Source organism: Rousettus aegyptiacus, unplaced genomic scaffold (assembly GCF_014176215.1).
Source record: "Rousettus aegyptiacus isolate mRouAeg1 unplaced genomic scaffold, mRouAeg1.p scaffold_m13_p_2, whole genome shotgun sequence".
NCBI lineage: Eukaryota > Metazoa > Chordata > Mammalia > Chiroptera > Pteropodidae > Rousettus > Rousettus aegyptiacus.
The window spans coordinates 132172669-132316847 of NW_023416295.1; the positions used below are offsets into that span (position 1 = coordinate 132172669).

The 144179-nt window shown below is 40.6% G+C and overlaps 4 protein-coding genes and 1 pseudogene across 10 annotated transcripts; 4 read left to right on the forward strand and 1 right to left on the reverse strand.

Moving 5' to 3' along the window:
- The first annotated feature begins 10024 nt into the window (after positions 1 to 10024).
- Positions 10025 to 18247, forward strand: ASB8 (ankyrin repeat and SOCS box containing 8). 2 transcript variants are annotated; one of them, XM_036236349.1, is made up of 4 exons: positions 10025 to 10156; positions 12926 to 13085; positions 14493 to 14597; positions 16370 to 17187. In XM_036236349.1, the coding sequence occupies exons 2-4, from the start codon at positions 12957 to 12959 to the stop codon at positions 17000 to 17002; spliced, it is 867 nt and encodes a 288-aa protein (XP_036092242.1). In that variant the 5' UTR covers positions 10025 to 10156; positions 12926 to 12956; the 3' UTR covers positions 17003 to 17187. The 2 variants fall into 2 exon arrangements, with proteins under 2 accessions (XP_036092242.1, XP_036092241.1); XM_036236348.1 differs by having other exon boundaries at positions 10026 to 10156; positions 12922 to 13085; positions 16370 to 18247.
- Positions 18248 to 19323: 1076 nt separating this feature from the next.
- On the reverse strand, positions 19324 to 63847 carry PFKM (phosphofructokinase, muscle). Of its 2 annotated transcripts, none has more exons than XM_036236346.1 (23): positions 63829 to 63847; positions 39430 to 39522; positions 33078 to 33151; positions 32116 to 32193; positions 30571 to 30760; positions 30180 to 30345; positions 29378 to 29422; positions 28846 to 28954; positions 28628 to 28723; positions 28287 to 28379; positions 27550 to 27675; positions 26335 to 26399; positions 25783 to 25846; positions 25037 to 25186; positions 24572 to 24642; positions 24131 to 24218; positions 23893 to 24045; positions 23221 to 23385; positions 22095 to 22156; positions 21751 to 21862; positions 20339 to 20438; positions 20152 to 20257; positions 19324 to 19948 (listed from the first exon to the last, which is right to left on the reverse strand). In XM_036236346.1, the coding sequence occupies exons 2-23, from the start codon at positions 39512 to 39514 to the stop codon at positions 19804 to 19806; spliced, it is 2343 nt and encodes a 780-aa protein (XP_036092239.1). In that variant the 5' UTR covers positions 39515 to 39522; positions 63829 to 63847; the 3' UTR covers positions 19324 to 19803. The 2 variants fall into 2 exon arrangements, with proteins under 2 accessions (XP_036092239.1, XP_036092238.1); XM_036236345.1 differs by lacking the exon at positions 63829 to 63847 and adding an exon at positions 42712 to 42835.
- On the forward strand, positions 62957 to 114274 carry SENP1 (SUMO specific peptidase 1). 5 transcript variants are annotated; one of them, XM_016124495.2, is made up of 18 exons: positions 62957 to 63225; positions 66886 to 66931; positions 68303 to 68433; positions 69518 to 69602; positions 74703 to 74862; positions 78548 to 78719; positions 87245 to 87348; positions 87431 to 87714; positions 89573 to 89627; positions 93978 to 94016; positions 94859 to 94943; positions 95171 to 95326; positions 96207 to 96338; positions 105447 to 105650; positions 106520 to 106599; positions 107550 to 107634; positions 108164 to 108259; positions 109246 to 114274. In XM_016124495.2, the coding sequence occupies exons 1-18, from the start codon at positions 63001 to 63003 to the stop codon at positions 109306 to 109308; spliced, it is 2202 nt and encodes a 733-aa protein (XP_015979981.1). In that variant the 5' UTR covers positions 62957 to 63000; the 3' UTR covers positions 109309 to 114274. The 5 variants fall into 5 exon arrangements, with proteins under 5 accessions (XP_015979981.1, XP_015979983.1, XP_015979984.1 ...); XM_016124497.2 differs by lacking the exon at positions 62957 to 63225 and adding an exon at positions 63247 to 63846; XM_016124498.2 differs by lacking the exon at positions 62957 to 63225 and adding an exon at positions 63247 to 63791.
- LOC118613642 lies at positions 80243 to 80773 on the forward strand (annotated as a pseudogene).
- Positions 81420 to 82414, forward strand: LOC118613641 (putative protein FAM10A4). Its single transcript, XM_036236350.1, is given in 2 exon segments — positions 81420 to 81734; positions 81736 to 82414. Coding segments are annotated over 2 exon segments (846 nt in total). The 5' UTR covers positions 81420 to 81431; the 3' UTR covers positions 82279 to 82414.
- Positions 114275 to 144179: the final 29905 nt, after the last annotated feature.

Here is a 144179-nt window from a genome sequence, read left to right on the forward strand (position 1 = left end):
TATCATTTCAAGTTTGTGCAAAGTACTTTTAGCATAGATTCCTAGAAAATGTGATTGCTGAAATAAAGGGTGAATACAGCTATTTGTAATTTTGCTAGATAGTACCAAATTCCCCTTCTTCAGGGCTGTACAATTCTATACTTCCACCAGTAGCATATTGTGTCTCTTTCCCCAGCATTTTGGCAACAAATTGTGCTCTTAAACTTTGAATTTTTGCCAACACATGTAAGAAATACTATCTCAATGTAATTTGCTTTGCTTTTTTGGATGAGTTGAGCCTATTTTACTATTTTAAGGGCCACTTGCATGATTTTTTAAAAAAACTATCTGTTCATGTCTTATGCTCATTTTCTCTACCGGATTTACGTCTTCATATACTAATGAGATTAACTTTTTCCTGTGTGATATAGTTGCAAATATTTTGTTCAGTGAATCATTTCTCTTTGGTCTTACTTATGATATTGGGATCACACAATTAAAAACGTCATATGATAGAATTTATCGGTCTTTCACTGATGCTAGATTTTGAGTCGTTGAAATGCTTCCCCCGTTACCTCCCTGAGTATATTATACAGAAATCTACCTATGTTTTTTCTATAGCTTATAAGATTTCTGTTTTTGTTATGCTTAGTTACCTGGTCCACGTGGAGTTAATCTTGGTGTGCGATGTAAGCTGCGGATCCAATTTTACCTTTTTCCAAATGGTACTCAGTTGTTTCAATAACACTTAAAGTCCATTTTTCCCCATTGTTTTGTAGCATCTTTGTCATATATCAAACTTCTTTATGTATTATATTGATGCATAGACTTTCTATTATGTTCCATTAGTGAGTCTGTCTAGTCATGTACCAATTCTACACCATTTTAATTATTAAAGCTTTATAGTATTTTAGATGTCTGGTACAACTAGTGGCTCTTCATTGCTCTTCTTGCTTATTTTTCTGAAATGAACTTAAGAATCAATTTGTCTAACTAAAAAAAAGAATTTGTTGGAATTTTTATTGGAATTGTATTAAATTTACAAATTCACTTAGGCATCTTTCATTTGCTCGAATCTACTTATGTGTCTTTGGGAAATTTTATAAGTAAAGTTTTTCTCATAGGTTTTTTACATATTTCTTATTAACTTTATTTCTAAGGATTTGTAATTATAGTTGTAATCAAAATGAGATGTTGATGTTTTCTTCTATGTTATCTTCTAACTGCTTCTTCTTTGTATCTATGAAGCCTACCAATTTTTGTAAATTGCTTTTGTAGTCTTCTAAATTACTGAGTCATCTTTTTGTTTGCAGTAGTTTTCCCACTGATTTTTGTTTTTTTCTAGACACACCATTGTATTATCAATAATTTTCATACATTTAATTGCTCTCTCTATAGCAATGCTGTGGCCAATACCTCCAACACTGTGTTAGGTATTATAGTAATAGCGGACATTTTCATTTTGCTTTGGACATTAACAGGAATGCCTTCAGTGTTTTCCCATGAAAATAATAAGTAAGATGCTGGTAAGCAAGATGCTTTATAATGGTAAGAAAACACTCTTCTATTCTTTTTAAAGTTATTTTATAGGGTTAAAAGGGTCAAATATGTGGCGATAGAAAGAAATCTAACTATGGGAAGTAAACACATGTTGTAATATATATACACCTTACTGTTAATTTGTACACCTGAAACTTACTGGATTTCATTAACCAATGTCACCATAAAAATAAATAAATAAATAAATAAGAATTTGAAAAAATAAAAAATAATAAAAATTTTAAAATAAATAAATTAAATTATTTTTTATTAAGAATATATTTTTCTCAAATGTTTTCCCATCACTGTGGAGAGAATTGCAAGATCTTTTCAAAATGTATAATAATATTATTAAACATATTAATGTACTTCCTAACATTGAACCATCTTCCCATTTCTGAAACAATTTTTCTTGATCATGACAAATCAAATTGTTTTATTCCATTTGCTTACATTTTATTTAGGATTTTTGCATTAATATTCATGAATAATATTGGTATGTAGTTTTTCTCTTTTGTACAATCTTTATCAAATTTTGGTTCCAATGTTATGTTTATTTTATTAAGAATTTTTGAAGTTGTCGTTTTTCTGTGCTTTGGAATAGAATTGGATTATAGGTCTTTCAAAAGTACCATTTGAAACCATCTTGAATACTTTAAGGGAGACTTTTTAAAAATATTCTATGTAGTATTGTATTGTTTTTAGCAGAATGGCTCATCTAAATAAGCTATTTCTTTTTTTCCTGGAGACAAAAACTCCCATCTTTTGTTATCATTATTTACTCCCTCTAATCCTTATACTTTATTCAGTCATCTTCTCTAAAAATTCTTTCCTGAACTCCCCAGGTTGTGCTAATGTGCCTCTTGTCTGGGTTCGTTCTGGACATTGTTCATTCTTGCAAAGCTACATTATAGTGAAGTAATTAATGGTGGATATCATTATCCTCTTTTAGCCAAAAACTTCTTGTGGATGGGGATCTTGCCCCTACTTTGTTACTTCCAGTGTCTATTGCCAAACACAGTGCCCAACATACAGTAGGAGCCTCAATAAATATTTGATGAACCAATCTTTGATCAGATCTCCCCCCTAACCCCATCTCTCTCCTCTGTCTCCCTCTTTCTGTCTCTCTGTCTCTTTCTCTCTTACACGCGCGCGCACACACACACACACACACACACACACACACACACACACACACACCTGTTTCTTCTCCAGTTCCTATCTTTGTTCTCCTTGGTTCATCTGGGAGCTCACAGCAAAAATCTAGGAGTCATCATTCCTGGTAATGTGTACCCCCTCATCTCCATCTTGTAATCAATCACCAAGTTTTATCAGTTCTTACCTTAAAATATTTCAAATTCACCCACATCGCTCCCTTTCTATGGACCTTAGTCCAAGCCCCTATCATTTATCGCCTAGGTAACTGCTATTTTCCTATTTTAATCTTTTCTCTTCCCCCTTCATAATCCATTCTTCACCAGAATACTAATTTTATCCTTTAAAAATACAGATGTGATTATAAAACCTATCTGTCTTCCTGTTCTTTGGGGGTAGTTTAGAACCCTTAATATGTCCCAAAGACCTTGCCTGATCTGGAGCATCCCTACCTTTCCAGCCTCAACTTGTGCCCCACTTCCTTATTCTGGCCTCTATCATCTTACAACTTCCTAAGTTATTTCCTTCTCAGAGTTTTTGAATATTATTTTCCACTTACTAGAAGGCCTACTCCCTGCACCTCCTCCACACTTTTGATCTGGTTATATTTATTCATCTTTCAGGTCTGTGCTAAGGGACCTAGTCTGCCTGAGGTACTCTATTGAATCCTCATATTGAGCTTCATTCTCCTCTTTACCACTATTGTGATTATTTAGTCATTCAGGTGATTCTTTATCTAATGTTTATTTCTTACACTAGATAATTTCACTGGAGGCGGGGACTATATTGATCTTCTTTTCAGCTGGATCTTCAGCATTTATCACAAGGAACAGCATAATAAATATTATTTAATAAGTATTTGTTGAATGAATGGAGGAAACATTGAATGAATAAATGAACAAAGTACTAATTACTATGGAACTCTTGAGCAAGAAGCCTAAAGGAACAAACGCTCTATTTTCCCTCCAGGGGGAGACATACTCCACCTAGAAATAGCAGGGCCTCAAGAAAGCTCAAAATTCTGAGAAGAGTGAATTTGTTTCTCAAGCCCCTGCAACTGATTCAGAGAATCCAATCATTTCCCTGTTAGGAGGATTCTTCAGATCACTCTGGATCACCCTCTGGTACCAGGCAAATGAGCATTTTCTCTGTTAATTTTCCTTCCTTGAGCAATCTTAAAATCTCTTGCTAGAGTTTGTCTACCCCGGTCTCTGCTAGGAATTTAGCTACAACTGCCCCCATTCTTGGAAAAATAGTGTCATATATATAATTTCAATGCTATCATTAACATTGTTATTTCTTTTTACTGTAATTTCTTTTCAAAATTCCTCAAGTAATCTTTATAAAGTCTTGAAATGTTTCAAAATTACTCTGATAGTAAAAATATTGGACTTGTAGAGCCAAAAAATAATAAAATATTGATGAAAAGCTAATTTAAAAAACACAGCGATTCATAAATTTCCCTGAGTGTAGGGGAAAGTCAAAAGGAAGAAAAAAAAGAGTAGAGTTTTAATATTGTTAGCATGTCTGCCTCTAAGCAGCTTCTGAAAGACGTCCTTGTTTAATCCCAATGATACATCTTAGGAGACTACCCCTACTGCACATTAATACTGTTCTTTTCTCGGCTGAATTACTTTCTCTTGGACAAGGTTTAAGTGTATAAAAAGTTTCATGAGACTGACATTGTATTTTTCTCAACTTTTTTTTCTTTTTCTTTGTTCTATTTCCAAGATCCCTTTCAATTTTTCTTTTATATGTGCCTCTTAGTTCTTTCTCAGAATCAGGGACTGGTACACAGAGGCATTCTACTGTTTTTGTCTTTAGGAGGTTAGTTTACTTTAGTTCAATGCAGTTTGCATTTATCTAATATTGTGTGTTTGAGACTATGTGCTATAGTGGGGAGGTAAGTGTAGGAATTCTAAGTCTCTGTCTTAAGGTTCTTACAATGTAATTGAGAGGACTAGACATTTGGTAACCTCCTTGAACAAATATAAAATAATACAAAGACCACATAGTTAAGAACCAACATTTGTGTAGTTTACAAAATCATTCTTGACAAATGTGATCTAATTTTTGTGAAATTAACCCTTGGAGCAGGTGGTGGTGTTCTCATCCTGTTGTACAAATGGGTAAACTGAAACTTAGATAATGTAACTTGCTTAGACAGATGAAGTAACTAAAGCTACTATCAGAACTGGAACTTTGGTTCTGATGGTGGTTTCATAATATTACATTGTTTCTAAAATAAGAAGTTATAAGAAATAGCCCTAAAAATTGAGAAATTCAAAGTCAAGAGGAAATATACTATTATATTAATAAAGGAAAGCTTATTTTTCCCAGAAAGTTTGACGCTTGCATCTTATTTTTTCACCTTACTTTGTTTATTTTGATTGATCCCCTCTCTCTCCTTTGCTCCTAGGGTATCTCAAACTTCCTTTTGCTTCTTTTCTTTTTTTGGTGTGAGAAAAACTTATTGGGAAGGAATCAATTCTTCTTACTTAAGTCACCTATCTTTAGGAAGGTGTCAGCAAAACTTTGCCATCAACATTAGCCAAGTGGCCCGTGAAGAAGGGTAAGTCCTTTTTAGATAGAAGCGTAATTAAGGAGTTCTGGCCAGAAGCCAGAAAACTGTTGTGAAAGGCGTCCTGTTATGACTTAGAGAAGTTGCAAAGTAGAATTCCTCTCCTCTAGCACACTCACTCTAGAGGATTACATTCAGAATAAAGAAAATATTTGGAGCCAGCAGGTAAAGAAAGGAGGTTTTCACTCCAAAAAAGCCTGTGGCCAATAGGTGCTGCAATGCTCAAAGAGCAAGATACCCAAATCTGTAACCTGGGACAGCTCAATGGCATCTACCCACGGAGACTGGATATTAACACAAGTCGAACAGTGATAACAGCAGTCATTACTAGCAAAACATCATTATCAAATTCCTAGTTCTAGTTTATGCCAAGGTCTGAAAATAGGAACACTAGCTGTACTGTCAATCAACACTAGCTAATGAACATTTCTTGAGAGTAGAACTGGAATTAGCAAGAAAGAGAAGAAAAACTAATGACTTAAAAGTCTTATGAGAGACACAACACATTTAAAAAAACGACTTATAGAATCACTTATAATAAACACATGAAGAACAGAAATAAACTAAAATGTATAAACATGGAGTTGGGATATTGAATGTAAGATTCATGAGATGTGATCAAAATACAACTTTGTTTTTTCAGCTTTTACCATCTTTTAAAAATATTTGCTGAGAGGGAATAATCTTCCCCTGCTTCTGAATGGAAAAATGAGCAGACTCCCTGACTTTTTAGTTCATTCTTCCATAATTGGCAGTGGTTTTAAGTCTTGGTTTATGGATATGAATGTTTCCAGTCCAAGATGGTGATCAAATACGTTAGTCTTCATTCTAAGTTACTAGTCTAAGACTTCTTCTCCTGCTTGCCTGTGAAGGCCTCCTGCGGCTGGTGGCTGCCTACCTGCAGCTTTCTCCTTAATTTACCTCCACCCCCACTACCTAACTGCTATTTTATCTGCTGTGTAAAAGAGGGATGAGGCAGGACAGTTAAAGGGATAGGGCAGTTCTGTTTTGATAGGATGGGTCTGTACTACCTGGGTCTAGCAGATGGTTAAAGTTGATTCTTTTTCTTGCAGAGTGCTATTAAGTGTTCTTTAGAGATTGCCATCATCAGAGACTTCTCACTTGAATCCTTTTGGCCTAGACAGGCACAGATGGTTGCCTGTGACAACCTCTGTAGGTTCTAGGATTTATGTGTTCATCTCTAACTCCTTGTTACTGGGTTCCTCCACACCTCTAGACAGCCCTTTCGAATAGACCAAAGGCAACCCCATGCTGACTGCCTTCTATATGGTCCATATTTGGTCCAGGGAAACAGATACACATTTGTCATTCCTACCAAATCTGGGAGTACTGGTGGATCCCAATCCAGTCATCTCTTCTTTGTGGTTACTGCCTCCTTTACTTTATAGGCAAGAGTTCTCTGTGTTTTAGAACTATTGGCAACAATTTCCAAGCTCTCTAGTCCCACAGAAGCCCTTCATTAGGCTTGAGGAGAAGGTACTGCCCAAGTACTGACTCTTCCTCTGGGTGTGAGGGAAATGGAAACTCAACAGCACAAACAAATTTCTCCCCAAGAAATCTCTTCACAGACCCTTCTCTACACTATCGCAGTCTCACCATGAGGTAGAACTGTTTTTCAACATTGACTTTATACATAAAAACGTCATTGAAATCTTTAATTTCGACTATTTGCAAATCTGTCTTCCAACCTTTGATAGAAAGGGCATGTGTCTTTCTTTCCATCTCTGTCTTTCCCGCACTGCTGAGCAGAGCCTGGAACAAAGTAGGTGCCCAGTAGATGTTCGAAGAATAGATGAACGAATAGATGTGAAATTTTCTTTGGTTGTGCAGTGGATTCTCAGAGACACTATCAAATAATCTGTACGGATAGCCTATTTTATCACTCTGTGGGAGAATAGTCATTCTTTATATTTATAAGATGCTGGGAGCTTCCTAGAATTTATTTACCCTAGCATTTACCAACTAAGAAATTTTGAGAGATGAAACAACGCAGGAGAAAAATTCGTCTTTCCTCAAGGTAGAAATTGATAAACTAATTGATATAGTTCAGGTTTTTAGAAAAGTTATGAGATGTCAAATCAAACTTCAGAAAAAAATTTCCCCCAAAGCTCTGGGAACTATGGATATCGTTTGAGTGGTTTATTTCAAAACCTTGAAGCTGGATAAAACAACAAAGAAAGAAAAAATTAAATTTAAAATATTTATCAAAATGTTAATGTATTAAATATAAATATATAGGTGATGGATATAATGAGTTCATCATACTAGTCTCTCTAGTTTTTTGGTATGCTTGAACATTTTAATTATAAAAATAACTTTTAAAAATTGAAGCTGGGAATCACTACCGTCTTGCCCTGTTTTAGAAATGAGGAGCCAGAGAAGCAAAAATCGAACAGAAACTATGTAGACTTGGCCATCTTACAATTAAGATTTCAGTTCCCATTAATATATTAGAATTATGGTAACCATAAAGCTGTTCTTATTTGGATTAGAGAGTAAAAATTTTTGAAACAGGAAGTTTTGTTTAGGAATTAGGTAGATTTAGAATTTGTAGAAATAGAAGGATATTTAGAGATTACTTCAGCCACTATTCTCACTTTACAAATGAGAATACTGATGCCCGCCCCCCCCCCACACACACACAGAGGAATAAAATAACAATCTGAGAGCCATGACAAAAACCTAGGTCTTGTGTACTACGGTTTTCCTTTCTACCACTCTGGTTAGCTCATGACATTGAATAAAAGCTGCCAAGACATGGAATCTCAGAGAAGGGATAGATACCACCCTTCAGGTTCATACTTTCTTTTGCTGAGTCCTTTGGCACTATCGTTTCTGTTGTATACAGGTGGGGACCTCCTTCTTTTGTGCAGTGGATTCTCCAAGACAGAGCAGTGGACCCACTAGAGCTAGACTTAATAAGATGAAGGCCAGAGAGGCAGTCATCAACCCCTCAGTGGGTCAGTTGTGAAGCTGTGCTCCACTTGAAGAAAGCTATGGGTGATGCCAAGCAGAGCATCGCCTTGACTTAGAGAGAGGGAGATTTAGTAGGCCTAGGCCCATGGCGTCATGGAATGGGATTGGTTACATCTTTGCCTCTCACTTCATTTATTCCCCAGCCAAATAGGATACAAGGGGTTCAGGAGAAAATAAAGCACTAGGCTCTTACTAATGTGAGTCGCACCGTTCTAGACAGAGAAATGGGAGTTTGAGAGGTACTGATCGAAACAAGGTTAGATCTGAACATTATTTTTCTCATGCTCTTTCTCATTGATGGCTAGGAAGCACTAAGGTTCACAGATGAACTCTTTCATTTTGGATTAGCACCAACACAGGTATCACTTGTCCCTGTGTCTGGAGGTTTCATGTTCTTTAGAGCCCTAATAGAGATTTCTGGTTTAGAAGCAGTGGGCACAGAATCAAATCATTTCCAGTTTGCTGATTTGATCAAAGGCCTTATAGTAGTTTGGTGGATAGGGGGAGGAATTCTAGTTTCCACATACTCTCATTCAGGGTCTGTCAAACTTTCCCAAGTAAATCTATGAATTAAAAACAGTGTAGTTAATATGTAGCTACGGCTTTCAAATCAACTCCCCAGACTCCCTCTCAATCAGAGGTCTGCCCTTAAACTACTCTTCCACAAAGCTGTCAATGACCAAAGCAGCCTTTAATCCAGAGTCTGGAATTGGTGGCTTGCAGGCTGAATGTTGCCTGCTTTTAAAACACAATTCTTAAAAAAAAAAAAAAAAAAAAAAAAAAAAGTTGCCAAACATTTGCAATTTGAAGAAGTTTACTTTTTAAAAATCCAGATTTCGACTTCTTTTGAAATATTAGGCAATCTCACCATAGCAGAGTGGCAGGAGGTGTGAGACACATTCCTACATGGGAAAATCCTTTGCTTTTGGAACTCAGAGGGGACTCACTCAGACAGGGCATGAACTTTTCCTTCGCCACCCCCTCACTGATGTACGTGAATTGTCTGGGCCCTGCTTTACTTTGAAACCGGTTGAATTTTGGTGCTTACAGCAAGCTTTGGGGAATGGGTACTTGGGCTCTCTTGGTCAAACGGGCCGCCAGGTAGATCACAGCATTTACAGTCTGCGTGGGCTGCTTCACTCTTTATATGCATCACTATGTGCTAATGGCTTCGAACTGTTTATGCTTTGTGTGGAAAGTACATCACAGAGGCATCAGCATCTCTCTGGGTGGGAAGGGTATTGTCAGCATGTACCTTTTTTTCAGTCCTCAACATTTGGGCTACTGCGCTTCTTGGATGGTTGTTTATGTTTGGTATAGCTCCTTCTGAGGGAGGGTGGACAATATTCAACAAGGTTCTGAGGAGCAGAGGTGCATCCCAATATTATAATGCTGAAAATCTCTTTTATTTGCCAAAGACACTTCTAACTGTCTCCTAAGAAACTGAACTAGTGTAGCGAGATTGGGAATAATCTGGGAATGAGGCTCCAGGCCCTATCTCAGATAGAGACAGTGGGAGGCAGCGGGGGACACGGATGGACCCACTGCAGACCTGATCCACGCAGGCGCGGCCCCACAGCGTCAGCCCGACAGGTTGGCCAGTGAGCCTTGTGCCCACCGCGGGGTCTGGAGCGCCAGGGCCGCGGCCGAGAGCGCCGCTTTGCGCCTGTTATAAAGCTTCTGGGCAAGGTGAGAAAGAGACCACTTAACTAGGCGTGGGTAGGACGGAGGCTGCTCCGCAAGTCTGCGCAGGCGCGTCCCGCCTACGGACACAGCTCCGTGCGCAAGCGCCCATCCTACTAGCTCTTTAAGTCCTGTAAACAGAGGGGCCAGCTAAAGACAGTTTATGCTTCCGGGTCACGTCTTGACAGCGGCTCTCACGACCCAGCTCAACCCAGCAGTTCGGTGAGTGCTGCCCTCGCTGCCGGAATGCCTGCAGCCGGGCTCCCTGATCCAGGCACCATGCCCACTAACGCTTCCTCCACTCCCACGCTCGGCGTCCGTGAGCCCTCGAGGCTGAGACATCGTTCCAGGTCCCGGGGAGATCGGGTGGAGGTTGGCCCGCCTCTGGGGCTCCCCCGGCGCAGATTGCGCGACCCTCAAAGTATCGACCCTGGGAGACCTGCCGAGATGGCTGCGATCTTTGGGGAGCCCATGCGGAAAGTGACACCACTCGTCCTCGCATTTCGTGCCCTTACCCTCCACTTCTTGCCTTGTAGAGACAAAGCTTCCGCGAGCCCTCCCCCAGCAGGTGCGGTGGGGTTTGAGGAGCCTTTGGCTGGGCCGAGGGTCTCCCCGCCCGAGCGGAAGCCATGGCCTCACTAGCATTAGAGCTGTTGAATGTCGCTTCTCTCCCACTTTGCTTCTAGCTTCGCAATAAAACCCTTGGTGTTGTCTCTGCATCCGAAGTGAAAGAAAACAAGGGGCAGAGGGCTTTCAGTTCCCGCAGAGTAAGGGGGTCACTTGGGGTTCAAACCGTGCACGGGCTGCTGTCCGGGGACGTGTTTAGATTTCCTTGACCCTTCCTGACACTAGATATTGTCAGTGTGCCCCGGAGTTTTCACTATTCACCAGGAACTTTGAGGCAGCAGCCGCAGAGGACCACCGGTCATATTATAAATTAGTTCTGGGGTCCAAGAGCGCCCCGAAAATGATTGCAGGGTTTCTTTAGCTTCTTCAGATTATCGTGGCCCAGAAACAGTTTAACAGAACCACTTCGGTTTAAGCCTTCCATCTCAGATGCTCTGTCTCCTGCCCCCATTCTTGGAATCTCTGACTCAAATGCCATTTCTCCACCTTCTTCCTTGCAACAAAGAAGTGTAAGATACAGATCGCTTGTGTCTGAGGAATTTAGTGGCTGTTGGAGAGATTAAAACATATGCCAAGTCTAAAGTGTCTAGAAAATTTCAGAGAAACATATAAACAAGTGTGTAAGCTTATTCATAATAAAATAGAGAAGAATTCTCAGAATCATTGATACCTATGAATTGAATATTTTTAACTCGGATTCTTTAAATTAGTACTGTATATATTTTAAACAGATAAATGGCTAGTGATTAGCAAAATAGAAACTATTAAAGTTTATAGTATGTTACATAATGTGTGAGGGGATACTGTGTAACAAAAAGCAAAAATTACATAATATGCAATGACAAGTAAATTTAGGATTTTTCCCTTAGTAATCATCGTATGCATAACATGTTTACTGCAAGTTTTGAATTTAAAAATTTATTTTTTAATTACAGATGACATTTATTAATATTACCTAAAATATGGGTGTACAGTGTGCTGGTTAGACATTTATATAACCGACGAAATGATTCCCCCAATAAGTCTAGTACCCACCTGACACCATACATAATTATTTCAATATTACCTCTTGAATTTTTCAGGATCCAGAATAATAAGTTTTACATTGGTTTAAGAAATATTTATTGAGACCCTGCCATATGCCAGGCATTATTGAAAATAACCCTGTATTAACCCCCAAGGAACTTATAGTTTAATAAGAACATGGATTCCTAAACAGTTACACATAGAGAGCTGATATGCATACTATCTTTTCTCTACCGTCTTTTCTCTTTGATATGTGCTTTTTTATTGATGTGTTCCACCTGTTTGCTGTAATTTTAAATGTTCTTCAACATTTTGGCTGTTGTGCAACCAAACTTTTATTATAGTTGAATTTAAGTTTATTGCATGATTTTTCTTCTTCCATCCTAGAACTCTGTGATGTTGTGGTTTCAATATGTTTGCCCAAATCTATTTCTCAGTTGTCACAAATGACCAGTTATTAGAATTTTTCATTCATTTAGCACTCAAATCTGCTTGTTTTCCTACAACTGTGTTATGGGTATGAACTTTGGAATTTTTTTCTAATTTTACATAGGTGACTCCAGAGTTGTTATATTTTTTGCATTCCTCCCTTATTTTAGAATATTAGCTCAAACATTTCCCATTTTTTTCTTTTCTGAAAACATTTTAAATGATTTCACACATGCCTTGTCTCATTAACATAGATGTATTTGTTCCATAGCCTTTTCCTTCTCTTCTCATAGGTAACAATCTCATCCATACCCTTTAGTCCATCAATCAATATTTATTAAATACCTGCTTTTTGTTAGACTCCGTGGTTGACCTTACATGGGCAAAAATAGAAGACAAGGACCTTGCCTTCCAATTGATTACAATTTAGATGGGAAAACCATATGGGCACAACCATACTTCAAAGCCAAATGTAACAAATAACATAAAGGTGGTGCTGATAATAAAGACCACAAAATTCAGAGGAGGAAAAGAATGTTTTGTGGCATCTTCAGCCTTTAAAAAATACACACACACACACCCCTCCCCCCACCTTGCATACTCTCATTTTTAAACCACACAGAACTCTTAGGGGGTTTAGAGCTTCTTGAGGAAATCTTGTTCTAGACTAGGGCAGAGAGCAGAACGGAGGCTCTGAGGGTCCAATCATTTGTGTCCAGGTTTCCCCAGCCCCTTAAGCAATGAGTATTGGTCTATTTCCTTATAATTAAAAGAAAACAATATTAATCAATCATTGATCTCTTTGAAATCTGCTTTTAGTATGTGGAAGGCCTCAGAGAACTCCTGCCCCTAAGGACAGGTAATGCTCAGCGATATTGTGTATGCCTAAAACTTGTTTGTTTCAGGCAGTTTGGAGCATGTGAACATACCGTGAGCCTTGATGAGTTCCAGTATGTGGTATATTATGCAGAGCATTCAGAGCAAATACTCTCTCTCAGAGCGCTTAATCCGAACAATCGCTGCCATTCGTTCCTTCCCCCATGATAATGTAGAGGACCTCATCAGAGGGGTGAGTGTGCTGTTACTGATGTGAGAGTCTTTGGGGAGGTGAAGTGGGAAAGTTCCTGGGGAATCCTAATAAATTATAGATTTACAGCTTTGGCTCGGCTCGAGATCATAGAGTTTTTATAATCTTCTTAAATGACCACTGAAATATATTTTCCCTATGTTTTGCTTCTCTTCCCTTCTCTTTTTCACTTTGAGCATCTGATACTTTTCTTTGGAAAATATGTTCTGGATAACCCCAGTCTCATGTTCTGTGTAAAATCTCCGTCTGGATATGATGCACGTGGGGTCCAGCAAGCTCAAACTCTTCTATACATGTTGTCCTAAGGGAGGAAGGAGATGAGCAAAGCAGAAGTGGTTTTCAAATTCTTGCGGTTAAGGAACATCACTTGCCTTCTGTCTTAACAACAGCTACCACTTCCAGTTCTGTAGAGAATATTATCAGCCCCTAAAATGCATGGTAATTTTTGACTTCAGAAAACACCTTAGTATCCTATATTTAACCACTGCTGTTCATTGATTCTGTTATATGACAAATGTATCCTAGAAGGTCTTCGATACCATTTTCTGTATATTATTCCTGTTGAAGAGAGGTTACAAAGTGATTTTTTGATCACTAGAAAATACATCCAGATAGTTACTTCTGTACATTCTTTTTAACAACTTTAGAATCCTTATTGACAGCTTGGAATCCTGTAGCTGCTTCAGAGTTGTGTGACACAGCTGTAAGAAGAAAAAGTCATACAGTCTTAGCATGTTCTCAGCAAAAGTGGTATCAGAAGGCTCAGTAGTAGAAATTTTGTCACGATCTAATTCTAGCCCTGCTGCTGAGTCATTCAGTGACTTTGGTCTGACTGTGGTATCGCCATCTCCTTTACCAGCAGGGGCTGGGTGGCAGAAAATGCTGATACTAGGAGGCTACTTTGAAGATGTTTGTAAACAAAAAGACAACGTTAAGGTGACCTTATTAGTAGTGATGGTCATCTATTGAATGGCAAAAAGAACATGCCAGGTTTCAATCTGACAGACTCACTTTCCTGACTTTCAGAGCTTTGGTGGCCATAGAAAGTTTTTCCAGCTTTCCTGCCTGATAATAAGGTTCCTCCTGCATTTACACATTAGGTTATATCCTCAGTGATGTCCAAACGACCTTTTGGCATGCTGCCTTGTGGAGAAACTTATTAACTTGATCTAAAGAATTGACAGTCCCTTTTATTCATCTTCAATGTATTTGCTTGGTTTGAATATTAGCATCACAATGTTATTTAATTAATAGGAATAGAAACTGGGACCAGTAGTCTGTTTACAATATAATCAGAGTTAGAAACTCTTTTCCTCTCAGGTCTCATTTCTGAGTGTCATCCTGCTCAACGAGCTGAGCACACTGATTGAAGTTTCTCTCTGTCCATAGGGAGCAGATGTGAACTGTACCCATGGCACACTGAAGCCCCTGCATTGTGCCTGCATGGTGTCAGATGCTGACTGTGTGGAGTTACTCCTGGAAAAAGGAGCTGAGGTAATGTTTTTAACACTGTCACATTAATGATTCATTAAAATTTGAACAACATATTTTCTTAAAATTTCTTGTCTCTTTTCCCCTTTCTTCTAACTTTCTTAATCATGGTAACATAGGTATAGCCAATACTAAAGCAAAATATAATGGTAAGTATATAAAACATTAAGGATTTCATTGCCTTTCTTACTGAAGTTGTCCATGGCTCCAGGAAGAGGGAATTTTATCTCCCCTTTCTCTCCCAGCCTTCCTTTTGGGGTTGTTTTTGTATCCATTTAATCTTCTTGCTTGTTGGCTGTCCAGGAGCTGTAAGTACAGAGGTCCCTCAACTCTGATTAAATCTAAACCACTTGAGACCTGCTACCAGACAAGCACTTCTCATACCACTGTCACTGGGAGATAAAAACATCATCAGGCAATCCCTTCCTCAGGGTTCCTTATGCTTTTTCTGCTAATTGTCCTCTGTTTTAGTATATCTTGTTTCTGTATTCCTCTTAATTTGAGTATCACAACATAAATACCATTGATTAATTTACATTAGCAAGAAGCCGCATAGTACAATGAGTGATTAAAATAGACTCTGGAACCTGACTTCAAGGATTTGAATTCCAGCTGTGTTACTTCCAGCTGTGTGACCTTGAGCAAGTTACTTAACCTTTCTTTGCCTTGGTCTCCCCATAATGGTTATCTTCTTTATAAGGTTGTGAAGTGTTTAGAATACTGGCATGTAGTAATTGCTAAGCACTTGTTAAATATACTAGCAGTTTTGACTCTTGGTAAGCAATCTTGAATGTGCATATGCTGAGATGCTAATTTGAACCAGACATGCCCTGAAGCTGGTATGCAGGCCCCAAACACACCAGTCAGTAAACCAAAGCGGCAGCCCCTAGCATCCTCATCTCCACACAGCCATGGTGTTCTCTCCTTGTCGTTATCTATGTCATAACTTTTGTGAGTGACCTTGAAATGAAAGCCAGTGATTAAGGTCAGTGATGAAAAGTGAAAATATCTTGGGGTGGGGGAGAAAATTTTTAGCTAAATAAAAGATTGAACTTTGTTCAATATTTCAGTTTTTCTTTATTGCATTTTATGGGGTAAGATAACACTATTTATCAATTTGGGTTTTGAAGTCTTTGTAGCCTTCAGAAATCATAGGTGATACTGGTTTTTAGCAAGCCAGCTGCTTTTCCAGCATGGGGAGATTTGTGCTCTTTCCTCCACATGCTTTCATCCAGGTTCTTTTATAGACTCCACAGCATATTTTTGCAAGGGGTTGGCTTGGATTAACAATTTGAGCTTAGAACACAGTATAGCTACAGGGGAAGAGCTTTGTTTGGCCACATTATATTTCAGTCTGGTTGTCCTTAGGCACTGGATAGAGTGCGTTGGGATAAGTAAAATCCAAAACCTTTATTTAAGCCACTTTCCAAGTCTTTCAGAGTAGTTACAAGGACTTAGACTTCGTCTTCTCTTTCTTTAGCCCCTAGAGATTCTAGTGAATAGTAAATAAGAACATAGCAGCACACACCTAAATTATGATAGCCAACCAATCAATGCACATAATAGCGTTGATTGTTTTGGGATAGTTCTTTTCCTATTTGTTCCTAAGCTCTTGTCATAGATCCACCTTGATCACCAAGGCCCTCTGGGAAATGCTTATTGACCTTCTCGTTCAGAACATTACATAGCAAAGGTAGTGGATAAACACATGCAAGCGTCTTTGCCTGTCCGCTCAGTAGTCTATCTACTGTAATATAGTTCCTCCCTCTCTACAGGTGAATGCCCTGGATGGTTATAACCGAACAGCCCTCCACTATGCAGCTGAGAAGGATGAGGCTTGTGTGGAGGTCCTATTGGAGTATGGTGCAAACCCCAATGCACTGGATGGCAACCGAGACACCCCACTTCACTGGGCAGCCTTTAAGAACAATGCTGAATGTGTGCGGGCCCTCCTAGAGAGTGGGGCCTCTGTCAATGCCCTGGATTACAACAATGATACCCCACTCAGCTGGGCTGCCATGAAAGGGAATCTTGAGAGCGTCAGCATCCTTCTTGATTATGGTGCAGAGGTTAGAGTAATCAACCTAAAAGGCCAGACACCAATCTCTCGTCTGGTGGCTCTGCTAGTCAGGGGACTTGGAACTGAGAAAGAGGACTCTTGCTTTGAGCTCCTCCATCGAGCTGTTGGACACTTTGAATTAAGGAAAAATGGCACCATGCCACGAGAAGTGGCCAGAGACCAGCAGCTATGTGAAAAACTGACTATTCTGTGCTCAGCCCCAGGAACTCTAAAAACACTCTCTCGCTATGCTGTGCGCCGTAGCCTGGGACTCCAGTATCTGCCAGATGCAGTGAAGGGCCTTCCACTGCCAGCTTCCCTGAAGGAATACCTGCTACTTGTAGAATAGTCTGGAGGAGACATTTGCACCATCATGCAGGTGACTCTGGGTGAGGTTGTCCCCTGCAGTACTTTGTCTTGGAAAACAGGAAAAGCAGTCGTTCCTGTTGTGTGGTTTATATTTTGAGGCAACATGTCACAACAGTAACCTCCACACCACCCCTATCCCCAAACCAAGCAACCAAACAAAAAAAATCTCACTTTTGTCGTGTTTACTGCTTACTTGGCTCTTTACTGCTTACTTGGCTCTTTACGTAGCAACCTGCAAAGAGGTCTCCCCTGCCCTCTGCTTCAGGGAAAAGGTCAACAGTGCAACCAAATATCTCTAGGAAGATGTAAAGTACTTAAAGAATGTGTGTTTGGTTTTCCTTTGGGGACATGATGTTTTGGAAGAATCTCTCTAGAAGTCTTTTAGTTATCTGTGAAAAAAATTTAAGAAAATTGCAGCTAACATTGTGGCTCCACAGTGAAAATACTACATCCTCAAATAGTGTGCAGACTGAGAAATGGGCTGGATAGTATCTCTAGAGTGCCATGTCATGGGGCATTCAGAAGGGACTGGCTCCCTTTCTCAACATCAGAGGAAACAGCAGTTTTTCCTCTTTTCCATGGTTGTGCCCACGGGTTACAATCGTTGAGCAATGTTATTTCAGAAAGACTGTCTCACTGCTTTCCACATGATAGAAGAGACAGCAGTTCTTTCTCTTCCTGAAAGCCAAAGTTTGCTCCGATGGCTTGGCAGGCATTTCCTGCACCACAGACGAAGGTGTTTGCTCTAGTAGGGGAGGAACTGGGCTGCCTTTTCCCATGGGTCTTCCTCATTCCTTATGCGAAGCCCATTCTGCTAGGAGTCCAGTTATTTTTCTTTCAGTTGTTTTGAAAATTTTTGCTTTTTACTGATCCATATGAGACATTGGTGGGGGCGGGCAGAGTCGGGGAGTGAGGGAAGAGCATTATAAGAGCTTCTTTTGAGATGGCCTACTTACCCCAAAATAATCTGTGTTAGTGAACAGTACTTAGTCAACAATACTCTTCCTTTTCATATTCCTAAACTAGATGAAGTTGTTACTGATCTTAGATGACTGGTATGCAAATCTGAAAAAACTTATTTAAAAAAAAAAATTGCAAAACTACAAATAAAAATGAACAGAATCTGCTGACACAGCTAATTTTAAAAGGTATGTCTGGTTTTGCCCTTTTGCCATTGGTGTTTATTGTGCACTTCAAAAAATGTAATAAAGAGTTTTAAAAGCAAGTTTGGCAATTTCTACTGTTCCTACTTTTTTCCACATCATTTAATCACCCTGAGCCCCAATGTCCTCATCTCTAAAATGGGGCTGTCACTTCAAATCTTAGGCTGATTTGAAGATTCAGTACATGGACTTGGATTTATCAGGGGGTGAGCTGACCATGATTAGACAATCTGTTCCCCTCACTCTAAAGATGTTTAGACAGGAGCTTCTCCAGACCGTTTCCAGCAGATGCGTTTGATATTTATTATTAATTCCTGTACAAAGAGCATTTGGCTGCTTTAATTCTGGGCTCTGACAAGTCTTTTCAGTCACTACTTAGAACTGTTCTGTTTGTCCTAATACAGCCAGCAAAAGTTACTTTGTTAAGTTACTACCTTTTGTTACTCTGTTACTTTATTAAGTTATTTTGTTAAGTTACTTTGTTAAGTTACTACCCCTTGTTACTTTGAACCTCCTTCCTGCTTCATCAAGCAAGTGAGGAAACTGAGTTGGGAGGAATATATATATATGCCTGTGCTAAGAGCCGGTATCTGGTTTTCGGAGGCTAACCTTAAATGTGACATGGACAGGGACAAGCTGAGATAGAAGTTACGTATAATCTGTAGTCCCAGGCCTGCAGACCAACTGTATTACATGGGCACTTGGCTAATGAGGAAGAAAAAGCTGTTATGGAGCAGAAAACAAATTATGCTGAATAAGAACTAACATCTTTCCAAAGCAGTATTTCAACCAACCCACCAAACCAGGTCCAAGACTGGGTGTCTCAATTTCCCAGGCTTTCGAAATGTACATGTCTCCCCACAAATGGAGTCTGACTTTCAGTCAGGAAGAAGTACAGGGGCAAACTTAAGAAGGCAGAGGAGTAGAGATCACGGGATGTCTGGAGAAAAGCAACTCTGGTAATACATTCATGATCAAGAAGTGAAACACAACTTTAGTTTAAAGGAGACTGGAACATCATACTGACTGCAGAGGATGTAGGAGCAACTACTGAAGGATGAGGGTGAGGACCAGTGTACTATATTCTAGGACCCTGTGTACAGAGAGACAAGAAAGAGATGCTGCAGAAGACCATAGTGTGATCACATGGGCTGCATTTTCCCAGGTGTTCAATCTTGGCAGTCTGGAGCTTGGGGCCAATAATACTTCATTCTGCTTGTGCAGATGATAAGAGGAGAACCAAAAGTACAGTGACCAGTTGACATTTATTAGTATAGTTATTGTTTGTCACTGTAGTAAAGTAGTAGAGGAACTAAGACTTTGTTATCACAAAGAAATAAATAAAGCTTATTTTTAGGAAAATTCTAACCGAGTAACTGAAATCCAGCAGTAGCAGTAGAGGAGCCCAGTCTTGTATGATGGATGAAGCTGAGATAGAAGCCATGATAAATTCTACCTCTACTCATTGCCCCCTAGCCAGATCTGATCATGGCTGCAGTTACAGAGTAAAAGGAAACCTAATGAAAAATGAGCTAAAACACTTGAGAATACATGGACTTGGATCTATTGGGTGAGCCGACCATGATCAAACAATCTATTTCTCTCACTCTAAAGATGTTTAGACAGGAGCTTCTCCAGACCGCTTCCGGCTGATGTGCTCGAGGTGGGCATGCTCCGAGGTGTCCAAGTCAATCTCATACTTGGCTAGGATCTTGAGGATGGGCCTCAGCTTCAGCCACCACTGTTCCTTGGGGATGCGGTGCCTACAAAGGAATGAGGTAAATGATGATTTAGTTCAGCACTGCATCAACTTCTATCAAATGCTTATGGGAAGAAGCTGAGCAAAAGAGGCTGGATTGAGGGCATGGGCATCGGATCTGAATTTAGGTACAACTACAGGTGTTACTCCTAACCAGATCTTGAAACTACCAGGGAGGGAACCACTCCAGGAAGTAGATGTACTCACTCAAAGTCTGTCTGGTCCTTCAGTTCAGTCACTGGTTGAAATACCAGAGCCCTCTTACGCATGCCCAGAACACAGCCCGAATCTGGCGTATTGGCAAAGATCCGCCCTGCAATAAGGGATGGTCAATCAGCTTCTTTGCTGGGGAAACAGCCTCTATGGAGGGGGCTCACCCTCTCACCCTACTTACCGTTACGGTAACTCTCTTTGATTTTCCCGGTCATCCAGTGCATAGCCTTGGCACCCATCTTAGTGGCAAAATTCCTGTCAAATGGAGTTGGGCTGCCACCCTTGAAAAAGAGTTATAAACATTACAGAAGGAAGGATTCTAATGAACCCTCTGTATATTCAGAGATATCTGAATATACAGAGAAAAAGGGAAGAATGGGCTCCAGGTTTATAGGCAGAAACAGGAATCCAGAAATCTAAAGGAAATCCTGACACAGTTCTGGGAACCAGGGTGAGCTGGGCCAGCATATTTGGCCATTTGTCAGGTATAAGGGTTACTAATTAAAAAGGATGACTAGTCACACAATGGCTTCTTCTAGCTCCATAGCTCCTGTTCATTTACTTCTACTCTTATTAGCCACTTGGTCACTTCTCTACCCCTCTTCGAACTAGCAGCTTTTGTCAGTCACCATCATCTATGACATTGAAATATTCCTTGTCGTCCAGTCTAGATGCCCTTGGTAGCACCTCAGAATAATATCAAACATGTAGATTTTCTCTGAACTGAAAGAAAACAGGTGGGAAAGTGAGGAGGAAAAACAGGAAATAGTTCTTCATGCTTTAATAGTACCCCATTCCTGCAGGGGCTGATAAGGCCTTACAAACTGAGATACTGGGCTAGAGAAAAGTCAAAGTCAATGGTTAAGCAGCATCAGCTGGGGACATTTGGGATGAGGGAGGCCTCAGACCACTAGTACCATCTGTGAGTGAGGCCTACCTTGGGTGGGGATTTAATGTGGGTGGTAGAAAGGAATTCCTTTCCTCTTGAAACCCAGTTAGTGGAGATGGAGCCCAACAGCAGTGAGGTGCCTGTATTTATTCCATGGCTTCCTTATAAAATGGTGTGGTGAGAAAAGCAATGGCCTGGGTTCATTCTGGCTCTTCCCACACTTGATGAATGGCCTTGAAAAAAATTCTCTCCCCTCTCTGGGACTCATTTTCTTTATCACAATTAATGGTTCTCAAATGGAGACAATTTTGCCCTTCAGGGGACATTTGGCAATGTCTGGAGACATTTTTTTGGTTGTTACAACTTGGGATGGAGGTGCTACTATCATCTCGTGGGCAGAGTCCAGAGATGCTGCTAAACCATCCTATAATGCACAGAAGAGCCGCCCGCAACAAGAATTGTCCGGCTCAAAATGGCTATAGAGTCAAGGTGAGAAACCCTGCCCTAAATGAAGAGGATAGGCCATACAACCTGTAAGGCCATTTCCAGGGTCAAGATGTTTTGATTCTCTGCCTATAAAAGACTGCAGGCTCATGCTCTATGGCGGCATTGACAGCCCCCAGCAGATCAAAAGCCAGTGGGAGCTTCGATGGCTGTCAGGGCTAATGGCTGTCTGGAGAGTGGGACTGGGGTGTCTTCCCAACCTGCTGCATGTGGCCGAGCACATTCTTCCTGCTGTCGAAGATGCCCTTCCCCTCCTCAGAGTACAGGTTGAAAATGAAGTCAGTGGTATAGTTCTCATTGCTCTTCTCATTCCTGCCAGGTAGAGACCAGCAGCTTGTTACTTTGGTTGTCTCCCCATCCCGCCACCCCCCCTCTGTCATTACAGGCTCTGTCCTGCCCTTTCCTATCCCCTCCCGTGGTTCAGGTTCTCTCCCTGTGTATCTAGGTTCCTCAGAATGTCCCAACCACAGATCCATTCTGTGCGCTAGGGTCAAAGCCCGACTACTTTCTCTCTTCGCTTAAGAACAAACTATGGATGAGGTACCTCAACACCAGGCCCCTTTTCACAGTCGTTTTCATCTTTTGCACCAGATGTTCAACATTCGCCTGAAAATGAAACAGTACATCCTAAGCCTGGCTGGGTGTGGATAAGGTCAGGCAAGTGCAGAGACCTCTTCGTCCCCACCAGGCCTCTCTAGGAGAAAGAGGGACATGGAAGAGAGCTCTTTATACTCTTGGGCCTGAACTGTGTCTGATCCCTTTACACAGTTCAGTGCAGACTGAAATTTAAACAAAGACTCCAAATGAGACAGACAGAACTGTAAGAGGGAGAGCTGGAGACAGCCGTGGTGACTGTCGGTTTTTGGCTCCCTTCCATCCCCTCCCAGTTTCCCTCTTCAGGGGTTTCTGGTTCCCTTTCCCTCAGAGGGATGCCTCTGCTCTCAACAGACGTCGTTAAATGTATGTGCCCGGGAGGAACCAGTCTCTTCACTTGGGCTTGAGTTGGGGGTGGGGGAAGAAGAGTCCCACCCTGCACTCCTGGCAGGGCTGGCTGGACCCTTGGGTTGGGGAGCTCCCTCAGCCTGGCACCCCTCCACTGTGTGACTTTTTTCCTACAGTGAACTAGAATCTTGGCAAATAAGGATGACATGGTCCCTCTGTGGAGCAGGAATCAGAGTCCCACCCTGGAGGTAAAGCGTATCCCCCTCAAAAATGGAACGAGAGGAGTCCACTTCGGTAGCGCAGGAAACTGGGAGGGGTGGCGTGATGTAGTAGAAAGATGACCAACTTTCTCAGTCAGTTAAACCACCTATTCACTCATGAGTTTAGAAAAGTTTTTAACCTCTCTAAAGCTTCCTCATCTGTGATATGAAGATAATCTCTCCCTTGCATGTGCGTTGTGAAGGTAAAATAAAAACACACATAAAAGGGCTGAGCAACACATGCCATCCTTCAAGATAAATGCTCCAACATCAGGTGTTGTGGTCATGTGTGCAAAGTGACACAGGAGAATGACTGCTCGGTGCTCTTTCTAGTCCCCTCACAGGAACTTCAAAGACCAGTCAGCTCTGTCCTCATCTTGAGTTCTCACAGCTCAGGTCACTGCAGGGACAGTGGGGACAAGCTGGGGCATGGGAGAGCTACCCAGCAGGCTCTGGATGGCCGTCTACCTGCAGGTCTCGGATGGTGAAGGGCTCCTCAAAAATGTAGGCAGCGTCAGCCCCAGCCGCCAGTCCTGCCATGGTGGCCAGGTAGCCACAGTAGCCACCCATAGTTTCGATGATAAACACCCGACGCTTGGTGCCAGCTGCCGACTGCTTGATGCGGTCACAGGTCTGCAAAGGCAATGGGTGGCAGAAAGACCAGGTCAGGGATCTGATTCTTGTCATGTCTGTGGCCCTTATCATAACCCGTCTCTGGAACTATCTCCTCCCCAAGCCACTGGGGCCCCTATACCTCATCATGTCCCTGCCTTCAGGGATGGCAAGCACAACTACCGAGCATGCTGAGGAATTTCTCTCCTGGGAGGGAAGGGTTCCCACCCTTTCTGTTACTCGGAGGAGGGATATTAGGCTGCATGACCTCGGAAAGGAAAAAACACTTGGTGTACAGAGTCCTGGTGCAATTCTAGGTTAGAGGACTCATAAGATGAGGAGAATAAATATCACATGTATGGTTAAATAAAATCTATGCAAATGCCTGGACTTGGAGAAGCATTTTTCGAACACTGCCACTCAATTGGTTCAAAAAAATACAGCTCACTTTCTAGGACCAGACTCAGTCCAGGGCTCATAATCTCGGTCAGAGGCGGGGGGGGGGGGGCAGGAGTGGCGGGCTCTCACCGTGCAGATCGTGTTGAGCGCTGTGTCAGCCCCCACACTGAAGTCTGAGCCAGGGACATTGTTGGAGACCGTAGCGGGAATGACCACAAATGGGATACAGAGCTCATCAAACTGCTTCCTGCCCTCCATCAGTTCCAGGCCCCCCGTGTAAGCCTGAGAAAAAGCAAGCAGCAGGGGCAGGAATGAGGCGGGACAGGGACAGGCGGGAAGGAGAGAGGAGCAAACGGCAGGTACTCACCTCAAAGCCCCCAATGATGACAAGGCCCTGAATGTTAAACTTAGTGATGTTGGCACTGATCTGTTCTAGGTTCTTCTTGGGTAGAGTCCTAGATGACGGGGGCGGGGGAGTGAGGAGTGGTAATGAAATTTGAGGAAGAGACAGCAAAGTTGAGGGAGAGAAAAGTCAGAGTTAGAGGACACTTATAATTTCCTGACTTCTGCCCTTTTCCCTACCCCACCTCTCACCCCTATCCAAGGACACACATAAATAGCCAGAGCTGCCAAAAGGTGTTGCACGGGTATGTCTGCCCTCCCAGAAGCAACCGCGAGCGTGGGGGTAGAGGATCCAGATGGCAGCAATGGCCCAAGCAGACCCTGACCTAATGAACTGACACACCCACATCCCAAGAGACACCTTTAAGGGGTGACTAGGAAGAGGAGCTCCTATAATGCCACTTGCCTTTTAGTCCCGAGCTTAGAACCACCTTGGCCAATCCAGCCCCCAACGTAGCTCCAGCCAGCTTCCTCGATCTGCAGGGAAGGGTCACGCAGGACTGTACTGGGGACTGACGCCACCGGAGTTCTGACCCCACCCCGACACCTTTCTGGTTGGAAGAGGAATGCCAGGGATACATTTTTCCCCACCTCAATGAACTTCTTCCACCCTTATTGCTCGTTCACAAATAGTGAGCACCTGCTTGCGTCAGGCACTGTGCTGAGCTTTGGGATAGAGAATTATTAAATAAGACAGGCTGCTTACAAAGGGTTCATTTCCGTGGACCCTGCCTATTCCTATTGCCCTAAAATTAAACATCTACTTCTGGACAGGGGAAGGAAGGAGAACAGACAGGTCACCCCTGCTACACTTACCCTCCATGACTACTCCCTGGCCCCAGAGGGTCACCCTCTCCTTTCAGCGCCATACCTGACCCTTGGCCAGGCCCTCGAAGCCATCATGCACAACCAGGACACGGTTGCCCTGGATGAGGCCAATTCTCACAGTGGAGCGGACGGCAGCATTCATGCCTGCGGCCGGGGCCCCCACATTCATCACGGCCACTGTGTGCAAGCCGGTCTGTGGAGAAGGGAGCAAAGAGGGAGTGCAAGAGGAGGACATGGTCAGTGAGGAATAAGAGACCTTCCAGAATAGCGTTTCCCAAAGTGTGATCCTTGGACCACCTGCCTCAGAACACACTTAGGGAGCTTACTAAACCTGCATCTTCCTGGCCCCTACCCCAGATCTAAATCCCCTCTTGGGGTGGGACTCGGGGATCTGCAAAAGCAACCCAGATAATTCAGACACACACTAAATACTGAGAACCGCTACTCCGATGGAAGAGGTGGCTTAAATACACTTAGATGTGATTATCCTCAGATTTGTCCAGAGGAAATACATAAGCTCTCTTTCCCATTCCTTGTATGTTATCTTGACGGCCCTCGATTGGACATGGGTCTTGGGTTACAGATATCCAGGGCACACTGAGAACACGGAGCTAGTAGCTGTCGTGGCTAAGAGAAAATTACCTTAGTAAGGTCAGGGACTCAGCACTGAAGGTGATGGAGGGGCAAAGAAGTTGGCAAGGCTGTCGGTAGTAGGAACTGGGAGAAGTATTTCATAAAGAGAGATTGGGGGCGGGAGAGTGTCAAGCGGGAAGAGCAACTCGTCAGTACCTTAGATACTGGAGGCCTGACATGAGCCAAAAGCTTGTACACCTCCCAGTTGTTCATGAAGCTCCTATAAAAAGTACAGAGAGATGGGTGTCTTCAGGCCAGTCCCCAGGCTTGCAGCCAAGGAGATGTGGTCTGAGGTTTTGCTCCCATGTGAAGTTCTACCAGGCAATGTGCTAAGGACATAACTGTGACAAGAGCAGGGATTGGGAAGGGTATGCAAAGGGGCCACTGATTCATCAAACACTTCCGAGCACTCTTCTTCCAGGCTCAGCACAAGACACTGCCACTTGCCCAGAGAAACTTATAATCTAGCTGGGGTCCACGGAGAGAAATAACAAATCATAAAAGGTCAATCTCAGGGAGGGTATTCTTGGGATGAACTGAGGCTCCTGGTCATCTCACAACCAATTCTCTTGGGGAAGGAACTATGACACAGACAATAAGAAGAGGAAGAGGCAGAAGCTCATATTTTGGGTCTGAGGCTATGTTGATTTTTGGTTTCACTTCGGCATCTCATTTCCGTAGCTAGTATGCTTCCGGTCGTTTCCTCACCGGCCTCTCAACTTCATGGCTTCATCAAATTTCTTCTCATTCATGGCCTTGGTCACTTCTTTGGTCTGAGGGAGGAGCACAGCAACAGTCACGACTCCCAGACAGGTTCTGCACAGCCGAGTTTCCATCCCACAGGGTGACTGCCCATCTCTGGGCTTGTGACTAGACCCTGCCCACCCTGCACCCCACCTTTTCAATTCCCCCTAACATTCACAGAAGTATCTTTGTTGTTTCTTAATTTTCTGAGTAATGAGCAGCAAAATGGCAGGGCTGATTCAACGCTGTATTTATTAGACTATGGGCAGAGTCAAGGAGTGCTCACAGATAAAACAGCATCTTCCTCCATTCCGCACCCAGGCCCCAGCCTCAGAGTAGCCACTAAACTAGTGAGTGAATAAAGAAGATCCTGCAGACAACCCGGTCAGGGAGAAAGGCTGATCCCTGCCGTGTGCTTCCCAGCTGCTGATTTCTGCTCTGTAAGCCAGTGTTTTAGCTTTGAGGCATTTAGAGATACAGTTACAAGGAAGGCTGGAGACTGTCTGGGTGGTAAGTCACTGAGACGCCTGCGTCTCCGAGAAGCAGGCCGGGAGTGGGGGAGCCAACCCTGGGCCAGACACCTTAGCTCCCAGCCACAACGTTCACTCAGTGGTATCGGAGTAATTCCTCTATAATAAGAGCCACATTTCCTGAGCACTCAACAGTTTCCAGGCACTGCATCAGACCCTTCATGTGTCTTCTCTCCAATCCTTGTAACAACCCTCAAGATGAGTATTAGCACCTCACGCTGGTTCAAGGAACCATGTTTAGGGTAGACGTAAGAGAAAGATGTAAGCTACCCACCCAGACCATAATAATGCTCCCCGGCTTTTAATAAAGTTTGGAGAGAGATTGCATTTCTCTTCCAATAAAGACTTGACGAAAGGGTCTGAGGTTAGTTACTATGAGATAACGAGTCTCGTTACTAGGTAGGATGTAGAATCTCCCATCTCTTCAGAAATATTTGACAGACGAAGAAAACGGAGGCTTAGTGAGAGAGGCGACAGCCACCATGCAAAGCCCGCTGCGTTCCTTCCCCATCGCCTTTTACTCCGCTGTGCTGCCTCTCCTCCGGCTCCCGTCCCGGCAGCCTTGGAAACTGGGCTCTTTCCCCATAAGCTCCAGCAGAGAGACAGGGGCTTGGAGCTGTTAGGAAGAGGTGCTGGGGTCAGTACTCACCACCTGGACACACTCCATGAGCGGCAGGCGCACAGCCTGGTTGCCAGACAGGCTCACCACACAGGCAGGTGTGTCCGGCGTCCCCTCCAAAAGTGCCATCACTGCTTCCACACCCATCCTGCTGCCCTGCAGAAACCCATGGAGCAAAGACAGTCTGGCTCAGGCCTCCCTGTCTAGGCTTGGCCTGGGCAGGCAGGGCACCTGAAGCCCCTTCCCACTCACAGGGTTGAGTTCTACGTTTAAGGACTGTAGCAAGGAACTTACTGGGTTTTACCTCCCTACCCAGATTCCACCTAAAACTCCATCAGAACCACAAGGATTCTGCCCAATTCCAGAGAAATATGTCCACTATAGTGGTCAAGGGGATTGATGAGACTTAATATTCCCTTCTTATTGATCAAACAAGGAAGGATATTGCCTCTCTCTTCCAATAAAAGTAGGATAAAAGGGTTCACACTGAGTGTCAGAGGTTCGATCTTATTAACGTTACTAATGCTCACAGCTCTAAGATATTAGACCTCACTACTGGGGGAGCGTATCGTTTCTCATCATTATTTGCAACAGAAGAGGACTCAAGTGTATGGGAATGGGTCAAGGGCCACTGCAGTCCAGGGGCTGGTGGCGGGGCAACATGACCAGTGTTTTAAACCCCTGGACTGGAGAAGTGCTGTCTTGGAGGGAAAGAACAGCAAGTTGTGGGTTCTAAGGCAAGAAGGCCACAGAGCCCCATGACTTACCAGGATTCGGTCAAAGGCTGATGGTGTCCCACCCCGTTGCACATGTCCCAAGACAGTGACCCGGGTGTCATATCCCAGACGCTTTACCACCAGCTGAAGAGACCAAGAGAGGGACAGAGGAAAGGATATATACAAAGTCAAAGAGAGAAAACAGAGATGGAGATAAACTATGGACGACTTAGGCTCTTATCTTGTAATGATTCCTGGGTGGAAGGAAACCAGGGGGCAGGGAACCTGGGGAGAGATGTGCAGAAGGATGAAGGGAGCCTCAGAAATCACTAGGGAATGGCGCTGAGGGTGGGTAATATATCCAAGACCTCCTTGGCCTCATTCATACTCACGTTCTTGATATCTTCCGAGGTAATTGGTTTCCCATCCTTGTCAATCGCACCCTCAGCCACAATGATGATGTTGAGACGGGAACCACGGGTCCTTGTCTGGTCAATCACAAAGAGATAAATGGTCAGTAGAATGAAACTGATGGATGGGAAATGAATCATCAATGGAACAGGGTGAGGGATTTTAAAAATTTTTTTAAGGACAAAAAAGGTGCCAGTACCTCGCTAAGCCGGCGACAAAGGTGATCCTCCCAGTCATCATCTGGTGGACATTCGGGAATAAAAACCCAGTCAGCGCCACAGGAGAGAGAGGTGACAAGGGCCAGGTATCTAAGGTGAGAGCCAGAAGCATCACACTAGGGGCTATACTCCACAAACAGTTTGCAGGTCCCAGTAGTTGGTGAAAAATCCGAAGATCCTCTGGGTGAAAGTAAGGGAACCCCCGAGTCAGCTTCTCGATAAGATTCTGTCCCTGAAGGGAGCACCTTCTATTCATGCTCAGCTGCCACAGTGGCTTCCAATCTCAGAGCACTGCTTGTTCTTTCACACTGCGTGTGTGCCTGTGCACGTACACACATGCACATGGAAGTATGTGTGGGAGGTGGAGTGGAGACAGGCAAAGGGGGCACACCAGGAGGAGTATGTACACCTCCAGATCTGCTACCACTGGGAGACCTCTCTAGACTCCCCAGGGAAGAGGAAAGGGCTATCACTGGATCCACAGGATAAATGAGTCCAGAGGGAGAATCTTACCCACAGTGTCGGCCCATCACTTCCAGCACAAATGTCCTCTGGTGGCTGCAAGAGACAGACACTATACAGCCCAAGTGTTCTCATGGCCAGGATCAAGCTGCCACCCACATTTAGGCCAAGCAATCTCCCTGGAAGATGCATTTATGCTGTTAGCCTTCCCAGCAGGTTTCCTGAGAGAATAGGAAGACCTGGAGAAAACACTTTAGCCACAAGGTGTCCTTCCTAGGCCTGAGAAAACATTGCAGTAAAAGGTGTCAGTTCTGAGGCTCTGTTCCAGGAAGGGAGAGGGCCCAGGAAAGGCAGGAAGGAGAGGAAAAAGGAGTGAAAAAGAGAGGACCCAACTAACCTGGGATCCTTGAGGAGTCCCCTGGGGTAAACTGTTACCCTTTCACCCTCCTGTTCTCACACACTGCCTTCAAGTCCCCTAACCTCTGAGCTGGGATGGTAATGGCCTCTACGACTTCTATGATATGGTTGGAAAGAGTGGCTCGGGTTTTGGGCTCCCTGGATTCGTCTTAGTCTGGACACCAATCATTTGGGAGAGCCCACAGGTATTAAAGACCATAGAGCTACACGTTCGGACAATGGGCTAGACAGTGGCGAGAGGTAAATCTTAACAGCATTTAGAGAGTAGTGGAGTTTCAGTGCTCTAGGGATAATTCCTAGTTAAGAATGTGCTCTAGCCTCAGAAAACTAGTAATTATAGTCACCATAACTCAAACGCTTCAATCTTCTCTACCCCTAGCCCTTTAGCCTGTCCCAGCTGCCACCCTCCTGATGCTGCCTCCCTCCAACCCCCTACCTCTGAGCAGTAGTAGTGATGGCATCTACGATCTCAATAATCCGATGCAGGGCAGAGTCAGTGCCGATGGTCATGTCGGTGCCACAAAAGTCATTGTCAATTGAGCCAACCAGGCCTACGATGTTCAGGTAGCTGGACTTCTTAGCCTCCTCAGCTGTGATCTTACCTGACAAAGGGAAGCAAACCAAGAGCCCCCGGGTGAAGTGCCTGACATACCTAAGGACCCGATGACCTGAGAGAGAAGGAACTGTAGCCAAGAGGAACTGTAAACAAGGACAGAAAAAGGAGGGCAAAGACTGCCTATTTGTGTCTGGGTAACAATTTTCTCCAGGGGCAGGTAAGGGGTGTTACGTGTGCAGGCACAAAAACACCGATGAGAACCATGTCTCACCCGCTTTCTGGAGGTCATTCAACAAGTCACTCCACTCGGAGCGGAAGGTGTCAGCCCCAGTGAGGCTACCATCGCCCCCGATGACACACAGGTTGGTGATCCCAAGCTTCACAAGGTTGTAGGCAGCTCGGACGCGTCCCTCTCGTTCCCGAAAGTCCTTGCACCGGGCACTTCCAATCACTGTGCCTCCCTTTGGGGAAGAGGTAGAAGTCAGCTCACCAGATGACACAGCCAAATTTGGGCTCAACATGCTAAGATTTCCCCTATTCTATGGGCTGATCATAACCATTAATGTGGATCCCTAGGAAGTTCCCGAATATCTTTAAGAGTCATTTGTCTCTACTAAAGAAAAGAGCAATGACGTGGGCTGGGACATCACGGCTTCACTCCTATATTCTGCAAGGCCTCTTGGAAGGCTGCTAAGATCAACCCATTTCCTTGAAGCCTTTGTCAACAAGTGATTTTCCTCAAAGAGAACACGGGTCTACAGACATGCCTGTTGGCCTTTGATATAATCTCCATCTTTCACACCTTTTTACAACTGCAAGAAGTAGCAGGGACTTTAGATTTTGGAAATTCTCCCTATTGGCCCTACATTACTGGCTTGTGTCCATGTGCTTGGTGAAATATATTTCCCTCTCCAGCACACTGTGATTTCTAACTGTAACCAGGCACTGCCAATCTTTCCCCTTGCTCCTTGGGATCTACAGTGCAAGTGGAAGGAGCCACAAAACCCAGGTGTTTACAGGAAAAATAGCTCTGCGTACAGATACTCTAAGAGGGGAAAATACACTTAGGGTTTTCAACAATCATATATGCTCCCGATATCCAGGGCTTTGGGGGTACTGATGGAGAATTCTGGCTCATTCTCTGACTACTTTATGGCAGGCACCATCATCTGTATAGAACTTTCATTAAGCGCTGCACATTAAATTTCACCCATGGAGTTGTAGGGGACTGAGGTAAAGAATGGGGATACAGATGTAATTTGTAGATTCTTCAGAAAATCAGAAAATGGCTATATGATGACTTAAAGAAAGTAGCAAAAGGGTTGTAGATATGATCAGGATATTCTTGGGTTTTTTTTTTGGGGGGGGGGGGGACTCTGAACGGCTCTGTGGGTTCTTTCCTTCCTTAAATGGCCTGGCTTCAGGTCACCTCACCACCATCACATGAGGACTAGCAGATGTTAGCTCTACTTCTGGCTCTGGCTCCAGTCCTCTCGTAAGGTTATTTTCAGAGCCAGACCTTCCCCGTGACCCCAGAGAAGGACATGCTTATGTGCCAGTTCCCCAAGTCTTGTCCACGACCTTTATATAAAGAGCAAACCGCCCTGTGATCACATCCCCTCTCCCTATCCTGCTCCAAGAAACCAGGGTGATATTTGCAAAGGCAAAGAGCAAAGGGCAAATATAGCCCCTGACCTGTCACTGAATCCCTTTCCATCAAACATGGCAAGGAATTTGGGAAACCACAAGACCAAACCAGAATGAGGTGACACATGAGAACAGCACAGACACAGGGCAGGAGTCCTCTGGAACATACCAGCTGAAGCATCATTGAAACGCTCTCCCAGGTGGCTTCCCGGATGTGTTCTCCACCATCCACCAGGCCTTGATAACCCTGTGGGGCACATTATACCCATTCAGCTTCTGTCAGGTTTCCCCTTAAACTCCCAGGATTAAGACAGGATCCCGAGCAAGAGGTTCTCTGATAATCAAGCCGCCGCCTCCCATTACTAATTCCTAGATGCTTGTGAGACTGCCACATTTAACACAGTCCAGGGAAGGCAATCTTAACTTTTTCAATACCTTCTTTTAGTTTCTCCCATTCTTGACGTCCTTCCTAAAATTTAATCTTAATTCCTCTTATTCTTAGCTCACCCCATTTCCTCCAATGTGCTTCCCAGGGGAACTATATAACAGATGGTTTTGGTAACAACAGAGGAAAAGAGATGGGAATACTGGAGAGAGAGAGGGAGGAAGGGAGGGAAGGAGGACGGAGAGGAATACAACTTGAAAAGATAAGAGACTAAAAAATGTGAGAGAAGAAAGGGAAATAGACCTTAAGGAAAAATGAGTGGACAAAGAATGAGAAGGAACAGAAAGAAGGAAACCAAAGAGGAGTTAGAACCTCAGAAAGTTAGGCAAACTACAGACACCTAATGAGACTCCTCATTCCTAAGGCTCTATCTCTAGATTATACTCAATTTGCTGTGAAATACTAATTCATTTTAGCTTCTCTCTCTGTTTTAGGGAAGGTGGAAGGAAGACAGTCACTTTTTCCCTTAAATTGAACAGGCAACGTGAGGACCTAGTGTGTCGATCCCCGGGTCCCACATCATTACTGGAGCCAAGAGCAGGGAGGCATGACTGAGGTAGGTAGGGAGCCAAGGCAAATCAGACATTAACAATGTAACTTGGAAGTAAAGAGAAAGCGGGGAGAGGGAAGGAACAGGTTAAGCAGACAATGGAGAAAGAATGATGAAAACAAAGTAGAGGACCAACCTCATGGACAAAGAAGACACGGGCACCAGTAAAGATACCAACTCGAACCACAGCTCTGACAGCAGCATTCATACCTGCAAGGAGGAAAGAAAGAAGTCAGGAAGAGGTTACTCCGAAGTCCTAGACTCTAAGATATGGGACGGTGCTTTTCTTACTTAGGCTTTTCTCTTTTCTAAGTCTTTTGGTCTCTCCATTAACATGAATTACTGCATTCAACGTTAATGTAGCTCCAGACGCTCCAGTTCATCTCCCTCCCTGCCCTGGCCCCCAATCCCACCTTTCCTAAAACTCTTCCTTGCCAGGGCAATCAATAACCTTGAATGTTTATTGTGTTAGATGCTGAAAAGTGTCAAACATCATCTCTTTCAATCCCATCTGCGACCCTGAAGTTGCCTCCATTTTACATATTTGGAAACTGAGGTGCAAAGAGTTCAAGGTCACAAAGCTAGTACTCTTAGAAAACGAATTTGGATCTAAGACCTAAATGCCTAAACTAACACTGACTTCCATGTTATGCCCTCCTAATCCCAATGGCTGTACTAGGCTTTTCCTTGCCTTATGCACTGAATCTAGCCGTCAGGCTTTGGTAGGCTTTTCAGGACAAAGACATGCCTCTCTGAGACTCAGTGACCTGACCAGTCAGTCACAATCTGTTCATGAGTACACCCATTACTGGCTGGTGGATTCTACCAGTCTCATATACATACACAGCTTTTTAGCATCATTTGAGTTGGTATACGTTCCAACATGTACCACAGAGTTGAGATTCTCTTGCTTGTAATGTGCAGAGAGGCTCATGGAGATGTTCAAGGAATCTTAGAGCTATAAGAGATCAACTTCTTGTGAAGCATTCAAGATACACCAGTAATACTTTTATTTCAATCTAAAATCTATTCACATAGTCCTTAACCCTTCCTGGGGAAATATCATATACCAGTGAGCATGAAAGAATCCAGTAACTGGAAAAATCTGCAGCACCAGACTAAAATCATGAACTAAAAACATAAATCAAAGCTATCTGGAAAGGAAGAGAATCAAAAAAGACTACAATGTCTGTTTCTGTTTTTGGTTTTGTTTTGTTTTCTTTTTTTCAGGCTAACAAAGGTTGGGATAACATGGCAATAAGCTCCAAATCAAATCGATGGTCCATTCACTCATTAAACAAATATTTACTGAATGTCTATCATGTTCCTGGCATGATGGCACTGGGGATACAGACATAAAGGACTTGGTAATGGTCCTCAAGACCTGTGAAGAATTATAACATTGTGACAATATGGATCCCTCTGAAGAATTGTATAAAGTATAGTAGGAACAAGGAGAAGGAGCATTGTCTCATTGTCTTGAGACTTAAAGGACAATTTCCTTTTACATCTTTTTGTCAGGTGAACAAACTGGGGAAAAGTGTTCTAGGCAGGGATAATAGCACAAATAAAGGGGAGTGTCAAGAAATAACTTTGGGTAATTTAGTATTATAAGAAATAAAATACAAGATAGAAAGTGGTGAGAGATAAAGCTACACGGGTGGCTAGGCACCTGGGTGCCACACAAAAAAAGTCTGGCTTTTATTCTATGGGCTAGTGTTTGACTAAGGATCCATGGGTGATGGTTTTGTGGGCATGGGCATTTCTCTTGGGAGAAGGTCTATAGCTTTCATTTGATTCTTAAAGAGGTCTGTGATCTAACAAAAAGAAATTGTAGACCATGGAGAATTGCTGAAGGATTTTGAGAGTGGAGGGACAGAATGAGATATATGTATCGAAAAGGTCACTTGGACAATCAGTTAGGAGGACAGATTAAAAGAGGTGACACTAGAATTAGATGGCTATCAGGCAGTATAGACAAAACAAAAAAAATGGGAGAGTGGCATTCAGAAAAACACTGGGATACTGGATAGGAGACACCTAGGTAACAGAAGCAATGAGACTTACATCTAATCAGCGATGTGATTAGACTTCAAAGTTTTGGAGAGGAAGAAGGAAATGTGCATGCCTGACTTCCACACAGGGTAAGACTGTGGTGTAATTAACTGAGCAGAAGCAGGTCTTGATTTGAGAAGATGGGGGTTGGAGATGACACATTCATACTTGGAAACGCTGAGTTTGAAGTTCCTGTGGGACATCCACATGGACTTGGAAGAAACCACGTCAAAAGAATAGGTAGAATTAGGAGGGAAAAGGGCAAGGAAGACCAACATTGAAAGAATGGGCAGGGGATGAGGGGTCCCATGAAAGAAATTAGTAAGGAGCAACAAAAGGCAAAAGGAGAACCAGGACGTAGCAATGCCTTTGAAGTCAGAGTGGACAGTTTCAAGAAGTGAGAGCAGTGCTAAATGCTTCTGATAATTAATCTAAGATAAAAACTGCAGGGCTGGGTTTGTTAGCAAGCGGTTATTGGTGAGCACTGATGTCAAAGCTTATTCATAACATCACTGAGGCAAAGCCCCATGAAGGCTCAAAGTCTAAGTTCACACTCTCAAATTCTGAAGAAATCAAAACTTAAAAATTTGTGAAAGGAAGATGTTTTCAAAAGCTTTAGGAAAAGCCCGTGTGCATGAAAAAAACAAAGTCCATACAAAGTCATCAATGCTTTCGGAAAGATGAATATAAAGCCAACTCAATAACATCAAGACAGATATGAAACTACTGTTTATTTTCTATACTTTCACAAGATCTATGTGATCTTCTGTTGGATACCTAGAGTTCTGGAGTATAAATTTATAATCTTAATAAATAAGGTAAAAACATTCTCCTGAAATGTATAGCTTGGAATGCTGTTTCCTGCTCTTGAGCTGAGTAACGGTAGGGGAGAAAAGATTTAAAAAAAAACAAATGACTTAAAAGGTTTTAAATGTATAGCCAACAACAGATGGTGGGCATGAAATAGCCAAGTCCATTAGGCAGAAGAAAAATTCCACAAGGAAAGAAGATTGTTTCTCTTCTCCCTTTGCCTTCATACCTCAACCCTACCAACCTCAAGAGGTCATCTTTCCTGTCTCTTAATCGTCCCTTAATTTTCCTAGAAATCAAGTTTTAGGACCCCCTTTATGCCCCTGGACTTTAGTTCCCTAGATCAGGGGTCCCCAACCCCTGGGCCACAGACTGGTACTGGTCCACGGCCTGTTAGGAACTGGGCCGCACAGCAGGAAGTGAGCATCTGGCGAGGGAGCAAAGCTTCACCTGCATTTGCAGCTGCTCCCTAGCACCAGCATCACTGCCTCAGCTCCACCTTGGATCATCAGGAATTAGATTCTCATAGAAGCACTGGTCCCTAGTGCCAAAAAAGTTGGGGACCACTGCCCTGGATCACAGATTAGGATATATAGATAGCTTATGCTAGGGAATCTCAGTAATTCTTTGGGCTCCCCTATCCAACTTCATTGGCCTATTATGGCCCCAGGACAGTCCTGGCCAGGCTCTCCTTGGCTGTTCCATGATGCCCTAAATAACCCTCTATAAGCAGCTGTCTGACTTATTAGAAGCAAGATGAAGGATAAGATTACAGGCACCATCCGGGGGGTATTCTGGGTACAGGCAAGGCCTCTGGAGAACATCAGAACATATACTTTTGAGTCTCCAATTACAGCCTGTCAGAAAGAAGCTTTGGGGAGAACTATGGGTGATAGTTCTCTGAGAGAAGAGACAGAAAATAGTAATAAATGACTTGGCTACTACCTTTTTGAAAGCGGATGCCGAAAAGTTTCTACCTTTACTGAACATTGAATAAAAAGAAATTATTTAATTCCAACGTGAGAAATAAATAGTAGATGTGAATTACACTTTCTGATGGATACGTAAATAGAATAGTGATCCAAAGGAATAATAGAATCCCTGTTCTTGAAAACCTGTAAAAATAGGATGAACATGCATTTGGAATGGACAGCTTATCTGAAAACACAGGGTTAGCGCAAATGACTGAGATCCTTTCCAGCAAAATATGCTGATTTCATAAGGCCATAAGTGGCATGGTTTAGGTGGGGCTGGGCTGGAATGGGAATTAGGATTTGGTACCTAATCAGTCTAGCTTCTGAACTCAAGATGTCTCACTCCTGGCCACTCTTCTACTTCAAAAGGTTATTAGCTTTGCTAAGCTCAGAGAATGACAGAGCTGTGGCCTCCATGGACTTTACAGAGCCCAATCTCACTTTCCCATGTGGCCCACTGCCTCTAAGGAAAACACATTTCTCTGCTCTCTCCCTGGAGGAACCAGGGACCAGTAAACTTATCTCTGAGTACGCTGCTTCTGTTTTTGAGCCGCTCCTTCAGTTGGGACCTCTTAGCTCTCCTTTGAGTTTTCTGCTTTGCTTCCTCACCTCCCTGGAATTTTACCCTCTACCACTCTCAGTCCCTACTAGCATGCACCTGTGATGTTATGTGGACACACAGTAGTCTATCTCCCTGAGTACACTGTGTCTGTCACCAAATCCCATAGGCTTTGTTCCAGTTGGTCCCTCCAAAAAATCAGCTTATCAACAGACCTTCCTTCCACAGAAGATGATCCTTCTCTTAAAGCAAGGCAGTCGTCATCTCTGTAACACCAGGGTCTCCCTGCTCAGGATAAGAAGCTGGAAGGGCTCTGCTGCTCTTAGATCCAAGTTAAGTCCTAGGCCTTTTTCTTCTTTTTGCTTTTTTTACCTCTTTCCATTCCCAAAGAGCCTTTTCTTTTCATAATTTTATAACTCTGTTTTGCTCATTTGGATTTTATAGTAGGTTCTTGCTTCTCCTAATCTGACAGTCCGATTCCATAGGCCATCCTACCAAGGTTTTAGGATCAACACTCAGACTTTATGTTGTAAAACTTGGTATTAACATGGAATTCTTTCCAGGAGAAAAGAGAGAAGCGACAGATGCCAGGTCAGTAGTCTCTACAGCCTCAACCAGGGGCTCTGCATTCCTAATCTGGCCACTAGTCTTAAACTCAGGCCTCTGCGCCCTCTTTCCTCAGCTTCCTCATTCTAGCATTTTCCTATTCATAATGTCTATCACACTTACAATTAAATGAACATTAGTTTAAAGTACACTTAAAGTCCAGCTTTAAGAATAAGAAGGACCCTAGGGGCAAAGACAACATGTGACTTTTTCATTAATATGTCCTGAGTGCCTACCATCCTGCTTGGGGTACAGCCGATGCTCAATAGTTCACTTTATATTTAATTAGTAATATACTTATTGAGAACTTACTATGTACCAGGCACTGTTCTAAGTCCTTGAGTTGAATGAAGAGTTCAGTTTCTTGAAATCTATCTTCTCTGAGATGTTTTCCCTGGTTAATCCAACTGGGGGCTATCATTTCATTATATAAGCAGATTCTACTTGGTTATTATTATTTATGTGCCCTCCATAAGAATTCTAGTAACATGTGATATCTTTTCTCATTAAAGTAAGTTCCCAAAGGAGATCAACTTCTTCGCAACATATGAGACAGGGCTCCCTATGAAGTGGCTACTTAACACAAAGTCTAGGAAAGCCTAGGTACAGAGAGGAGGGGAGACTTACTATAGTCTCTTTCTTTCTCTCACAGTCTCTGTGTCCTAGAATCTCTTTCAGAGAGATTCTGCCTCTCTTCAATGTATTATAAATTAGAATATACAAAATCATCAAAGGAGATAAAAAGTAAAAAAAAATTACACGTCCCCTATCTCCCACTTCGATTTTCCATATACCTGATTCTTCTGAGTCCTGGGTTTCTTAGACTCAACCCAGAAATGGGTTCTCTCTGGCTTTCTTCCCACCTGCCCACCCTCACCATGGATCTGTACTGAATAACTGCTGCTATTCTGCATGTTCACAGGCTAAAGGGATGGAAGAGGAGGAAAGGCCAGGAAAAACAGAGAGGGAAACAGACCTGTGTCTAGTGGGATATGAGCTGTAAGAGTGGGGTGCCTGACCCTGGTCAGAGCAGGTTCTGTAGAGATCAGAACTGATCCTGAAGATCTAGCTGGAGCTCACCAAATACCATTTCTAGGTCTCCCCCTTTCCCCTCATTTCCAATGTACTTGTAGTGAATCCACCTACTGCCTTCTCAACAATTTTATCTCTTTTAGTTTCTTTCTTTCCAATGTCAGAGAAAACACCAGGTATCAAAGGACCAAAACCATCCCACATCTTCAGAGAAACAGAAAGTTTTGTGAAGATTTGGGTACACAAAAGTAGAACAAATAGAATCCAAAGCACGTGAAGACTTAGACCTGAAAGCTTTTTAGGAAAGCCCAGAATATTCCAGTGTGAATCTACAGCAGGAGGATATTAAAGGAGGATAGTTCTGTTCTACAGGTTAGGGGGAGTCAAGAAACTCAAGGGGCCCTATTTGCCATGTCTTTTTGTCACTAATCGAGCAGGGCCCTCCTCCTTACCTTGGGCATCTCCACCAGAGGTTAACACGGCGATGGCTTTGCCGATCCCCAGGGTCCTGGCTGCATGATGCTCTTCATGGGTCATGATCCACTCTAGAATTCAAGAGAATGTTCAGTTAAGACACAGCTGGATCAAGGTGCTACAAGGTCTGGAAATGGCTGTTCGACTGGATAGAACCACCTCAGTCAGTCAGGCTCTCCCACTATACTAAGTCTGGGCTGTGCAGCCAGAGAACTTGGACTACTTCCAGAGGGGAGCCCCACCCTCACAGAGTGACAGGCTGAAATGTCACAGTAATCAAGCCCAAGACTGCAAAAGTCCTGGCTAATCCCTTGCACTCTAATTGGAGCCTTTTTGGATAATAAGCAAAGGTCAAGAAGAAGGGCAGTTGACTAGGAATAAGAAAGGAAGGAGGAAAGTTAAGTTAGTCTCAAGGATTCCTCCTTTTTAATGAAGGGAAGGACTGTTGCAGAGGACAGAAATCAGATGAGAACCAGCAAGTGGAAGCAAAAAAGTGAGGGGAGTTGGGTTATGGTTAAAATTAGAGTTGGGTGTTATAAAACTGGGCTAAATTTGAACTGGAGTTTGAGGCTATAAAAACACTAGAGCTTTGGCAAGTTAACAGTGTCAGGCTCAGGAATCGTTAAGGACTTTCTATGGCTTTCCCCATCCCCACTCTGGCTCTCTGCCTTCTGAGCATCTCTTGACCCTTTGTTTTCAGGCCTTGCCCCTCACACTACATGCTATCAAATGAGAAGAGTAACACAAAAATCTCTGTCACTTATACACAGATATGTACACATGCCATGTGGACACCTTCGTGTTTTTTGTCCTTAGGACTTATCTCTTTCAAACGCACTGCTATGAAACCTACAAGACATACTTTGTATCCACAAAATGCCAATGAAATCATCACTCTTCCAGTTATCCAGGCTCAAATCCGTTGTTTTAAAATTTTTCTCTCCTCCTTATTCTCAGAATCAAAAGTTACCAAATCCTATTATTCTCTTTTCTTATCATCCCTTATCCTTCACTTCTTTTCTATCCTCACTGCTTTCTCTTACCACCTGAACTGCCAACAACAAAATGCTATCCTTTTTATATAGCCTTCCTAGACTTGTCTCTCTCCCTTCTATTTCCCTTCTCCACTCTATTAGAGACACAAGCTAAACCTTCATGAGAAGGTCATAGACCCCTGAGGCCCCAGTGGAAAGAGGATTCATTCACATGAAAAGGGCTGATGACCTTTAAGCACAGCTTGTTTCTGCTGTGAATCTGGGGAAATCAGGGCACTTGCTGATAAAGACATAGGTCACATAAACACATAGATCCATGTACATGCCAAAAAAAATATATGCAATGATACACTCATGAAGACATACATACACAAATGCACATAGGGTTGAGAGATACAGATTCATAGACATAACTTCATATAATCAGTGCTGACAGATAAAGTCCAAACTTCTTGGATTGGCATCCATGATCTAGCCCTTGCCTAAAGACTGAATCTTTGCTCCCACGAATTCTCTATTCTGTTATCACTTGAACATTACTTTGCTCCTCCCCACTTTTGTGCCTGGGAACACTGCATTCCTTTTCCAGAAGGCTATTCAGTTCTTTATTGATCTGTGGGTCTTTTCCACAGATTAATACCCCATTCCATCACTTAAGACCAATTCTAGTCGCACCGTTATTAAACCTACTAAGCATTTACAGATTACCACAGTTCAAGAAGGGCTTCTTTTTGGACCTCCTCTAATCACATGTTGTCTGGAACTGGATCATTTATATAGCACTTAAATACTACTTTATGTAGTATTTTAAGTGCTTATTATGTATTGAAAAGAAAGTTAGACTGGCTCAGGGGTCAGCAAATTACAGCCCACCAGCCAAATCCAGCCTTTCTCATGGTTTGGTATGGCAGCAAACTAAGTAAGGCTTTTAAGTTTTTAAATGGCTGAAAAAAAATTTTTCATGACAGGTAAAAACCCTATGAAATTCAAACTTCTGTGTCCATACCACTTCCATCCTTTGACATATTATCTATGGCTGCTTTTGTGCCACAACAGCAGAGTAATTATTGCTGTAAAGACTGGGTAGCCTACAAAGCTTAAAATATTTATCATCTGGCCTTTCACAGGAAAAGTCTGCAGACCTATGCGATAGAAGATTGCTAAAGTCATTGTCCCTAACTAGACTGAAAACTCTTTCAGGGAGGGAACATGTTCATTTTTAAAAACCCTCCCACAGCCTACAGAAGCCTAGCAAAGTCTGTATACATAACAGGAATTCAATAAATACTTGTTGTAAGCATTAACGAACTGATGAACAACACAAAATGCATATAAATATATGAATAGTTTTAAATGTTTAGATACAGCTCCATAGCCTCTGTACCTTCTAATGTATACAGATACAAATAGGACCTAAGGAAGTATATAGTGCCAAATAGTGAAATATAAACACATGTGGATAGAGACACTCTCCTATTTACATAGTGTTCATGTCTAAGTTTCTACTGTTCTCAAAAAAGGAAAGACTAAGTGTCTGATGCAAATAGGAAGGCAAAAATTTGAAAAGAAAAGAACAAAACACATGAGTATGCTGATCCCTTTTACCATGAGATTTTTCCTTCTCATTCTCTCTGGGAGCTCGTCACTGATAGAAACCCACACAGGGATATTCCACCCCTGGGGGCTTCCGTAAAGGAGAGAATTCACCATAACAAGGGGAAGGTTAGAAGTACTGATGGCAAAAAAAGGCTCAGATTTTTCTCCTACATCTCCAAGGCAATTGTAGAGGCACAGGACACAGAAATGCACGCAGATCCACATATAAGCATCCTTTATAGATACATAGTGACACACACGTAGATATAAAGACATTAAAACGTAAACATAAAATCACATGTGTGTAGAGAAGCACGCCGGAGAGAGAATTACAGAGAGGCAGCATCGTAGGTGCACTGATTTGAATAGGATGAGTGCCAGGATGGGAGTCGGACAGTCAAGGGCAATGAGGTTTGAACACCACCCCACCCATCCCCGATTCCCAGGGAACCAGGCTGTGCGCGCACGTCGAGGGACAGGAGCCAGGGGGCTAGGGCTTTTCATGACTGCTCTACCCATCCCCCCTCTAGGCTCCTGCTTCTAATGCCACACCACCTCTCCTCTTTCCTGCTGCTCCTTTCAGTTCTCCCCACCGCCTCCTCCCAACACGTTCATTTCCATCACGCTCTCGGCTTTCCCCCCGGCTCGTTACCCAAGGGCCCTTCTTGCCTTTTAGTCTTAGCTCTTCTCGGCCGCGGGTTCTTTGCACGCTGTCCTTGGGGAAGGGGGGAGGGGAGCTTGGCGAACACAGGGAGGAGCCAGGTGGAGGCAACAGGGAGGGGAAAGAGGAGAGGCTTCCCAACTCTCACTGGCCGATGGCTCCGCCTCCTCCTTTTCTCCTTTCTCCTCCCCTTCCTCCTCCCCCTAAGAACGCTTCTCAGATAACCCTTCGGCTTAGTTTCTTCACTCTCCAGAGGATTGTCGGGCCTTCATATCTATCTCAGGAGCTATCATCTCCTGCATGCAGTGGGAATCAGAAATTATTCAGTTGCTTCTCTTGTCAGCAGAGACATTTTTTGCTAGCCTGACTGCCTGAGACTCCTTGCATTCAAGAATCCTCAGCAACTGATAATAACCTCTGCCTCCGGCCCTATCCATTGTCTCCCACCTTTGTCATTCTGAAGGAACATTTGTTGGAAGGCCGTGTGTCAGGTTTTAGATGCTGAGAGATGAAAAGATAAATGAAACAGAGTCCCTGCCCCTGAGGAACATTAAACATTGGTATTTACCCTGGAGGGACCTCAAAAACTACATTTAAAAGTACGTTACCCTTCTCATAGAAAATACAGAAAAGCTAGGTAGGAATGCGAGTACCAAGAGGATACTGCTGGGGTAACCCCCTCTCCTGCCTGCAGTAAGAGAAAGTGCAGGCTTCTGGTGGTGAAGCCAGCATATCTGCAGGGCTGTAGGACCCACCTTGGGAACATGGATCAAGCACTCCCAGAGTAAGAGGTGGTGCATCCTTTACTCAAACCCGCTTTACTCCTTCCTGCTCTCCACCTGGCTTTTTTTTTCGGTGTGCTCCTCAGTCGTCTCCCTCGCGGTTTCTGCTGTCTTTCCTCTTGCTTATTTGTTTCTGCCCCTGCTCACTCTGGCCACAAACAATAGGAATGCAAGTGACTAGGAGATAAACCATTTGACCACACAAAATTAACTTTTGTGCTGCAAAAGTTACCATCAAAAAGTTAAGACGACAACCCATGGAATAAAAGAAAAATTTTGCCAATCATACGTCTGATAAATGACAGATATCCAAAATATATAAATAACTCTTGTAACTCAATGATAAAGAGATAATGACCCAATTTAAAAATGAGCAAAGGATCTGAACAGATACCTCACCAAAGAAGATATACAGATGGCAAATAAGTATATGAAACAACGCTCAACATCGTATGTCATTTACCATGAACTGCAAATTAAAATAGTGAGATACTGCTACAATCTATTAGAATGGTCAAAAAACAAACCACCACCACCACCACGACCATCACCACCACCAACAACAAAACTCGTCAATACCAAATGCTGACAACAGTGTGGAGGAGCAACAGGAACTCTCATTCCTTGTTGGTGGGTTTGCAAAATGGTGCAGTCATTTAAAAAGACAGTCTAGCAGTTTCTTACAAAGCTAACTAATATAATCCATCAAGACAAGAAAAGACAGGGAGGAAACTTAAATACATATTGCTTAGTGAAAAAACCCAGTCTGAAAACTCCATATACTGTATGATTCCAACTATAAGAAACTCTAGAAAAGGCAAAACTATAGAGATGGTAAAAAGATCAGTGGTTGCTAAAGCTTGGAGTAGAGAGAGAGAGATAAATAGGTGCAGTACGATAGATTTTTAGGGCTGTGAAATTATTCTGTATGGTGCTATAATGGTGAATACATGACATCATGCATTGTCAAAACTTATAGAATTGTACAACACAAATAGTGAAGCATAATGTGAACTATGGACTTTAGTCAATAATAAGGTATCAGTATTGGTTCATTAATTGTAACAAATGTACCACACTAGGGCAAGATGTTAATAATAGGAGAAACTTAGCAGAAAATAGAGAGCATATATAAAAACTCTCTGTACGGTACAATTTCCTCAAATTTCTGTAAGCCTAAAACTAACAAATAAAGTCTATTAATTTAAAAATACATTCCGTTCAATGAAATATCAAATAAAACTGTGATATTAAAACAAAAAAACGGGAAAGAGTTTGAATAGACATTTCTTGAAAAAAGATATACAAATAATAAATAAATAAGCACATGAAAATGTTCTCAAGATCACTAATCATTAGGGAAATGCAAATGAAAAGCACAAAGACAGTCTCTTTTATGCCATTAGAATGCCTATTATTAAAAAAAAAAAAGGAAAATAACTTTTGGAGAATATGTAGACAATTTGGAACATTTGCGTACTAGTCAATATGGAAAATAGGTTAAGTTTCTCAAAATTTTAGACAGAGATTTATCATATGACCTAGCAATTTGATTCCAAGGAAAATGAAAACATGTACACACACAGACATGTATACCAATGTTCATAGCAGCTTTATTCATAAGAGGCAAAAAGTAGAAACAGCCCAAATGTCTATCAACTGATGAACAGATCTATAAAATGTGCCATATCCATACAATAGAATGTTTCTTGGCAATAAAAAGAATGAAGTACTGGTACATGCTGCAACACAGATGAACCTTGAAAACATTGTGCTAACTGGAAGAAGACAGTCACAAAAGACCACATATCATTTGATTCCCTTTATGTAAAATGTCCAGAATAGGCAAATCTATAGAGATAGAAAGTACAGTCACAGTTGCCCAGGGCTGCAATAAAATAAGGAATAACTGCCAATGGGTACAGAATTTTTCTTTTTTTTTGGTGGGTGATGGAAAAGTCTTAAACTTAGAGTGATTGCATAACTCTATGAATATACTAAAATGACTATTGAATTGTACACTTTAATTTTAATGAAGTGAAGCTTATAAGTTATTTCTTTCATGGATCGTGTCTTTGGTATTGTATCTAAAAAGGCATCACCATACCCAAAGTCATGTAAGTTTTCTTCTATGTTATCTTCTAGGAGTTTTATAGTTTTGCATTTTACACTTAAGTCTATGATTTATTTTAAGTTAGTTTTTGTGAAGTGCTAAGGTCTGTATTTAGACTTTTTTTTTTTTTTTTGCACATGGATATTCAGGTGTTCCATCACCATTTGTTGGAGAGACTGTCTTTGTTCCATTGTATTGCCTTGGCTCCTTTATCAAAGATCAGTTGACTATATTTCTGAGGTCTATACCTGGGCTCTCTATTCTGTTCCACTAACCTGTCTGTTCTTTCACCAATACCACACTATCTCGATTACTACAGCTTTATAGTAAGTCTTGAAATTGAGTAGTGTCAGGCTTCCAACTTTGTTCTTCAGTATCAAGTTAGCTATCATGGGTCTTCTGTCTTTCCACATTGACTTTAGAATTAGTTTGTTGATAACATAACCTGCTGGAATTTTGATTTGTATTCTATTAAATGAATAGATCAAGTTGGGAAGAACTGACATCTGGACAATATTGAATCTCCCTACCTGTGAATATGGAATATCTTTCCATTTATTTAGTTCTTTGATTTCATTCATCAGGTTTTTTGTTTGTTTGTTTCCCTCATAAAGATCTTGCATATATGTTATTAGATTTATCCCTAAGTATTTCACCTTTAGGTTGCTAATGTGAATGAAATCATGCTTTCAGTCTCAAATTCTACTTGTTCATTGTTGATACATAGAAAAGCAATTGACTTTCACATATTAACTTATCATTCAATCTTGCTATAATAGCTTATTAGTTCTAGAAGTTTTCTATTGATTCGTTCAGATTTTCTACATAGATGATCATATCATGTGTAAACCAATATGGCTTTATGTCTTCCTTCTCAATCTGTATACTTTTTATTTCCCTTTATTGCCTTATTGAATTGGCAAGGACTATTGCCAAGGACTATTGCTAACATTGTAAAATGTTGAAAAAGAATGGTGAGAGGGAATATCCTTGCCTTGTACCTAATTTTAGTGGGAAAGCTTCAAGTTTCTCATCTTTAAGTATGATGTTAGCTGTACATTTTTTGTAGAGTCTTTATCAAGTTGAGACAGTTCCCCTATAGTCCTAGCTTACTGAGAATTTTTACCATAAATGAGTTTTGGATTTTGTCAGATGCTTTTTCTTCATCTATGAATGTAAACATGTGATTTTTATATTTTGGTCTGTTTAAGTGATAGATTATATTAACTGATTTTTGAATGTGGAACCAGCCTTGCATACCAATAAATCCCCTTGGTCATGGGGTATAAGTCTTTCTATACTTTTTAAATACATTTGTTTTATAGATTTGATTTATTAACATTTTGTTAAGAATTTTTACATCTATGTTCATAAGAGATATTGATCTGTAGTCTTCCTGTAATGTCTTTATCTGGTTTTGGTATTATAGTAAGCCTGGCCTCATAGAATGTTAGGAAATATTCTCTGCTTCTATCTTCTGAAAGTGGTTATAGAGAATTAGTTCTTTCTTTTTTGGAAGGTTATTAATTATTGATTCCATTTTTAAAATAAATATAGGCCTATTCATATGGCGTATTTCTCTCTGTGTGAATTTTGGCAGATTGTGTTTTTTCAAGGAATTGATCTATTTCATCTAGGTTATCAAATTTGTGGGCACGGAGTTCATAATATTCCTTTATTATCCTATTAATGTCCATGGAATCTGTAGTGATGTCACCTCATTTCATTTCTGCTCTAATTCTTATTTCCTTTCTTCTGATTACTTTAGATTTAATTTATTCTTCTTTTTCTAGTTTTCTAAAGTGGAAACTTAGGTTACTGAGTTGAAATCTTTTCTAATATGCGAATTCATATTAGAAAAGCACTGCTTCTGCTGAATCCTATAAATTTTGATAAATCATGTTTTCATTTTCGTTTAGTTCAAAATATTTTAATTATCTCTTGAGATTTCTTCTTTGACCCATGTGTTATTTAGAAGTGTGTTATTTAAGAGTATTTGGGGATTTTCAGTTATTGTTCTATTACTGACTTTTAATTTAATTCCATTGCTGCCTGAGAGGCACTGTTTAATTTGCTCTTTTAAATTTGTTAAGACATGTTTTATAGCCCAGACTGTGGTCTATCTTGATGAATGTTCCATGGAAGCTTGGAAAATGTGTATTCTGCTGTTATTGGATGCATCGTTTATGTCAATTATATCCAGCTGATTGATGGTGTTTTTGAATTCAACTATGTTCTTACTGTTTTCTGTCTGCTGGATCTGTTCAAGAGAGAGGTGTTGAATTCATTCTGATAGTGAATTCATCTATTTATCCTTGCGGCTCTATCAGTTTTTGCCGTATGGAGCTCGACACTGAATTAGGTGCTTACACATTAAGAATTGTTATATCTTGAGGAAGGGGATGTAAAGTACACCATAAGGAAATACAGTCAATAATATCGTAATAATTATGTATGGTGTCAGGTGGGTACTAGATTTATAGGGTGATCACTTTGTAAGTTATATAAATGTCTAATCATCATGTTGTACTCCTAAAACCAATATATGCAAACTGTAGTTGAAAAAAATTATTTAAAAAATAATACAAGATGCAAAAAAATTATTACGTCTTTTTGGAGAATCAACCCCTTTATCATTATGTAATGCCCTTATTTATCCCTTCTTTATCCCTGATAACTTTCCTTACTTTGAAGTCTGCTGTGTCAAAAATTAATATAACTTTCTTTTGGTTAGTATTAACATGGTATGTTTTTCTCTATCCATTTATTTTTTAATCTACATGTATCTTCATATTTAAAGTGGGTTTCTTATAGACATCACATAGTTGTCATGTTTTTTGATCCACTCTAACAATCTGTCTTTGAATTGGTGCATTTAGATCATTAACATTCAAAGTGATTATTGAAATAGTTGGATGAATATTTACCATATTCATTATTATTTTCTATTTGTTGCCCTTGTTGTCTGTTCCTATTTTTGCCTTCCACTCTTTTTCTGCCTTTTGTGATTTTAGCTGAGCATTTCATATGACTTACTCTCCTTTCTTAGCACATCAGTAATGCTTACTTTTTAGGGTTTCTCTAGAGTTTAAAATATACATTTATAATTAATCCAAGTTCACTTTTGAATAACACCATACCACTTTAGAGCAGCGTAAGTATCTTATAATAACAAAATAATCCCAGTTCCTCCCTCCTGTCCCTTTATCACCATTCATTGCACTTATCTATAAACATACATAAGCATATGTATATAATATACACCTGAGTATACATACCAAAATATGTTGTTACTATTCTGAACAAACTTATTTGTCAGATCACTTAAGAACAAGAAAAATAAAAGTTTTTATTTTATCTTCCCTTATTCCATTTTTTTACTCTATTTTTTAAAATGTATTTCTACAGTTTTTCTGTGATTTTTCCCCCCAGCTTTATTGAAATATAATAGACAATTAGTTGCTGGTTGTATAATTAACATTGTACAATTCAATAAGTTTTTTTCAGTTATAGCTAGCATACAATAATATGTTAGTTTCACTTGTACAGCTTAATGATTAGAGATCTATATAACTCACAAAGTGATCATCCCACTAAATCTAGTGCCCCCTACTCCCCCTTATATATTTGTTACAACATTATTAACTATTTTCTTTATGCTACACTTTATATCTCCATGTCTATTTTGTAACTATCTATTTGTACTTAATCCCTTTCCTCTTTTTTTTTGCCGTCTCCCCAACTCCCCTCCTATCTAGCGGCCCTCAAAATATTCTCTGTATCTATCAGTTTATTTCCATTTTTGTTGTTGTTTTTATTTTGTTTTTTAGATTCCACAGGGATGTGAAATCATGTGATATTCGTCTTTCTCTATCTGACTTAATTCATTCAGTTCAATACCCTCTAGGTCCATCAAGGCAATATCTTTTTCCATCCTCTTCCTTTTAATCTGCATGTCTTTTAATCTGAAGTGAGTCTCCTGTAGGCAATATATGTAGAGGTCTTATTTTCTTATCCATTCAGCCACTCTATCTTTTTGTTGAAGCACTTAATTCTTTTACATTTGAGGTACTTGTTAATAGGAATGTAGTTATTACCATTCTTTATTCCTGTTTTCAATACATGTTTTTTCTTCCTAAAGTAGTCTCTCCAATATTTCTTGTATTACTGGTTGGTGTTGATAAATTTCTTTAGCTTTTTTTTTGTCTGGGAAGCTCTTTATCTGTCCTTCGACTCTAAATGATAGCTTTGCTGGATAAAGTATTCTTTGGTTGTAGATTCTAGGTTTTCATCATGTCGAATATTTTTTGTGAAGCCCTTCTGTCCTGCATTGTTTCTTTTGAGAAATCGGCTGCCAGTCTTATGGGTGCTCCCTTGTAGATAACTGCTTTTCTCTTGCTGCTTTTAAGATTTGTATTTAATTATAATGTGTCTTGGCGTGGGCCTCTTTGGGTTCCTGGTTTTTGGGACTCTCTGAGCTTCCTGAGGTTGTATGTCTATTTCCTTTACCAGGTTAGGGAAGTTTTCCATCATTATTTCTTCAAATAACTCTTCAACTTCTTGTTTTCCTTCAGGTACCCCTATGACATAGATATTTTTACATTTAACTGTGTTTCATAGGCTCCTTAAATTATTATTATAGTCTTGGCTTCTTTGCTCTTGCTGTTCTGATTGAGTGTCCTTGGCTTCCCCATCCTCTGTATCGGTGGTTTGATTCTCTTCTTTATCCAATCTGTTGGTTCCCTCTAATACAGTCTTCACCTCAGATAATGTGTACTTCATTTCTGACTGGTTCCCTTTTATAATTTTCATTTCCATTTTTGTTTTTATCTCTTTATTAAAGTTCTCACTAAATTCATCTACATTTCCCCTAAGTTCATTGAGCATCTTTATAATCAGCGTTTTGAACTCTGCATCTGTTAGATTACTTGACTCAATTATTCCTGGATCTCTGTTCTGTTCTCTCATATGGTTTCTGCTTCTTTGTCTTCCCATTTTGGCTGCTTTTCTTTGCTTGTTTCTATGTACTAAGCAAAGCTCCTAAGTCTTCCAGTCTTATTAGCATTGGTTTATGTAGTAGGTGTCCAAGTGGCAAAGTCCTGAGAAGGAGTTCAGCTGCAGGCCAAATTTAGCCCAGGCTTCTGCCCCTCCTGGGCCACCTGTTAAGATTTAGCAAGCAAATCTCAGATGCTGTGCTTATAGTTGCCTCAAGAAACCGTGCCAGAAAACAAGGCCAGCTGCCACCAGTGTGAGTCTTGGCGCTGCTCAGCAAGGAGCACCTGACTCGTCAAGGACACAACTGGATGTGGCTTAGCTGGGGTCGCAAGTGGGGCAAGGCAGAGTTTCATGGAATCCTCTGGGTGGAGCAACCTGTTATCCAGTTTGATGACATCTCAGCTATGGCAGGGCTGCCTGCACACACTGGAGGCAAGGTGGGGGGAAGGCTCAATAGAGGAACAATGGATACTGCTGGCACTTCTGCTCTGGAGAGAATCTTGCCTCTATTCCTCACTCCAACTGAATGTCCCCCTGTAAGTCAATGGTGCCCTCCCTGCTCCTGTGCAGCCAATCTGGAACTGGTGCTCAGAGCGAGCAGGTCCCTTACTATGAAAGTCTGCTCATGGACAAGGCCCCTTTAAGAGGTGTCTGCAGCTGCTGGCTGCCAATGCTATAGCCTGTGTCCCACTAGCCACTAGGGACCAGGCAGCCTCGTGTCTTCATCCTCTCCTACCTTCAATGATTAATTATTTCTCTCCCTAGTTCTAGTGCTTCTGTTCATCTAAATCCCAGGTGACTTTCCTTGCTGTTTGCTCAGTGTTTCTGTCTTTGATTTGGTCGCAAGAGAGGTGAACAAAGCCTCTGTCATCTATGCCATTTTTGATGTGTCCCACTTATTCCATTTTTAAAGTGAATTTTTTAAAATTAAAATTATTGGGGTGATACTGGTTCACAAAATCAAATAAGTTTCAAGTGTACAATTCAATAATGTCATATATATTGCATCGTGTGTTCACCACCCAAAGTTAGATTTCCTTCTGTCACCAAATTTTTGACCCCTACTTATACCATTTTTGATGCTCTTCTTTTCTTCATGTAGATCCAAGTTTCTACTTCCCTTCCCTTGAAAGAACTTCTATTAACATTTTATGCAAGGCAGGTCTACTGGCAACAAATTCCCTCAGTTTATGTTTGTCTGAGAAAGTCTTTATTTCTCCTTCACTTTTGAAAGATAGTTTTGCAGGGTACAGAATTCTAGTTTGGTGGTTTATTCTCTCAACATTTTAAGTATTTCACTTCACTCTCTTCTTGCTTGCATGGCTTCTGAGGAGAAATAAGACATAATTTCCATCTTTTTTCCTCCATAGGTAAGATGTTTTTTCCCTCTGGCTCTTTTCAGCATTTCTCTTTATCTTTTCCTATAATTTGAAAATGATATGACTACATGTATTTTTGTTTGTTTGTTTTTGCATTCATCTTTATCTTGTTTGGTATTCTCTAAGCTTCCTGGATTTGTGGTTTGATATCTGACATTAATTTGAGGGAAATTCTCGGTCATAATTTTTTAAAATATTTCTTCCGCTTTTTCTCTCTTTTCCTTCTGGCAGTCCTATTGAATGTATGTCACATCTGTTGTGGTTGTCCCACAGTCCTTGGAAAACTTGTTCTCTTTGATTTTTGTTTTTTGAGAATTGTATTAATATATCCTCCAGCTCAGATATTCTTTCCTTGGCCATGTTCAGTCTACTACCAAGCCCATCAGAAGCATTCTTCATTTCTGTTATGCTATTTTTTTATCTCCAGTATTTCTCTTTGGTTCTTTCTTAGCATGTCCATCTCTCTGCTTACACTGCACATCTGTTCTTGCATATTATCTATTTTACCCATTAGAGCCCTTAGCACATTAATCATAGGTGTTTTAAATTCCCTATAATTCCAACATCCCTGCCATGTCTGATTCTGATGCTTACTCTGTCTCTTTAAATTGTTGCCTTTTTATGTATGGCTTGTAATTTTTTCTTGATACCCAGATACGATGTACTGGGTAAACAGAAATAAATAAACCTTTAATATGTGGTAGTGAGGTGTAGGGGGAGGGAAAGCATTCTATAGCCTTATTATTAGGTTTCAGTCTCTTAGTGAGACTGTCATTGGATTGTGAACTTCGAAAGCATTTCTCAGATCTTTTTCCTTTTCCTCAGGTGAGACAGAATAACCAAAGTGGGTTAAAATTGGGTATTCTTCTTCCTCAAGTCAGTTAGTCTCTGATAATAACCCAGCCAGTTAGGCTCTGGCTAACTAGTTTCCCCTGAGGACAGGCTTTGTTAAGTAAGACAGGGTACTCTGGCATATTTCAAAATGGCTTCTTTTCTCCTCCCCCTGCCAGAAGTCTGAGGAGATTTTTCTCTGATAATTACTGTGGGAATCTGGTCCAGCTCCTGGAAGGAAATCTCACAATATTTTGGAGACCTCCATTTGACTGGGTCACCATGTAGTTTTTAGCTCCCAGAGTTGTCTGCACTGAGCCTCCAGAAATTTAGCAATTATAGTTCATGTTTTCCTAACCCATCACTGATTTATAAGGAGGTTTCTGCTGGTGTGAGATTCAGTTCCAGTAAGCTGTGATGAACTGTAGTCACCTATCTGTCTCTCCAACTCTGAGATCAGCAACTTGCCTTATGTCTTCCCCTCTCTTATAGAAGAGTTGTTGATTTTCAGGTCTTTTTACTTTTGCTTGTTGCTGGGAAGAAGTGGTAACCTCCATGTTCCTTACATGGAAAATTTAAAGTCCAAATTATATACTTTAAATGGGTGAATTTTATAAAATATAAATTTTATCTCAATAAAGATGTTTAAAATATTTGGAAAAGTAAAAGCTGGAAAAGCTCCCCACACATTCTGAGGTTTGTAACTCCAACAATGAAGTTGAAGATGGAAATTGGAGTGCCAATACATCCTTTCCCCACTATACCCACCACCAATTTCTTTATCTTCATTGAAAATGTTTTTAATGAACTACCACATTAATGAGTCTACCTTAACTAAGTGAAGGCAAAGAAATATCATTCAGTTACTCCTAGCCTTATCTCTAAGGCACTCAATCCTTTCGATCCTTTTTTTCTGTCCAGGATCAATCATCCCCAGGATTTCCTGAAAAACTAAATGAACACAAAGCAAAGATATATCATCTCAAAAGGCATCTATGGAACCTTCAGGTCAGATGGGGGTGGGAATTCCAGAGAAGAAGAATTTCCTCAGAAGTACTTAGACCTTGCCTACGGTAGTCTTAGTGTAATCCCCCAACTTGAAGACATTACTTTCTGAGAGTTAAACTAGTAAAAGCCAACACAAAATAAAGAGTAGCTAATGGAAGAAATATATCACATTAAGAAATAGTTGTAAATGTCTTCCTGATGAGAATCTTGAGAAACCCCTATTCATTATAAATTCATTCATATATTTAAAAATATTTATTGAGGACTTGTTATGTGCTAGTTATTGTGTCAGATACTAAGACATGATACACTCTCATGGAATTTATAATCTAGAGGGATTATCAAAGGTTCACAGAAAGTTTATATTTTATTGGACCTGGGATACAACTGTAGAAATCAGCGACACAGTTAACAGTTGTAATGTAGTAAATTCTTACATTGAGGATAAGTAGAACAAAAAATTTAATCTGGATAGTATGAATTTGGTAGTGTTTATTTAGTACTGTTTGAGAGAAGGATACTGGTAAAATACAAATGTTTCCAGCATTAGAAAGATGGATGACATAGCAATCATAGCTTCTTAAAAATGGATTTTCTTTAATTGAATTCTTAAATCCAATTCATACATTTCAATTTTCCTAATTCTCTGTTTATCAAACAACTTTTAAATTTCAAATATAGTTTCCCAGGAACCTTAACAATTCAGAATGAGTACCTTAAGCTGGCTATGGTTGACTTATGAATCAAAATCTGGATGCCTAATTTGGTGGTGGACTGATGATGAGAGAATGTGTGAGATGTAGGCAGTTCTGGAAAATAAGGCATATGTCTAATCCTCATCTCTCCAATGGGGGAGGCTGACAAGCATCCCTTAAGGCAGGGTACATGAAACTTACAGGTGAACACAATATGGTGACTAAGGGAGAGTGGCCAGAGGAAGGGGTCTAAACATTGCTTTACAAGCTAGTTTGCCTAAGAACAGCATCAGGAGTAAGGTTCACAGAGTTAGAGGACCAGGTATTACAAGAGCAAAGCAACAAGTTAGATAGTCAAATAAGAGATAGTGCCAACAAATTCCCAAGACAATCAAACTAAGCTGGTAGCTGAATTTGTACTCATTTCGAGATCATTTTCATTGCTAGTATGGTTGAACAGGGCTGGAAAATGACACCCAAAACCCTTCCTCTAGAGGATAAAGCTGAAATGTCCTGGTTTTGTACTGGAAAAGAACGTTGGGCATTCTTATAGATGTCTCAAGAGGACTTATGTCTACTTTAATAATTCAAGTATAAGAATTAGCTAGGGTACTGATAGAAATCTAGGATTTTGTCCCAAATACAATCAGCTTTCTTCAGTTGTTGAGGTTGGTAGCTAGAATTCAGAGTTTAGGGAATTTGGCAGGAGGTCGAGGGGAAAGGACTGAACCCACAAGAAGAAGGTCAGTTGGACCCAGAAAGATATGTGGTTAAAGTCCACCATTCTATCTATCTCATACTAGCTAGTGGTGGTCTTCCTGTTTTCAATAAGTCAGGCAAAGCTAAAGTGCACAGAGAAGAAACGAATGATATCTCACCTTATACGTCATACCCCAGTACCCAGAAATGAAAGACATATTGTTTATATTGACCTTCAGTGTACAGGAAGACATTTAAAAGGTCCTCTCAGGTTTCCCAGAGTTCTCTAGGTATCGGTGAGCTATTAGGATATTGGCATAAAGTTCAGGCAAACAGTTGGGGTGAAAATTATAATATTATGAAAAAAGGCCTTCTGGAGAATAAAAGCATAAGAATATGTTTAAGAAGAATTCTGCAGTAGCTAGATAGGAAGAGCACTTGAGTGAACCAGCTGAGGTACTCTAAAGTATCTGGTTCATATGCTCTGATCATTAACTCTGTAAGTCGTGGATAAGTAAATGAATATACATAGAGCTTTGGACAGTATCCTCTAAACTAGGATAAAACCAGACATTACTGCCAGGAAGTTGAACAGAAGGATAGAAGATCTATTTGACAATGATTAGTAAAGACTGGCAGAGATGGGGAGGAGGCAATAAAGAAGATGTTGTACATCATACTCATGAGTCCATTCACTACCACTAGGATGGTATCAAGACTACAAATGGGTACAGATCTATATTTAGACCGTTGTGAGAAGGTGAAGATGATGTTGATGGTAGTGATGGTATACCAGGACATTTAGAAATAAGTAGGCATGGCAGTCATCCAGGTGTGACTCTGACTCAGGAGAACAGGAAATAGCACGCTATAGGTTTCATGTATTCAGTCAACAAATACTGAGCACCTTTTACATCTTAGGCACTAGTCTAGACTCAAGGGGATTGAGGATTAGGGAAAAAAGAAAACCCTGTCTGTCCACATGGAGCTTAAATTTTAGTGAGGAAAGCAGATAATAAATAAATTAGTCAGTAGTAGTAAGAGCTTTGAAGAGAAAAATAAAGCAGGGCAAAGAAGTGGAGTGACGAGGGTGCTCTATTAAGTAGGGTGGACTGGAAAAATATTGCTGAGATGAGATGATATTCTAAGATGATGTTTAAACAAATAAGACAGAAAACCATGATACCATTTGGAGAAACAGTTTTCAGTTAGGGAGAACACCAAATGCAAAGGATCTGAGGCAGGAACAAATTAGGAATGCCATAGCAGAAGATTGTCAAGATTTCCTATGGACTAGAATCAGAATTGTAAATGGGCTACCATGATGCATTGGGTTGATGTTGTGAAACATACATAGCAATTAGGTATGGGCCTCTCCCTGGAATGAAACAAATAGCTATCTGATCTTCTCACTTCTATACAAGCCCTGGATCTTATCGAGTCACTACCTGACTAAATATACTATTATTTGTATTTTTCCACTAGATTGTAAGCTTCATGAGGACAGACTCTGGGCATAGGCATGAAACCATTGTCTGCACTGGAGAGTCATCTTTAGCTCAAGGTGGGATAGGAGGACCTCTGGAGACAGAGTAGCCTCCAACAGCCACTAATATTAAAGTTTCTGACACAGGGTACTGGCTCAAGACAATGATTTTCAGTTCCAGTTCAGTAGATTCAGCATAACCTGCATCCTTGTCAGAAATGCAAATTCTCAGGCCTTACCTGGGACCTACTAAATCAGAAACTCTGGGGGTGGGACACTGCAATGTAATTTAACAAGCCCTATAGGTGACTCAGATACAAATAAAGTTTGACAACTACAGTTCTAAGTTGTGGAGGTCCAAGAACACCATCACTTAAAGAACAAATCTGCATTTCCCAAAGGCCTGGATGGCTTTTGGGAGTAATTTCCACCAATTAGGATAAACTTCTTGAGAAAGCTAACTCAGGGAAGAGGTCACAGGTAACATGATGATCCCTATTGCAGACTGAAAGCACTTTGAAGTTTTGATTAGAGCAGAGGTAAACAAACTCTTTAGCTGAGGTATGCAGCCTTGAGCTTGGACCAGATACACTTTTTCTCTCCTTAGAGAACTAAACTTTTGAGAATATCAGAGCAGAGAAGGCAAATAATCCTTATAGAAGACAACCTTGGGAGTCTTCTACTTCACCTAACACCTCATCAAGCAGATTTGAAAGGCTTAGCTGTTTAGTAAGTATATGGGCCAAGGAATATACTTCTGGGCTCTTAGATACATTACCCTATGTTAACTGAGAGTTTAATAGGGAACTGTCCAGAGTAGCGTGGTCCAACAGGATATATAAGATCATCTCTATTAATCAATGGAAGACAAAAAAAAGTGTTCTACAGATCTACTGGTATCCTTGCATATCTGACTAGAAGAAGAGCACCTGTAAGGCTATTTTTCCATTCTATAATCTTTCCAATTCAATTGGCATTATAAGAGCCCTAAGAGTTTAATTTACATGAAAACCTAAGTTCTCTGGAGTTGGTTCTAAAAGGCTGGAATCAGAAGTTCAAGGCTGAGATTAAAGCAATCTCGATAGAGACAGTACTCCCACTGATTTTCCTTCAGCAAGAGCAGGTTCTTGGATCACTATAACATAGTGTTTATACATATAGAATCTTGTCTCTGATGAAAAAACTTGGGCCATGGAGAGCAATCATCTCTACATATCTGTTGCGCTCACAATATTAGGATAATTTTGTATCCTGGTCTGCATAAATCACCTAGGTGTGAGTGTACTATCAAAGGAATAGAGGGTGGGGAGGGCATGAACAATGCTGGTGACAAACAGCTTAAATAAAGAATATGATAGTAAGGTCTTATGCTTCTGGAGAGAAGCTGTGGCACAAAAGACAGATGGGTGCTTACTATCTTGGCCTGATTCCCCATTTGCAGCCCAACAGAAGTACTGGAGTCACAGATTACCAACCAAGGCCAGTTGCCCATCAGTGAACAGGAAGGTTTACACACAGGGGAGGCTTTAGATAGTAACTGGATCTATTTATCTAGAGCCGGGACCCCAAAGCTGCCCCTGAGCATCTGTCCAGGAGGTAGCTGTCCTCCACTCATGGTGACCTAGGCATGCTAACCACCTCTCTTTACAAAGGTTAGGGGCCTAGGGGACTTACTCCCTTGCTGTGCCCCAATGCAAGACTAAATGCCTTCTTTATGTTAGGAATTGATCCTCTATAAGCCTGAAACACACACACACACACACACACACACACACACACACACACACACACACAGCCTGCCTCATCATAGTACAGGCAAAACTGTTTATACTGATTGGCTGTAGCTGCTTCCCTTTCAGGTGTGAGACTAAAAACAAAATGTATTCCACTTTTCTTGAGGACTACAGCCAGCATCTCCACCTATAGCTTCGCTTAGAGCAAAGAGCAGAACATCCTGGAGGGAGTCCCTATGATTTTTTTCAGGCCAGCAGTGGCAACAGAGGAACATCAGACCAGGGTTTTTGGGTGTTTTGGCATCATTATTTCTGGGCTCATCTCTGCCAACCATGCCATCTGATGGCATGACTTCCTCACTCATGCTCTATGGAACTATACTGACTACGTGAAAGAAATAGAGCAAGGTGGTTAACACTATCCATCCCACCAGAGCAGGTAACTACCCTAGCCCCTTCTAATCCATCCTCAAACCAGGAGCCAAAATGATCTTTTTAAAACACAAATATTATCCTGTCACTCTTCAGTGACATAGCTCAGGAATGGGAAGACCTAGCAGGCATAGCATGACTTTGCTCTTATACCACCTTCATAGTTCACTCTCCAGCCATTCTTTCCTCTCACTCAAGTTGTACTGGCCTTCTCTGCTCCACCAATAAGACAATTCCTTCTCATTTCAGAGCCTACTGTTCTTTTCCCCAGAAAGCTGATCTTCCTCCTTTGGCTGGCTAATGCATATTCATCTCTCAGGTTTTTCTGACCTATCATGCCAGATTAGGTCCCCTGTTTTATACTCAAGTTACATGGTAGGTATTATTTTCCTTCATCGTACTAACGCCATTCTAATTACCTAACCATGTTATTATTATTTTACTACCACAAGACTAAAAACTTCATGAGGGCAGGCAAGGTACTTACTTTGTTTAGTGCCTGACCCAGTATGTGCAATTTTCTTGGAAGGAATGAAAGTAGGGAGAGAAGGAGGGAGGTAAGAAGGCAGAAAAAGAGAGAAGAAAAGGAGGAAATGATATAGGAAAGCAGGCAGGGAAAAGGCTTAAAAGGAGGAATGGAGATCCCATTGGGTCTAATTGGGAAGATATTTGATTTCCCACCTCTAGAGGGAAAGCTGGAAAGGTTAAATGTAGCTCTTGCCTGAGGCCTCAATACTTAAAGGCAGAAGTTGAACATCAGAATTTTGTCCATGGGATAATGCTGAGTTCAAACCGCAGATGTAGGTCCAAATGGATCATCAGAATAAAGGGGGTCTGAGATGAATATTACGTATAGAGCAAATGATAATGGGAAAAGCACGGAAGATGAAGGCAAATAAGGAGTAAACTAAAAGAATTCAAGAAACTGTAGGTCAAGGCTATCAGCTAGGCTTATTCCTTGTACCTAGTGGCTTTTTATGCATGGGCAAAGCAAGTCCGATTAAAGGGACATAGATCAGATAAATGGTTGCCATACATAGGTATATATTGCTCCAATAACTTAATAAATTGGCATTCTTGTATATAAAACTTTTGTGTGTGTGTGTGTGTGTGTGTGTGTGACTGTTTAATTCTGGGTATGCTAATGAGATTGAATTAAATTAGAGTGTATGCCATTTCAAAGCTTAGGACTGGACTGGACCATGGTACCCAGCCTACATGCTGGAGCTCAGTGAATCTCTACCTAAGCAATCAGCTGGCCCCTCCCTTTCCTACATCTCTATAGCATCCTCTTTAGAAATTCATTTTGAACCAAAGTTATCAAACTCTTAACTTACATATTGTCTCATATTATGTCTCTTCTTGATTGTCAGCTCCTGGGGGAGAGGATCGTCTAACTCATTTTCTCATCTTCTACCGAGCCTAGTACAATGACTTCAAATAGTAACTGTTTAAAACATTATTGAATGAATACTGCTGTATATTTCATAGGCACTGGGAGTGATTACTCCAATGAATTTGTTAATTTCTTGAGGAAGACCTTTTAGAACTGAATTGCTTCTAAAAATATAAGGAGTTGAACTAAATAATCTCTAAGGCATTTCCAAAATGTAAACTATTGGGAGTGACAAGGTTACGTCTCATACATGTGTGTGTGTATTTAGTCTTTCTATAATTTCTAGTATATTATTGGGCACATAGCGGGAACTCAATAAATTTTGCAGTGAACTAACTCCAAAATAAATGTATTTAAGTTGAGAAGAAGCAGAGGTATGTTTCTGAAGTTTCATATAACTTGCTTATGGGTTGAATACTACTTAAAATATACAAGAGACATTTGTTATCAAATGAATTCTTATGGTGAATCTTTTTTTTTTTTTTTTACAATATTTGAAATTACTTTGCAATATAGTAACTCCTAAATTTAATCCATTTTTAAGCTTCACATTTTTACATATTAAGGTTGCTGATGACAGGATAAACCAGATTAGTAGCTTACAATTATGAGGGCACCAATTGATTTACTATTAGCTAAATCAAGCTTGTTTTTAGAGAGAATTGTTCCTCTTTCTACAGTTTCCCAGATCTGTCTGTCTGTCTCTTTCACATACACAAACACACATTCTCCCTGTGTCTTAACTCATATTTCAAATTTGGCAATTCTATCCTAAATTACAATGCTATGCATAAACTTTTCACTTTCCAATACTCATTCCACATGCCTCACCATTGTCCAAAACAGGTTTGCTTTCCATGGTGTCTGGATCATCCAAAGTATATAGACTCTTCAAGGCATCTGTCTCAGGTGGTCGCCTTTGTAAGCGCATGCTGGAAGTTGAAGCTTCTCCAGCTGAGAAGCAATATCTTTAGGTCACCCTCAAGACGGGATTCAGGAAAGGAAATATTCTCTCATTTTCTCTATGACTCTCAGCTGTCCGGGGCCTTTTTTCCATAAATCCAGTCAAAAATCAGAGAAGTGATGATTCTTCTCAACAACTATCTTACCTCAAAAAGGTTCTACTCCTTTGACATAAATAGGGAAAAGCTGACCTCATAACTAGATTCTTTGAGACTGGGGTGGAAGTGAAAGCCAGTTTTATTTGGCACTATTTTATAGGGTTTGAAGTATCAATTACAATGGCAACAAGGACTCCCACAGAAAAGGTTGAAATAATTCATGAAGGACAGAGTGATCAACTACAGCTCATGTGCTATAAATCTTGTTCTCCCTCAATTCCCAAGTCCTTCTTATCTATGGCTTATCCCCCTGTATCAGGCCAAAATCTCACCTGATACTTGTACCAGGAAAAAAATCACTCTGTCACAAATATTTTGTCATAGAAGGGATGGAATAAACAAGGTCAGTTGATCCCCTAAAGGCTGCATTTACACTAGTAAGTCTCACATGCTGTATTGAGACTCCCTGCAAGAGACCCCATTCTGTCATTGGGGTAGGATCAAGAGACAACGGTACCTGTTCTCTGAGGAGTCCTGACTAACTGGCGGGATTGAATCGTACACATGAAAAATTTCAGATGCAATTCCTTTCTATGCATGGCTTTTTCCTGGAAATAGAGACAGAGTTTAATCCAAAAATTTGTGAAATAATTAAGATGGACAAAAGTGACATGGACCAGGTATGCTCAGTACTAATAGACCTGATAGTCTAAAAATCAGCATATGAAGTGATACAATTAATCTACTTTTATATAGTGACAGGGCAAGATCCCTGAACTCAGCAAGCATCCCCCTTTCCCACCTAAGAGTAGCTAAAATGTGGGGGGACCTCTGGAAGCTTCCATTCTTCAAGTCTGAGCTTAGATTGTGATTGTCCTCTGGGTCTAGAGTACCTACTTAGAGTAATTTCTCCAAGACTTCTAGACAGGGCCTGGGTCTAAAGCCCACCAAATTGAGGGGCTTGGTAAAAAACCTGAATGAGTATATTTCTTCCCATTATTTTCTCTTAAAAAGTATGTCGGAGAGCACAAGTTAATTACTAGATTAACACCATTTAGTTCTTCAGAAGGCATACTCCTAGGTCTTTTCCTATTTTTACTCAGAAAAGTAGGTCACTGGTAAACTCCCAATAGCTTTTCCTATGCCGGTGTTCCCAACTCCTACAGATTTTGGAAAGTTTGACATGTTTACAGAGGCTAATCTATGCCAATCCCAAACTGCTTCCCCTCCCTTTCTTTTCCCAAATGGCCAATCAAGCATGATGTGGTGCAAAGAGTACAGGACCGCAAGTTAAGAATCTTGTTTCATAATTCCAGACCTGCCATACATTTATAACTTTGGGAAATGATTTTACTTCTCTGAAACTATTAGACTAAAATATCTCCAATATTCTCCAATAACCTCTATAAGCATTAACGTTCTGTAATTCTCAGTAAAACACGATGTAGCCTGAGCTCGATTTAGCTCTCAGGTCTACATTAGTCAAGGTGACCACAGGTTCCCGCAGATGGAGGGCCACAGAGCAGGCTGCCATGGAAACCAGAGTCTAAGCACAAAATCGCGAAGCGGAACCAGAAAGCAGTGGGTTAGGGGGTCGAGGGAACAGAGAAAAGCGAAGGACGAAAGTCACACTAATACCACTCCGAGAACAAGAAAAAGCCCAAACTGAAAGGGGAACAGGAAAATTATGACCACAGTTTTAGATGCTCCCTTGCTTCTCAGGCCTCGCCACACTGCGCAGGCGTTTTGCGAGTCAACTCTGCTCTTTGACCTCCCGCCCCACCCTCCTCCTCCGCAGCCACCCAGCGGCTCTTCCGGTATTGTGGAGGCGGTTCCGGTTCGCGGCGGTTCCCGGGTTTTGCTTTCCGCGCCCGGCCGGAAACCCCTTCGTATAGCAGCCGGTTCCGGTTCGGTGAGTGGCGGCGGGAAGCTGGGGGAGGGGTGAGGATGGAGGGAGCCCAGGCCGGGAAGCAGTGCTGCTCCAGGCCGGGTAGCCTGGGCTGGGCTGGGCGGAAGTGGGGACGGCTGTGGGAACGGCGCTTTTTCCCCTGCCCCGCCCCCTGGGACCACCTCCCCTCCTCCCTGCTGTCCGCCGGCGGGGATCTGGCGGGCGGCCGTTAGTTAGGCTTCCCGAGGCCGTACCTTCAGGCCTCTTTCTCTTGGGCTGTGGGGAGGCCGTTTCCCTACCGTTGCGGGAGTCCTCATCACACCGCCCAGCCCTCCTTGCAGGGAACAGGCCGGTTGGGATTTTGGGGCTTTCCCGCCAGAGCAGGGTCGACTTTCAAGGGAAAGCTGTTTTCACCGGGAATCTCAGCTTTCTGTTACACCTGCTTCACCTCACGCCTTCCTTGAGACCTGAATGATACTACTTCTGCATCTCACGTAAACATTTCTCCAACTTTTTACTCTGGTATTTCCCTGAGATGTGATATCGCTAGTGCCACCACCAGAAAGAAACGTCTGGACCCTCCCGCCCAGGTTATGAAAATCCCCTTAACCACCACAGTTTGCTTACCTGGCTCATCGCCTCTTGGTAATTCCCTTGAACCGTGTCTTTCTTGGTGTATCCTAACGTGGTCTCTGGATATATGCCCAGTTTCTCTTGAGCTTGGTGATTTCTGTTTATCGGTACCTCTGCAGTATTTTCACTATCTTGTTGGCAATAACTTGCTCCTTTATCACTTTCAAGTCAGCCTTGTTAAAGTCATTTCACTTCACGTTTGGTACGCTTATTATATTGGGGAGGGGGGAGTGGTAATTCTTATAAAATTTATATAAAGCCTTTTGTAGGCTACCAACTATTTGACTCAGGGTCCATGTTCTAATTGGATATTCTGGATGGAATAGATCACATCATCTCTTAAATCTTTATTTTTATAAACATAATTTATGTTAAGGATTACACTAAACTCGAAGTTACAGTTACAGTGAAACCTTAAACATCTTTTTAAGCATGATCCCTTAGCTTTCTTCCAATGTAGAGATTCCCTTCCTTTTTTTACCCTCTAGTTCCATTTTGGAAGCCTCATGCGTTTTATCCTCAGATGCCTCATTCATTTTTACCTGATTCCAATTAATTATCCTGTCTGCAAAGATGGTTTTCATATCACCTATCCAGTAAGTTACAGAGGGAGCAAATGGATTAAAAAACAGGTTCTGCTACTTCAGGCTAAGGTGATGTAACTCGTAACTACTGCTTTGGAAGTCTTTCCTTTACCTGACTTCCACACCTACCAATTGTACCAGCTCTGTTGTCTTGCTGTAAGTATCCATTTATGCATCTGACTTCCCCCAGTAGACAATGTGTCAGCAGCATAAGGAGCTACCTTATTTTTATCCCTGGTACCCTGCATGTAATGGGTGTACAGTAAATGTTCGTGTATGAACGCCATTGAATACTTAGTGTTTAAAGTGTTGGTGTCTAATTGGGAGGGAATACATGTAAAAATATGAAAAACAAAATGTGATATAGTATAAACTGTATCATATACATAGTTTTCCAGAGTTCAGAGTAGAGTGATTCACATGATCACTTCCACACCCTTTTCATATCATAATTCTAACCACATCTTGTTCCTGGATAAAGCTAATTGTACAGTGTTTCTCCACAGTATATACTTTCTAGTAACTTAATAGCTCTAAACATTCTCTTTTGCAATCACCTCTTTGCATGTATATAAGTTTATAAATGTTCTTCCATACTTGTTACATTCTGTTACTGTACAGGAGTTTGCCATGTTTTTTCTTTCAGATTTCTTGTCTTGTGTTCACCTACTAACCTGACTTCACCTGTAACTGCGTATGTTCTTTAAATAAATTAAGTGACCAATGTGAATTAGGAAATGAGTTTTTAAAATACTTTTCTTAAAAGGAAAAAACTTTTATGCTTGCAAGAGTTTGGTGGCATCAGTGGTTGCAGATCCAGCATTTCATGTTGAATCTTGGGGTAAAATATCCCTTCTCCCAATGTAATTGCAAAGTAGCAAAAAGAAAGTACCATAAGCACACTGAAGAAGCTGGATGTATTTGTATTAAAGTGTAAATTTGGGGCTTTAATTATTAAAATTATAAAACAGCAGGGAGTCCCCAGAGTTAGCTAGGGATTACTTTTATCTTGCTAAAGTGTATGAATTCCTTGAATGAGGATATGTTAAAGGATGTAAAGTTTTGTTACGTTTGTTGAAAGCCCTATTGGTTGAGAGTCAGAATACCTGGACTTTTTTCCCTTTACCCCATCTGTGTGATTTTAGGCAAGTGACTTAAACCTCTCTGAACATAATCTTAAAAATTCTATGATTTCTTGTTTGCGTCCCTCTTCACATCTATTCAGCAATGCAAAAGAAGTTGAGATGGGACTGTTGTACTGGGCAACAGGTCTTTAAATTGGCATTCGTCTTAGTACAACAAAAAAGGCTAGTGATGACAATTATGAAATGGCCTGATAGAATGAAATGTGAAAAAGCTACTGCTAGTTTATTAGTTGAGGGTATTGTTTTTCCCTCTTAATCTGAGACCCAAGGAATTTTGTTTTATTAAAAAAAGAAAAAGAAGAAGAAGAGGAAAGTAACCTGAAAAATTTCCAGATGGAAGCCTTTTGTTAAGTTGAACATTTGGAAACATTTGAAGCCTAAACCTAAGGCTTAAATTTTTGGGGAGACCAGGTAATCAGATGATTACTTAGTCTATAGCTATGCCAAGAAATGCTGAAGGAGCCTTTTTTGCATGCACTTCGTTGTTGTGACCATAAAGAATACATGTGTGCATCAACCAGTCTTCTTAGTAGATTGAAACTCTGGATTTGCTATGTAGTTGAAGTACTCAATCTTTTAAAAAAATACAGTGATAAGATTATGAGTAACATAAGTGTGACTATTACCTAGTTTTCCCCTCTTGGAAATCTGCCAAGAAGCATGTGTGCAGGGAGTATGTTTATTAACCTAATTTCAAGCGGTTAGGCTTTTAACTTCCTTTTTCTGGGAAAATTACATACATCAGAGGAGAAAATAATTTTTTACAGGCAAAGAGGCTTTGGTTTTTAGCAGTCTGATTAATGATGAGGGACAGAGTACTTAGTTTAATTGCACAGTAGTCCTTGATTGTCCTCAGAATATCAGTAGCTTTGGCCACTTTGTAAGACGTATGTGGAACAGAAATCTTAGTAGGACCACCACAAGATGTATCACTTGTTTATGAAATGGTTTAGCATGAAGTAATAGAGCAATGGAATAATTTCTAGGCTGTAATTTCAAGAGTTGACACTAACCAGTTTTATGATCATATGCAAATTTATCTCCAGAGGGTTGACCCTCCAACTTGCTTCTTGCTGTGCTATTATTCTTTGATGCTGTGGGTAGGCTATAATTGCTTTTTACTATAGCATAGATTGCAGAATTATTGAAACTACCTCAGGCTAGTTTTAGTTCTCATTCTCTTATCAAGTCAACTCTCCTTTACCACTATCTTTTTTTCCACTAAAAATACAAATGTCAGTTCTTAGTGGATTCCTGTTTTAAAATTATATGAAGGAGATATTTCAGTGTATAACATTTCTGTTTTCTGTCTTCTTTTATAGGACTTTGTATCTGCTAAAGTCAGTGATGTGAAAAGACCTGTCATGGGTAAGATTATGAAGTAGTCCTTCAGTTCTTTTAGTTAAGCTGGAGTGAAAGAATAGGTTTTCCTAACATTTTAAATATTTACATCTTTGCGCTTAATAATTTTAAGGGAGATTTCATTCTAATTATGTAATACCAAACAATTTTCTTTTGGTTGAGATGTTGTTTATAGCATTGTTTGGAAGCATTTTCTCATTCCTTGTATTGAAAAAGCCAAATATACACTAGTAGACATTTTCTATGTTCCAAACCCTGTTCTAAGTACTTAAAATATATTCAATTGATTTTTATAGTCACCTTATAGTATATAGTACCTTATAGTATGTATTGTTACCTCCGTTATATCAACAGGTAAATTGAGACACAAAAGTTAAGAAACATGCCTAGGGTCACACTGTTATAACTGGCAGAAGCAGAATTTAAACTCAGGCAGTCTGGTTCCAGAGTCCTTGTTCTTTAGTGCTATGTTATACTTCCTTCTGTAAGATAAATAATTTGATTAAGGTAAATTTTAGATTTTATTTAGCTAGTGGCACTGACAATTAATTGTGATTGGAACATTTTCCACTATTCATAGTACTTTATGTATGAAAAGAGGATCAATGTAAGGAAAGTCAGGACTGGTTGCCAAATTAGCAATAGGTTGAAAATTTGTATAGTTCTTATATCAGCTCATATGCCCCTCTTATATCCTCATTAGCTCCCTCTCTACCTCATTTTCTCCTTTGTCTTTGTCTGCCTTCTCTCTCTCCCTCTCTGTCTCTCTGCCATTTGTTTCCCTTTTTTCTTATTGCCAATCTTATTGTAAGTCATTGAGTTTCCTCACTGTCATTTGTTCCTTTTAGCTCTTTTGTAACAAAGTAGCAAAGATCTCAAAATGCTTATAAAGTAAGGTTCTGCCACAGTTTTATAGTGATTGAGCTGATGTCCATTAAGAGCCATATGAATAAATTATGCTTTTTACAGAAAAAGATTTTCAGGTAGTTTAATTTTTAAAGCACCTTTTTGAATTAGAAGGAATAAATCAGTGTTGACAAGTGTTTGTTTTTAAATGGTGAATTTTTTCTCATTCTTTTAATGCCTAATTTTATTATTTTTAAAACTTTGAATCAAGATCTTGTTATTACTTGTTCAAGTTTTGAACTATTTGTTTGGTGATCTTAATTCCAAAGGAGCCAGTTTCTGTACATGGGCCTCTTTTTTTGACAATGACATTTTGAGATCTCTTGCCAATGGTTATTTATGAAGGAGAGGTTTTATTTAACCGTAGAGCTGTTCTTTGGGACTCATTTTTATTAAGTGAAAAGATTGGTTCATAAGAATGTAGTTATTAAAGAATTATGTGTCTTGAACTAATCTGACCTCTTTCCCCAGATGATATTGCTGATAGGATAAGAATGGATGCTGGAGAAGTAACTTTAGTGAACCACAACTCCATATTCAAAACCCATCTCCTGTCAGAAACAGGTTTTCCAGAGGACCAGCTTTCACTATCTGACCATCAGGTTAGGATTAGTTTTCTTCCCTTAATTAATGAATTATTTTGGCCTAAGTTTTTATCTGATGTAGTTTAAATGCCCCATTAAAAATACAGACATATATATAAACTTTTTAGAATTAGTAAGTCTAGTGTTTGGATTTCTGTTTGATATATTAAAGTTAAGACAAGAACTAGGTTATCATGATGTTCTTTGAGAAAATAGTAACTTTTAGAAAACTCTTTATTATTCCTCTGAATATTATAGTTACCAATACCTAGATTCGTGTTCTTTTAAACTAGTGTCTTAAAATTGCTGAGCATTAAGTGGGATATGTGTGTGTAAATAAATATACAACAGCTCTGAGATTTCTTTGTGCTATAAAGTTTAGGTTCTAAAAGAATCAGCATCACCTGGGAGCTTGTTAGAAATGCACAATCTCAGGCTTCACCTCATACCTACTGAATTATAATCTACATTAAAAATTTTCTAGCTGATTTATATGTACATTAAGGTTTGAGGAGCAGTATTAATAAAGCCATTTTTCTCAGTAGGAAAGCCATTACTAATTTGATTGAGGCTATCCTTTGCTTTGTGGATCTGGCTTGAGCATATGTTAAGCATCCTTGGCCTCCGAGTACTAAATACCTGTAGCAGCTGCCCCAAATAATTATTTTGATAACTGAATATATATTCATACATTTCCAGATTTATACTGGATTGCAGCAGCACCCCTGATGAAAAACTCTATAAAGTTTTCAAAAGAATTGAAACTGGGTCGATTTTGTCCACCTTTTTGATAGATGGTAATAGTTGGCTTTCAGAACAGGATATACTAAATGCTTATTTACCTTCTAATGAACATTCTCTGAATTAAGATGTATAACAGATATGTTACCCATTTTTCCCTTTGAAGCCTCAGTTATTTCATCAGATTATCTGGATGTTTTCCTTTCTTATTAGCATGTTTAACATATATTTAAATATAATTTATATTGAGTTCTGAAATATTGTTAAAATCTTGTTTAATGATACATTTTTCCTAGTAGAAATTTTTATACCATTTTATTGTCAAAAGTATGATTTAGGAAAAATCTTTTGCTTTGTTTAGATATTACCTTCCAGGGAAGGAAATTTGGACCGATCTTATACATGTTCCACAGGAAGTGCAGCTTATAGTCCAAATTATTATTCAGGTATGACATATTACTTGGAGTCAAGATATTTATACCTTTAAGATTTCTTACTAGCAAATCATTTTTGTCTACCATCTCTAAAAGTACAAAAGCATTGTCATAATCAAATGGTATTTTCTCCACTAAAATATTATTTTAGTAAGCTATGTGTGCATGTGTGTGTGTTTCCTATGATACTTTACTGATTTAGTCTTAACCGAATGTTTTTTAATGGGAAAGTCTTTGAAATCTATTCTCCTTGTTTATTATGCCATTGTTAAATCACTATAGCTTTTTTTTAGATATGTGTATGTGAGGTAAAGGATATTTGTTTTGTATTGATTAAAGCACAGAGCTAGCCTATTTCTATTCTGCTTGAACCCATGAATCCTGAAAGTTTATTTCTGCTCAAGCTTATCCCTCCATCAGGGCAGGAAGTGTTAACTACATGTCTCTGTCTAGCACCTGCCACAGCCATGCTTGCATATTTCAAGGGCTTGCCTATTCAACTTGTGATCCATTACAGAAGTCAGCATTCTCTAGGGTATTCTGTCTCACCCCTGGTCTGCCTGCCTTTTCATCTCTCCCTCCTAACGTTTGGACTTCAATGATCTTCTGGCTATCTTGGGGGAAATGAAGAATTTTTTTTGTTGTTGGTTAGCCTCTTGGCAGTATGACCCAGGAAGATTATAGTGTCTTCCCATGTCTTTTCACTCCTCCTGCTTCAATCTCCTCACCTTACCACAAATATGGGAATATTAGTAATACCACTGAACCTGTCTCAATGGGATTTTTATAAGGATAAATCAAGATAATATATATGAAATGCAAATAATAATAATTGTTGTTATTTGGCTTCCTTAGGATTCTTTATCAGCAAGATGAGATCTCCTCCCCTAAAAAGACGTTAGTATGGTGCTCTTTTAGATTTATGCTATATTTAAATGTCATTTAGGTGGGTGGTACTTTAGCCTGGGCACTGGATTTCCTCTCCTGAGATGAGGAGTGGTCTCCACATGGCTTAGTATGTGCATAATTTGTATAGAAAAATTTGCTACAAAAGTAACTCTGCCATAATTATTATTGAAAAGGCCTTGCTGATGAGCAGAGAACCTGAAATCTGATTTGATAGCTCATTATCAATCCTAGGGGAAGGATAGTTGAGTGGATAATGAAACCAGATAGTTAATATTTCCATTTGAACTTAGGTGTGTTTCCTTGTAATTTCATATGCTGGACTTACCATTGGACAAAATATTTGTTTTTAGTTTAAAATAATTATTCAACAATTAACAATTTTATATAGGAAATTATACTCAAAATCATTTGACCACAGTTCAATTCTTACTTTGTGGCCTTTTCTTATTTTGACCTTTGTGTACATTTACAATCACATTGTATGATTTGATACATATAATCTTTTTTTAGCCCAATATTTTTATGTTTACTTTCCATCTGTTTACATGTTATTCTTCATATTTACTTTTTTCTGTTGATTTCTGATAATTCATGGAATTGATATGCACATTTACAATTCTTTATGTGCGATTTTAAAATCTAGAAGGCTCTGAGAACCAGGTTTTTTTCATAATTCATTTGGCATCAGAATTTGACCTGAATTATTCCTTGGCAAAACCTAATGAATTGACCTGAAACTATATTTTATCTTTTGTCTATCTCTAAACATGAGTATTTATGTTTTACTGTATATATATCAATATGTTTGATTATAGCATGCTACTTCAGATTATACTTGGGAAATGTTCCATACTATATTCCAGGTTATCTTTCCAAAATTTCAAAATTTTGAATTTAGAAACAACTGAACTCAAAGGGCTATGATTTAGGATAATGGGTCTATGCCTTCATTTGCTTTATTATTTTCCCTATGGCTTAGGTCCCATTCACCTTCACCATTTTTAGCTATTATACATAACATGACTTACAAACATTTGTATATGTAGCTTTTGTCTTTTAAATTTCAGTAGCCCCTCAATATTCACAAAATATGTATGTGAGGTCATCTCAAACCATCACATTCATTACTATGGTGATACGTAACCAGATTCCTGGCTTTCTACTCAGTTACTTGGTTCTTGAGAGTTACATTTTCCCCATTTGTCTTCATACTACAAGTTGATCCCCATATTAGAATCTTACACCAAAGTTGTATCTCTCACTTGAAGGCCATCTTTTTAGGAAAAGAAAAAAATTACTTTATAACAGTTACTGTATACATGATGATGAAAAGAAAATAACAGTGAATAGTAAAGCTACATTGAAATGGGGATGCTAAGCTATTAGATTCATTCTCTGAATCACAGCCTAAAGCAGAGGATTCAGATTTGCGAATTTCTACCAAATTTCATCTAGTTCCTGACAAAACAAACTTAAGGCATGTTACAGACCTCCAAGGTCACTCCCTAACATGCAGAATTATAAATCTTCGATGCCAAGAGTCTCTAAGGTCTGTGTACTTTTTTCTTATAATAAAAAGTCTTTAATTCAAATCTACTTTTTATTGTGTACTTTTAAAAACTTTGTTCCTTTGCCACATTCATTCCAATTCATTCCATATCCTGTAGAATTTTGTCTCTGCTATCTTCTTTGGATGTATTCTTTCTTGATAATTCCCACATTGATTTCTTTGGTTAGTCACCTCAAGCCTTACCTCTTGATGTGGCTAGACAATGAGTCCATAGTTTACTGCAGTAACCTTCTTTCTGACTTTATTGGCATTTGTCTCTTCTTTCACCTTGCTATCTTTTTCTCCCCCAAGATGAAAACACAGGAAAGCCCCAACCTTTAGAATTGAGGGTCTGGAGCTTTCTATTTACTGCTTTACTGGATCTGCTTCTCTATATTAAGTTTTTGAAAAATCTGCTTCTTAATCCATTTAAGAGTAGACTATTAAAAACATTGATTTTAAAAAAATTTTAGAAAGTAAAGAAAATGTGCCACTTCTTTACTTTAATAACTTAGTGCTGGTCAGACTTTAAGAGCTCTTGAGTTTATAGGGAATATAATTGGAAAGAAAATTAAAACATTTTAAGCCCTAAACAAAGAAAAGTAGATTAAGTTGAAAAGAAATGATTTACTCATACTTAGAATTTCTATCAATGTCTTCTCTTTGGGAAATATGTTAAATTAGGTTGTCAAACTGGCATTTAGTAGGTAAGTTGATTTAAAGCATTCTCCTGTTTATAATAACTAACTAAATCCTAAGGTGAACAGGAGCAACTGTTGGTTACTTTTATAGTAAGTGATTGGCTGATACACTTTTTTTAAGATATGACGTTTATTTCATTATGTCCATAAAAGTATTGCCTAACCTTATAGAAAATTTATAGAGAAAGGTAGAAAAATACCCATCATTCTATTATTGGAACATAACCAAAATTAAATTTTTGGTGTATTTCCTTATAGTTTTGTGTGTATTTATGTACATATAATAAGTAATCTTATTTGTGGTATTTGAAGTCTCATTTCTTAATGATGACAGAATAAATACCAAGTTAAACTATCACTTAAAAAAGAATGTCTACAACCTTCTGTTGGTCCCTCTCTGGCTTTGCTTGATTATATTAGCAATAGAGGACTATTCAGTGATTTATTGAGAAGGGATAGAACCACCTTATTCTGGTTAAACAAGACTGCTTGATCCAGTTATTTTCCATTGCAGTTTAAAGAGGAAGCCTCTGTAAACACGCCATTGAAGAGGCTGTTCTCTCTTATTCTTAGTCTCAAATTTCACACCTGTTAGGGTAACTTGGATTTTTTGATAGACATCTCTAGTTCGGTTATTCCCTAATCACATTTAAGCAAAAAAGTGTGCGAGACGAAACTTCGATTGTTATTACTTTGCATTTAAAGATAATTTTCTGGTACTTTAATGAGACTCATTTCGATTAGCTTCACGTCTGTATCCTTAAGGTAATGGTAAATGATGCCAAGCCTAGGTAATGATTACAAAGGAAAAGATTTTAATTATTTTGAAAGTAAATTAGATTAGGTTCATCCACTGGTGAATCAAGGAGTAATACCACCCCTCCTGAATGCTGCTTTTTTTCTTCCTTACTTGCTGTGAATCCAAGTAATCCTGATAAACTAAAAAAAAAAAATTGTCGATTGCCTTTTTGGCTAGAGTAACAAAAGCTATATTAAATATTTTAAATAACAAGTATATAACATTGTACAAAGTTCTATAATAATATGCTTTAAAAGAGGATCTTCAGAATCATATCAACATTAGACAGAAATTTAGGAAGTAGAGAATTATTCTTGTTTTTCCACTGGTGCTCTTCGGAGTTCCATAGCCTAACATCTGAAGTTATTTTAATTATTTTGAAGGCACTGTTTTAAATCGTCCAATCCTGCTGATAAGGAGAGGAGTGTATATAAATTATTCTATTTTTAGCTGAAACTTCAAGAGATACTTTATCACCCCAGTTTCTAAGCCACAAGTCAGAAAGTTCAAACAATAAATAATCCTCACTTAGTCTGATTGCAGTAGCAAACATTGGAATATTGATATGTCTGTTGATTATGGCATTAAGTGACTGAAGGTTATCATACCAGAACCAGATGCATATGATGGGTCATTTCTGCCATAAGCTGGCCAGAATAAGCAGCAATTAGGTTATCTCTGTTCTTAGATCCCCTGAGTTGTGAACATGGTAATTAAAAACAAGAGACACCAGCTGCTTATTAAACAATAACTGTTGTACATTTGAATTACAATTCTCCTTGGCCCTCCACCTGCTTTCTTACTGGTCTGGCCTACCTTCTTTCAGGCCCAGGCCTGGGAGTGCTTGCAAGATATAGTTGGGGTAAAATGTTGACTTTTGGTGGACACCACGGAGTCACATTGATGCAGATAAGGCACATGGCTGTGGCAGGATTCAGCTCCTTCAACAATTTTCAGGTTAGTATGGCTGAATCAATTATAGTTTGTAGAAGTTCCCTTACTGCAGACTTTACTGGCAGTTGAGACTGGGATCTTCCATGAGAGACATGGTAATATGCCACATTACTTTGGAATACAATGTTGGACGTGGTTGTAGTCATGTGGAGAATCACTATAGGTAATTGTTTAATTTATTGATACTTTTATTGTTTTAGATAACCCTTCCTCAGACAATTTTCTTGGCTCAGGAGATATAAGAACCTTCGGCCAGAGTGCAAATGGTCAGTGGAGAAATTCCACTCCAGCATCAGGTTCAACTTTCCAAAAATCAAGAAACAGCCGAAGTCTTTACCTCGAAACCCGAAAGACCTCAAGGTAGGTATTCCAGCTGCTTTAGTTTATACGCCTTTCCTGTGATAGAAGAAAAAATGGCTGTAAGATAGTTGTTACATTTGCATTTTAAAAGAATAACACTATTTTTGAACTTTTAAGCTATAGAGATAAGGACAAGTCCATTTTAAACATTCAACTTTTAATTTACTTGATGCTGGTTTTTGGTGACAGCCAAATCTTACCAGTAGAGGAGAGGGGTTTGAAGGGAATCATGATTGATCCTGATGGGATCCTTTAGGATCAATATGGCTGTTATGAATTTCAAAGTGAAAACCAGTCAATTTCTACAACTTCAGCAGCAAAGAAACCAGCACGTTTTGTGTGCTGTCACATGAACAGAGACCTGACTTAAACCAAAGCAGCTCTGTACCTCATCATCTTAGTCAGCTAGACCTAAGCTACTTCTGTTGGAAAGTAGAGTCACAACTTTATCCTAGTTAGCTCAGTTTCATAAGCCCTACCTATTCCTTCACCAAGCTTATAGTGATTATTAAAGACAGAGAAGTTTGGCTTAGAAACTTTTCCCTTAGGTACTTTATTGTAATAGTAGTAAAATATTTCTTTTTTAAAATACTGTTTATGGCTTCTCAAATTTTACTCTGGTTGTCAGGATTTTAGGAATGTGGTATCATTTAATTTCCTGCTTAGTCCAGGCTAACCTTTCTGGTGTTAACTGAAACCAAAAAGATGGGTTTTATTTTGTTTTGTTATTATCAGCACATGGACTCTGGAAACTTGTCAGTACTCCCAGGGATCATCTTCTCATTTCTTAATATTTAAATAATTATACCAGAATATATTAATACGTTCACATTGTAAAACTTAAAACATTGCCAATAAAGCCTTGACCATTATCCACAATCTTACTTTTCCCTCCCTTTGGTGAGTTTCTTTCCAAACTTTTCCTATGCTTGTATCTCTTTCACTCTCTTACTCATGTACAGTATCATATAGATGTTACATGTACTATGAAATGTATAATATTACTTTGTTTTCATTAAAGATATTCTGTTTGCATCATTTGGCAAGTTACTTTTTTACTCAGCAAATGTCATACTCTTATTTGTTAAAGTAATATTATTCAGAAACAGTACATGTGCTTTGTAAAAAGTAGGAAAATGCTGATAAACAAAAATAAGAAATTAAAACATCTCATTCCTACCAGTCAGAGATCACCTCTACAATATCTTAGTACATATCCTTCCAGATATTTTTCTCTGCACTTACACACATTTTTTTCAAAATGAGTTTATATTGTCCATATGCTTTTGTAATCTGCTTTTTCGGTCAGTCATCTCTTCCATTCAGTAAATTTTGTCTTATGTACTAACTTAATTATATTTAAATTTTCTTATTTGACCCAAAAGTTAGCCTTTTAGCTAATTTATCCAAAAGTAGCTATCACCCTTAAGTCTCTTACAATCTAGAACTGACCTTTTTTTAATGACATGACTTTTTTCTGCATAATGTTCCACCTTTTGGATTTGACATTTCTTCCTTATAGTATCATTATTTTCTCCTCTGTCCTCTGTATTTTTTTGTAAACTAGATTTTTGACTTGAAAAAAGGCTGATACTGTATTAATATCACATTAGGAATCCCATACTATTATTAGTGATGCTGGATTAACTTCTGGATTGGGGAGATAACAATCTGGTCCTTATTTGGTTAGGTTTTTTTCCCCCGTGCCTAGAATGTAATCTAAATGATGTTACTTTGGCATTATATGAACGACCAATTTCCCATTAGCCTGTTATTAATATCAACTGATAATCTCTGATAATTTTTTTTAATTGAAGTACGATTGACATGTAACATTGGTTTTAGGTATACAGCATAATGATTCAATATATAAATATATTGCAAAATGACCACAATAAGTCTAGTTAACATCTATTATCATAGTTATAAATTTTTTTCTTACGAGAACTTTTAAGATCTTTCTTAGCAACTTTCAAGTGTGCAACATAGTATTGTTAATTATAGTCATCATACCGTATATTATATTTCCATGACTTATTCATTTTATAATTGGAAGTTTCGTTCTTTTGACCCCCTTTGACTTGATAATTTTATTAGAGTTAATTAAATAATACTTTTCTAATTTTATCATTTCTTCACTTATAAATTGGCACTCTACTACAAAGGAGAGCTTTTCCCCCTCATTAGCTAGGGCTATTTGTTACCCTGCAATACATTTCGTAGTAGGAAGCAGGATGTATGATTAGATCTTTGTTTTTCATTACAAATTTTCAAAGTTTTTTTTAATAGCTACTTCTTGTGGGTCAAACGAATTTTCCTGTTCTTTTTTTTTTTTTTTTTGTCATTATGGATTCAGTGTGTTTCAATCCACTACAATCATTATTTTTTTAATACTCACATTCTCACAGCTTTGGCCAGTGGGAGCTCCTTCAAGCTTGCTCCTGTGTCTTGTTCAACCTTATTGATTATTGGTAGCACTCTTGCTTTCTGGCATTGCAAGATGCCCTCACACTGTTTCTTTAGAAAAAAAAACTTTTGCATTAAAACCAAATACAACACACACTCTTTGGGAAACATAAATACAAAATATGTTGTATCTTTATATCTTTATCAAACAGATTATATATATTGCCCTTACCATCTTTTCCTACCTGTATCCACCAAGCTAAGAAAATAAACCTGTTCCTGAAATTTTGAGTCCTCGCTCCTTTTCCTTCTCTAACACAGAAACCATCAGCATTTGAGGAGTTAAAGAGAGAAGAGTATATGTGCATTTTAATTTTCTTTAGATCTAGTCTGATTTTATTTGGTTTTAGACCACATATATTGATTTAAACAGTTGATTTCGTTAATTCAGTTTAGTCATCTATCTACCTCTATTTTGTATCCTCAGCCAAAAAAAAAAAAAGAAATTATATTGATAGCAAGTACCTCAGATTTGCTGAGTAATGATAGATGAGAAAGAACACATAGAAAAAAACTTTAAATTATTTACCAGTCTTAGAGATAAGCCTGGGTTTTGAGTTTACAAAAATATTTTTTCTGCCATTTTTTTCCATTAATGGGGCACAAATAGTGTAAAGAAACAAAAATAAAATTCTCCTTTAGAAGGAGATAAACAGGCCAGGAGAGTTCACAGAGAGTGCAGCCCAATAAAAAACTTGGTTGTTTTTAATGAAGGATGGGAGCCCTCTGCTGGTGTTTTAGGAAATTTTAAAATTCAGTTTAAAAGCTTAGTTGAGAGGCTTCAGTTTTATCCATCTTTTCATATTTACTCTTAAAATAGTTTTCTCAAAAGAGCTTGGGATAGGTGCTGTTGGGAGTAAATATAAAATGTATGTGTATGTTAACATACCTAGAACCCAGGTTTTCTGAAGACGTCTAATCTGATAAGTTTTCTGTATATCATACAGATCTATGGTTCCTAACCAAAGGAACTTACAGATTGTTAAGCTCAAACATACAGTTTTAGGTGTTTGATATTTACATAGTTTGGCAGTCTCAGACCTCTTAAGTGGCAGGACCTGATGCAGCAACCCATGTATCATTTCTTGTATATTTCCCTCAAGTGGTACATCCATCATTCTACTTATTAATTTCTTGGGTTTGTTATTTCTTGAAAGTAAAAATAATCACTAGTTTAGATTTTCTTTACTATTCTTACCTTATAAACTTTTTTTTTTAGTGGATTATCAAACACTTTTATGGGAAAGTCAAACCATCACTGCCATGTGTCTGCATATGAAAAATCTTTTCCTATTAAATCTGTTCCAAGTCCATCTTGGAGTGGTTCGTGTCGTCGAAACCTTTTGAGCCCCAAGAAAACTCAGAGGCGACATGTTAGTACAGCAGAAGAGGTAAGGAAAACCTGTGACAAAAGCTACTGAAGGTTACATTCAGCTGTTTGTGTTCTCTAATTTAGATGTTTATTAACCATTGTGTTTACTTAATCTTTTCTGTTTTTTCTTTCTTAATAACTTTTTGAGTGCTGTCATCTGTTCTAAAGAAATTAAAAATCTATTGGTAGAACTTCATTATTTTTCTTACCATCTTTTATACCTGTTCTACAGTAGACTTAATCTTCAGTATCATCCGAATGGCTTCTCATATGTCAAACTCTCTCCTCTCTTTTTTGGACCTTTTCTAAACTCTTGTTGCATGTGGCAAAATTGTTAACCTGCTAGATTTGATGAAATACCTGCTGTTACTTCTTACTAGCACAATTTTTCCTCAATATAAAAGAAAAATCAAGAAGCCAGCTAAGTAATTTATATCCTTTTATTATGAGTAAGATTTTTGAGATCGTAGATTTTCCCCAAAAGAAAGATATTCTGTTAACACTGGGTTGTTGCATTCATTCAGTAAACCTAAAAGAAAAAATAAATTCTATAAATATAATATAGCATATAATTTATCTAATAGGAAATGTGCTTATGCCTGTTGGATTAAATTTTTATTATGTATCTGGCCAGCTTTGGACTGTTTGCTGTGAAGATATAATTGAATAATAGCGACCTTACATTTATATAGCATTAGAGTTTCCAGAGTGCCTTCCACATGTATTATTGTTTTGAATCCTTTTAACCCTGTGTTATAGGTAGAAATGAGGTAATATTCCCATTTTACAGTTTTGCAAAGTGAAGGTCAGAGTTCACACTAATAATTGGCCAGCCAGCAACTCAGGTCTTCTGAAGGAGTATAGTCTGGTGTGCTTTCTGTTACACAACCTAGTGATGTGATTCCTGCCTATTGGAGCCTACAGATTATGGAGAATAATTTTAAGAGTCATTTTATAATTTGGTAATGAAGATCTCTCAGGTGGCAAAACTTGATTATTTGTGATGTGGTTAGTAAAAATGCTGTACATATTTTTTTGAAGTTTCTGTGGAATTGAAAATATTCTAGCAGAGGTGTAACAATTAGTAAATCATATTTAGTAAGAAAACGGATAGATAAGAAATTGGCAACAGCTGGTGACAAGAGCTGAGCAACAGTTATAAAAGGAAACTTACTTTCACCATAACTTTTGTACTATTGAATTTAGTAATATGCATGTATTAGTTACTATATACTTAATTTTTTTTTAATTACTGGAGTTGTGGAAGTCAGACTTCTGCTAGAGCCTAGGCAGCCACCTATGAGGTACAGAAAGACTTGTGGAGAAGGAGACAGCAACAGCATGGCAACTGGATACAGGCCTTCCAACACTCTCTGCCCCATGAGTCTGCTCCGGGGATCACCAGGATCCTTTAGACTATGTTCATTGTGAGCCCACCATTCACTTGCTAGCCAGCCAGTCTTTTGGACTACTCAGCCCCTTCTCCTTTTGATTCCACTTGTAGCCTGAGGACTTGGGCTGGCTGGGCTACAGGCTGGGACAATGGAGGACATGAAGCGAGGGTTTCTCTTTCTTCTACAGTAGTGTCAAGAAGATGCCAAGAACTGAACCTATCTATAAAACAAGAGATGAAGGAAATTTTGCCACAATTGACATTAGATCTATATTCTGCTATGAAAAGTGATAGTACAGAAACATGCAATAATCCATATAATATGAATAAGACATAATATTGGACCAAACTTTATTAAATCAAACATTCAGCAGATTGTTTAGATATTGAGTCTTGGATATTACAGATAATCCAGATTAAATATAATACTTTTTCTTCCTGGGACTAAAGAATTTATTGATGGGAGCATACAAGTTGGAAAAATTATTTTCCATGGAAACATTGGGATCTCCAAGGGAGATGCAGTTGCTTATGTTAAAGAAGGAAAATTATGTATTAATCTTATGGCTGGATTTGTCCATCACCTTTGGGAATATGAAACCATCTACAAAATTAACATGATGATGCCACCACTGTACTATTCAGTCTTATAGTAGGGGTTCCAAGAGAATACATGAAGACGAATTTGGAGACGTGCAAATGGTGACTGTACTACCACTTGGTTGATAGCTGATTCAAGGGTGGCATTACTCAATAGAAAAGAGTTTAATAAATAATGCACAGAGAAAGATATTTTCTTTTTATTTTGTAGTACCAAATGCTCCAAAAAAGGATTGCGTTCGAAGTTTCAAGGGACTTATCTCTTTACATTTTTTTTTTGGTAAAGCCAAATGTTATACATGTTCTTTTTAGAGTTGCTTAAATGATCTTTTCTTTGTCTGACGTGGTTCTAAATAAAGTATAACATACTTAATGTGTGTGTGTGTGTGTTTTAATGAAATACCTTGCAACTTTTTTAAGATAAATTCTTGTGACCTCCAAATTAACATGTAGAACAATGGAAAGTTCTTAACATGTTTTTACAATTCTTTTTTTTTTTTAATTCCGTATTAGTTTAAAATGAAAGTATGAGGCTTGAAAAGACCTCAAATAATTATTTGGAATATGGTCTAATGACTCTGAAGTTGTTTGGGTTTGGACAGAAGCTTTTCTTTGAAGGTTATTGGGGAAAATAATTTGTGAGGGACTTTATGTGTGTTAGATTGATTTTTTAAAACCAATTCTTTCGTCTATTCTGCCTTGTGGCATTGCCCCCTCCTACTTGCTCACACCTAGCTAATGCCCAGGCCTGGAATTGGACAGCAGCCTCAGCCACACACCACCTCCTGCTGCTTCCCAGTCATGGACCCCTACAAAGTGAGTGAGCTTTGGGCTTTTCTGAAAATGTGTAAGAAGGATCTGAGTGTTCTGCATACTGAGGAAATGTGCTTCCTGAGGGAGGAGGTAAAGAGCGTGGGGGTACAATACCACCTGTTACTCAAAAACTAACTCAGAAGAGAATATCAAAGAAGAAAAAACAGTAAAAAGGTGGAGGAAAGCATAAAGACAGACAAAGCATCAAGTGAGGAAAGTGATCTAGAAAATTGACAATAAAAGTGTCATTGAACCAGATACTGATTCCCCTCAAGAAGTGAGAGATGAAAATGTAAAGGTAGCTGAGGTGATAGATCAGGTAAATGATAGAAAAGTGGCTGCCATTGATGCCTTAAATGTTGGTGAACTACAGAAAACCATTCATTTGTTCACAGATGCCATCAAGTTGAATTTTTGCTTGGGCTTTCTGTATGTCAAGAGAGCCAGTGCCTTTATCAAGTTACAGAAGAAGCCAAGAGCTGCCATTCAAGACTGTGACAGAGCTATCGAAATAAATCCTGATTCAGGTCAGCCCTACAAATGGCAAGGGAAAGCACACAGACTTCTGGGCCATTGGGGAGAAGCAGCCCATGATCTTGCATTTGTGTGTAGATTGGATTGTGATGAAGATGCTAATGCAATGATGAAAGAAGTTCAACCAAGGGCCCAGAAAATTGCAGAACATCATAGAAAGTATGAGCAGAAACGTAAAGAGCAAGAGATCAGAGGAAGAACGGAAAAGGTTAAGGCTTGGGAAGAAAATACTGTGTAGTTTGAAACTAATGAAATTTAAAAGAAAAAAAAAATGTGACAATTTATACATAAAAAGGAGGAGGAGGAGGCTTGGGAGAAACATGAGAGGGCCCAGAGGGAGGAAGATGCCAGACAACAATCAGGAGCTCAGTATGGTTTTTTTTTTTTTTTTTTTAACCAGGTGGCTTTCTTAGGGAATGCCTGGAATAGCAGGAATGCCCAGACTCATTGAAATTCTTAGTGGTCTAGAAGTTCTTGCAGTCATGTAAGATCCACAAGTTATGGTGGCTTTCCAGGCAGGATGTGGCCCAGAACCCAGCAAATAAAGTATTAGAGCAACCCAAAGATGATGAATCTGGAGGTCAAGTGAATGGCCTTATGATAAAGTTCTTTCTGAAGGAAAAGCACTTTAGATCACCCAGTGGATGTCACAGTAATACAAAGCAGTGCGCCTCTGACTGTCATATGAAGAAAGGTAGGGTGCTTTGAAGAGAATCCCTACCTCTCTACCCCAAAAGCAGCTGTAGCATTTTACAATGGTTTGGCATTAGGATATTCATTTAGATAATGTTTTCCTACTAGGAATTACAAACTTTAAACACTTTTAAGCCTTAAAAAATTTTTAAAAACAAAAGGGTGCGTTAAATTCTACATATTTCTTCACTCATCATTTTGGTGTTTTCCTTTGAGGTAATTGGGCAAAGAAATACTTTGGAAGATTTATTATGTAGTTTGAGTTTATTTGTGGGAAGCAAATATAACATTTACATGGATGAAATTTGAGTATGATATATGGTTACTGAGTATGATATATGGATCTCTTTTAAATGCTTTATTTATTTATTTTTTAAATGATTTATTTCAGTGAAAATACTGGGACCACCAGTATTGCCATAGGACCTGGGTAGAAGTACCTGGCTGGGTGGCAACAATCTTAACTACATTTTACATTAACATGTACCCTTGTGTGGATGCATTTAAATCAAACTGTGGTAAAGGGATGATTTTTATAATGCTGCAGTAGAATTGGATTACTTAGCTTTGTTCTGGTCTGATATATAAAATAAGTGTTTCATATTATTTCCACATGGGAAATAAGGGAATACTTTTTATATTTCTATATTTTAAATTCCCTTTCTGGGTCAGAAAATGCCCAACTCTTTCAGCTTTCTACTTATTCTCCCCACCCCCTTACTCTTCTTTGGCTAAAAATAGTCGTTTTTTACTAACATCATCACCGTTACCATAATTCACAGCATGACTGTGCAAGCATATTTAATGCTGGGTTGAATTTACTGTGTAACACATACAGTGACTATGTAGGCTGTAGTTTCTTACTTGGCCAAGAGATTTCGTATTTCAGTATTAGATTTCTACTTCGGTGACATCTCATATCAAAAGATGTTGGATGGAGGGATTCCCTGTGGTGTTTGGTCTTCTATTTAGGAAATGCCAGTCGGGTTTTTGTTTATATTTTGGAGAGTATGAGGTTTGAATTAATTAATACATAAAGGAGAACTTCTTGATCCAACGTGAATTATAAAATTGATGAGATCCATGGTTGTTCTTCATTGTAGGGTTGTCGGCATTGCGAAAAAGTAATCTTCTCCTATTCAGCTTTCAAATACTGCAACCTTATTTCCACCTCTTTCTCTTATTTCCTCTCCTCCAAGTGTAAAGAAAATGATAACTTTTCTATTATACATTCAATAATTTTATTAAATAAGACTAAATCTAGGCACTGTACTAGGAATTTCTAGGTTTCTTCCTGTCTTTCAATTAGAATGCTAGTCTTTAAAAGCAACTTCAAGAGATGAGACTGTCTGTATTTTGCTTGTTTGAAGAATCAGTGGTAGGAGCAGTGAAGTAAATTTCATGAAATATATTTTTCAAATAGCACATCTCTAAAATCATAAGTTGGTTCAGATTCTAACCCTTCGCTGTACACAAGCAGATAGAAATGCATCTGTTCTATAAGTGAGAAAAAGCTGCATGCTAACAGCGTATTTTTTAACCCCTTTAAAAATACTCAGCATATAAACTTATGTTTGAGCTTGCCAATATTCTTTTTGTTAATGCGTGTTCTTAATATTTCCAGTGTATACTGTGAATAACTCAAGAAGACTATTTGCTTCTGAATTCCTTATTTAATTTGATTTACTTAACTATACATTACCTAAGTACATTCTAACATTGCAAATAATACCATAAATGGGTAAAAGTAAAATTGGTCTTCTGAAAATGTGGCCTGTGCTTTTATACTTTGAAATTTCACAAATTCAAAATACATTCTTCATTTTCATAGAAACTCAATGTCATTTCTCAACAGAAATGTTCTTGTGCTAATAATGCTGTAAGAAAGAAAAGTAAAGCAAGTTTTTTTCTGCTGAAAAATGTATAGTTGTTGGCTATTTCTAGCTACATTAAAAATAAAGTATGGTCTCAAACTAGAAAAAAAAACCAACAGTTCTTTTTATTGAGTTAACCTAGATTTTTTGTAATTTGCACTAGCAGAGTCACTTAATGGCACATTGGTTCTCCATGTTTTATTTATAAGTATAAAAATTAATTCTAAGAAAACATTTGCTCTTGTGAGGAAGGAGGGAAGTGGTTTTAACTTTTTATAGATGAAGTCTTCAGGGTACCACAAACAAAGGGTTTTTTTTGTTGTTGTTTTATCTATATCACTGTTCTCAGTGTTCTCTTGAGGTCTTTATGTGATGAGACTATTTATTTACATTTCTTTGGTATGCAAAATAACCTTTTGCACTCTGCTTTTCTTTCCTCCCTATGATGTGATAATACAGTCAAAGCTTTTTAAAATCTAAATTTGGTGGGACAGTGTAAATGAACTAAAATGACTGGTTAATTAAGAATTAATATCCATGACCCAGGTGGTATTCCTCTTCTGATGCCCCCCCTTTCCCTCCCTCCCTCGGTTTTGCCACCCCTGAGAGCAGCATACAGTTAAACCCGTTGTATTGTGGATTAGGTTATTTGGTGTAGTGGAAAAGTGGAGTCAAGATTTATATGGAGGAGGAGGAAGAATGTTCAGAATTACCAGTTATTAAAGTGTCAAATAACACAGCTCTCTTTCCTGTATATAGATAGATGGTTATGGATTTGGTTAGCAAAGAACTCTCTTACAATCTAGTAATCTGTAATGATGCTTCATCCTTCAGACTGTCTACTTAAAGAATCTGTATAACAGCAAGTTTAGGTTTCAATAAAGAGCCATTTATTTTAATTATGGTCTTTAAATTTGTTCCTCAGATACTCATATTCTCTCCAGTAGAATAGCCAGAAACCACAGATTTGGTCATTGATATCAATTTATAACTGGTAATTGTCTTTTTATAACCAGTATAATTTTTGTGCTGTCACTGAAGTACCTGCCCAGTACAGTTTCTTCACAAACGCTAGAAAAGAGGATTACTGTCATCTTGAATACAGTATTAATAGTCTAAAGGATAAAATAGTGGGGTTTATTTTCTTCTTATAGAACATTACAAATTTGTTTTTTCTTTTGGGTCTTTTTTTCTGACAAATGGGCTCAACTAGTTCTACCTTTTCTTATCACTCAACTATTCAAATGTAAGGAAAGCTCTTATTAGTTGTCATGCCTCAGTTCAAGAGGTAGCTTGTTAGATCAGTAACATTATACTGACAATGTAATTGAACTTCATTATGTAACAAAAAATGATTCAAAAAGAAAAAAAAAGTAGTATCTCTTTACCTTTGCATAGAGCATTGCTTAATTCATTCTACCTCAAGCAAACATTTGTAACTGAATTAAATGCTTATGGGCATATTGAAATGTCACACACAAGATGCTGCCAGTCCTGGCACAGAGTATTATAATTAGTTTGTGGAGATTGGTGGTTGTATTAAGCTATATATAAGATTTAAAGACAAAAAAGTACTGAGTGTAGTATTTAGTGAATGCAGCCCATTGCTTTAGGGGAGCTGTACAGAGTAGATGCTTTACCATAGTTATAGTCTTTATGTAATCTGGTTCTCTGCTAAGTGACCTCTCATTTCTTACTACTGTTCTGATTCACATTGACCTTACTATTCTTTGAACACATCAAGCACATTCCTGGCTCAGGACCTTTGTGTTTGCTATTCCTTTGTCTAGAATACTTTTTTTTTTTATATAAATTTCTGTGACTTCCTCCTTCAATTTAGATTTCTATTGAAATATCATCTTTTTTAGAGAGATTGTACCTGTTCCCACTGTTCCCCATCCATCACTTTCTGTTTTTCACTGATCTTTAATTTTATTAAACTACCAAGTTTTATTAAACTACAAGTTTTGTTTGTTTGTTTGTTTGTTTGTTTGTGAGACCTTTAACTGTAATGTTAAGCTCCACAGGGGCAAGAACTTTATTCAGTGCAGTATCTCTAGAGACTAGAGCACAGTAGGTATTTAAGTCAATAGATGAATGAATGTTGTGGTGCATGTACTTTCTCCTAAATGCAGTATTGGGACTTAAGAAAAATAAATAAATGTTAGATATGAAAATTGCCTCAGGAACATACTTATACTCTTAAAAATTGAATTGAATAGAAAACTGTTAGCAAGATATTGCACTCAGATCTTGACTGTTCTGGTTACTTCCTTGTGATTTTTATATCAGCAATCAGTGGGTTTTTTGGAATCTTAATTTAAAAGTCCTCAAATGTTTTATTTCTGGGACTCGGAGGTGATTGTTTGCCTTGTAGTTTCATATCCTATAGCTTCTCTGCACTATTATTTATGTATATGCCCCATAATTTTCCAAAATATACTATCTGATATTTACTTCACTAAACTCCTTTTGTAAATCCTGTATAATTTTATAGCGTATCCTTAATGAACCATAATTCTTAATTATGTTGAGGACTCTGCCTGAGCTTTGGCAAGTCTTCTGGGCGTCTAGATGCTACTTTGGGAAATACTTGCTTCATTGGATGTGTTTAAGATTTTATTTTTCCTTTTACAGACTGTTCAAGAAGAAGAAAAAGAGATTTACAGACAGCTGCTACAGATGGTCACAGGCAAACAGTTTTCTGTAGCCAAACCCACCACACATTTTCCTTTACATCTGTGAGTCACAGAAACATATTTCAAATGAATTTAATTTTATATTTTATTATATAATATTGAAACTATATTTTTCTTTTGCTAGATCTCGATGTCTTAGCTCTGGTAAGAATACTTTGACAAACCCACTATTTAAAAATGGAAACTCTTGTGCAGCTCAGATCATCGGCTCTGATACTTCATCCTCTGGATCTGCCAGCATTTTAGCAACCCAGGAACACCTGTCCCACAGTGTGTATTCCTTATCATCATATACTCCAGATGTTCCATTTGGATCCAAAGATTCTGATCTTCTCCATCAATCCCAACATCACCACTCTCCTCCACATCAGCTAGATAACTTACCATCTTCAAATACACAATCTGAAGGTAAAAATGGTGTTGTATAACTATATTTTTGATATAATTCAAGTACATTTCCTAACAGTCAAATAACTTTATTGAATGTATATGAATCATATGCAAGGTTGTAATATACATGTAACTTAATTAACATATAAATAATTTAAATAATTTAATTTAGTTAGTCATGCTGTGAGTAAACTAAACCTACGAGTAACTTTTTTCTTACATGGAGATGCAAATCATTTCACACAGTATTTTATTCAAAGGATTAACTTCTCAGCAGAGTCTAGAGTCAAAATACAATCAGCCCAATCACTTAAGTACTTTCTCTGTTCTAGTACTTTACAATGACAACTAAGTACAGTTGTCTCTTGAACAACAAGGAGGTAAGAGGCCTCAGCCCAATCCCTCACCCCTGCATTCAAAAATCCATGTATAACTTTTAACTCCCCAAAAACTTAACTACCAATAGCTTATTGTTGACCAGAAGCCTTACTAATAACATAAACAGTTGATTAACACATAGTGTGCATGTTGTATGTAGTATATACTGTATTCTTACAGTAAAGTAAACTAGAGAAAAGAAAACATTATTAAGAAAATCATAAGGAAGAGAAAATACATTTATAGTATTTACTGGAAAAATCTGTGTATAAGTAGACGTACACAATTCAAACCCATGTTGTTGAAGGGTCATCTGTACTTTGATGTTCTGGGAGTTTTGGAGCATCACTTAAGTATTGAAGTAAAGGTTCTTAATCAGATAATAGTTATAAAACCTGTATAATGGGTTTATGCATTTTAGAATGATCATCAACAAATTTTGGAAACAAAGTTTTCTGCCTTACTTTCAGCTAACCAAAATATTCTGTCTCTGAGCATTTCAGTTTAATTAAGGTTTTGCTTTGATAATTTTCTTTCTTTGTTTAGTTTCCCCTTCTTTAGGTTTGTGTTATGAGTGTATTTATGGTATATATTTAGATATGTAACTTAAAAGTTTTAGGTTAAATGGTTAGTCATTAAAGATCTGTTGATAGATTGATCTCAAAGGCTCTCCTTCAAGTCATTTGATTTTTAAAAATCTATTCCTCACTTTCTTAAAATTCTCATTTGGGGATTAAAATGTTTGGTGGCATCCTTATATAGCTACACATATTTATGAAAACTTGCATTAAATTTTGTGAGGTGATTTGCTGAGAACTTTTTTTAAGCCTTTAACCTCAGAAACATAGTGTATGGCAGATACTTAGATACAAGTAAACTGAGATAAAAATACCACATCAAACTGTTTAATTACTTTCCTTGTTAATAAATATTCTAAATGAAGTTTTAATCATAGCGCTTTAGAAAGGCATATACTTGCCTTTACCAACATAGAAAATAAATGATAGCATGGTAGAAGTTGTACTTTTTGTACTGCTACCTCTCTTATAGCTGTTTCTTTCTGCTTTCCCTTCTCTTCCATTCTTCCTCCCTTTCCCTTTCCCCTCTTAACTTCCTCTTCACTCTTTTACCTTATTCACTCTTATGGTAGTTTATGAACTAAATACTATTGAGATATCTTGTCGTGTTCTTGTTCCCCAGGTATAGAAAGAGGAAGCACAGGGAACAAACAGCCAAGGAATAGATACTGAAGGAAATATATACTTGTATTGTATTTCAGTGACTGTGTTATTTGTGAAGCAAGCTCTTCACTAAGCCCTGTTCTTGGCTCAGTGAAACTGGACCTGCCTTCCTTTTCTCTTTTGTCTTACGTTTATCCTAGTGCTATATTATTTTTATGAAAATAGCATAGTATGGGAACTTAAACTATAAACATCTGGAATGTGTAACTGTGTGTAATTGTGTTAATAATGATATGCTCTTGTGTTTCTCTGTTTAGGATCAGACTCTGTGATTTTACTCAAAGTAAAAGATTCCCAGACTCCAACTCCCAGGTAAACTTTGGAAAAAGAACATTATTAACATAGTGTTTTCTGTCTCTTCAATTATGTGAGGTTTTTTTAGTTATATAATGTAGAACTAAAACTATCTCAATTCAGACATCTCATTTCTTGTTTGACTATTTCAGTGACCTTCTAAGTGATCTTCCTTTCTCCAGCCTCTGTTTTGTTCTTCATTCCATCTTCCACCACGTTCTCCAATCCATTGTTTGCATTGCTTCTTACTCTGTCTTTCATTCTACAACCAAAGTGATCTAAAATGAATATATGATCATTCATTACATTCCCTCAATGGCAGCTTATCAGACAGAGAATCAAACTTTTTAATGGTATGCAAAGCACTTCCTCCATAAACCTTACTTCCTATCACACATTTTTTCCTTAGGCATGTATTTAGTAATAGCCTGCTGTGTGCCAGGTACTAATATAGACAGTGGGGATAACAACAAGGAGCTTATATTCATGGTGTTGTTTTAAGTTGATACAGTTTCCCTTACTCTTTACTCTTTAGCTACTAGAGAATTTGACTCATCAAATCTAGAATATTTCCAGGAATGCGGCAGGGATGCAGTGAGCTGGAGATTAGGATGGGTGACTTGTAATCTACACACTTGTATTTAATTGAAGAATGTGCAGCCCTAGTTAGTATTCTGCAAATTATTGAATATGAATAATCAGGTAAGACACTAGTATAAAGCAACTAATAAATTTTATTTTTGTGGTACATTAAAATTAAATCCAGTTAAAAATTTTAAATCATAACATAGCCAAAGTAACCATTTGATAGCTATGTATAAATGTCTTTTAGAGAGGTGCAAGTACAAATTATGGAATTACAGAGCAAATTGATTTAGGGTGCTTTTTCTCAATATTCAGGTATACTTAATTGAACATAATTAAAATATTGGAATTTTATTTTTTAAATAAATAAGTAATTAGAAGTCTCTGCAATACTAATTCAAAGTGATAGTCATATGGTGATTATATTATGCAGTTTACCCAGTATTTTTGCTTTAAAGTACACTAATAAAATTTGCAAAAAGGAGCTTATGTTCTAGGTGTAAGAGGAGAGTGGGGGACAAATAGTGAACAGATACACATATATGTATGCCTGGTGGTGATAAATGTTGTGAAAAAAAAATAAAACATGGTAATAATATAGACTGGGGTGCCATTTATCTAGGATAGTCGTGGTAAGTCTGATAAAGTGACAGTTGAGAGACATGATGGAAGTGAAAGAAGGAGTCATATGGAAATATCTACTCTTTCATGTGTTTATAATACGCCAAACTGTAGTATGACATGTACTTTCTTACCTTCACATTCAGTGTTCTTTCTGCCTGATATGTCTTTCCTACCACAACTTGTCTGGCAGTTGTTGCTTTCTTATCTCTTAAATCTGAATTCAAATGTGATCATCTATGTGAAACTACCTCTCTGGGAGGTATCAAGTACTTCTTCCTCTAATCCAGTGGGTTGCCATTTAGATTTCTATGTCTTTGCCATATATGGCCTTAGCAATTCAGTTGATAGAATGATAATAGTATCAGTTTTCTCTTGAGAAGATTTGGGATGATAAAACATTGTTTATCCTCAGTCAGCTACTTCGCAGCACCCCTATATGTTCTAAACTTTAGATATTAAAAAAAATTCTCTACTTGTTATAGTTTCTCGAGGAGATGATACAGTTTGGATTCTTTATTCTTTATACTTTTAGGGAGTGGGTAGTCAGACCTGGGTTCTGCTCTTGCCTTTATCAGGCTTCACTTAAATTTTGACAAATTACTCTTCTGAACTTCAGTTTCCTTATCAATAAAATGCCAGTATTAATACCTTACTATTAAATTGTTGTGAAGATTAACTTTCAGATAAAGCATTTATAAAAGTGTTTCACATGTAGCGCATAAAAGAAGGTATTCTTCCTTGGGAAAAAGTTGATATTGTAAAGAGGGCTTTCAGTTCTGTAATGGTTATTTACTAAGTCTGCCTTTTCTCTCTGGAGAATTTCTCCTAGTGATAACCAAAAAATGAGATGGAAGGAGAAATGGTCTATTGGGTAAGGCTGATTAGATAACGCTGTTTATTGAAACTAGAGGTTACTTTCCCAAAGTTTAGTTGATTGGCTCTTTATTCTTAATCTCCTACCAGCAATGAAGATTTGCCCTTATTTCTCAGAATATGCCCTGCTATTTCATTTCTCTGTATCATTCTGATCCTTCCGCCTAGAATTCCCTTTCTCTCCTGTCCACTTGTTAAACTCTTATTTTGCTTTTAAAAATCTGACTCAGGTGTTATTTTTTCTCTGACTTCTCCAGATAGCATTAGTCTTTCCCTCTAACCCTCCTGTCCCTGTATCTTGTTAATTACTAATACCTTTGCATTTATTACCTGGGGCCAATCATAGTGCCTGACACATGATGAGTACTTAGTAAATAAATCTTTCTTATATAAATGAATTGCCTAGAAGGCCTGCAGTACTCTCTTGGGTAGCTCAAGTACTCATCATCTTTGTTTTAGTTTAATCCTTCTTTGTTTTATAAAAGAGTACTTTATAGTAGTAGAAAGAACATAGTCTCTGGAATTGGACAGACAGTTTCTAATCCTGATTTTTTCAAGACAGATGATTTTTCTGAACCTTTACTATATAGTATGAGTAATAATTCCTTGTTACCTATTTGTATTGAGGTTCAATTAACATATGAAGATTATTGTGAGGCTTAACTAATATGTAGTACACTTAAAGTAGAGTTTTACACATAGAGCTCTAAGTAGGTGTTCAGGCAATAGTTGAGGTTATTACTGTATGCTTCAGTTATATGAGAAATAGTATGTAATATCTTTGAACAGCAAAGAGAGTTTGCTTTTTACCCTTCATTTTGTTTTCATAAGCCAGCAGATACCTTGATCTCTTGGAGAGAAGTTCTTGTCCCTTACATTATTTATTTATTCAGTAAATACTGAGTGCCTGCTATGTGCCAGGCACTATTCTTGGTATAGAGGATACAGGAGTAAATACAAAAGACAAAAATTTCTGTCTTTATCAAGTTTATATATTCTAATAAGGGAAGTAGATACATTTGCATAGCATGATTCAGTATTGGGCAGTTTGGGGTGATTCTTACCAACTTTTTATATTGTGTAATAAGTGTGTTTTTATGTTTGTTTGTTTTTATTATCACTCACTAAGTAGCCCCTCACTGCTACCACTGATCTCTGTGGCTTTCTTTCTTGGTTGTTATGTGAGCGGTTCACTGAACCAAGGAGATAGGCTACCACTTCCTGTGTTCTCTTGTTATTAACCTAGGTGACAGTGGGGAGACAATAGAACAGCATTTTCATTTCCAAACCCCATCCTAAGGATGACTGGGAGCACTAATTCTCAAAAGTTAGGCTAAGGAGCAAGGGGGCTACCCTCTGAGCCTTTGTTCTTGCCTTCACTAAGATTTTAGAGATTTAAGGACTGTCAAAGGGACTCTAATCAAATCCAGATACTAAGGCTCATGAAAATGGAGTGACTTGCTCAAAGTCACAAAACTAATCAGGGACAGCTCCAGGAGACCCAGGTCGCTTAACTCCCAATTTTATACTGTTTAATTGTTCCATATATCTAAAAGTTTACTTTGGAAAAGTGTTTACTGTTCTTCTATTTGTTTCTGTGAGAGGTCCTTCAGTTAGGGCTTGGCAAGGAGTTGAGGAAGTTTGAGAAGAGCAAGTGACCCTAGAACATATGGTTAACATGCCTGCAACTCTGCTGACCATTATTCATTGTTTGTTAGCAAGAACTGCACAGAATAGAATTGATCTCTCATCTTTGGAATGGAGTTGTATTGCTGATTTTCTGCCCTGGTTCATTCATTAACTCACTAGCTGCTTGATATGGACTGTTCTGTGGTTGGAGATTTTCAGTATCTACTATAATTTGGCTGTATATATTTTGATTCAGGTAGACTGACAATGAGTCTGAAAACCCATACAATTTGATTAAATCATTAGTAAATCTGTCAGTCTGAATGATTTAGGAAAAGTAATCATTTTAGTTTAATGTCTTATCTTGATAAGTGGTATGCTCTCACATAATGTTGGTTTCTCATGCAAGTAAGGATCTATGTATGGTAAACTTAATTTCTCTGCTGAACATTGGGTTTTCTTTTAACTATGCAAATGACTTATTTGTATTCCTTTAGTTCCCAGTTACAATTATGTAATCTAGGTCCTTTTATTTATTCCATACTTGTAAAGCATTCTTGTAAATTATTTAAATGATTGATTTTCTTGGGAAAATATTTGAATTTGCTCATAAGCCTTTGGCTCATTTGTCATATATTTTTTTTTTTCCACCTATAGTCCTACTTTTTTCCAGGCAGAGCTGTGGATCAAAGAATTGTAAGTTATTTTTGTATCATTTTTCCTTTTCTGTAACTTCCTTTTCAGTTAGAAGAAATCAGTTAGCCACCCTACCTATTTTTAGTCAGTAAAAATTTCCTATTTATAGCTATTTATAAAACAACTTATAAGTTTTTGAGTTTTTAAATTCTTTTGTTATTAGGACATTTCCGTGTTCAGATTTGTTAAAGCTATAACAATTGTTGAAGCTAAGTTGAATTGGAAAAATATTTCAAAGTTAGCAATTATATAGGAAGGAAAATAAATTTCCTTATTTTCACATTGATAAAACTAATTTATTGACTAATTTCTATTTCCAGAGTTTACAGAATCACTGAAAGCCTTTAGTCTCCAGTTTTAAGAACTCACTTTGTGTTATCCAAACACCCTGGTATTATTGATTTTGTTAAAGAAAAAAAAATAAACTCGTATTTCTTCTTTTGGTTCATAATACAGTATTTGAATTAAAACCTCAGTGATATCTTGTATTATTTTCTCCTCTTGGATTTGGTCTCATTTTTGGATTTCTAAAATAAAGCTTCATTTTTCTCCATAATCTTAGAAACATGTTTTTAAAAGGACCGCGCATTTACAAATATTCATACAAGTTACCTGTTTAAATCTGGTCACAAACTAATAATTTTTCATCATTTTAATGAAAATGGATAATTTTAATAATGCTATGTGGTTTCACTCTGTCTTAAAATATAAGTACAGTGATAGGTTAGTGTAAGGATTTTAGATTTTATGCGGATTTTATATTTAATGCTCATTATGCATCAACAATGTGCTTAATATTAAGAGAGTGGTCTGCATTTGTCACCTTCCTTTTCATTTTCTAGAACTAGTGTTTATGATTCTCGAGCACGGGAAAGATTACGTCAGATTGAAGAGCAGAAGGCACTGGCATTACAGCTTCAAAACCAGGTGAAAAAAATTGGGGTAAAATTAAAAATTAACACATCAAGTTGAAACTAATTCAGAAGGTTACTTGGAGTTGGAATTAAAGCTATTGTAATTGCAAAGTTGTATGGTACCATAGCATTGGATGATAAGTGGTGCATGCTCTTGGTTTATCCAGCTAGTACTACTCAGTGTACATAGAGAGATAGCATATGTCTTTATCCCACTTATTCTGAAGTTCTGTCTTTCAGAGATTGCAGGAACAGGAACATTCAGTACATGATTCAGTAGAACTACATCTGCGTGTACCTCTTGAAAAGGAGATCCCTGTCACAATCACCCAAGAAACAGAAAAAAAAGGGCATAAATTAACTGATAGTGAAGATGAATTTCCTGAAATCACAGAGGTAAATTACATAATATAAATTCCTGTACTAGCAAGTGTTATATTTAGAAAGAATGCTCTGGAGGAATTTAGAAGATGAAGTAATAGAACACCTGATTTTTAAATTGTATTGCATATTAATGCTTTCATTTTTTATTATATCCCAATCGTGGCCTTATTTTTAAAGTGTTATAGAAAATTGAGGAAAGAATTATAGGTGGCTTTTAGCAACTTGAGTGAAAAAGCATTTAATAAGTTTGTGTTTTATGAATATTTTTACTTAATGCACATGTACAGTAGTTTGATATCAAGCAGTAAGCTGATGCTTACTATTTTTTTAAGTAATAAAAACTCAGTATAAAATTTAGAAAATGCATAAAACTCTATACATTTTAAAATAATCTGTTCCTTAATCCAGTCTTCTTTTTGAAAAACTATCACATAGCTTTTGAGTATAACACATTTACTATAGTTGTGCTTATATTCCATATTTTACATTAAAAAATAAGTTTTCTAGGAAAATGTGACAAAAAAAGACTGACTACCTGTACTCCCTGACTACCTTTTAGGAACCATGCTATTTCTCAGGAAATCATTTGGACCAAAACTATGAAACTTGATTAGGTCTTCTCATGGACATAGACTATTTAGATGGCAGGTTATTTCAGACTTTAGAAATAATATGAAATAGGGGGTCTGAAAATGTGCTGAAAAAGAGAAAGGGGGACAAGATGAGATGAAAGGAAATAATCATGGAGATTACTGGAAGGAATGGAACCAAAATGTTAGAGGGAAACAGTTGATTAATGATAAATAGTCTGGGGGTTGTATGGAGCTTGTTGAGAAATGTGATGTGTCTGATGCAATGTATGCTTGATCTCTGAAACTTCTTGTTTCTTTAGGAAATGGAGAAAGAAATAAAGAGTGTATTTCGTAATGGGAACCAGGATGAAGTGCTGAGTGAAGCATTCCGCTTGACCATTACACGCAAAGATATACAAACTCTAAACCATCTGAACTGGCTCAATGATGAGGTAATCTTGTATCCATTTTTATATTCAAATAGTAAGTGAACATTAAGTGGAAACTAAATCAAGGCATTATCTCACTATTTCTCAAGGTGTGGTCCTTGGATGACCTGGGTCAGAATCAGCTGTCACAGGCCCTCTTGATTCTCCTGAATAGGTATGAGGCAGTGTGATAGAGATTTGCTTTTTAAAAAAAAATCTCAGGAGATGTTTATGTACCTTTAAGTCTGAGAACTGCTGATTTACCTTTTTGCATATTGACAATTTGGACACCGAGGGAGAAGACATTCACTCTTTGGTATTCTCACTCTTTTTAAAACACCCTACCCTGAAGTTCACATCTTCTGAGCAAATACTTGATAGCTAACAATGTTATAGCATGAAGGAATACTTATCCTGTAGAAATCCATTTCTACTTCCCCTTTCGTCTGCTTGTTCTAGGTCACTTAGGTTATAAGTGATAAACTTTCTAGAATAGCCTACATTGGTACATGGTATTTTTAAAACTGACATTGAAAAAGTTATATTAAATATCCTAAGTATTGGGGTTAAAAAAATTATGGCCCTCCTGAGAGTTCTAGTTATTTTAAGTAAATCGATTATACTACAATTTTTAAACTGATCTATCCTATTCCTAAACCTGTAGGAGCCCATTTTATTTCAGAAGAACATTTTCACAGCAAAAAAAGAAAACTGGGATGGGTTTTTTCCCTAAGTACCTGCCTCCTTTCTTAGGCCCACTAGGAGCATCCCTGCCTGATATTTTTGGGTGTACTCAAGCTTCATACCAAAGGAGGATTTTTAGATACTCAGTATAGTAAGCACTAGATAGTCTAGATACCTATATCTTGGTCTTATATGCTTAGGACCTTCCAAATAATAATATCGGCTAACATTTATTGAGCATTTACCTCATGTTAGGCACTGTTCTAAGTGTTTTACGTTTTCTATTCATGTGATGGTCACCACAATCCTTGGAGGGTGGATACGCTAATTTTAAGTCTATTTTATAGATGAAGAAACAAGACATGGAAAGATTAAGAAACTTGTAAAGTTAGTTACATGTAAGTAGCAGAGCCGGGATTCAGAACCAAGTGCTGAATTTTATGTGTTATATAATATTGCCTCAGAATCTTAAATTGGATCCTGGTTTAGGATTATTTGTATAGAATTTTAGAGGTATGTGTCATACCTAGGATATTGATTTTTCTCTAGGACCAGCTGGACTGGCCCCATTCTCTTTGCCACTGGTGAGTTTATAAGATATAAATTATAGAAGTCTATCATTTTCTGAGCAGTATCTTTGACCGACCAAGAATAGTAAGAAAGGTATGGTTTGATACTGTCTTTTTTTTAAGGGGGAACCACCCTTGCTTTTTTGGGCTCAGAATAGTGATATTAGAACATTGTGTCAAACAGCAAGAAAAGAAAGAGCTTACCAATCTGAAGGCAAAATGAAAATCAAGGACAGTCAGAAATATCCATCAATTAGTGTTTTTGATTTGGAGACGTTAATGTGTGGTCTCTTGCCATTTTTTTTTTGCTTGCTACTTGCCCAAAGGGAAGGGGTCAATTATTCTACAGGGATTGTAGCCTGTTTATTGTAAATTATGCCAAACCTTCTAGGGGGCAGCAATGAGTAGGATATGAGCTGAGTTCTTGCTGTTTACTGTGGCATTACCTCAGTGATCCCTTACAGAGGTAGCTTTCATCAGGATATGTTAACCATTCCCTGGACCCATCAGAGGCTAGATTTTTAGCAAGCAAAGTCAATGGAAATTACATTATTTAGAAGAGATGAGGGGAAGGAAAGAGTCCTTGTCTACTTTATCTCTGCCATACCTACACATAACTTTTTTGGGGAGTGCTTGTCTTCTGAGTTCAAAATAATGGTAACCTTGAAAGCATGTTACATGTCCATGATGATGATAACTATTTTAAAAAGTACTACTTTCAAAGTACCACACTTCTCAGGCTTTCAAAGGTACTGCCCTTGAGAAGCTAACATTCTTATGAGGAATTAGTAGTTTTCCTTAAGTAGTTGTACTCATTTAAAAATTGTGTTTCTCAATTGTGAGCTCAGTTGTCTTTTGCAAGTAATTCGTCATCTCTTTAATCCTGTTTTCAAATAGGATTTTCATTAATAACCATTAATGAAATGGATATTTCCATTAATTACCATTTCTTTTTGTATCTCTTGTCAGTTTTATAGGCTGAATTAAAACTTTCTCCAAAATAAGGTGACTGAAAAATTATTTTTACCATTTTATAGCCAAGGAGTATAAGATTCTGGAAGCAAAAGGGATCAGATTTAGTTTATAAGGAAAATAAAATCCAGGAGTCTTATTTGGGATATGTACAGAAAGCCATTAGGCTACCCTTTCTCTGGTCTCTTTCCTAAAAGAAGCATAGGCCACAGTGCCTGTTCATACAGTAGGCTTTCAAACATGTTTTCATGAATGAATTTTTATAGTGAGTAGTTAAATTCTGCATAGCTTCAAAGGACTAATGATTGACAGGAAGGACATTTTACCTTACCGTAAGAAACTGGAACTTCTCAAAAGTTAAATGTAGGAACTGGTTGCCTTGTAAAGAATACAAAAAGAGGCTGGAAGACTGACAGTATCAAGGACATTATAGATGGGGGTTTCTATACTGGGTCTGGTGATCAGTTATTAATAGAAATACCTAATTAAGGGAGGAAGACAGGGTAAAGAGAGGAGAAATTAGTTGAAAAAAATTGAAAGGCACAATCAAGAAATGGGAATATTTTAAAGTGTATATCATTACTAGAAATCATTTATTAATTCCTGGAGATTGAATTGAGTAACTTCTGGAATCCAACTCTAAGATTCTAGGTTAAAGATCATGAGGAGAGGACTGCTTTGGGCTTTGTGTTTCCCTTTATGGTCTGATTCTACTGCTTAGAGTGCCTAAGAGTTGTTTTATAAGGCATCAGATAAATTTAGAAATCCATAGAAATTATTTAGGCATACAGGTAAATGTATCTGACTTCTGCTTTGGGTCATGATAGACTAAAACAAATCAGATTTACTTTTGTAACTTAACTAGAAAACTAGACAAAACATAAAAGATTTTCAGGTTTTGGATAACAATGATCCCTGAAAGAAGGGAGAAGAAAAAGATGGGCCTATGATTTCCCCAGCTTACTGGGTTTCTGTGTTGAGGGCAGAGAGCTGGTAAAATCTAGTGTCCCTGACAGTCTTGCTGCATGGAGGAGACAGAGTTCAGAGTTTGGGGAGGCCAGAGCAGCTAAGATTGTGAGGTAAAATGTTGGAGGGGTGGTTGCTGCATAAAGAGGAAACTCCAAAAATGTGCAGAGGTCCCCCCTTGAATCTTTGAGTACTCATTTGTAAATTTTTGGGAAGAAACTACCAGAGGTTGGAGACTACCAGGAAGAAGAAATCAGAACAAGCCTCAGAGGTAACACAGATGCCAAGAATAGTTCACGTTCCAGCCAGCTAGAGTGGAAAAGTCATGGGGCATTGATTATCCAGAGTCCTCAAAATGGTATTACCTCAGGAGTGGGGCCAAACTGTCCCTAGAATAAAGGCTACTCTGGACCCATGGTAACAGATCGTATATGTAAGTTTTAAAAGCCTGAGCTTGATCTGAGTAACTTCACAGAACAAAGCCCAACAATATTTAAAGGAATACAATAAATTCTAGTTACAGCAAAACCCAACAACATGAAATTTACAATGTCCAGCATCCAGTCAAAACTTACCAGGCATGCATAGTGGAAGGAAAATGCAACTTGTAACAAAGGGAAAAACTAGTCACTAGAAATACCTAGAAATGACAAAAATTATAGAATTAGCAGACAAGAATATTAAAACAGATGTTATAAACATATCCCTTATGTTCAGGAAGGTAAAGAAAAATGGACATTATGAGAAGAGAAGAAAGATCCAAATTGAAAAAAGACCCAAACTGAACTCGTAGAGATGAAAAATATAATATCTGAATTAAAACATACATGAGATAGGATTAACAGTAAATCAGAAACTGCAGAAGAAAAAAAATTAATGAACTTGAAGATACGGCAAAGGAACCATCCGAGCGAAACAGAAAAAAGGCTAAAGAAAGATGACTAGAGTATTAGTGAGCTATGGGAAAATATCCAGCATTCTAAGGATGTAATTAGAGTCCTACAAGGGAAGGTGAGGTGTAAGTGATGTCATAAAAAATTAAGAAATAATGGTGAAGATTTTCCCAATTTGAAAACTTAGAGCAACAGATCCCAGAAATTCAGCATTTCTCATTTCATTATTTTCCCTCCAGGACCTATCATTTCTTACTACTAATTTACGTGAATGAATTGGAAAAATAGCAAGCTGACATGTCTCTTTCTGGTTCTGTTTTGCAAACCCATATTAGTTATTGCCAGTTGTTTCCAAAATACAAAAGCATTAGACTCTTGGAATATTGTATTTCTAACTTTACTGGCTGGAGAAAGGCCATGAGAAAAAGACTTAGCAAATATGAGGAGTGAGGGAGTGCAGGAGGGATTAAGGTAGAATCTACATAGACTGTTAACTATGCTAATGACAGCTAACCAGCAGACTAATTGCCTAATTTGTAAGTCTCATCTCTGAAAAGAAAGATGTCTTAGCTACTTAGCATTACAGTAGCCTTGTGTATAGAGAAAGTATTCTTACTTGATAGTAGAGAAGTAAAAGACTTTATAAGGGATACATACCAATGTCACCTGATTTTTACTGCAGAATCAGGATCTGGAATCAGAGCACATAACTTTATCTAGCATTCTGACTTTCAGAACACAAACCTTCTTCAGTGGAAATGGGGAATTGGTAGTAGTCATGACTCTGTTTCCAAGGAGCAGTTAAATTTAAGTGATGCTCAGTAAAGAAGAAACAGCTTGCAAAACATTAAGTTCAACTGGACAAACCTAGCACAAGGAATAGATTTTCCTTAGGGAATAACAACTGATTGCATAAGAAGGAAAGAAGAAAAAAAAAACGACAAAATGAGATAATTAGTTAATAGGCTATGATGGGTCTACCGTGTTATGCACTCTTAACATGTGGCATAAAATGATCAGAATGGAAGTTTTAGCATTTCTAGTGTGACTCATCGGCAGATTCTACATCATTGTAGTTTACCTCTTTAAAATATTTGTTAGTAAAACTAGTCCTTTTAATTAACCTGGGATTTATGTGGTGTCACAGAGAGAATGGTAATCACAGTTATGACTCCATAAAAATAGGTGTTACCTGCCTGTGTTTCTCTAAAACTTTAGCATTAATTCTAATAATTAGCTGCTTGACTTTGCATGTGAGAAAAATCCTGGATACATGTTCACAGTGAGGAATGCAATACACAGAGCTTACCTGAAGTCTGCCACCTTGGTTTTTATAATATTATTAGGTTAAATCTTAGTGAATGACCTTCTGACTCATAATACTCAAGTGCTGCTTCTTGGTTAATCTTTTGGGCTTTGTGGTTGACTCAGATTGAATTTAAAAATCAGAATTGAAGATCAAGGTGAAAATCTATAGAGGTAAAATAGAAAAACAGCCTTTTCCCCCTGAAAAGTTGTCTTGGTCCCTGCTCAGAAGCACTGTCATGTCCAGGACTTTTAGAACATTTTTTTCCCTAAGCCAATCAGAAGGATTCAGAGTATAAAACTGGGAAGCGTTAAAAGTCAAGGCTTTACTGTTAGTGAAATATTTTACTTCTAAATGCATGAGAAAGCAATAGTTTGGCTGGCTTATTGGGCAAGAAGGAAGATAACAAATAGCAGTGGTCATTGATGTCATTGTGGTAACATACAGGAAAAGGATTGAGTCTTTAGTTTGAAAACATTGTAGGCTTTTCTTTTAAAAAAGCGTTTTCCAGCTTCAGTCTGGCAGCTCTTCAAATAAAATCACAAAGGAACAAGACAACTATAAACACCCATCCTACCCCCAAACAAGACTGCATAGACAAGCAGGCGCTCGTGGCCGAGGCCGTGAAGGTGCAAGAAGGGTAGCTCCTTAGGCGCCAGGAGCTGCAGTAAGCACCCAAAAAGAGTGACAGTTGGCAGTTGTCCTCAGATGCTTATATTATTGGCAAGACAAACAGTAGGCCCAGGGCTGATTTACTACTTTTAGTTTCTTATTTCAAAGGGAATTCAAGATCTTTTGGAGCTAAGAGAGTTTTGTGTGCAGAAAGGCTCTCGCCATGGGAGGGAAGCAACCCTTGTCTTCATAGAATTCAAGCATATGCTCTGACCATCACTGCTTCTCTTTCATCTTAAGCACTGTGATCCCTTCTCTCATTTCTATTTCCTCCATTTTCGGCCCTCCTCTGTGAGATGACATGTAGGATTCTTTTTGTTTTCTAACTCCTAGCTTGTATTCTTGGTATAATTGTGTCTTGGCTGAACTATGTCAATTTTCCTCATTTGGACAGAGTAATAGCTGAAAAACTGAAGAGAAACTGGGATCTAAATTCTGCCTCAGATGTCAGATTACACATCCTTAGCTAATGGGAGGGAACATTGAGGCCACCAGTCTCCCTCCTCCTGGGATGCAGGGGAAATGAAAAAGAACCCAGATTACTCCTTAGAGTAACTCTTTTCCCAGTTGCCCTGAGATAACTCATGGATCACAATCCTAACCCTACCCCCAAAGGTTGCCATGAAATATCTTGCTTTTGTTATATTGTTACATTACTCTGGTATATCAATAGTCTCTGGAAACAAATTACATCATTCTGTTTATAGCATTCTGTTTTTAGTAGTTCAATTGCTGAAAATGTCAAATCCTAAAAAATGTAGCATTCTTAATGCGAGCTACACTTTTTTTTTTCTCCTAAATGGGAAAAAGAGCAATTAATGAGCTGATTTTGGAGGAGTCTGTTTCCCTCTCATTGGTGAAATCTTGGTTGGAGGCAGTGCTAAAGAAATGGAAGAGTGATTCTCAAAGGAAACAGACAGTGTGGTATCCTGTTTGCTAGGTTTCTGTTCCTATTCAGCTGGGTTGGTCTTTAGCTTTATAGTTCAGATAAAAAACCCAAACAACCAAGGCTGCATAAGTCCAGCTAAACTTCACTGGTTTCTAGAACTCTTTCCTCCTGAAAAATAGGATAGTCATGTGTAGCATGACACTCATTTATGTCATCCTGTTTTACTTAAGTCTAATTATCCCAAGAGTCATAATTACCTTTATGGGCACCTGGGGAGAAATATCTCCATGGCTTTCATGTGCTTGGTTGTTCTTATCTCTCTGTCTGATTCCTTCCCTAGAGTCCTCTCTCTCCCTTGAGTCCTCGTTGCCTGTTATATAACTTGTCTGACCCATGGAAGAATTGGTTTACCGTGACTGGCAGGTCATCTGCCTATTCAGTTCACCCCTTGGATTGAAGAGTTAAGCCTCATAACATAGCTAATATTGTGGGATGAGTAGAATACCAGAGCAGTCAATCCCTTCTTGCTGACTTTCTCTCACTAGAGAATGTAGTTTATAGCCTAGAAGTCTATGCTTGCAGGGCAGACCTTCCTGTATTCCTGCCTACCTTCATTCCCAGAAGCATCATTAGTACCATTATCCTTGGGGTCAGAGTTAGATTGGAAACCTAGACTGAGAAATCTATAATCTTAATTGTGCCTTGGTTCATTATCATTATTTAAAATAACTGAGCTGCAGCTATCTATTGGGGATCACACTAGGCAGAGAATTAACCACAATCTAGTCCTCTGGGCCTGCTGGGCATGTTGCACAATCTTCAGAGCTGCAGGCAGAACAGTGTCTTCGATAGTAGCTTTCCTTCGTACCCTCCTTACCTCAGAGTTCTGCCTCATGGCAACTGTGGTTTCGCTGCAACTGCCAGGGCATCCTCATCTATAGGCCCTTTCTCTAGTCTAGACCATGCTCCGGTGTGTTCCTGGCAGTGGCCTCTGCTGCCTACCCAGTATGTAGTTGCCTACTGTTAGGCAGTTGCTCATTGCTCTGGCATCCTAGTGTGTAAATATTTGTCAGAGGACAGGGACATTTTTCCTTTCCCAAAAAGCATTCTGAAAAATGTGCCTGTTTTCTCAGTCATATTTCCAAGCTCTAGATCAGTTAGCCCATTCATTCCTTGCAGTTGACAGACACTGGCCCAGCCTCATCTGACCATATAAAGTAAGTATGCAGCAACTTCCGGCCCAGTACTTTCAAGCTTTAGTACCAAGGAGTCGTAGACCTAAAGGAATCATGGATGACATAGTCACTGTTAGAGAACACATTGTTTCATTAACAGAGAGAATCACATATCTCTTATAGCATTTTAATTTCTTTCACTCATACTTGATGTCGAAGGCATAAGTAAAATCCACAAAAATGAGAAAGCTAACCTTATATAGATTCTGGGGAGAACTTTTCGTTTTTGTGGCTTTACTTTCAAGTCTCATGTAATACAGGTTTTTTATATTACATCCATGTCTGCCTCTATAAAAGATGGCATTGCTGAGCTACTATCAGTTTAGAGGTATTTTTTCCAGGACAGTGGATGGCTTATCCTCTCACTCAGGTGCACTTGAGGCCAAAACAGCCTCTGCAAGCTGGCTTTTTAGACTAAAAAGATCATCTTTAGCCATGGAGCAGAGTTTTCTATCTTCATGCGAAACCAGATGCCTCACATATAAGGATTGAACGCTTGGTCTTAGCCTTGTTAATACTAGGTCCTAACTGAGCTCAAGATGTATTTAAATTGCTCAGACAGTCCCAGTAGGTTACAGTAACTAATAATGTGCCTTATTAAACTGCTGTAGATCTTCCTTTCCTTTTCTCGAAGTCACACCTTCGATCACCCCTTCCTCTTCGTTCTGCAGTCTTTTGACCTAATCCTCAGTCTTTTGGCCAGCATCTGCCCATACGTATCTAACCCTATTATCTTTTTCTGTTTTCACTGTTTATAACAATCTCAACCCCTTCCTGTCTAGTCAAAATTTGATATAGGGATATGAGTTTGTTGGGTATTACAGTCTTAACTGTACTGATTAGGAAACAATAGTACAGGCAACAGTACAGCACCTGCTTTTCCTTCATATAACACAACTATTTTGAAAGGCTTGAGTATTTTAATTCATATAATTTCTTCCCACAGATCATCAATTTCTACATGAATATGCTAATGGAGCGAAGTAAAGAAAAAGAATTGCCAAGTGTACATGCATTTAATACCTTTTTTTTCACTAAGTTAAAAACGGCTGGTTACCAGGCAGTGAAACGTTGGACAAAGAAAGTGGATATATTTTCTGTTGACATTCTTTTGGTGCCCATTCACCTGGGACTGCACTGGTGTCTTGCTGTGAGTGCCCTTTTGTTTTTGATAAAATTTAAAAGGAATCTATATAATTATAGAATACATAGAGGGCAGTGAGTATCAATTCTGTATCTTCACTGGATGTATGAGAGAAGAATAGTATTTAATTGGCTAAAAATTGGATAGATTAATGAATTTCCTGTCAAGAATGGGAGATACTTAGACTTTGAAGAAAGCTGTAGAATTCCTTTTCTGGAAATATTTAAAAAGGCGTTATAAGGCTAAGCAGTCTCAAGGAAAGGTATAGAAAGAAAAAGTGACTTATTAATGATGATTAATGATGCTGCCAGTTCAGATTTTGTGACTGTTATTTTCTGCTTAATCATGACTTGCCTTGCGTACTTGGTAATTTAATATTTTTTGACTCTGAGAACATGGATATATTAGCTTAATGTATTAATAAAAGTATAAAAGTTATTTCACACACTATTTTGAATTACATTTGAAAAACATAAAGCCAAAAGGAAATTTTTAGGTAAGGAAACAAAACCTAGAATCTGTTGCCATCTTTCTGAAACTGTGGAAATGATCTCAGTCAGCTTACATTTTCTGAAGAGCACATTGTATCTTCACTGTTGCCACACTGTGGATGGGGAACCTGAATACAGAAGAAGGTTTTAAGGCAATTAATGGGGCCACCAGTTGATCAGCCCCCACCATAGTTCTATGTAAATAACCCCCCTGTTCTGTCCTCTGCAGGTGAAGCATGGTATGATGCAAAAATCAGTCAGACTTGTCATATTTCACAGAAAATCCGGCAAAAGGTTCCAAGTTCCAGGGAAGGGAAAAGCTGAGAAACCAGTCTTCTTCACTTTATAAACACATAGATTTTTTATTTTTTTTTTTATTCCTAGGTTGTGGACTTTAGAAAGAAGAATATTACCTATTTCGACTCTATGGGTGGGATCAACAATGAAGCCTGCAGGATCCTCATGTGAGTAGGGAGTTGAGGACAGAAGAATTAATGTTGGGTATATGTTGTGTTTTCCAGCTATTGAACTCAGTTCTTTGATACTTTCAGTGGAGTGATTAATAAAGGAAATCATATTAAGTAAGAATGGACACTTTATGTCTAAGTAATTAAAGTTTAAAATAATAAGGTAATACCAAATATATGCCCTAATGGGGACAATTACCGTCCTAGTTCACTAAAATATAGAGTGGATATATACATGTATGTATAGAAACTACTTGGAAATCATCTAATCCAACCTCCTAATTTTTCAGATGAAGATACCAAGACCCAAAGAATGACTTTAATTTGCCCAGGTTCTATTAGTTAGTGGCTCAGCGAGGAACCAGAATGCAAATCTCGTTATATCTCCCACCCCTTGAAATGCTTATTCCTCACTATATCACTGTGGTGGCCAGGAAGGTGTAGGTTCCAGAATGGTGAGCAGTTTGCTCTCTTAGGAAGAGTGCTTTATATGAGGGATGCCTGCGCTCAGCAAATTGTTGATTTGGATTGAATTGTTGCACAGGAGACCTAAGACTAAAAATAGTAAATAAATATTTCAATATTGCTAGAGAAACATCATTCTTCCATTAGATTGAGTTCTAAAGGACTATATAAACCAATGAAAAGAATCAAAACTCATTCCTTAGGAGTAACAATAGGTAGAGGAGCCTGGGTATCAGAGGCAGAGGTCATATGATTTTTTTGGGGGGGGGGTGGAGGGGGGGGTTGTTGACAGGGCGAGCATGAATTGTGGGAGTTCTTGAAGGACGCTGAGCAGTCCAAAGATACCCAGCCCAGCATTAAATACTGTTTTCCTCAAAGGTGCATGTGAAAACTCTTCCTAAGGATTGTCAGCCCTGTTCTTTGGGTGGCAGCTGCCATCAGTGTTCCCCACAGCTTATCTCATTTTCTCCCAATACCTTTAGGCAATACTTAAAGCAAGAAAGCATTGATAAGAAAAGGAAAGAGTTTGACACCAATGGCTGGCAGCTCTTCAGCAAGAAAAGCCAGGTACATTTTATCTTGATGAGAGAGAAATCCCAACATGAGAGTATTTGGGAAGGGGAGGGTTTTACTGCTTGAGTCCCAAGGACCTTCTCTCTTAGTGTCTATCCTGACTTGGGCTTGGTTGTTTGGTTCCTTGGGGAAGATAGAGTAAGCTATTTGTAGGAACACTGGTAATGTGTTTCTTATGTAGAGCTAGGTTTTTAAAATGCCCAGCTGTTTTGCTAAGATTTTCACTGCTGTGGGACATGTTTGCTAATTGTTTGGCCCTTGTGGGAGGGACCAGTTTTTACCCCCTTAGTTGCCAAGGAAATCTCAGGTAGTTCCTACGTGATTAGTAATGAAGTACGCAGGCATGACTGAGAAGCTATATTTTTTTTCTCTGAGCCTGTGTTGTTTTCAGTGGGGAACAAGGATCATCTTTTCAAAATTTAGGGAACCCTGTAAAATTTATGTTCTTTGGTTCTTATTTTTATAGTCTAATCAGAAGGAAGGAATCTTGGAAAGACATCACCTGTTGTTTTTGGTCTTTCAGGAAATTCCACAACAGATGAATGGAAGTGATTGTGGGATGTTTGCCTGCAAATATGCTGACTACATTACCAAAGACAGACCAATCAACTTCACCCAGGTGAGCTGAGCCTTAGCAGGGAGCTCTATGACTACCCTGTCTCTAGGCTGTCCCATAGGTGTTTTTCTGAGAGGATTCTGCTTCAGCCTATAGCTTGCAACACTGGTCATTACTGCCTGTGCCATATCACAAGAAAAAGGACAATAGTAGGCCACAGCCTAGGTTCTCACATGTTAAAGTCAAGGAATCCTGATCAATAGCAGAGAGTTCTTTTCTGCCCATCACCCCCAACTACCTAAAATCCTATAAGAAACAATTGGAATAAGGGCACATTTTCTTCAGTTTCCTTTTATTTGTTAGTAGTCAGATTTTGGAACATGCTACACCTAAATCTCCTAGAATAATTTGTTATGTTGCCTCTGATCACTTGATGCAGCTGATCAATCTTCTCTTAGTTTATGATTGGTTATTTCTGTCCATGTGGTCCTTCAGAGACCAAAGTGGATCGGTTATTTCTGTCCATGTGGTCCTTCAGAGACCAAAGTGGATTGAGACTAGAGATTATGGTTTATTCTATGTCCTCCACTTAACTCTTTACTTCTCTTTGAATTAGCAGCCTTACTGGATTTTTCCATAGCCCTTGGGTAGAACTGACTCCTGCAGTTCCCATAACACTTCACCCAAAAAGTGACTTTGATTTTCAGGCTTCAGGTCACCCATCGTCTTAAGATTTCAATGTAGAGGACTTGATAGACATCATTCTCAAAATTCTTGGAGACATTTGGGTATCCCTTGGGGACACCTGGCAGTGCCCAATAAAACTTCTAAAGCTACAACAATGAAAAATAGCAGGAGAGATAACAATAGAGAAAAGCAATGGAAAGGGAAAAAAAATCACATGTAATTAAGAATGAGCAATTTGAAAGGCCAGAAATGGAACTGAGACTATTTTAGTTGAAAACCTCAAGGAGGAAAAGATTATGGGGAAAGGAGTATTGGGTCTGGATAAAAGATATGAAAATTAAGGTGTCTTTGTATTCCTACAGCAACACATGCCATACTTCCGGAAGCGAATGGTCTGGGAGATCCTCCACCGAAAGCTCTTGTGAAGACTATCTCAATTAGCAGACATTGACATTGTGGGGGACCAGTTCTTTGTCGTCTACAGCCAGAGACCTTGGAAAACAGCTGCTCCCAACCCTCTGTTCTTGTAAAGCCCTTGACCCTGGACCTGGCCCTGGCGAGATGCATTCACAAGCACATCTGCCTTTCCTTTTGTATCTCAGATACTATTTTTGCAAAGAAACTTTGGTGCTGTGAAAGGGGTGAGGGACATCCCTAAGCTGAAGAGAGAGACTGCTTTTCACTTCTTCAGTTCTGCCATCTTGTTTTTAAAGGGCTCCAGCCTCCCTCAGTCCCTAATTAGGGGACTGAGAGAAGCTCGGAAAGACTCTTGGTTTCATATAAACTCTTGTTGTTAGGCCTTATTAAGAGGTAGGAAAGGGCATGGGTGAAAAGGTAGGGATAAAAACCACCAGCATATACACGCACACATACATACACATGATTTTCAAGATGTGTCGTCAGGAAAGTGACTGTAAACTGGACTTTGGGGCACGTACGTAAGTCCCTCTAGGACTTTTCCTATTTATATGCACCTTTGTGAAATTCGTCTGCTTCTGTACAAGGCTGTTTTATTATCTGTAGCTTCTTTCCATCCTGAGGCACAACACATGAGCCCTGGGTAGACCCCAAAGTCCCAGGCAGTCCTTTTCTTAAAAGCAGGGGTTTGCATGTGCTCACAACACATGATATGGGGAAGACCCACCCAGGGAGCGGTTTAGTGGAGCAACAAGGCACCACTTTTATTGCCGCCTACTTCTGACCAAGAAGAAGAAGGACCTCAGTCTTTAGCATAAAATTCCAGCATTGGATGAATGCAAGTCTAGTGTGGTCTGTGGCTAGTTAGTTTAAATGTGTTTCTAACCACAGAGAATTTAATATATATATACATATATATATATTTCACAGGGATATGCTTTTTTTTTTTTTTTAAGGCTGAATGTGTTTACCATTTTAGCCTGTAGATTTATTTCCATTTTCCAAATTTAGCTCCAGCACGCACAGAGCCCAGCCCCTATGTGTAGGGTGTTTGTGGACTTCCTAACAGAATATTTTGAGGCCGGGTGAACTTTGGCTTGGGGGTAGAGGTTTAAGAGAGAGGTGAGACTTTTCAACTGGAAAACGGGTGGAATTTGGACTGATCAACTCGAAATTTTAAAAAACTGCTATTTCTTTTGTTCTTTCCAGCATCTCCCCCACCCTCCGAACGTTCCTCAGGCTAGATAGTGAAATGATCCAATGCCAGTGTCATTTTTGTACTTAAGTTCCAAAATAGGAACATTTTATACTTTTTGTGTATTGTAATAGGTAGTTTTGTATGAAATATTTTCTCCTCTTCCCTTGTACCCCATCCTTTCCAGCATTGTGCTTTCTCTTTGGGCTTATTTGAAAATTTAACTCTGTTTTATACCAAGCTTGTTTAGTACATTTTTCTATGTTTTACCACAGGTTACAATTTGAAAAAAAAAAAAAAAGACTATTTTTTTTAAATATTCCATTGTTAACTGAATGTTACTGTTTCCACTCCAGCAATTAGATGTTCTACCCTTTTCATAACTGCCTGCCTTTTAGGAGAAGACCACCTTTTGTTTGTTTTCTTTCTTTCCTTTTTTTTTTTTTTTTTTTTTTTTGGTTGGTGTTTTCTATAGGAAATAAATAGCTTCCTATATATGAGTTGCTGGGACCTTTCACATTTCTCTTTTAGAAAGCAATGACTTGCAGACTTATTGTAGGACTCCTGAACATTGACTCGGTATTTAATGTATTTAAGTGACAATTTGATAAGTGGCAGTATGGTATAGACTTGGACTATATGAATCAAAAGGCCTGAGTCTTTCAGTTTCTCTTGCTATTGTTTGGGGGACTCAGAGCAAGATACTTCTCTGTATTGATTGTTTGTTTAGATAACATCTGTCTTACTTCCTTCACAGACTTTGTAGACCAAAGCAACAAATATTTATTGCCATGTGTAGCAGAAAATGAAACATGCAACAAAAGCACCTTGAAAAATATATAAAGACTGTTGAGCCTGTCTGAACTTGGTCCCCCTTTCTCACCAATGCAGTTTTATACAAGGTAGGAGTTAGTGATCCTGAAACCACCTTTCATGGTGGGAGTGGGCCAAGCTGAGACCTAGTTTGTGGCCTATGTGGCTCAGTGGGAACCAAATACAGACTGTTATAGTGAACCAGTCTTTCCAGAGGGCTAGCCAATGAGAGCAAGACCAGCATCTGGAAACTTAACTTTTGCCTTCATTTGAGAGTGGGCTTTGATGACCAGGAAAAAGAAAAAAAAAAAAAAAAAAGACATTCCTATATTCCACGGCCAAGGGTATGTTACCAATATTTTATTTAATTTGCTTTAAACTAAATAAGCCAATTGTTTTCCTTTTCTCCTGTGTTCCTCTCTACCCTGTACTCAGTGCTCATAGTCACCTACCTCCTCTAAAAAAGGAACATTTGAGTGTCGATAAGCTCTAGATGTCAGTTATAGAGCCTCCAACAGAAATCATAGTCCCAACAATCAGTCCTGGGCCCTGTACAGAGAAAGTTAGATAGACCATTCCTGTCCATCTGAAAATACATGGTCCAAGGCACAGAGGCCAGTTCCATCCCATTTGTTATCTGGGACCCGCTTGTTGCTCCCAGGGTCTTTAGTATTAAATGGAAGTACTTTTTCCTTATCTGGCCTGGAGACTTTGTAAATTGACTGCTCTATATGTGAAGTGCTTCATACTTCTCTGTGATATCAACTTCTTTAGCCCCTGTAATCATGCTAGCATCTACCCACTGACACTAGCAATGTTAGTCCCCATGTTTTAGTGGCCTTGGGGTAGAAACAGAGGTAACCTGGAAGTGCATTTCCAGCAACCCCATCCCATAGCCTGTCCATCATCACCTGGTTTTACATGCCCATAAAAAGGCTTTAATGGGTAGAAAGGGAGAGAGTTCATTTAAGAGCTCCAGTGTTTTTAATGTTTCAGTCTGGTCCTCCATTGCCATCCCTCCAGCTCTCAAATATGTCTTGCCAGATTAAGAAAGATGACATTTGGGCTTTGTCTTCTCCCTTGCTCCACCTGTATAGGCCAAGATGAAGTAGAATGTGATGGTTTTCCCTGTGACTTTATATACCTATGAGAGTCAGAGAGGGAGGTAAAAGGCTATCAGGCCTCATTGTTGACTGACTCAAACAGGCTACATACTGAGCTCCTGGGAAAGTTGCCATATCTCCAGGAACAATCTCTCCAGAGCTTCAAATTCTTCCTAAAATTTTGGAAGAGAAGGCTCAGCCCAGTTTCTTCCTTACAGTCTAGGGCCTATTTTAGCTGGGATGAATCCCAACATCTGTGTGTTAAGAGCCCGTGACTACCATTCCAAGCTTTGGAGGAGGGAAAGGACATAAGAGCATGTCATGATGGTCACCCTCCAAGATAAGGAATAACTTACGCATGTATCCCCTGTGGGAGAGAAAAGAGAATATAGGAAACTGAGCTAGAAGATAAACCTTGAGGAAGTGTTAGTATGACCTGCCTCTCTGGCTAGTTACGGATAGAGTAGGGATAATTCCAGTGTGAGGGGTTGGAACAGATGTCCAGGGTCTTGTCAAAGTTGGATTCTGAAATGTTAGGGCCACTATGCTTGGAATAGATATTGATCAAGGTAGAGATTCAAAATTAAAGTTTAAGGCCAATGTTATTACTGGCTTGGTCTTAAGAGTTAAGGCCCACGTCAGTCTTATCCTAATAGGACAGATCACAGCTGCTGACTTTTCTTCATTCTCAGCTGAGGAGTAGCCATCAACTGCTTGACTTCTGGAAAGTGTCCTTCCACCCTCTGCAGAACATAAGTGCTAGGAAGGCAAAGTGTGTGGCAGATAGGTACATAATGAGCCCAGAGTCTTCAATCTGCTAGATGTCTCTCATTCAATTACTCTTTTATTCCTTTCACAAATACCTAGAGAGCACACACATTCAAGTCCCTTCTCCTTTAAGCCTTCCATTTTCACAATATTATATCTCTTTATCTGGACATCTGCAGCCCTTATGATCAGAAAATAATGTAACTCCACATGGTATTTGTATTGTAACCTGTCTTTTACATCAGGAATAGACTGAGACGTGTCACCACTGAGGGCAGGTGAATGATTTTGGTGCTTTTTTCTCAAGCCAGGAATATAAACTGGCCTGCCAGAGAGGAGTTAGGGGCAACTCGATTAAACATTCCAGAAAGAGTATTGCGGCACTTGGGGGGAGAAGGACTGCTCGTGGCAGCCTGCAGTGAGGCTACACCTCTGTGTTCCCCAACAGTTCATCTCTGGTCCCAAACCTAATGCCCACTCTGCCCCTTCCTCAGCAGTTCAGCATGCCCTTCAGGGGTCTCAACCTCTATCCCAGTGGGCTAATCAAAGTTTTCTTTCTCCTCTAACCATGTGTATTGCTATTATGTATAGTTTTCTCCGTCTTTTTATTTTCAGTGATAAGAGTATATTACATAGATTGAGACTTTGGGTCCCTGTCTGCCTTTTCCTTTAAATGGACTATTTTACATGCTGCCTGTGCCTTGTCTGTTAGCCGGAGCTAAGTTCCTAGAGGACATTTGCCTTATACTTCTGGGGAGCCCCTTTGGCTAGGTGTTTAATAAGCATATGTTTAAGTGCCTGGCTTGGGGGCCTCATGGATGGAATGAAGAGATGGTTTGACCAAGGAAATAAAAGCCACCTGTCCCCAAGGACCTTATAGTCTAACTTACTTAGGAAGCTGACAGACACCAAGCAATGTACCTTATTGAGAAGGCAGGCTCCTAGGCACAGGGTCCAATGTGAAGCTGAATGTGGGTGATGGAGGGGCAGAGGTGGAGAGAAGTCAGGGATGATGTTGCCTTTATCTGCCAATATATGTGTGACTCCCTAGTTTTTAAAAGGTGATTTATTTAAAATAAATTCTGTGGATTTTGCTCTCTTGCTTTGACTGGAAACTCCCTGGTAAAAAAAAGACTTGATGGTGTTTGTCTCTCTAAGACTGTCTCTCTGTCTCTCTGACTGTTTGTTCTGTCTCTGTGTCTGTGTCTCCTGATCCAAACTGAACCAGTGATTGGATCCTCAGTGTGGTCTGAATTCCTGAGTCCACCCCTTAACCAGGAGTCTGAATACTGTTCATTCATTCATTTCATTCCACATACCTGGAATTGAATCCTGAACGCAAATAACATGCAAATCTGTGGCTCCCTGGCACTTTTTAAAACCAGGTCTGTCTGTGGAGCTGGCCAGAGAGCCCTCCTGAGCCAAACACACCATTCAGGGCTCCAACCCACCCTGCTCACAGCCTCCCTTGTCTCCTTATCCTTCTCCCGCACCCCTTCTCACAATCTAACATCAAAAAGGTGCTCCCTCTGCTCTACCTGTAAAGCTCACTCTCCAAAGAATAAAACATAAGAAAGTACTGACTTCTAAAAAAAATCTTCCACTATCTGTGTTTTTAGAAGAGTCACTTGTAGCCTTCAGGGCATTCTTGAGTTCTAACATTTTTTTAGGCTGGATAAGACTTTTCAGCCATTTGAAAATGATTGGAGTGAGGAGGGAAACCTTCTAGCCACCCTTATTTCCTGATTCCTGAATGTAGTTAAAGATAGCTGACAATTGCCTGGGTCTGCATGTGCATCACTGAACCTGGACAAAACTCCTTCACAGTGGGCCCTGGGCCTGATTGTGAGAGTCAAAGTCAGCCTCTGTACCCCAACAACTCCCCGGGTGCCTGATTTGGTCTTGGGTGCTGTAGAAAGTTACAAAAGCAAGGGGGTGGGGTTCGTGTTCCTTAAGGAACTTGTGTTCTAGACACTTCCTGAACTACAGGAATAATGTTTTGCTTTCTGTGTACCTGTGCCCCATTTCCCATCAGCCCATCACTGGCTAATTATCTATGCTCTACAGTGGCCTATGAGGCCCTGCTCAGTTGGTGGCCCTCTACCTCCAATTATCCCCTACCGCTCTGCCGTGGCTCACTGGTCTGGGCCACACAGGCCTGCTTACGTGTTTGTCTAACAAACCAACCTTGCTTCCACCTCATGGCTATTCTACTTGCTGCTTCATGTGTCTAGAAGGCTTTTCCCCAGGTATCCTCTTGACTTACTTCCTCACGTCCTCTGGGCTCTGATGGAATGTCATCCCTACACCCCATTTCTTACATTTTTTTTTATTTTTTATTTTATTTTTTTTATTTATTTTACATCTACAGCACCTAGTATGAATCTAGGTGGTCTCCCATCCAAGTACTAACCAGGCCTGACCCTGCTTAGCTTCCAAGATCAGATGAGATCTGTCTGTAGCTTTTAATACCTATTATTTATTCACTTGTTTTCTCTCATTAAATATTTATTCTGTTCATGCTGCATCCCAAGCGTCTAGAGCAGTCGAAGGAGAGAATTGTTGAAAAGTGAGTGTTATTCAGCATCTCTGAGCTGTGCTTCCCTTTCATTTTGCTAACTTCCACCCTATTTTAGTCCTCACTTCCTCATGTCTGGTTTACAGCGCAACCTCCCCCAGGGTCTCTGGCTCCAAATTCATTATCCACTTAACAGAGCTATCTTCTTCCTATAATAATAATAAGAGTCAGCACTTACTAAGGCCCTGGCCCCAGCCTTGTGTGCCAAACACTTTGTATACATTACCTCATTTAATCCTCACAAGTGTATTATATAGATACTATTATTATCCCCATTTCTCAAATGAGAAAACGAGCATAGAGATTGAATAACTTGCCCAAAGTCTCACAGATTGTCAGTGACAGAAATGGAGACTTCGAGCCAAAAGCATGTCTTCAGAGCCCTCAAAAGCCCTGTGATTTGCTGCTTCACACAGCCAGCATATTCTATGTCGACAGGGCACGTGCCTGACCTAGACATCATTGGGCTCTACCAGTGAAACCAGAGAAGAGAATGTTTACTGAGTTGCTAAGTCCAGTCCTCCCTCTTTTCTCTTCAGAGCAGGGTTTTCTCTTCACCTTAGTTTAGAAGGTCAAGGGGACTGGCAGGGTCCCTCTGCCTTTGGGTTCATTTTTTCTTGGCTTCTCCAGAAACGGGTACCAAGAAATTCTCTTCACTTTCCTCATGACAACCCTTTTCCCCTACTGTCCTTCTTGCCTCCCACTCTCCTCCCCAGCTCTAGGCTGCCCACATTAGCAAAACTTCCTTTGAGGCCCCTGGCTCTAATCCAGAAAGGGGTGGGACTAAGGATCAAAGGGTGAGGAGTAGAGAGACACCAGGCAGATCCAGCTCATCCCCACAGGATCTCAGGAATCAAGGGTGAGTGCGTAGGGACATGTGGAGACATTTTCGGTGCTCCATAGTGTTTTATTTCATCTTTCACTTCTGTGTCTCGTGCTCTGTTCCCTCAGTATAGATTTCCCTTTGCCATCCACATTCTGATTGGTTTGAGAATCTCAAGAATGCACAGCCTTGTGCCCTCCTGCTACCCCCTCCGATCTCCATACACAGTGCCCCTGGTGAGGTGAATTTAGTTCAAGCTAGAGGCGAGGGGGGAGGGGTTCTCCACTCTTACTGGAAAAGAAAGACAACACACACTCTCAGCCCTTCCTCCCACACTCTCTCTCCAATTTCTTCCCCAAAACCAGCCTGCCACTTTCAGCTTCCTCTTAAACGAATGGCCTTTCCCACCCTCACCCCTCACTGGGGGCCTTTCTTGATGGTAATTACTCCTAATTGTTTTCCCTTGGCTCACAAGGCCTTTCCTTGCCTGCTCTGAGCCAACAGTTCTGTGTGTCTGCTCAGAAAATGGACTCTGCTCAGACCAGAAGCAAGCCTCTTCAGGCCTCAAATTCCAGGCTTTCCTGGTCTAATTCAGCTTTGCCCATGGATAAGCTTTAAGGGAAATCTCCCACTGGAACCCTCCTGGGGCGGATTGCAGCGGGGAATAGTGATTAAACTTCAGAAGTACTTCCCAGCAGCAAGGTCCTCAGGAGCTCTGATCATTTTCTTCCTGGAAAATCTCAGCACCTGGCTTGGGGGACAGGACCCCTAAACGGGATCTCTGAGCCCCATAGCTCCAGCCTTGGTGGTAGGGAGCTGCCTATTTCATCAGCCAAGCCACCTCCCCCCTCCGCCAGAGGATCACCTGCCACCAACCAAACGCTCCAGCCCTATATATCATCCTTTGCCCTGGCCAATGGGGTGAGGAGGCCTTTTGCCAGAGCTTGAGACTGTCACAGTTACACACACACACACACACACACACACACACACGCATACAAACATGCACACACGCATGCACGCATGGTGGCTTTTTGTTACTCCCTCTTGGTGCCCCAGCTTCTGGATTAACACCATGGTGACTGTTGGTGGGGCTGGAGAAGGAGGATGAGGGTAAGGGAGGGGGACCTTGGTTAGCAGGGGTGGAGATGCACACATCATCCCTCTTTCCTTCAGCAGGGCTGCTACCCTAATTCATTCTCCCAGAGGAAGGTCCTTAGTAGTCCAGAGCTCTGGAGAATCTACCCCTTAGAAAAGGGTTTTGATGTATAAGCCAGGGAGAAGAGGACATAGAAATGTTTTATTCATTCATTCATTCATACATTCAATAAATACTAAGTGCCTACTATATGCCAAGCTTCTGTGTCAGGTCCTAGGAATGTCTTCCATCTTCTGGTCCAAACAGCACTGCTTTAGCCCAGCCCTGATTATTTTGTTCCAAGGCCCTAGTTCCATGGCACTCCCATCAACTTGAGGTTTATCTCGTTCTATCCACCTTTTTCCTGACTCAGTGCTACTTTGCCCAGCTTCAGAGCACTATTTCTAGCAGGCAAAGAAGGCTCTGCAAGAAGGAGCCTGAGGACTAGACATGAGGATAGAGAAAAGGCCAGTTTCATTCAGCCAGACCTCCGGTAGAGTCTCAAAGACACACTATAAAGGATCTGGGCTAAAAGATTTCCTTTAGATTCAGGGATAAGATGGCTGCACCTTCTAGACCTGTGTCTCCTTCCTTCTTCCCCATGTTTGGACCAAGGAACCAGATTAGGTTTTGATCAGAATGTCTACTTGATCTTAGTGTCTTCATTCATTCATTCATACATCCATTCATTCATCTACCCATTTACCTATTTACCCATCTACTAATCCATCCATTCAACTATTTATTCACTTATTCTTTTAAGACCTACTCTGTGCCAGGCACTGTGGAAAGAGGGATGAATGAAGTATGGTTGCTGGTCTCTGTGGAACTATCCTTTGGTCCCCAGAGTATCTCTCTCAGCCTCAGCTCCTTCCTCAGATCTCCCTTCTCCCCTCATATTGGGGGCCAGACTCCAACTGAGGATGTCTCCCAATGGGTAACTAGAAGTCCTGAACCAGAGGCCACTGGAAATTAGGGCCAGCCAGAGGAATGGAGGCCAAGCTAGTGGCCGGAGGGATGAGGAAGGTGCCCAGCCAGGCCACTGAGCCCATCACTGTGGTTTGGCTCCTTTGATGAAAAAACAGCAAGTTTGGACAAGTGTCTCCCTGTGTCCTGAGCTCTGGGTTGCTCCCAGACAGGAGTCGCTCCATTAAACAAACCACAGCCAAAGGCAACAGGGACCCAGAGGGGGAGTGGGAACATGGGACTCAGGACAGGACTTGGGACCAAATTTGTCCATTACAGGCGTAATGGGTGCAATGAGGCCTGCTAGCTGGGTCGGAAGTATGAGCGTGCACTTCAGGAGCTGCAGGTAAGGCAGGGAAAAGCCACACCCAGACTCACAGACACAGAGAAGGCAGACACGCATAGTATAACACTGAGACAACTACTAAAGCAAATGGGGTCTGCTCTCTAGAATCTGTCTTAGGACGTCAGCCAAAGATTCTTCCCCCAAAATACTGAGATGGTTGACAATAGAGTTGAGAAGAAAAGTTAATATAGGGTTCCAGGAATGTGTGCATGTACTCTATTCATATATGAGTTTGGGTCTGTGTAATTTCTTTCTTCTGTGTCTTCATTCTCAAATCAGAAGGATCCTGAGTGGTTTGGGCTTCTCTGGGCCTCACTTACCCTTTCCACATATGGCTGAGGGCGAGTTAATGGGACCTGTGCACACAGAGGCTCACACAGCTTTGAAGACAGAGGCCCATTCATACCAGGACCCTGTGGCACCTCTCTCCCAGGCTGGTCTGCGGTCCTGGTCCTGTAGCACCAACACGCGCAAGTGAGAGACGTGAGCCTTTGCACATGCAACCTTGTTTCTCGAGCACACATACACACAAAGCCACACTCAAGCTGTGTTAACCCTTCACCACCATGTGCAGGGGGCTCTTGGCTCTTAACTTGGGCTCTAGCTTCGCCTTTCTCAATCTCTTCTACCCAACCCTGAACCCACCTGAATTAACCCTCGAACAACCTCTTCGGGACCCCAGGGAGCTCACTTTGGGCTTGCAAATCCTCCCAGCACCTGAGAGGGGAGGCGAACACACTCTCCACCAAAGAGCAGGATGGAGGCATTTCCTTCCAGTGGAGGAAGAGAGATGATTATTGAAATCTGAGTTCAAGTCACAGCTATGCCCCCTACAGGCTGTTATTCTCAGACAAGTTATTTAACCCCTCTAGGCTTTAGTCTCTGACCTGTGAGATGGATAGGGGTAAACCTGAGGTTCACGGATAAACCTAATGAAGTTATATGCAAAGCATGTAGAATTCTACATTTTACTGAAAAGAGGTTTCATAAGTTTAGGCAGCTTCTCATAGGTCCCTTGATCTCCCTCAAAACTTAAGAATCAGTGAACTCCTTAGACATTCCAGGACTCTATATGAGTTAAGTGCTCTGTAAGTATTGGAAACGTGGCCATTGTAAGTCCACGGAATCACCTAAGGTCAATGTGAACCTCCCCTTGCACTTAGTGCCTGATGATCTCCGCACGACCCCAACTTCTATACCCGCATGTTGGGGAACTGCACACCCCATCACCTCCATGAAGAGCCCGGCTCAGGCTCAACTTAGGCTCTCTCATCTGATGGACCCATTTGCTGGAATAGGGTCAGACTGGGGTCAGGGTGGAAGGTCAAGTCCAACAAAGGTCAAGGAACAAGAGAGAATGGAGGATGGGGTGGATGTTAGGAATAATAACCATGATAATAGTGTCTATTGAGTGTTTAATATGTGCCAGGCATTGTGTAACCAACCAATGAAGGGAATAATATTAGTCCCATTTTAAAGATGAGGAAACTGAGGCTCAGGGAGATTGTCAGTTGCTCAGGATCATTCAACCAGTAAGTAGTAGAAACTAACAGTGAAAGGAAATTTATCTATCTTCAAAGCCTTTATTCTTAAAAAAAAAAAAAAAAAAAAAGGAATGAGAGAACATGGAGGGTGAAGTTTCCTTCCTGGTCACATTTCAGATGAATTAGGTATCACATTGAAGAATTTAGGGCATAAAGCTGCATAAGGAATCCCCCTTTGGGAGAAGAAGCCAGAGCCAGCAGCCTGCCCAAGCCAGTCCTTGGGGGTATGAGGGTAATGAGGAGGCTGAGCTGAAGGCTCTTTAGAGTTTTTGCCAGGGCGTGGCTCAAAGGCCTCTTTGTTCACTGCTCTTGACTTCTACAAGGAATTCTCCAACCCAGCGTCTTCCATTTCCATCCTTAGGAACTTTGGGCTGCTCCAACTGCATACAAGGGGTTCTTTAGTCCCTCTGTTCACCCAGAGAACATCCAGCACCCATCATTCCATAGGGTCCCTAATGGGGGTGGGGAAGAGATGTCTCAGGGACCAGAAGCAGGACTGCTAGGAAGATGGGGTGAGCAAGAGGGACTGTGTCAGGAAGAATCAGAGTGGAGGGGCTGTATGCTGGCTCCTCCCCCAGACAATCAAACACATCTTACTTCTTTTGAGGCATAAAATCAAAGACTTATTTGCTGTTTATTTTTATATTAGAAGAGTTTTGCAAATTCTAATTGATTTGCTTGTAGGGCTCAGAGTTCCCTCAACCACTTGTTGATAGGATTCCCTATCCTCTTCTTCCCATAATCCATGCCATTTCCCCCTTCAGCCTCTGTGGGATCAAGAGGAGCAGGGAAAACGAGAAATCATGCTAGCCGGATTATTGATGGACACCTCTGAACTGAATTCCAGCCCCTTTGTCCCCAGACTGGAATCTAGAAGGAATCAAAGAATGTAGGAAAGAGTTCTAACCCTCGGGAGTTCTGGAGGATGTGGTCTGGTCAACTCTACCAGGGAATGGGGGATGGGATGAGGGAATCTCCATCTCCTTTCCCAGTCCCGTTGCTGTACACTCCTAAGCTTCATTATTTTCACACTTTTTGCCTTGGCCCTTCTAGATTTGGGCTCCACTTCCTTTCTGAGGGTAAGGATGGCAGTCACTGTTGCATTTTCCAAGCCTGGAAAGAACATGACTTACAGCTCTGTAGGAGCCTTTTTTCCTGTAGCCTTGTTTCCTTACTACTTCCCTTTTCTCTCAAGGGCAAGCATGAGGCTGTTCTCAGATAGGCTTCATTCCTCCTGCTGACCGGGCCACACACATGGGGCACCTTGCTCAGGTGGCACTGGTCTCCACTTAGCTATCACCTCCTGCTCCAGCACAGGCATCTTCCTACCCTGAAAAAGTAAGTACTCCTGGCCCCTAAAATTGGTGTGGAGAGATGGCAGTGTGCCATAGAACACAGGCATAGGATTGGGGGCCAAGGAACTCAGGTTCAAGCCCCAGAGCTATCATTTGCTACCCGAGGGACCTTAGGTTTACCCTTTCTGAACCTCCCTATTCTCCTCTCTGAGATGGGCATAGTATTATACAGTTGTCTACTTCAGTGGATTATAATGAGGTCAAATGAAATTGCAGGTGTCAAAGCACGTTGAAAGTAGTTACTACATCAACATTAGTCATCATTAGAGCAAAGGGTGGAAGGGACTGTCCTAGAGAAACCACCAGAAGCTTTATGATGGCATCTTGTCCACATCTTGGCCTCTAGTCCAACACAAAGATATCCAGGGAAGGAGACCCCAGGCCTCCTCAGTCTGATTCTGGCCTTACAACTTTGCGAGGGTGGTCTCTATATTGCTGAAATAAACACCTTTGGGTTACATGCACAACAATGATTTAGGTTTAATTCAAGGCAAATTTTCAAAAGGACTCCCTTTGCTAATTATAAGCACAACCTCACCAGACCTCCAGGGGAAGTGGAACCCACGTTAGGGAGTCCCATCCAGGTAGGGCTTCTTGGTCCATGTGGTGTCCACAGGGACTGTCATCTCCAAGTTCGCTGTTTTCCTCCTGGCTGGGGCAGAATGGGGCCCAGTGTGCTCTTTCTATCGTTTAGGCACATGGTCGCAGACTACTAATTGAAAATTGCCTCTCGCTGGACAGCTCTCAAGCACTGCATTTTTTTCAGCTACTCTCACCAGACCCACAGATGAATTTATCTTTTCTGCGTGCACCGTTTGGCTGTTTCTGTTTCAGGGAACCGCAAGCTCAATAAGCTCCACTGTTCTACCAAGCTGGCCAACACAGCCATGTCTCTGTTCTCTCAGCCAGACCCTGAGGCTTGGAGTCCTGCCTCCTGGAATTCCAGAATTCAAGAATGTGAGAGCTGGAAGAGAACTCTGTCTTCACCTAGTCCTGCCCTAACTGCTGTACAGGTGGGGAAACTGAGGCCCAGGGAGGGAAGGGCTCTCAGGAGTATAGAACACTGGCCTTTCCTTTAAGCCCACCAGTGGTCTCCTGGCCTGCTGGCTTCTCAGCCATGGAGAGTTCAGACTCTCCCAGGCACCCCACTCCATTGCTGGAACAATAGGAATGACATCTCTTGCTAATATTCGGCAAAAATCGACATCCTGCCTCCCTTTAATTCTCACTCATTTGTGCAGTCTCCATGGAGAGATACAACCAAATGGTACAGAGCAATGGGAAATCAATTTGACCTCAAAGGGAGTGCAGCAGACCATCCTGGGTCATTTTTGGGCAGACTGCCCACCAGATTGACGAGAAGGCCCAGCATCCTGATCACAGAGACCTAGATTCAAATTATACTCATTGCTTAAGAGCTGGTGAGCATGTTACTTAAACCGTTTAAGACTTAGTTCCCTCGTCTGTTAAAATAGGGATAATAGTAGTTCTCATCTCCAAAGGCTTTTGTGAGGATGCAGTGAGACAATATGAAAAGTGATTAAGCACAGAGCTGGTGTATAGCCAGTATGCAACCATGCTGGTTTTGTTAATGCTGTTTTAAGAGCATAGGCTGTAGATTCATATTACCTTCATTTGAATCTCAGCTCCCTCACTTATTACATATGTTACTTAACTTCCCTAGGCCTCATACTCATATTCTGCACACTTTCAATTACAAGTTACCTGCCCCCAAATCCAGCTCAACTACCTTAAACAATAATAGACTTTATTAATTCATATAACTGAAAATCCTAAGGTCACGACGGTTTTAGGAACAGCTTGATCAGGGCTTCAGCTTGTTTCCTGTGATTCTCTTTGCTTTGCCTTCCTGGTATGTTGGGTCATCCTCAGTATGGCTCACCTATGATCCCAAGATGGCTAGTGGCAAATCTGGGCCTCACATCTGCACATATCACAGTCTAACACGAAAAGAGAGGTCTTTTCTTCCCTTATCATCATTAAATCAAGTTCTGCCCTACACTTCGTTTGGACCAACCTGAAGGAGTCACTCTGGCACGAGTGATGGGATCACCCTGATTGGCTTAGATCTACCAGGGCCTACCTTAGGAATGAGAGCTGGCACTAACCCTACCAAACTGCATGTCGGCTTCGCAGTGGGGGTGGGGTGCGATGGTTGCTGGGGAAGGCAACAGCCGTGTCCTCTGCAGAGGATATTCGTAAGGGCTAAATGTGATAATGCATGTAAAGCGTTTAGAGCAGTTCCTTGCACACAGTAAGTGCAAACCATTTATTATTGTTATTACTGTAATTAGTATGCTAAGCACATACCATGACTCTGTTATCAAATGCATTACTGAGGACCGGCTTGGGGTATAGTCCCAGGAGCATCAGCAAGCCTCCTCCTCTCTATTTCACAGCAGCCGTGTTGCTATAGCCCCACTCCCTGTTTCTTGGGACTCTGTTCAGCCCACAGCATGCTTCCGATCCTGGCTCCTGTAGCTCCCTAGCCCTCCCCTAGCTTTGGTGGACAGCTCTTTGTCCCCAATGTAGAGCTTCCTTTATAGTCTCTCCATATTTTTAATTTCTACCTCTGGAAGTTACTTTAAAGCATCCTGGACTCTACCTACCTCCGTTCTCCCCCTCTGATCTGTGTCACTCAACACCAGCTCCAAGCCCCAAAGGAGATAATATGTCAGTTTCTGCTGGCCCTATACATTATCCCAGGAGAAGTAAACCTTTCCTCCTAGACAAAGGTTTCAAGGGTATCTTCAATGGCATGTTTCCTACCAACCTGTGATTCTATGGGAATTAATCCCAAGTTTTGGTGATGAAAAACTATGGGAGAATTCTTACAGCAAAGGACTTCACTTACATGGTTAATAATGGAATCTATTCTTCTCCAAATGGCTAATGGCCTGGTCTTCCCTTTGACCTTCTGGCTATAGCAGAGAGAACCTCTCCCTCAGCTTTCAGGACACGCTAAGACTCTGATGAATTTTAGGTCAACACCAGCCCATTTTCAGTGCCTGGAGAAATGTGTCCGAGTGGGTCATTCCCTCTTGTTGTCTCTCTGGCACTGTAGAGAGCCCATTTGAATACCCTTCCATGGATCTGACCAATGGCCCTGGGAGGTGGTGGTTGTGGTGGTGGTGGAGGTGAGACTAATTATTTACATACAGGTAAGAGACCAGGCTGGGAGACTTTAAATGGTTTGTACAAGACCACTCAGCTAAAACGTGGGATAACCGGGACTTGAATCCAGGCCTCTTGAATCCAGTGCATTTTCTTTCACTCCTGAAGATTTATGTCTTGCCTTTGAATATGGCTCTTGGGAAGGCATATCTTGAGAAAACTGAATTGGGCCTGTGTCTTCATGCCTAGCCCAGAGCAGGAGTTGGGCCATGCAGCTGAGGGGGAATGGGTCCTATGGCCCTGCGCTGACCCTGCGCGGCCTTCTCCCTCAGTGAAGGGACACAGCGGGGATCCCAGGAGGGGGACCAAATCCTTAGCTACATCTGGAAGCAGTCTCTTACACCAGGGCCGCAGTCTCGCTCTGATCCCTGAAGCTCCATATCACCGTGGGTGAACACCTCTCTCCGTTTTTGTCTTTGGTCTTCCGCCTCCTCCTCCCCATGTCTCTCCTCTCTGCTGGACTTGATTTTCCTGTCTCCTGGCCTCTTTGCCTCACTCTTGATATCCGGTGTGTCTCATTGGCTTTTATTTCTTGTTGATTTCTTCCTTCTTTCGACCTCTCTGTTCTTGCTTTGGAAACTCCTGGGTCACGCAGGCAGGGTGATGCTTCGGCTTTCCTTTGCCCTCCCCTTCTTTTTCCTCCCCTCCACCTTCCCTCCCTGCTTTGCCCCCTCTGCCCTCCATCAGCAGCTGCCCTGCACCCCTCTCACTTGGGCTCTGGCCCCTCATTACCTTAGCCAGCTCCTCCTTGATGCTTGGGGCTGAGGCGAAGGTACAGGGAGGCCCTTAGAGTCACTTCTCTGGATACAAAAGCCTCTTTCTCCCCCTCAGAGATGAGGTTTCCAGGCAGGTTATTTTTATAGCAGGGCTCAGGCAGGATCCTTCAGAGAAAATAAACAAAGTCACACACACCAGTCCTTCACACCCCTCAGCCCCTTTCCTGGAGAGGGGCCCAGCCTGGCTGTGCCGACAGAGGGACGCCCACTGCCCCAGAGGGGCCACAGGAGCTGCTGCCTGGATGGGGAGAAGCCGGGAGGTCCGGGCTGGGGGAGGGGCACCTGGGAGAGAGACAAAAGTCCTCTGGGCTGGCCCCAAAGGGGTTGGGAGGAGAGAGCTGGAACCTTGGGACCCCATCACATGATCTAGGCCAGGGTCTTAGGATCTGCATCTGTAGGAGAGAGACAGATTTAAATTCAGATTTAATTCAAATTCTAGATGCTGACCAAGAGCTTTCAAACACTTCTCTTAATCTCATCGTTGAATCCAGTAGAATTCAGTTAGGCAAATTGCAGTTCCCCATCCACTGATGTGTGCCCTGGGTTCGGTGCTGGAGAGAAGAGAATGAAGAGAGTTTTCCAGCTGGCAGGGGCTTAGGTAGTTACCACAAGGACCTTCAGGCAGGTATTATTATGCTCACTTTGCAGATGAGGAAACCAAGGCTCAGGGAGGTGAGTGACTTGTCCACGGGAAGCTTGGGCCTTGGAGGCCAAGAGCATCGTGAACCTGAGATCTCTCAGGGCAGGTTTCTGCTAAGAGGACGTAGAGGGCAAGAAACCTGAGCAGGAATGGGTGACGAGGCACAAATCCATATGCAATTCTCCTGGGTCACCGGAACCCCACCAGTCTAGACCTAGGGTGGGGCACCTGGTTTCTAGTCCTTGAGGGCAGGCAGGCAGCCGTGCCTTGCTGACAGATCCCCAGAAAGGAAGGCCTTTCATAACTGTGTTCACTGTCGTCTCCTCAAAGCTCCTTTATGAGGGAGCCTCAGGTTAAAAAGACTTCATCAATCAAGCACATTCCCCGTTGGGCATGACAAAAATACACGGCCCCTGTGTGTCCCTGCCCAGTGAAGGCAAACAGAGCTCGCTGAGCTCACTGCAGTGGGGCCAGCATCCACACTGGCCACACTGTCCTCGGCCTCCCTCGGCAGAGCTGTCCCCTCATTGGAGCACTCTCCCCTCCCCCTCCAGACAGAGAATTCCAGATTCCAGCCTTTCACACTAATTACCCTGTAGGAGGAGTGAATTTCAACTGCTGCTTCAGCCCCAAACCTCATTCAGCTTTTTAATGACTAATTGTGGAAGGAAGGAATGTGTCCGTGGTTCAGAAGCTCCAAATATCAGTAGGTAGAGTGCTAGTGAGTTCTTGAAGAACCAGAGGAGCCCCAAACAATACATTCTGGTATCTATACTTTCTTATCTTTAAAATGGAGCTAATAATACTTGTGGTGTGGCTTTACTAAGAGCTTATAGATAGGCAACAAGTGCTCAGGAAGTCTAAGCTATTGCTGGCTCTCTTCCCTGGGAATAGGCTAAATATTCATTCATTCATCAAATGCTTGTTGAGCACCTGCACGTGCTGAGAGCACACACTGGGGGCACCACACACTGGGAGCACCGCGGGCTCAGTCTCCTGAGGCCCATCCTCCATTTTCCAGGAATTCCATCATGGAGGCTGGTCAAACCTCACCTCTGGGGCTCCCAGGTCAAGTCAGAAACGCTGGCAGCCCTTCCAAGTCCCAGGGCCTTCCCTTTCTGGCTTGAGCATGGGGCATCCCCTTTGAATTTCCCGGTCCACTTCCCACCCCTCTCTCAGGTCGCAATTTATTAGTTTCAGTCTACCAGGGACTGACCTTGGTATGCTTTAATGGCCTTTTCCTCCTGCGGCCCCTCTCAACTGACACCTGGAATGCTGCTCTGAGCTGCTTCATGCCTTTCTGTCTCTGCTAATGAGGTTTTCTAACAAAGCCATGTGTCACTGGAGTCTGCTCACAGAGGGACTGCTGGACTGCAGCCTGGGGACCCGAGGTCTGGGAGGAAGGGGCTGTGGCAGTGGGGAGGGCCAAGGGAACACAACATCTCTTTCAGAGAAGGCTGAGGGCTGGGCTGGGGAGGGAGAGCTAGCTCCAGGCCTGCTCCAAGGTGGCCACAGGCTGGTCACTGGGGAACCCATCCTAATCCCCAGGCCCTGGAGCTGTCTCTATAGCCAAGGCCAAACGTGAAGAAAGAAGAGGTAACCCCACAAAGGTCCCTGGAAACCAGAGATTTCTCAGCCCAGAGAAGAGAAGGCTATGAGATGGCCCAGGAATAGATGCTCTTCAAGGCTGCAGAGGGCCTTTAGACCAAGGAACGGGGATGCTGCCCTGAGGCTTCGTGGAGGCTCCGATCAAGAGAAGCATGTAGAAAACACACCATAGGACAGCCACGCTCAATCGACAAATGTCTATTAAACTTCTATTTCTTGGAAATTGAGTGCCAAAAGGCTGCTCCTGGCAAGAACCAAACACATTCAAGGAAGGCGCAGCCACAGCACTTTACTTGTTGCTCTGTATCTGGTGCTGTGCCAAGAGCATCGTCTCATTCAGGTCTCCCAACAAACCCAGGAGGAGGAAGATATTGCTGTCATGGCCCCCTCATTACAGATGAGGCACTTGGGTAACAGAGAAGGTAGATAATTGGCTCAAGGACACATAGCTGGCAGGCAGTAGAGCTGGAATCAGAACTCAGAGCCTGACCTTGAGCATCGTGCTGTGCTAGCCGTCCAGCCTGCAGGGAGGAGGGGGCTTGGGGGCCTGGGAGGTGGTTGAGGAGGAGCAAGACAGGTTAGAGGTGAGTGGGTGGTTCACAGTGCAGAAGTGTGAGCAGAAGGGAGACCAGATGTCTGGGCAGTGAGCACACTGGGCTGGGGCGGAGATGGGAAGGATGGATTGAGAAGAGCCTCAAGCTGGCCTCCATCCTGAAGGCTATGGGGAATTACAGAGGGCTTCTGAAAAGTTCGAGTGAGACATGATGAGAGTGGTGTTTGAGGACAGCAAGTTGGGCCAGGTGCAAACCGCAGGGGACAGACAGAACCACGATGGAGGGAGCTGTGACCTGGCACTGGAGCTCTTTGGACAAGGAGCAACCCTTCTCTCTGGACCACCCTGTTTAGATCAAAATCGTGTCTGTCTGACTGTCATGTCCAGGAAGATGTAGGTGAGGGTTGAGATCAAGTGCGTACGTAGTGTTCCTAGATCTCTGTCAGATCTGAGGGCCACCTAGACCAGTATTGATTTAATAGTTGCCTTAAATCAACTCTCTCAGTCTCTTTTGATTTATTCAAGTTTACTTGAACTGAAAACTCTTATTATGGGATTGATATTCTACATTTTCTTCCAATGCGTGTTACGATAAATACATTATAAAAATAAACATCTAACTATTAAAATGAAAAACATTTATCTATATTCCACAGAAAATCACCCCAAAGATGTCTGAACTTAGAAAATATTGGTGACCCTCCCCAAATATTGGTGACTTCATTCAAAGATTTCACATTTGGAAAAAGCAAGTCAGAAATTACTCAGAGCCAAGGTTGAGGAGGAGGCCAGGCATTGGGGGATGGGGTGGGGGTGGAGCTCTGTGAACCAGGCCCGGAGAGTGTAGCTAGTGGATGTGGGACCGAGGGACTGGGGGCAGCCGAGGGAGCTGCCCGAGGAAGTGAATGAGGCCTTGTTGAGAGCCAGGCAGCTAGGTAGTGTGCAGAGACCGTGCTGCAAATGTAAAGTTTCCAATAACTTTTATGGATGGTTTCTTAATAAACATCTGAGCTGCCTCTTTGCACCGAGGTGTGTTGTCCCAGGCAACCGGGCGTAGGGCTGGGTGAGGGGTTGCTGTCGTCTGTGTCGTCTGCACCCCTACCATGGTGTCCCATCTCCCCAGCCTTGACTTGCCCCCTTGTTCTTTCTTGGTGCCATAATTGGAAGAGCTTCCATTTGTTGAGAGCTGACTGTGAGTTACGATTGTACTTAGTTCCTCCTACACTTTATCTCATTCGATCCTCACAATCACTTTATAAGGCAGGTGCTAGCATTGTGTCGCTTTTACATGTCAGGACACAAGTAAGTGAGTCAGGTTGCAGCGCTGTTATGTGGCAGAACCTGGCTAGCCCTTTGGGCCAAGATCTCTGTGACCCCAAAGCCCATGTTCTGAGCCACCCACACCCTGATAACTTCTACTCCATCACTTTCCCTCACCTTTATCAGCACGCCCCCACCCCTTTCCTCCCCCATGTCTCTTCTCAGAGCCAACCTCAGCCAGTGCCTCTCCTCTCAAACGTCAGCAGGAAAATACCTCCTCCCCAGGTTCCCCGTCAGAACTGGCACCTCTCGTGGATACAGCAGGCCAGTCTGCAGCTCAGCTGACCTTTCCATGAGGAGACTGATGAATGCTGAGACACTTTTTAGCCATCAAAAGCCATTTGGATTATTGGCTCTGGCTTCAGCTAACAGAAAAAATAAACGTCAGCTGAAAAGGAAATGGTTTCTGGGGTCTTTCTCTGAATTTGGTACATCAAAGCCAAGTTCCAGTTGGAAGCATGAACTTCTCACAAGCCCCTTCCAATGGTGTCCTTTGCTTTGTTTAGTCGATTTTCATTGGGGCTATACGAACAGATAACATATATATATATATATATATATATATATATATATATATATATATATATATATATATATATATATTTAAATTGTAGATGCTCCATGGCCTTGTTGAGTCTATCCAAAGATAAAATATTATAGAAGAGGAAAACATCTCGAGAAGGAAGGTTCTCAGATGTCCAGAGACAGAATAGTGGCCTTGAAGCACTCTACCCATTATGGCCCTAGTAAACTCAATGCATCACTCATAACAAGTCAATCAGCATGTTGTATTAGCCCTGCTAGAACTGGTCAAATTGCCTTTACCCCTTTATTTCTTGGTCTAAAGCTTTTGTAGGGCCCATTCGATCTGTAAATATATAATTTTCAAAAGCTCCCAACCAGCTGGCAGTCATAACCCATGAATAAGAGGTACTGTGATCCTCTGTGCAGAAGAAAGTCCATTAATTCAGATTATTCAGAACCCTGGATTGACCGACACATATATGTGTGCACGCAAATGCTGCCTCTGACCTCTCTCATTTCATGTTCGTGTATAGAATATAAGGCCCTGAGGGCAGAGACCATAGGTCAGAGGAAAGCAGAGAGGCTGGCAGGTGGTAGGCCTCAGGACCCACAGGAGGCCATGTTTGCATTTTGCCCTCTGATTCAGGGTCTGTCTCCCAGTGCTGTGGCCCTCTGGGTTGGGAGCATCCAAGTTTGTTCTATTCTAACACAATCAAGAAAGATAAAATATAGATACAACATTAGCTAAGGAATCTCGAAAGCTGATGAGAGCAAAGCCCTGGCTGGGAGTTAGGCTTGAGAGCTGGACCAGTTCCTCCCTTCACCTCATCTGCAAAGGCTGCTCAGGGGGGAAAAAATGCGGACCCAGGGTCCTGGTGGCTTCACTGAAGGACAGAGAATGCTTGTAATAAGCAGTTCCTTCAGGGTTGAAATTCCAATTCAGGTTTCGGCACCTAAAGTCATTTTTCTACCTTATTTATGTTTCCTGAGGAAAGTCTGAAGAAAAACTTGTGGAGCATCTTTCGAGTTTGCGTTTGGAAGGGAGAAAATATGCTCCTTCTCTTCTGGGCAAACATTGCAAACATTGGTGTGTTCACAACCCAAACAAGCTGGTTTCAAAGCTTCCCACTTGGCCCCATGCAGTTTGTCTGAGGGGAGGAGAGGCATGAAGCCACCTGGGCTGAGGAGGTTTGCTTTGGGACCAGACCTTGGAATTTGTGAATTTTCTACTCCAAGCACATCCAAACGGTATAGCCAGTCCCTTTCTGCACACAGTCTCTCAGGCCACCAGAGCTCCATCTGCCTGGGGTGGGGATGGAGAGCCAAGGTCCTCAGATGACCAGCTCTCTGCCCCTATGAAGCCCATGGTGGAGGTGTAGGAGACTTAGCAGAGAGGCTAAAGATGAACAAAGATGGCCTCAAGGACTCTGGTCCCTCTCTCTGGATGATGCTGAGGATAGAGGTTGGAAGTGAGAATGTAAGGGAGATGCTTCTGCACCCATAAAACTGTTCAGGCTTCCAAACACTAATCAGGGAAACCACTGGGCAAAGCTGCTTCTGTAGAATTAGGACTGTGAGATGGCAGCCGCCTACTGTGGGCTGTCTGGACCTCTCATTGTGGTCTGTAGCAAAGGTTCCCTCCCCTCCCCTCCCCTCCCCTCCTTTTCCTTCCCTTCCCCTCCTTTCTCTTCCCCTTCCTCTCTTCCTCCTTTCCTCCCTCCCTCTCTTTCTTTGCATCATGACAGAATGATTTAATAAATCCTAAGTACCCTCTAAATTGAACAGTTATCAACTCAAGTCCCCACACTCACTGCCCTCTTACTGGAGTGTTTTGAAGCAAATTCCAGACATCAAATTATTTTATCCATAGATTTTTTTTTTTTTTTTTTTTTTTTTTTTTAGTATTGGACTTTGATGAACACTAAGGACCCTCCTCCTCACCCCTTAGAAGAAAATGCTCCCCCCAAGCTTATATGTAAATTTTGCAAATCACTGTAGGAGTTTCAGGAAACCTCTGAAGGGCATCTAAATACCTTACATTTAAAACCTCCAGAATATAGGACAGTCTCTATCTCCAAAAGAAAACATCCCTTTTGATAGCTGGGAGCTATTAGCTGTTCCATGTAAGGAGATTTATTTTCTTGTTTTATTTACAATAGTTATTTATTGAGTGTGTGGGAACTGCGCAGGGCTGCTGCCCTCCAGGTGGTTCCAGTCCCGTGGGTGGGGGGTGGGGAGGGGTGCCAGCAGTGGGAAAAAGCCCACTGCAGAGGAAACTGGAACTCAGAGGCTGCCCTGAGGGAAGGAGGGCTCTTCTGTATAATCTCTCCTGCAGGTCTATTTATTGGACGACTTTAGTTAGGTCTCTCAGGGCTGTTAATGTGTTTGTTTAGGGTCTGTTGTACTGTCTTTAAGATAAGAACCAGCTCAGTTTACATTCGATCATCAAGTCCTGGGCTGGGAGGGTAGGGAGCCTATGGGGAAAGCAACTCAGTGATCAAAGCCGCTGCTCCAAGGCCTTCTGGGTTCCTGAAATTGGAAGGGAAGGAGGGAGGGGGAGAGAGAGAGAGAGAGAGAGAGAAAGAATCCGCTGAGCACAGAGGAAGAGGAAAGGGGGTTCCTTCAGGTCTGGACAAACAAATAGTCAGATTTTTAAATGAGGAAATGAACTTCTTTGTTCTCGCTCTCTGTCTCTCTCTGTCTCTCTCTGTCTCTCTCTGTCTCTCTCTGTCTCTGTCTCTGTCTCTGTCTCTCTCTGTCTCTCTCTGTCTCTCTCTCTCTCTCTCTCTCTCTCTCTCTCTCTTGCTCCCTCCCTCTTTGAAAGGAGTTATGGGAGCAAAGCCATTTTTAATGTAGGATTCTTTGAAGAGAGCTTAGACGTTTTCTGATGTTAAGATCCAACCCTTTTGCTATTTCCCCACCCCTGAATTGTCTCACCCCAGTGTCCGTAAACCCAGTGACCTATATGGTCAAGTCCAAGTAGCACCTAAAGAAAAAGAGACAGTGAAGCGCTGGTGCACGAGTACGCTGGCCAGGGGGGCACCAGAGGGAGAGCTGGGATCGGCACGAACTCTGGAATGTACAACATAGTAAAGGTGGCATTTCAACCGGTGATGAAAGATAGACTTCTCAATAAATGTCCTGGAATGCCTGGGCAGACGGACGGACGTTCAGGGAGGAAAAGTCAAGTCCGTTTCATATCTCACACCTTAAAATGAAATAAATTACATATGGATCAAAAGCTGAAATGTAAAAATGAAACTATAAAAGAGCTCAGAGAAAACATAAGAATTTTTTTAAAGTCTGTGAATGAAACCAGAAACCATAAAATAAAATTATGATAAATTTAACTATAAAAATGAAAGTTTTTATGTGACAGACAAACAAACAAAATCCCTATAGGCAAAGTCCAAAGACAAAATGTCAAACCATGAAGAATATTTGCAACTCTTATCATAAGCAGGTCTGACGTTCTGTACAGAGTACATACAAATCAAAAACAGTACAAAACAAAACATACAACAGAAGAACGAACTCAGCACATGACGAAGACTTCCTAGAAAACAAAACAAAACTCAGCCTTACTCAAGAGAAATACAAATCAAAACAACACCGAGACACAATTTTTTACTTTGCAGATTGACAAAGACCAGAAGGGTTAGTTGCTTACAGGGAGTGGATGTGGTGGTGAGATTTTACTAGCGGTTGGCAAAGGCTTGGTTAAACTGGCATTCTCATGCATTGCTGGTGGGAATGGCCTACTCAGCATGGCAGGGAATTTATCGGTATCAGCCAAATGCTGAATGCATATCGATTTTGACCCAGCAAGACTGCTTCCAATAAATTATTCTACAGATAAAAAAATATGCATGTGCAAAATGACATATATACAAATATTATTACAGCATTATTTCAGAAAAAGACTCGGAATAGCCCACATGTCCATCAAAAGAGAACTAGTTAAATAAATTTTGTTGTATCCATACAATAGAATACTAAACAGCCATTAAAATAACAAGAACATTTTTCTGTGTTGATGTGGAATCATCTCCAAGATACAAAACATGAGTGTGGAGTATGTTACCATTGTGCTAAGTGAGGGGAGGGACAATTTTTCCCATTTGTAATTGGCTATGCTCGGAATCTTTCTGGAAGGATTATGTGAGAACTAGTTACATTGGTTCCCCCTTGGAGAGGACAATAGGTGGCTGGGAGGGAGACTTCATTTTCTATACCTTTGGAATTTTGAATCATGTGAATGTATTTCCTATGTAAAATAATATTATTAAAGTTACAAATTTTTTTTCTTAAAAAAAGAAAAGAGAGAGAAGAAAAGAGAGAGGAGAGAGAAGAAGAGAGAGAAGAGAGAGAAGAACAGTCTTCTCTTAACTTCTTTCCTGATTCTTCCCTGGAAATAGGCTCATGTCTGGTTGGAGCACAGAGAGAGACTCATTCATATGTGGCCGGTGGCCCAGGGGCACAATAAAGGAAGAGGAGAAAGACCAAGTGTGCTTTCCTTTCTTATTAGCTGATGTGAAGCTGACCCAGCTTGGTTCATGGAAAAGGCAAGGGCCTCACCATGCCCTCCTCCCTCCTTCTCCTTCTTCATGGGCTCCCCTGGCAGCCATGTTTGCAGAGAGTTTTAGGGAATAAGTTGTCTGTAAAAGCTCACCACCAAATGATAATTTTCATAAATATGGGGTTTAAAGCCTTTCCTTTGAGTGAGGCATGGTTGATCCCATAGATACAGGACTTGAATTGTGAGCAACACTGATTCTGGGCTGGGAACATTAACTCTCTCTGAGAATACTGTGCAATTACGTGACTCTGCAATGGAGAAGCCTAGAGAAAAAAAGGGGGGGGAGCTTATCACTAGTCAAAAAGCTAGGAGGAAAGAGAAGAGGGGCTAGGGTGGAATAAAGACAGAGAACAAAAAGAAGCAATTGAATGTCCATCAACAAGCAACTGTTGCATCTGTACTGTGGAATACCATGTCCAGAAGCCATGACCTAGAAACAAGAGGGATCTTCATGCTGGGTTGTTGAATGTTGTTCACTTTCTCTGTACCTAAGACTGTGCTCTATGCCATGAGCCTGGGGTGAGTAAAAGAATCACAATAAAGTAAAGCTTGACCAAAGGAACAAAACTCCTTGGAAGAACGTCAGCTGGGGTTTGGAAGGGATGGGAGGGGCTTCCTCACTCCCAAAATAGCGCAGCGAGAGAGGGCTGGGCTGAGGCACGAACTGGCCCGCATTCGGGCATGTGTCCCTGCCTCTCTTGTTATCTCACTGCAGTATCCTATTTTGATACTATCATCAACAGCCATCCCTTATTTATAGAAGAATTTTCTCATTTCTCCCGTTTCTTGGATTTTCGAATGTTGCTCTCTGGCTGGGCAATTATCATGTATGGGTGTTGTTATTCTAAAAGTTCATCACCCTGCCTGCTGGAGCTTTCCTTTTATTTGGAGAAACAGGACTTGAACTTGAAGCTGACAGAGAAGCAATGTGACACAGTCGGAAGACCCAAGTGCTCCTTTTGTCACTGGTAAAAACTAGTGCCGCCATGGGCAAGTCTCTATACTTACCTGCTAGGGCCGGGCCTGGGGTGATGCAAGTAAGGCACTTGCTCGCTTTGGGTGCAAACAGTAAGGGGGCACCAAAAAACAAAACAAAACTCAGGAATCAAGATAAAGAGTATTTTAAGACAATATTTTAAAAATAAAAATTAATGCAAAAAGTCTATGATGAACAAAATATCAACATTTTAAATAAAGCCGAGATCAGTATTACTGATGCTTCCTTTACCTTTAGTCTCCAATATAGCTCACCACTCTTCTTCCTAGGCCTCATTTCCCCATCCCTAAATCAGGAGGGTTGGACCGTTGGACCTCCAAGTAGCCTGCTGGGGCCTAGTGCTTTAAGGTGTGCTAATCAAGAGCCATTGAAGAATTAGGGGGCATTTTGTAAAGTGCTAATTGTACAGCCCAGACAACAGTGCACGTGGGTGACAGAGAGTCTTCACTGACCCTCTGAATGGGACGACAGTTGAGTCGAGGCAGCTGGAGGAGATAACAACACTGACCAGCTTTCTCTGGTTCCACTGGGCATAACCTTGCCTATGCAGCCATGGTGAGGAAAACAGTCTTCTCTTAACTTCTTTCCTGATTCTGCCCTGGAAATGGGCTCATGTCTGGTTGGAGCACAGAGAGAGACTCATTCATATGTGGCTTGTGGCCCAGGGGCATGCTGGCTAACAAAGCTTTCTAAGGTCATCTGGACACCTGCAGGACGCTGGATAACCTGCAGGGAGATGTGAACATAGAGGGCACTTGTCTGGCTGTCCTGGGACATTCACAGTGCTGGCCTTTGCTTCTCCCTTGCCCCACGATGGGCAAAGCATAATGGCTTTCCCTCTTGTAACTTTCCTGATGGCAGCCTTGTCTCGACCCCGTCTTCTAAGGTTAGCTTGAAATGCATGAGAATAACTGTGGACGAAGAGCTTAAGAATTTTATGGACATGTCAAGACAAATGAGCTAATGATTATGTAGTTGGGATCCCATTTCCAAAGTGAATTGCTTGCATCTATCTCTCCCAAGTCAAGGATGACATTTCTGGTGGGACTCTGGAAAGCCGTGCTCCACATGGATTACAGCTCCATCCCTTGGGAAAGCCTTGCTGCTCATAGGACCTGATTTCCTCAGAGCTTGATTTCAGACTTGCTTTTTTTGAACCTTCACCAGCTAGGAGATGAGGACTCATCTCTGCAAATGTCATGTATCACTAGAAAGTGGCTGGGGCCTCTCAGGTCCTGTTCAGATCAACAGGATTAGAGAGTCTGGCTCTTCAGGAAAACCCACCTTGTCTCTTTGGCCCCAGTGGCCCTTGGATACTTTCTGAGCTGCAGGGAGGTGCAGCCAAAAACAAGTGGCATTGGAAAAACCAGCTGTCTCCACCCTGGATAGGAAGAATACCTCCCTTCATGGGGCTGCTCTGGGATGGCAGGGTGATCCAGGTCCCAGAGTGAGGAAGTGAATCAGCCCTTCCCAGCCTTCAGTCATCCAGCCTGTTCAATATTCTCTGGTGGTATTGCATTTGGATGTGTTTTGTCAAAAACTAATGAACATCTCACTTAGGCATTGGAAACAAACATAAGCCCCAGCCAGTTCTCACACTTGCTGAGGATGAATAAAACTCCTTTTGGTTTCCCAGACAGCCAGGCCCAACAAGTGAATGCAGAGGCCGAGAAGTTAGTCTCTGGTCCTCACATGGACTCATCCACCAGTGTGACCCAGGTTGGCCATATGGCCTGAGAGCAGGCAGCCATTTTCAGACTTGGATGTATTTTGGGATCACCTGGGAGTTTAAAAAGCACTGATGCCTGGGTTCTACCCTTCCAGAAATTCTGGTTTAATTTATCTTAGGTACAGTCACAATATGAGGAGGTTTAAAATTTCCCCAATATGCAAATGTTTATAATATGCAGTCAAGTTGGGAAGTACTGCCCTAAACTAGTGCTTCTCAACCTTAATGACCACAGAATTTGCTAAAATGAAAGTTCTGATTCAGTAGATTTGGGGTGGGGCCTGAAATTCTGTGTTTCTAACAGTCTCCCAGGTGATGTGATGTTGCTGGTCTGCTGAACACACTTTAAGTAGCAAGAACATGCTGTATGGCCCAGTATGGTATCTGCCAGCCACAGCTGACTATTTAATGAAAACTAAAACCAATTAAAATTAAATAAACTTAAAAATTTAGTTTTTCAATTGCATTAGCCACCTTTCAAGGGCCCAATGGCCACATGAGAGGAGTGGCTAACACAGAGAATACTCCCATCACCACAGGAAGTTCTATCAGGCGGCTCTGTCTTAGAGCATCTCTGTGTCTGAAGCCCTATTACAGTGGCTGTGTCTTGAAAAGTGATAGAAGCTGTCTTGGTGGCAGGGACTACAAAACATTTCTTTTGTATTTTTCACATAGTGTCTGTGTGCTGAACTTATAATAGGTGCCCGGTTAATGCTTGTTCCGGTTAGAGCACTCAAGCTTTTGTCCACAGGCAACTGCCATATAAATACAGGCTGATTAACTGATGTCTACTTGGGCATCTCGTAGAGTTGTATCCAGGATAGCTCAATGAGCATGTTAGCTTGGCAGAGATTAACACCAGGCTGCACTGGGAATGCCTCGTCCTACCCCTGGCTGGCCCATGATTGAGGTAAGAAAGTGCAGGGCTCTGGGTGGTCTCTGTCACAGCATCTGTCATTATTAGTCATTACAGCTGAGCACCATCTTCCGGGCTGTAATGCCCTGGAACAACAGATAGCATCTTCCAAGCCCAAGTCAGAGGAGACAAGTCTGGACATGTTCTTTCTCTCGAGGTGTTTCTCCTGGGCCTTGGTGAAAGAGAAGTGCCTGGAGAGGGCCTGCTTTCTGTTCCTGGGTAACTGCTCTGACTCTGGGGCAACTGGCACAGACTCAGGAGAGAGGTGGAGCTGGGAAAGGGGAGCCAAGCCCCAGAGGCAGGGGAAGTGCCACACGGGGTGGGACAGTTAAACTTTCAGCCAGCTGATCTCTCTTTTTAGCTTTACAGTGGTTGATTTTCAGATTCAATAGATGGGCCATTGATAGTAAAACTAAATTCTGCTAGGATTAGGGTAAAGTAGTAGAGGAAAAGAAACTGGAGCTGGTGCCTCTCGTCACAAAACCACATGCAGCTACTTCACCTTACACGTGAAACATCTGAGGCTCACAGAACAAAGCTATTTGATCAGGATCACATGGCAACTTAGATACATAGGTAGGTGTAAAATTTAGGTTTCCTGACTCCAAGGCCAGAGTTTTTTCCCCCACTGCTTCATGCCGCAAGAGATTCACAAGAATGTATAAGCTATTCAAGAAAAGAAATAGAATAGTAATAAATACGCATCTGTAGTATAATGCACAATACATGTGTTCTTCGAGTGTTTGTTGGAAAGGATGATAATGAAGTTGCTTTTTTCTTGTCTTCTTTCTCCCACCCGCCACTTCCTACTGCCGGATTCATCTTGCACACACTCTTTCTGGGATAACTAAACCTCCCCTCATCCTACATGCATATCTCAGCGATAAAGCAACATCTTTAATGAGTAAGTCGCCATGCGTAAAGAAAGGTGAAGTGAGAGCACTGTAACCACAAGGAATGCTTCCGAGGTGATAGAGGAGAGAATGGTAGCTCTTTTTGTGCTTCCAGACACACCGCGCTGCACATTGAAAACCGTGCAGCCCAAGGCACCAAAGTGGTGACCAGTCTGCTCTTAGCGAATGCGTTAACTTACAACGGCCAACATTTCTCGAAATCTCCTTACCTCTTCCCCACCCCAGCCCTGATCATGGCACTCACCAGTTCTCAGGGGAGAAAACTGTCTGATAGTTATCACCATTCAGTGTTATCTCTGTTGAGAATCGGTGCTAAACAAAAGTAATCGCTGCCCTTAGGTTTAGGGACCAACGAACACACCAAAGTGGACAGACACTCACAAGGCATTAATGTTGGGGAATCTAACATGTGCTAAGTGCTCTCATTTAATAAACATCAGTGGGTGTAATCTTACCGAGAGTAACATATTAACTAAATTCACAGATAGGAAGTTAGGTATCTATGACTCCCTAGGAGAGATGATATGGCGTTTGCTGTTAAGGTGCATTTACACTCTTCAGGCCATTTGCTCTTGGGCGCTTTGCCTGCAATTGCAACCCTCTACCACCAGATGGAAGCTCTATCTCATCCGTGGACGTTCTGAATAACTTGGTGCGAGCAGTTTTCTATTGCATATAACTTCCCTGACAAACTAGAACCCCTTATTAATACAGTAAAGAATAAAGATCACAGAGAGTCAGGGTGTGTAATTTGTAAACAAACTTACACAAGTCCAAGGAAGAGATAAAAACACAGAAACACTTAGATACAATCAGGCATCATTTTCACTCATTCTGAACTGTACTCCCTAACTGGGAAATATCACATTGGTGCTATCCTAACCTCCCTCTCATGTCTTTGAGTTAGATCCTCTGGAAAGCCTCATCAAACCAGATCGAAAAGCCTCAAATCTTGATCTTTTCAGTTATCTCAAACTTATCTTTTTGTCGAAGCTGACAGCTGTTGAGAAGATCAGTCTCTATCCTCGTCTTCTTAGCTTTCGTGATAACCTTGAAAGTAAGTATTTTTTCTCCTTTTTAGGGAACAGTTGTGCCCAGGTATTGAGCCCATGTATCCCCAGTGCCAAGTTTCCTTTTTAGGTAATATCGAAAGTTTGCAAATGCCGAGTCTGTGTTACTGATTTTAAAACATCTTTAACTCTACACCTCAAATTCCAGGATATTCACCAATCAACCTAGAGGCTGTCAATTGTAATCCAAACTCATGGACTCATAACTGGTAAAACAAAAACGTTAACAGGACTCAACTAAGTTAAAAACCAAGAGATGAGATTGTTTCTTCCTGGTACTGTAGGTGGGGAAGGGGGAGGGAGGGCAAGGGCAAATTCATGGGGTGGAGACCAAAGAAGGCGGTGCTGAGGATACTACCGCAGCACAACATTGAGTGTCCTCTGTACAGCTCTCCGCAGAAGCTCCACCTCTGTTACTTCATTCATCCTCACTACGAGCCCGTGAGCAAATTGCTGTATTGCCTATTTTGTGGATGAGGTTCAGAGAAGCTTAGTAACTCATTCAAGAGGATGGAGCCGGGAAGTACAGTATCCATGTCTAACTGGGCAAGGTGAAGGGCAGCCTGCATTTCTTTTTGTATTTAGCCAGGAAAACATTAAGCGTATTGTGTATTTCTAGGCATTTTTAGGATTAAACTAGACAGGCTCCCGATAGGCTGGTATAAGAGGAACTGGGTCCAAGCAGAATTCTTTATTCTTGTTTCCATGAGAATGGAGCCAACCAGTGGAGGATTCCAGGTCAGGGTCCCCACATGACATGGAGCAAACCATTGTGGGGACCTTGCTGGTATCTTAGTTGGGCTGCCAGAAGAAGAAACTCACAATGGGGGATGGAGAGGGTGGAAGAAGGCAGATTGCTGCAGATTCTAACGATTAGTAACACTATGAGACGGATGTGACCAAGCTGCCCTCACTGCCCAAGGCTGTGTCAAGAAGAGCTATTCTCAGCCAAAGGCCAGAACAGAGTGCTTCAATGTATGGCATTGCACTGTGCTGCGTCACACCACATTACAGTACAGTATATTATATTATAGCTTGTTTACCTTGTAGTTTGGCTCATTATATGGATATCTCCCCTGAGATAGTAATCTCCTTGAGGACAGTATCCATGTCAAATAGACCTTTCTTGGTGTCCCCCACACCAACTGGCAAGTGTCTGAGGTACAGCCTAGTGGAGCTGTTGGAATACTGGTCGAGGACTGGGAGGGGAAATGGGACACAGGAAAGAAGACAAAGCGAGGACTCCCAGGGTATGAGGCCAGGAATCTGGGAGAGAGGGGTATCAAGGGCAGTGGGTGGTGTCAGCCAGGGGGACGGCCTTCTGGCTGGAGCGGGCTGGAGGCCTGCAGAGCCAGGCGCCCTGGCTGCCCCTGGACAGGTGCCTTGAGCAGGGCAGACAAAGTTGCCCTCACTGGGTTTGTAGCATAAGCAAGGACAGCTCGCGCTGTCCCTCTGCTCCTTTCCAAGGTTGTTCTTGGCTCAGGAGCCCACTAGAAGCTGACCACACATTCCCTTGAGCTTTTCAAGGACTTCCTGGAGGGCAGAATAAACTTCGTTTCCAGGTGCCTGGGCTTTTCTGAGGGGCATACATACCCTGCTAGGCCCAGAGGCATCCCAGTTTAGCTCCTTGCTTCTCATGATACTTCCCACCTAGGAAGAGTTCAGGAGGCAGGGCTAAGGGACTGTTGGGGAAGAGGTAAGTCTTCAGCCTCCACTCTGTTCCTAGATCCGCCCTGGCACTCTTTCCACGGAATTCAGAACTGAGCTGTGGAATGGGTCAGTCTCTTTCTCACACTGATCCCATTTCCTGTTGGAGAAATGGTACATGGGAAAAGTGGCCTCCCATTTACTTCAGGAGATGGCCTTTGAGAATTAACACACTCACACTCCAGCAGCAGGCTCTTCAAAGTCGTGTGTCTGTGGCCTCCTGTATAGCCCTCTGTCAATCATCTTCCCTCAGCTCACTTTTCCTTTCTGCCACCTCTCGACTTGGGCCCCTTCCTTGCTGTGCCTGCAAATGCAGGGCAGGTAAGGTCCTTGTGGTCCCGAACTACAGACCACACTGCTCTATTAGCCAGGGCCACACATCACTGTCCATCAACCAATATTTAGACCAAGACCTCTCCTACCTTAATGGGCACATGAGTTATCTGGAGATCTTGGTAAAACGCCAATTCTGATTTAGTAGATTCTGTTCTTCTAACAAGCTCCCAGGTAGGTTAAAGCTGCTGACTCATGGACGACACTCCAGCTAGTAGCACTTTAGAACAGTTACTATGTGACAGCACAGTGATGGCACGGAGCTAGACAGACTCTGTGGCGAACGCTTTAAATGCATAAGCGATGGCCCCTGCTCTCAAGGAGGTACATGAATAGACTTGCATAGAATTTCTCTTCAAGTTTGAGTGAGTGAATGAATGAGTGAATGAATGAATAAACGAATAAATGAGGACCAAACTCCAGGGTACTAGCCATGTATAAGTTCAAGGAGTTCGAGGGTGGGAGAGAGATGGGAGATAGAAGCCACCCACTTTCGCATATCTGGCAGTTGTTGGCCCCTCAAAGGGTGTCCCCTTGAGCCACCGCGCTGTGCTGCTGCTTGATGAATGCCCAGAGCAAACGCTCTATGGCTGGACAACTACCTGATGTGGAGCTGACGTCACATGTAACCTCTGTTGGGAGTGCTCGGACATCCTGCATTGAGGCATTTATGTTCTTCCCTTCACACCAGCACCATCGAGAGCTGATGAGATAGACATATGTTCTTCAAAGCCCGAAAGCCATGCACTTCCAGAAAGTGCAAGATTTGACACGAAAGGGTTTTGTTTTTTTAAAAAAGTTTTAAGAAGGATCACTTCTGTATAAAAGTACAGCCATTTCTTCAAAAAGTAGTCTTTAAAAAACCCAGACATCTTTCTCTTTTTTTTTCTTAAAGTCCTTTCTTGTAGGACATAAGTAGAAGAGGGAAAAATGAAAAGTGAGAAAGGCAAGCGTGAACCAGGCTCATGCTGCCCTCTGAGTCTGGCCTTGACTTCATCGCTAGTGACATGTCTTATTCCCAGTGGCCCCCGTGGCTGACTCTACGCTGTTCTGGACGCCCTGCCATGGTTTCTAGTTCATCCGCCTTTCTTTGCTTTTCTACCTGAGCCATCCTGCCTTCTCACTACGGCTCTGCATTTCAAAACTCCACTCATCCTTGGAGACTTACTTCCTCTGAGAACCTTCCCTAGTAGCTTCCAGAATGCTTGTTTCCCTTCCTTCCTTCCTTCCTTCCTTCCTTCCTTCCTTCCTTCCTTCCTTCCTTCCTTCCTTCCTTCCTCTGAGAACCTTCCCCAGTAGCTTCCAGAATGCTTGTTTCCCTTCCTTCCTTCCTTCCTTCCTTCCTTCCTTCCTTCCTTCCTTCCTTCCTTCCGTTTTTCTTTGTGTCT

Coding starts and splice junctions, on each gene's coding strand:
- ASB8 (XM_036236349.1), top strand. CDS start 12,957: ATGAGTTCCAGTATGTGGTATATTATGCAGAGCATTCAGAGCAAATAC. Junction 13,086..14,492: donor TAGAGGACCTCATCAGAGGG/GTGAGTGTGCTG, acceptor CTCTGTCCATAG/GGAGCAGATGTGAACTGTAC. Junction 14,598..16,369: donor TCCTGGAAAAAGGAGCTGAG/GTAATGTTTTTA, acceptor CCCTCTCTACAG/GTGAATGCCCTGGATGGTTA.
- PFKM (XM_036236346.1), bottom strand. CDS start 39,514: ATGACCCATGAAGAGCATCATGCAGCCAGGACCCTGGGGATCGGCAAA. Junction 33,152..39,429: donor CTCTGGTGGAGATGCCCAAG/GTAAGGAGGAGG, acceptor TCCTCCTTGCAG/GTATGAATGCTGCTGTCAGA. Junction 20,439..21,750: donor TGCTCGGCCACATGCAGCAG/GTTGGGAAGACA, acceptor CTCTTTTTCAAG/GGTGGCAGCCCAACTCCATT.
- SENP1 (XM_016124495.2), top strand. CDS start 63,001: ATGACCACAGTTTTAGATGCTCCCTTGCTTCTCAGGCCTCGCCACACT. Junction 66,932..68,302: donor TGTGAAAAGACCTGTCATGG/GTAAGATTATGA, acceptor CTCTTTCCCCAG/ATGATATTGCTGATAGGATA. Junction 69,603..74,702: donor TAGTCCAAATTATTATTCAG/GTATGACATATT, acceptor TTATTGTTTTAG/ATAACCCTTCCTCAGACAAT.